The sequence below is a fragment of the Loxodonta africana genome, chromosome 5 (assembly GCF_030014295.1).
Source record: "Loxodonta africana isolate mLoxAfr1 chromosome 5, mLoxAfr1.hap2, whole genome shotgun sequence".
In the NCBI taxonomy this organism is placed as follows: Eukaryota; Metazoa; Chordata; class Mammalia; order Proboscidea; family Elephantidae; genus Loxodonta; species Loxodonta africana.
In genome coordinates, this window is record NC_087346.1 from 81,217,953 (window position 1) to 81,362,131 (window position 144,179).

General features: G+C 39.0%; 1 protein-coding gene and 1 long non-coding RNA gene across 3 annotated transcripts; one reads left to right on the forward strand and one right to left on the reverse strand.

Annotated features, from left to right (window-relative positions):
- Window positions 1–23,656: 23,656 nt before the first annotated feature.
- Window positions 23,657–92,724, reverse strand: LOC135231442 (uncharacterized). Of its 2 annotated transcripts, none has more exons than XR_010322082.1 (3): window positions 91,788–92,714; window positions 44,989–45,091; window positions 23,657–26,700 (listed from the first exon to the last, which is right to left on the reverse strand). It is a non-coding gene; the product is annotated as an uncharacterized LOC135231442 (long non-coding RNA). The 2 variants fall into 2 exon arrangements; XR_010322083.1 differs by lacking the exon at window positions 23,657–26,700 and adding an exon at window positions 30,317–37,928 and having other exon boundaries at window positions 91,788–92,724.
- On the forward strand, window positions 72,255–116,427 carry RASSF6 (Ras association domain family member 6). The gene is made up of 10 exons (XM_010594143.3): window positions 72,255–72,725; window positions 96,083–96,161; window positions 101,154–101,296; window positions 106,735–106,832; window positions 109,771–109,955; window positions 111,043–111,144; window positions 111,485–111,536; window positions 115,693–115,811; window positions 115,911–116,008; window positions 116,108–116,427. Exons 1-10 carry the CDS (start codon window positions 72,586–72,588, stop codon window positions 116,181–116,183), a joined length of 1,092 nt encoding a protein of 363 aa, XP_010592445.2. The 5' UTR covers window positions 72,255–72,585; the 3' UTR covers window positions 116,184–116,427.
- Window positions 116,428–144,179: the final 27,752 nt, after the last annotated feature.

Genomic DNA, 144,179 nt, shown 5'->3' on the forward strand with positions numbered 1-144,179 from the left:
CAAAACTCAACTCTTCAACTATTTCTTCTAGGATTCTTTTCCAAAACTCCTTACCCAAGGGTAACACTCCCTGCCCCATAACTGTGGAGAACTATACATAAGAGGGAGATCACCTTTCTAGCAAGGCATCAACCCATAATTTTTCCTGTTCTGTTTATTGTTCCCATACACTCTCATTTTACAAATTTGGGTCTGTTCCTGTTTCACTTCATCAGCCATGACTGAACCAGGAAGAACCGGTTTGAAGCCTTGCTTTGCTCAGATTCCTAATGGCTCTCTTCCTTTTAGCCTTATCATGAGTCCTTCATTTTCAACTCTCTCCCTGAAGAATCGTATAGAAGGAAGGAAGACAGAGCGTTGCTGGAGAGATGTGGTGCCTTCTAGTTAATCAGATCTTTCGCAAGCCTCAGCTAAGCAATCTTGCAGGCATTTCATACGTTATTATACTAAAAGGATGTCTATTTCCCTATGTCATCACAGCTTGTATAAACTCAATCCCAGAGGAAAAAGAAAGAATTTTAAAAACTCATTCTGCTACTAATGAGTTTTGTTTCAGACATGTTCATTGTGAGGTGCCTGGGGGCATTCAAGAGAGGAGATCATGTACCAGCCCCAGTACCAGTTACTGTGGAGTCAATTTCCACTCATAGCAATAAATGAAAACATGGGCCTCAGAGCTCAGGACAGAAGTGGGTAGTTCAGTCCTCTATGGCTTCATAGTGAAAGAAATCAGAATCTACACCTCTGTCTGGAGTACCAGGCTTCAGGAACCCTTGTTCAAAGCCAGAAAATTTAGGAATGCTTCTGCAGGAATTTCAAGGTTAATGACTAGAAAGCAACAAAATAAAACCCTCTCTAACCCTTAATTCACAGAGGTCTACGACCCCGACCCTTGGCAGACCCTTCACAGGGCTCTCCCCTGTGGTTACTTCTCCTTTTGTCATGTTCTTTCTTTATTCCCTCTATTTTTGAAAATTATGAGATGCGTCACATTCAAAGAAGAATGAAAATAACAAGTATCTACAGTTTCAAATATGTTATAAGTTACCATATATATATCTACCTTACATATTAAGAAATAATAGAGAGCAAAGATGGCAGGATAGACAGGTGCTTCCATTGAGCCCTCTTTACAACAAAGACCTGAAAAAACAAGTGAAATGAGTATATTTGTGACAAGCTGGGAGCCCTGAGCATCAAAGGCAAGCTTAGACAACAAATTGAGGGGCAGGGGAAGGGAGAGACCGTTCAGAAGCAGAGAGGAGTTGCCGGACCTGAATCACGGGGAGCCCTCAGGCACCATTCCCGGAGCGGCTGTGGCGGTGGCAGCGGGCTGATCCTAGCCTTCGGCCACAGTTTCCTCAGGGAGAAGCAGCCAGCCACACAGCCCACTCACACCTTTGGAACCTGAGCAGAAGGACGCTCTTGACAAAAGCTAAGTACTTGTGTATATTTTACCACGCCCCCCCCCACCCCCAAGCCAGCTTCAGAGGCTGAATCCCTAGGCCTGAGATAGACCCTGGTGAGCACCTGGAGCCATCCTCCCAGCCTTGGGGAAGGAAAAAATTTCCAACTGGGGTGAAAAGATAATTTGCTAGCTCCATTAACTGGGGGAGCTGAGGACGGAAGCAGCTCCTGTTCAGGCATAAACCGTCTGTGGACCTTGAGCACCTTTTCCTTCTGCATGGACCTGTGTGGGCCTATTTTAGGAGAATAGGCCCTCGCTGGCAAACTCCAACAATTTCAGTGGTGCGGTGGAGAGGTGGGTGTTTGACGTTTGACATTGCTTTGCCTATTAAACAAGGTCCTCACCTACCCACAACAGGGACCTAAGGACTGGTGGCTCCACTTAGGTCCCCCAGCCACCCACAATAGGGGCCCAGGGAAAACTGGTACCTCCCAGTCCTTACAACAAAATCTTTGGGAGCCCACGGTCCCTCTGCAGAGCCCACCCACCAGCATGCTCCAGGGAACAGAGACACGTTTTCCTCAGAGACACTTGGGGGTCGGTTCTCAGCCCCCTGCCTTGTTCAGAGCGTGACCCCCTGCTGCAATCAGATACCAGTATATACACCAATCACCCCTGCCCCTCTGAGACTGTAGGACAGAGCCTGTACCGCACACTTGATATCAGCTACCTGGAAACCTGAGCTGAATTCATACAAGAAAACTGAATGGACTCCTAGACTGATATACCTGATAACAGCTCTAGCCAGCTGGGGGCAGGACACCAGAGCTCCAAAGGCAAAAATAATCAAGCTAGCTCACTCAAGCAACCCATAGGGGTATACCAAAACAAAACAAAGCAAGCAGCTACAACACAGTAAGCAAGCATGAACTAATACAATAACATAGATGGCTCGGAGACAACAGTCAATATCAAGTCACATGAAGAAACAGGCCATGATCACCTCAACAGGCTCTCAAAACAAAGAATCCAGGGATCTTTTAGATGAAAGTGCATTCCTGGAATTACCTGATGCAGAGTACAAAAGTATAATATACAGAGCCCTTCAAGACATCAGGAAGGAAATGAGGCAATATGCACAACAAACCAAGGAACACACAGATAAAGCAACTGAAGAACTCAGAAAGATTATTCGGGAACATAATGAAAAGTTTAACAGAAATCAGAAATTCAGAAGATTAACAATAAAAATACAGAATTAGATAACGCAATAGAAAGTCAGAGGAGAAGAACTGAGCAAGTAGAAGCTAGAATTTCTGAACTCGAAGATAAATCACTTGGCACTAATATATTTGAAGAAAAATCAGATAAAAGAATTTTAAAAAATGAAGAAATCTTAAGAATCATGTGGGACTCTATCAAGAGAAATAACCTACGAGTGATTGGAGTACCAGAACAGGGAGGGATAACAGAAAATACAGAGAAAATTGTTGAGGATTTTTTGGCAGAAAACTTCCTTGATATTGTGGAAGGTGAGAAGATATCTATCCAAGATGCTCATCGAACTCCGCATAAGGTAGACCTTAAAAGAAAGTCACCAAGACATGTTATAATCAAGCTTGCCAAAACCAAAGGTAAGGAGACAATTATAAGAGCAGCGAGGGTTAAAAGAAAAGTCACCTACAAAGGAGAGCCAATAAGAATAAGCTCGGACTACTCGGCAGAAACCATGTAGGCAAGAATGCAATGGGATGACATATTTAAAAAATTGAAGGAAAAAAATTGCCTGCCAAGAATCATATATCCATCAAAACTGTATCTTAAATATGAAGGTGAAATTAAAGCATTTCCAGATAAACACAAGTTGAGGGGATTTGTAAAAACTAAACCAAAATTACAAGAAATACTAAAGGGAGTTCTTTGGTTAGAAAATCAATAATATCAGGTATCGACCCAAGACTAGAACACTGGCAGAGCAACCAGAAGTCAACCTAGACAGGGAAATCAAAAAAAAAAAAAGCCCAACACAGGGTAACGGCAAAAAATAAAAGAAGTCAACATTAAAATAATAAAGAGGGACTAAGAAATGTAATCATACACCTTCCATATGGAGGGGAAGATACGGTGATACAAAGAAATAAAAGTTAGTTATAAATTTAGAAAAATAAGGGTAAATAATAAGGTAACCACAAAGGAGACAAACTATCCTACTCATCAAAATAAAATACAAGGGAAAAAAACAGACTCAGCAGAAACAAAATCAACAACAACAAATGTGAGGAAAGGACAATATATAAAGAAAATCTACTCAGAACATAAAACCAAGTGGGAAAAAGAAGCTGTCAACACACAAAAAAAGACATCAAAATGACAGCACTACATTCATACCTATCTATAATTACCCTGAATGTAAATGGACTAAATGCACCAATAAAGAGACGGAGAGTGGCAGAATGCATTAGAAAATAAGATCTATCTATATGCTGCCTACAAGAGACACCTTAGAGTTAGAGACACAAACAAACTAAAACTCAAAGAATGGAAAAAAAATATATCAAGCAAACAGCAATCAGAAAAGAGCAGGAGGGGCAATATTAATTTCTGACAAAATAGACTTTAAAGTTAAATGCATCAGAAAGGATAAGGAAGGACACTATATAATGATTAAAGGGACAATACACCAAGAAGATATAACCATATTAAATATTTATGCACCCAATGACAGGGCTGCAAGATACATAACACAAACTCTAACAGCATTGAAAAGTGAGATAGACAGCTCCACAATTATAGTAAGAGATGTCAACACACCACTTTCAGTGAAGGACAGGATATCCAAAAAGAAGATCAATAAAGACACAGAAGATCTAAATGCCACAATCAACCAACTTGACCTCATAGACATATACAGAACACTCCACCCAACAGCAACCAACTATACTTTCTTTTCTAGTGCACATGGAACATTCTCTAGAATAGACCACATATTAGGTCATAAAGCAAGCCTTAGCAGAATCCAAAACCTTGAAATATTACAAAGCATCTTCTCTGACCAAAAGGCCATAAAATTGGAAATCAATAACAGGAAAAGCACAGAAAAGAAATTGAATAGTTGGAAACTAAACAATACCCTGCTCAAGAAAGACTGGATTATAAAAGACATTAAGGGTGGAATAAAGAAATTCATAGAATCCAATGAGAATGAAAACATTTCCTATCAGAACCTTTGGGACACAGCAAAAGTGATGCTTAGAGGCCAATTTACATCAATAAATGCACACATCCAAAAAGAAGAAAGGGCCAAAATCAAAGAACTATCCCTACAACTTGAACAAATAGAAAGAGAGCAAAAAAAGAAACCCACAGACACCAGAAGAAAACCAATAATAAAAATTAGAGCTGAACTAAATGAAATAGAAAACAGAAAAACAATTGAAAGAATTAACAAGACCAAAAGTCGGTTCTTTGAAAAAATTAACAAAATTGATAAACCACTGGCCAAACTGACAAAAGAAAAAGAAGAGAGGAAGCAAATAACCCAAATAAGAGATGAGAGGGGTGATATTACAATAGACCCAACTGAAATTAAAAGAATCATATCACACTACTATAAAAAATTGTACTCTAACAAATTTGAAAACCTAGCAGAAATGGATGAATTCCTAGAAACACACTACCTACCTAAACTAACACGAACAGAGGTAGAGCAACTAAATAGACCCATAACAAAAGAAGAGATTGAAAAAGTAATCAAAAACTCCCAACAAAAAAAGCCCTGGTCTGACGGCTTCACTGCTGAGTTCTACCAAACCGTCAGAGAAGAGTTAACACCACTACTACTAAAGGTATTTCAGAGCATAGAAAAGAACAGAATACTACCAAATTCATTCTATGAAGCCACCATATCCCTGATACCAAAACCAGGTAAAGACACCACAAGAAAAGAAAATTATAGACCTACATCCCTCATGAATATAATTGCAAAAATCCTCAACAAAATTCTAGCCAATAGAATTCAACAACATATCAAAAAAATAATTCACCATGACCAAGTGGGATTCATACCAAGTATGCAGGGATGGTTCAACATTAACCCAGCCCATTCAACATTAGAAAAACAATTACTGTAATGCACCACATAAATAAAACAAAAGACAAGAACCACATGATTTTATCAACTGATGCAGAAAAGGCATTTGACAAAGTTCAACACTAATTCATGATAAAAACTCTCAGCAAAATAGGAATAGAAGGAAAATTTCTCAACATAATAAAGTGTATTTATACAAAGCCAACAGCCAAAATCACCCTAAATGGAGAGAGCCTGAAAACATTCCCATTGAGATCGGGAACCAGACAAGGATGCCCTTTATCACCACTCTTATTCAACATTGTGCTGGAAGTCCTAGCCAGAACAATTAGGCTAGATAAAGAAATAAAGGGCATCCAGATTGGCAAGGAAGAAGTAAAAGTATCACTGTTTGCAGATGACATGATCTTATACACAGAAAACCCTAAGGAATCCTCCAGAAAACTACTGAAACTAATAGAAGACTTCAGCAGAGTATCGGAATATAAGATAAACATACAAAAATCAGCTGGATTCCTCTACACCAACAAAAAGAATGTTGAAGAGGAAATCACCAAATCAATGCCATTTACAGTAGCCCTCAAGAAGATAAAATACTTAGGAATAAATCTTACCAGAGATGTAAAGACTTATACAAAGAAAACTACAGTACACTTCTGCAAGAAACCAAAAGAGACTTACGTAAGTGGAAGGACATACCTTGCTCATGGATAGGAAGACTTAACATTATAAAAATGTCTATTCTACCAAAAGCGATCTATACATTTAATGCAATTCCTATCCAAATCCCAAGGAAATTCTTTAATGAGATGGAGAAACAAATCACCAATTTCATATGGAAGGGAAAGAGGCCTCAGGTAAATAAGGCATTACTGAAAAGGAAGAACAAAGTAGGAGGCCTTACTTTACCTGATTTTAGAACCTATTATACCGCCACAGTAGTCAAAACAGCCTGCTACTGGTACAACAACAGATACATGGACCAGTGGAACAGAATTGCAAATCCAGACATAAATCCATCCACATATGAGCAGCTGATATTTGACAAAGGCCCCAAAACAGTTAAACGGGGAAAAGACAGTCTTTTTAACAAATGATGCTAGCATAACTGGATATCCATCTGCAAAAAAATGAAACAAGACCCATACCTCACTCCAAGCACAAAAACTAACTCAAAATGGATCAAAGACCTAAATATAAAATCTAAAACGATAAAGATCGTGGAAGAAAAAATAGGGACAACATTAGGAGCCCTAATACATGGCATAAACAGTATACAAAACATTACAAAGAACATAGAAGAAAAACTAGATAACTGGGAGCTCCTAAAAATCAAACACTTATGCTCATCCAAAGACTTCACCAAAAGAGTAAAAAGACTACCTACAGATTGGGAAAAAGTTTTTAGCTATGACATTTCTGATCAGCACCTGATCTCTAAAATCTACATAATACTGCAAAAACTCAACTGCAAAAAGACAAATAACCCAATTAAAAAATGGGCAAAAGATATGAATAGACACTTCACTAAGGAAGACATTCAGGTAGCTAACAGATATATGAGGAAATGTTCACAATCATTAACAATTAGAGAAATGCAGACCAAAACTACAATGAGATTTCATCTCACTCCAACAAGGCTGGCATTAATCCAAAAAACACAAAATGATAAATGTTGGAGAGGCTATGGAGAGATTGGAACACTTGTACACTGCTGGTGGGAATGTCAAATGGTACAGGCACTTTGGAAATCGATTTGGCACTTCCTTAAAAAGCTAGAAATAGAACTACCATACAATCCAGCAATCCCACTCCTTGGAATATACCCTAGAGAAGTAAGAGCCTTTACACGAACAGATATATGCACACCCATGTTCATTGCAGCACTGTTTACAATAGCAAAAACATGGAAGCAACCAAGGTGCCCATCAACGGATGAATGGGTAAATAAATCATTGTATAGTCACACAATGGAATACTACGCATTGATAAAGAACGATAGGCATTCATAGATGAGTCACATATTTCTGAAAATAATACCCCAACACTGGAGAATTTAGTTTAAAATCATAGAACTAGCATTTTTTTTTCTTTAATTAGAAGTCTCATCTCCCACCTACTCTTTTCCCTGAGTAAAGGACCCTCCACTCACCACCATCACTACCCTACATAGAATTCCAGATTTCCCTGTTGACTGGAGAAAGCTGATGAACTAGGCAGGGGGCGGTGGGGAGCAAAAGCAAGAAGAATGAGGAGAAAGAATAGGGACAAGAGGAAGAGGGGGAAGAAGGAGATGAAGAGGAGGAGGAAGAAGGAGAAGGGAGGAAATGAGGTAGGAGGGAGAAGAGGAGGAGGTGGGAAAAGGAGGGGGAGGTACAAGAAGAAGAAAATGGAAATATTGCTGTAGAGATATGTATCCTTCCACATAAAACCTCTTAAGTTGCTAAACAGAATCTAATGTAATATTCAGTGTGAAATCTTTGGACCACTTTTCCAAATAGTTGAGATACCCATAGGAGAAAGAGTAAGTCCTAGAACTGTGTTTAATTGTCTAGCAGGTATACCATCTTGAACAATGAATGACTACACCAAAGACAAAAAATCCTGCTTTACCCTTGAGGCTCAGGATATAATTTTGACAGTTTTAAGACAGCTACTTGATTCCTGCTTCCAGGCATTTGAGCATTCAGAAATATTGAGGTCCAGTTTTTGTTTTTTTAACATGTCTGGATTTGTTTTGCCTTTGAATTTTCATTTTAACACATAGATAGTTCTAATATCGGACTGTTTCAATAATAGATAAATAAAAACCATACTGGCCTCTGGTTATAGTCCATGTAATGGTACGTGTTTGATGAATGACTCTACGTTGTTAGTTGCTGTCAAGTCAGCTCCAACTCAGAGTGACATTGTGTATAACAGAACAAAACATTACCCTGTCCTGCTCCATCATAACAATTGTTGATATGTTTAAGCCCATTGTTGTAGTGGCATTAGGCTTTAATAACCAGATAACAGGGTCATTTTTAATTTAACTCAAAAAGGAGCTTTTAAAGAAACAGGACCTTCATCTGCTCCCACCTCTCTTGTTGATATCGGATGTTTGGAAAGTGATGCTGCCATTGACCCTCTTCTGTCAAATCTGTAGTGAAGAAGATGCCTTTATCTCTTATTATGACATTGTTATGTCAAATGATGGTAAGAATGCACTTAAAAGAAATCAAATCTTCTAGAATAAAAATGGAGCAAATAAGTGTCATTCTTATTTCCTGATATGTCTTTCACCATGGATGTGAAAATAAGACAGAGCCCTATTCACTGCCTTAGACAGTGGAAAGAGGCCAGAGAGAGAGAGCTGGCAGGGTTGTCCTTAAGGCTAGGTCACGGTGCTCAAAGTGAAAGGCCAGCCAATGAATTGTATTCATAAGGTCAAAAAGATTTTTTCCCTTTGTTATGAGGCTTATGTTCTGAGCCCCATATATTTTCCCAGAACCACCTTTGTCTTCACTGAAGTTACCATTACACTGAAATCATGGCATAACTCAGTGAAGCAGAAATGTGTTTCCTCTTCTCGGGCTTAATCTCTTGAGTAGCTGTTATTTAGGCAATTGTGTAACATGGCTCAAAACCTCAGGAATTTTAGTAGGTCAGTAGGGCATTTGGAAAGTAGGGCAACCTGACAGCAGTCATGTAAGAACAGGCCTGGGGAGTTTGCTATTGTTTTCCTTCAAGCACAAGTGAAAGAGTGCACTATTAGCCCTGCCATGTGCAACTGGATGCCACAGTCAATTTTAGAGGTATAAATGAACTAGAAAGATACTGCACTAAAAAAAAAACTAGCAAAGTGAATAAATGGGTGGACTAAGAACGAGACCATTCCAACTGTGTTCCTCCTGAGACTGATTTGTTTGTTCTTCTGGCAGTCCATGGTATATTCAATATTCCTCGCTAACATCACAGTTCAAATGCATCTCAATTCTTCTTCTGTCTTCTTTTTTCATCGTCCAGCTTTCACATGCATATGAGGCAATAGAGAAAACCTTGGCTTGACTCAAATGCAACCAAATGCTTCTTAGAAGTGAAGATGGTGAGACTTCATCTTGCTTACTTTGGACATTATCAAGAAAGACCAGTCTCTAGAAAAGAACATCATATTTGGTAGGGGGTCAGCAAAAATGAGAAAAACTGTCAATGAGATGGATTAACACAATAGTCTCAACAATGGGAGAATATATCAGAGATCTGGAGCTGCTTCAGGACCAGGCAGTTTTTCATTCTGTTATACATGAGGTTGCCGTGAGTCAGAGCCGAGTCTGCAGCAACTAACAACAAAGATGAGAATTTCAGAGTTTGCTGTATTTATTGCTCTCCCTCAGCATGTCACTAGCAGAAGAGTAAATAGGCCAAGGTCAAGATTCAAATCAGCATAGTATTGGCTTTTCCAAGTGTGGAGGGATCATTTATGGAGTTATTGTTTTATGTTGTATGCTCTCTACACACTTTGCACACTCTTACTCAGGGGAAAGCTGAGTTTATTAGGTGTAAAGCAGAAGTTATCTAAAGGCTACCTTACCAAAAAAAGATCCTCAAGTAATTGAGATATTTTTCTATGAATTCTGGGAGAATAAAGAGAAGAGTGCTTTTGAGGAGAAAGAGGACGGACAAGGGGAAAAAGCTAGGTTATCCAACACTAGGCAAGACATTAAGTTCTGAGTTTCTACTATGAATAAGGACCCTGAACCTCTTCTGTCAGATTCCTAGAGAGATATGAGGACTCTATTAAAATGGCTGTACTTCATACTTAGGAAAGTTAGACACAAGACCTGGAGTTTCCAACTTGGCAAAGATTTCTGCACTCCAAACATAGTCTCTTGATCTGTGCTACAGGCTTGGAGCTTCCTTGTGTTCTCCACATAGCTATGACTTCAGTGGACTATGTGGGCTCAGAAAATGGATCTTTTAGGGATAACAAGACTAGAGGGACTTTCTCCAAATTGTTTGGTTTGCATGTATTTCCTGATACTGTAGGAGTATCTGGGAGGTGGGGAGGTGGGAATCAGCAAGCCCTTTGAATGCCTGAAATCAAATCTCCTACCACTCTGGTGAAATAAGGAACGAAGGTGAGTTGTAATATGATTTAATTAAAAAAAAAAAAAAAGTAATGTGAAGCTTCCCATATACTTAAGTTTAGAGTGTAAGATTCGTATTCACTACACAAGAACTGAAGATACAAAAAAGGCCATGGGTTAGAAACAATAACTGCTTGGGAGACAGTAGGTAAGAGATGGGCCCTTTTATTGAGGGCAGGTTGGGAACATAGGATTTCAACTTAAACTACCAATTTCGCTATGGATAAAAAAAAAAAAAAAAATTATGGATACCTAATCTTAAATTCAGCGGATATACAGCAGAGTTAACAGTCACTTTTTATCTAATAAAATTTTACCTATTAATCTACCTTTGTTTTCATGACTCTAAAAAATGCAAGACAGAGAGGCGGGGCCAAGATGGCAGAATAGACAGACACTTCCAGTGAGGCCTCTTACAACAAAGACCATAAAAAAAAATAGTGAAATGAGTATATTTATGAAAGCTAGGAGCCCTGAACATCAAAGGCAAAGTTAGAAAAAGAACTGAGTGGCAGGGGGAGGAAGAGACAGTTCAGAAGCAGAGAAGTATTGTTGGACCTGAATCACCGAAAGCCCTCAGACACCGTTCCTGGGAACAGCTGCAGGGGGCTGATACTAGAAATTGGCCACAGTTTCCTTAGGAAAAAGCAGCCTGCCACACAGCCTACTCACACTTCTGGAACCAGAGAAAAACAGCACTCTCACAAAAACCTAAGTACTTGCCTATATTTTACCACACTCCCCACCCGCAAGCCGGCTTCAACAGCTGCTGATTTCCCTAGGCCTGAGATAGGCCCTCTTGAGCTCCTAGAGCCATCCTCCTGGCCTTTGAGAAGGAATAAATTCACAAGTGGGGGAAAAGATAATTTTCCAGCTCCACTAACCAGGGGAGCTCAGGACAGAAGTGGCTCCTGTCCAGGACTTGGAGTACCTTTCCCCCCTGCATGGACCTTGGTGGGCCTATTTCAGGAGAATTGGCCCTTGTTGGCAGACTACGACTGTTTCACCTGTGCAGTGGAGAAGTGGATGTTTGATGTTTGACACTATTTTGCCTATTAAACAGGGTCCTCACCTACCCACATCAGGGGCCTAAAGACTGGTGGCTCCTCCACTCAGGTCACCCAGCCACCCAAGACAGGGATCGAAGGATAACTGGTACCTCCCAGTCCTTACAACCAAAAACATTGGGTGCCCATTGTCCATCTGCAGAACCCACCCATCTGTAAACTCTAGGGAAGAAGGACACACTTTCCTCACAGACACTTAAGGGATGATTCTCAGCCCCCTGCCTTGTTCAGAGCATGACCCCCTGTTGCAACCAAATAATGGTACCTACACCTATCACCTCTGCCCCCTAAGACTGTAGGACAGAGCCTGTACCACACACTTGATATCAGCTACCTGGACATCTGAGCTGAATTCATACAAGAAAAGTGAATGGACTGCTAGACTAACGTGCCTGATAACAGATCTAGCCATCTGAGGACAGGACAACAGAGCTCCAAAGGCAAAAATAATGAAGCTAGCTCACTCAAGCAACCCATTTGGGCATATCAAAACAAAACAAAGCAAGAAGCTATGATACAGTAAGCAAACATAAAATAAACTAACACAATAACTTATAGATGGCTCAGAGAGAACAATCACTATCAAGTCACATAAAGAAACAGACCATGATTGTCTTAACAAGCTCTGAAAAAAAAAGGAATCAAGGGATCATCTAGATAAAACTGCCTTCCTGGAATTACCAGATGCAGAATACAAAAAATTAATACACAGACGCCTTCAAGACATCAGGAAGGAAATGAGGCAATACAAAGAACAAGCCAAGGAACATACAGATAAAGAAATTGAAGAAATTAAAAAGATTATTCAGGAACATAATGAAAACTCTAATAAACTGGAAAAATCCACAGACAGCAATTAGAAATTCACAAGATTAACAATAAAATTACAGAAGTAGACAAATCAATAGAAAGTCAGAGGAGCAGAATTAAGTGGAAGGAAGAATTTGTGAACTTGAAGATAAAGTACTTGGCACCGATATATTTGAAGAAAAATCAGATAAAAGAATTTTAAAAAATGAAGAAGTCTTTAGAATCATGTGGGACTCTATCAAAAAATTTAACCTATCAGTGATTGGAGTACCAGAACAGGGAAGGATGACAGAAAATACAGATAAAATTGTTGAAGATTTGTTGGCAGAAAACTTCCCTGATATCATGAAAGATGAGATGTCTATTCAAGATTCTCACTGAATACCACATAAGGCAGATTATAAAAGTCACCATGACATATTATAATAGAACTTACCAAAACCAAAGATAAAGAATTTTAGAGCAGCTAGGAATAAATGAAAAGTCACCTACAAAGGAGAGTCAATAAGAATAAGCTTGGACTACTTGGCAGAAACCATGCAGCCAAGAAGGCAATGGGATGACTTATATAAAGCATTGAAGGAAAAAAATTGCCAACAAAGAAGTATATATCCAGCAAAACTGTCTCTCAAATATGGAGGTGAAATTAGGATATTTCCAGATAAAAAGAAGTTTAGGGAATTCATAAAAACCAAACCAAAACTACAAGAAATACTAAAGGGAGTTCTTTGTTTAAAAAATCGATAATATCAGGTATCAACTCAAGACTCGAACTCTGGACAGAGCAATCAGGTGTCAACCCAGACAGGGAAAACACAAAAATAAATCAAGATAAAAAAATGTTCAAAACAGAGAAACAGCAATGTTAGTATGTAAAAGAAGACAACATTAGAACAATAAAGAAGGACTAAGAAATGTAGTCATAGATCTTTCATATGCAGAGGAAGACAAGGCCATGTAAAGAAATGAAAGTTAAGTTTAAATTTAGAAAAATAGGGGTAAATATTAAGGTAACCACAAAGGAGACAAACTATCCTACACATCAAAATAAAATACGAGAAAAAAAGAGAGACTCAGCAGAAACAAAATCAACAACAATGAATAAGAGGAAAAGACAATATACAAAGATATACTACTCAGCACAAAAAATTAAGTGGGAAAAAGAAACTGTCAACAATGAGCAAAAAAAAATAGCACTAAATTCATACCTATACATAATTACCCTGAATGTAAATGGACTAAATGCACCAATAAGGACAGAGAGTAGCAGAACGGATGGAAAAACATGACCTGTCTATATGTTGCCTCCAAGAGACACACCTTAGACTTAAAGACACAAAAAAACTAAAACTCAAAGGATGGAAAAAATACATATCGAGCAAACAACAATCAAAAAAGAGCAGGAGTGACAATATTAATTTCTGACAAAATAGACTTTAAAGTTAAATCCATCAGAAAGGATAAGAAAGGACACTATATAATGATTAAAGGGACAATACACCAAGAAGATATAACCATATTAAATATTTTTGCACCCAATGACAGGGCTGCAAGATACGTAAAACAAACTCTAACAAAAAGCACTGAAAAGTAAGATAGACAACTCCAAAATAATAACAGGAGACTTCAACACACCACTTTTGGTGAAGAACAGGACATTGAGAAAGAAGTTCAATAAAGACACTGAAGACATAAATGCCACGATCAACCAACGTGATCTCATAAACATATTCAGAACACTCCACCCAACAGCAACCAAGTATACTTTCTTTTCTAGTGCACGTGGGACAGTCTCTAGAATAGACCACATATTAGGTCATAAAGCAAGCCTTAGCAGAATCCAAAACCTTGAAATATTACAAAGCATCTTCTCTGACCATAAGGCCATAAAAGTGGAAATCAATAATAGGAAAAGCAGGGAAAAGAAATCGAACAGTTGGAAACTGAACAATACCCTGCTCAAAGAAGACTGGATTATAAAAGACATTAAGGGTGGAATAAAGAAATTCATAGAATCCAATGAGAATGAAAATGTTTCCTATCAGAACCTTTGGGACACAGCAAAAGCAGTGCTCAGAGGTCAACTTATATCGATAAATGCACACATACAAAAAGAAGAGCCAAAATCAAGGAATTATCCCTACAACTTGAACAAATAGAAAGAGAGCTGCAAAAGAAACCCTCAGGCACCAGAAGAAAGTAAATAATAAAAATTAGAGCAGGATTAAATGAAATACAGAACAGAAAAACAACTGTAAGAAGACCAAAAGCTGATTCTTTGAAAAACTTAACAAAATTGATAAACCACTGGCCAAACTGACAAAAGAAAAAGAGGAGAGGAAGTAAATAACCCAAATAAGAGATGAGAGGGGTGATATTACAATAGACCCAACTGAAATTAAAAGAATCATATCACACTACTATAAAAAATTGTACTCTAACAAATTTGAAAACCTAGAAGGAACGGATGAATTCCTAGAAACACATTACCTACCTAAACTAACACAAATAGAGGTAGAACAACTAAACAGACCAATAACAAAAGAAGAAATTGAAAAGGTAATCAAAAAACTCGCAACAAAAGAAAGCCCTGGCCCAGAGGGCTTCACTGCAGAGTTCTGCCAAACTTTCAGAGAAGAGTAAACACAACTACTAATAAAGGTATTTTAGAACATAGAAAAGGACAGAATACTCCCAAACTCATTCTATGAAGCCAGCATATCCCTGATAAAACCAGGTAAAGACACCACACACAAAAAAAGAAAATTACAGACCTATATCCCTCATGAACTTAGATGCAAAAATCCTCAACAAAATTCTAGCCAACAGAATTCAATAACATATCAAAAAAATAATTCACCATGACCAAGTGGGATTTATACCAGGTATGCAGGGATGGTTCAACAATAAAAAAAACAATTAAGGTAATCCATCATATAAATAAAACAAAAGAATCGCATGATTTTATCAATTGATGCAGAAAGGGCATTTGACAAAGTTCAATACCCATTCATGATAAAAAAAAAAAAAAAACTCTCAGCGAAATAGGAATAGAAGGAAAATTCCTCAGTGTAATAAAGGATATTTATACAAAGCCAATAGTCAACATCATCCTAAATGGAGAGAGTCTGAAACCAGATAAGGATGTCTTTTATTACCACTCTTATTCAACATTGTGCTGAAGGTCCTAGCCAGAGCAATTAGGCTAGATAAAGAAATAAAGGGCATCCAGATTGGCAAGGAAGAAGTAAAAGTATCTCTATTTGCAGATGACATGATCTTTTACACAGAAAACCCTAAGGAATCCTCAAGAAAACTACTGAAACTAATAGAAGAGTTCAGCAAAGCATCAGGATACACGATAAACATACAAAGATCAGCTGGATTCCTTTATACCAACAAAAAGAACATCGAAGTGGAAATCACCAAATCAATATCATTTACAGTAGCCCCCAGGAAGATAAAATACTTAGGAATAAATCTTACCAGAGATGTAAAAGACTTATACAAAGAAAACTACAAAACACTTCTGCAAGACACCACAAGAGACCTACATAAGTGGAAAAACATACCTTGCTCATGGATAGGAAGAATTAACATTGTAGAAATGTCTCTTCTACCAGAAGCAATGTATAGATTTAATGCAATTCCGATCCAAATTCCAAAGGCATTTTTTAATGTCATGGAGAAACAAATCACCAATTTCATATAGAAGGGAAAGAAGACCTGGATAAGTAACTCATTACTGAAAAAGAACAAAGTAGGAGGCCTTACTCTACTTGATTTTAGAAACTATTATTCCACCACAATAGTCAAAACAGCCTGGTACTGGTAAAACAACAGATACATAGACCAGTGGAACAGAATTGAGAATCCAGACATAAATCCATCCACATATGAGCAACTGATATTTGACAAAGCCCCAAATCAGTTAAATGGGGGAAAAGACAGTCTTTTTAACAAATGATGCTGGCATAACTGGATATCCATCTGCAAAAAAATGAATCAAGACCTCACGCCATGCACAAAAATGAACTCAAAATAGATCAAAAGCCTATATATAAAATCTAAAATGATAAAGACCATGGAAGAAAAAATGTGGACAACATTAGGAGCCCTAATACATGGCATAAACAGTATACAAAACATTGCTAACAATGCTGAAGAAAAACTAGATAATTGGGAGCTCCTAAAAACCAAACACCTATGCTCATCCAAAGACTTCATCAAAAGAGTAAGAAGATGACTTACAGACTGGGAAAAAGATTTTACCTATGACATTTCTGATCAGAGCTTGATCTCTAAAATCTACATGATACTGCAAAAACTCAGCTACAAAAAGACAAATAGCCCAATTAAAAAATGGGCAAAAGATATGAATAGACACTTCACTAAAGAAGACATTCAGGTAGCTAACAGATATATGAGGAAATGTTCACAATCATTAACAATTAGAGAAATGCAGACCAAAACTACAATGAGATTTCATCTCACTCCAACAAGGCTGGCATTAATCCAAAAAACACAAAATGATAAATGTTGGAGAGGCTATGGAGAGATTGGAACACTTGTACACTGCTGGTGGGAATGTCAAATGGTACAGGCACTTTGGAAATCGATTTGGCGCTTCCTTAAAAAGCTAGAAATAGAACTACCATACAATCCAGCAATCCCACTCCTTGGAATATACCCTAGAGAAGTAAGAGCCTTTACACGAACAGATACATGCACACCCATGTTCATTGCAGCACTGTTTACAATAGCAAAAGCTGGAAGCAACCAAGGTACCCATCAATGGATGAATGGATAAATTATGGTATATTCACACAATGGAATACTATGCATCAATAAAGAACAGTGATGAATCTGTGAAATATTTCATAACATGGAGGAATCTGGAAGGCATTATGCTGAGTGAAATTAGTCAGTTGCAAAAGAACAAATATTGTACAAGACCACTGTTATAAGAACTCAAGAAATAGTTAAACAGAGAAGAGAGTATTCTTTGATGGTTACAAGAAGAGGGAGGGAAGGAAGGAAGGAGAGGGGTATTCACTAATTAGATAGTAGATAAGAGCTACTTTAGGGTGAAGGGAAAGAGACCACAATATACAGGAAAGGTCAGCACAACTGGACTAAACCAAAAGCAGTTTCCTGAATAAACTGAATGCTTTGAAGGCCAGCGTAGCAGGGGCAGGGGTTTGGGGACCATGGTTTCAGGGGACATCTAAGTCAATTGGCATAATAAAATCTATTAAGAAAACATCTTGCATCCCACTTTGGAGAGTGGCATCTGCGGTCTTAAACGCTAGTAAGCAGCCATCTAAGATGCATCAATTGGTCTCAACCTACCTGGAACAAAAAGGAATGAAGAACACCAAAGACACAAGGTAATTATGAGCCCAAGAGACAGAAGGGGCCACATAAACCAGAGACTACATCAGCCTGAGACCAGAAGAACTAGATGGAACCCAGCTACAACCAATGACTGCCCTGACAGGGAACACAACAGAGAACCCCTGAGGGAGCAGGAGAGCAGTGGGATGCAGACCCCAAATCCTCATAAAAAGACCAGGCTTAATGGTCTGACTGAGACTAGAAGGACCCTGATGGTCATGGCCTCCAGACCTCCCATTAGCCCAAGACAGGAACCATGCCCAAGGCCAACTCTTCAGACAGGGATTGGACTGGACAATGGGATAGAAAAAGATGCTAGCAAAGAATGAGCTTCTTGGATCAAGTAGACACATTAGACTATGTCGGCATCTCCTATCTGGATGGGAGATGGGAGGGCAGAGGGGGTCAGAAGCTGGGGGAATGGACACAAAAAGAGAGTGGAGGGAAGGAGCGGGCTGTCTCATTAGGGAGAGAGCAATTAGGAGTATATAGCAAGGTGTATATAAATTTTTGTATGAGAGACTGACTTGATTTGTAAACACTCACTTAAAACACAATAAAACTTTTTTTAAAAATGCAAGATAGAAAAAATTTTCTGCATGAAAGTGGCAAGAAAGGGTTGCCCACCAGATAAATACTGAAAAACAGAGAACTCAATAAAGTCTAAACATTTTCAAACTTTAATTACTCATTTGTGTAAAGTAATACCGATTTAAACAAAATTTTATCACAAAACAAAGGATATGGATAGTTTTTTTTTTTTTTTATAAAATGTGGATTTAATAATTGACTTGCATGGCCGTGTTGTCAGAAACAACACTGGAGATCACATGACAGAATTTGGCAAGACCAATGAATTAACTATTCATTGGAAATACCTGTTTTCAACAACACACAAATGGCAGCTACACACGTGGACATCTCTGGATGAAATACACAGGAATGAAATAGACTACATCTGTGGAGAAGCTTGATATCCTCAGTTAGAACAAGGCCAAGGAGTTGAGTGCAGAACAGACCATCAATTGCTCATATGCAAGTTCAAGTTGAAAATTAAAACAAGTCCACAAGAGCCAAAATATGACTCTCTAGAGTTATGCTATCCAATAGGATAGCCATTAGCACATGTGACTATTTAATTTCAATTAATTACAGTTGAATAAAATTAAAACTTAAGTTCTCAGACACACTAGCAACATTTCAAGTGCTCAACAGCCATATGTGTCTAGTGACTTCTCTGTTGGGCAGTGCAGATACAGAGTATTTCTGTCACCACAGAGAGTTCTATTGGACACTGCTATTTTAGAGGATTATTCCCATCTACATATAAACATTTCACAAACTTTCATCTTAAAAACTCGTAGATATAAGCAAAAAACTTCCTTGACCTCTTACCCTCCTCTACATACTACTTCACTTCTCTGCTATCACTATAGCAAAAATGTTTTTCCATACTGGCTGTCTTCATGTTTGCTCCTCTTTTGAATTCACTTTGTTAAGGCTTTCATTACAATTCAATAGAAACAATTTTTGTTGAAGTCACCAAAGACCTTTTGCTAAATCCAATTATCAATATTAGTCCTCATCTTAATCAACCAATCAGGAGCAGTGAACACAGTTGATCACATCCTCATTGTGAAAATACTTTTCTTCATTTGATTTCTAGGACAGCAGTTTCTCTTAATTTCCTTTCTACCTCTTGGCTACTACTGCTCAGTCTACATTAAGAGATTTACCTCATTAACTTCAGGTCTTCATCTTCTGATCTCTTTTCTCTCTGCGTTCAGTCCCTTAATACCCTCATGCCATCTCTTTGCTTTAAATATCATCTTTACACTGATAAATCTAGAATATAAATCTCCAGTCCAGGCCTATTCCTAAACTCAATTCTCCTTTATCTACTTGCCTTGTCACAATCACCATTGGTATGTCTAACAGGTGTCTCAAGTATGGCATATCCAAAATTAAACTCCTGTTTATCCTCCCACACCCAGCCCTGCTCTTCATCAAGTCTTCTCAATTCAATAGATGATATTTTCTTTGATTGCTCAAGACTAAGTCTTGGTTTCAATCATGACTGCTCCCTTCATCTCTCTCTCACAACCAATCCACCAATAACTTCTATCTGCTCTACATTCAAAATATATCTAAAATTGAATGACTTAATTCCTCTTCTGTTAAACTTAAAGTCTAAGCTACCATCATCTCGCACCTGTAGTATTGCTATAGCCTCCTAACTGGTCTAATTGGTCTATCTACTTCTTCTCTTATACCCTACGATCTGATTTCAACTGAAAATGTATTCATTTTGAATGAATGAAAGAAACATGTCTTACGATGTTACCACTCAGCTCAACATCTCCAGTGGCTTCCCACCTCACAAGGTAAAAAGCAGAAGTTCTTATGGTAGCTTTCAGGTCCCTAGATGACCCCTTCCACCTCCGGTAGTGCTCACCCCACTTCTCTGACTTCATTTTCTACCACTTCTACTACTTCTCCCATTTCAGCTCCAGCCTTCTTTAGCTAGCCTCCTTGCATTTGCTTATGCATTCTAAGTACACCCCCTGGAGTCTCTCTTGCTTTGCATTATCTTCCTTGTTTCCTTCAGTTCTCTATGCAAATGCCCCCTCTTCAGAGAGGTCTCCCAGCCACCCTATAAAAAACAGCAATTCCCTAGTACTCTCTATTCCTCTTAACTCCCCACGGTATTTGGATTACCAACGTGCCCACTCTAACAACACTTTTATTTGAAATTAAGCAGTGAAATCATCAAGATTAAATAAACATTTTACAAAAAACCAAACGCAGCGCCATCACATTGACCCCGACTCATAGTGACCATATAGAACAGAGTAGAACTGCCCCATAGAGTTTCCAAGGAGCACCTGGCAGATTTGAACTGTTGATCTCTTGGTTAGCAGCCATAGCACTTAACCCCAAATGAGAATTTTCAAACATTTTACAAAGAAAATAGCAAATAAGGCTGACTCAGAAAGGCCAACTTCTATATTTTCTCCACTTCTTCTTATCACCTACAAATCTTATCACCTCTTATCACCTACAAATAAACCTTGTCTGTTACTACTTACCATAACATTAGTTTTTATTCCAGCATCCACATCCAGACTTCTGGGCTTTCGTTTCTGTGGACTTCTTGTTTATGGAGTGGCTTCTGAACTTCTTACTTCTCTTTAATGTAAACTTACTCACTGAAGTAGGTAGAAGCATCTGACTGCTTCCGTATCTTTTAGCGTTGCTGTGCCTGAGCATTTATGTAATAAAATGCATATTGTATCTACAGGTTGCTTTCCCTTTATTTTTACTTTATATTACATGAGTTCTTCTAAATTATGTGTGCAAAGAGATTATATAGCTTATGCATCTTATTTTTGGATAACAGGTAATAGTATAAAATATTTATTATAATAAGGAAGAGTTAGAGCTATAGGGTTGTAAACAACTGATCTAACCCAACTCACTCATTTAACAGATGAGGAAACAGGAGCAGAGACTTCCCAAAACCATGACTTTGGAGACAGAGTCAGAGCTGGTACAGAGCAGGGGGCGGGAGTGAAAATGACTTTTTATTCACTCCTCTTTCTCTACAACAGATTGTCCCAATTTGGTTCAGATTCTAAATGCACTAATAGAAAAACTTGTTATATTGCTATTGATTTCCCCCAGTTTTTCTTTTATAGGGAAATTTTAGTCCAAATTTTTTTCTCTAAAATAACATCAATGAAATTGTAATCCTAATGCTAGTCTCTGAAATCAGTTATTCTGCCTTCATCTTTTTACAGAAGTCTATAATTTAACGGGCCTTGACTTTTTATAAAAGCAGAGTATACAGTTGATAAATGTAACGTTTCAAAGGGCCGTCACACATGGTCATATTGTTGCCCTGTTGTTTTTGAGTATTCTTCTTCTGTTGATTGTTTAATGAAATCACCCCACAGACACTCTTATATTTCAGTATCAAACGTACACAATACGATTATATTGTGGGAATGCCTTTAATTCTTACAAAATAACTCACTACTGCAGACATTAAATCAAACATTGTGCAGAGAGATCTGGAAAATAGCAACTTTTCACATACTAACATTTAAGTATGACAATGTCCATCAGAAAAAAAGTAACTAATCCTTGGATTGTGGATTGAAATTTCATTTTGCTTATTAAAATAATATTGGTTGAAGTCTTACATCTAGTACAATAACTGGTAGTCAGCTTTGAAGTTGTGTGAACAAGAATTTGCCTTAGATGATCTTGAAGGTATCTTTCAGTTTCACGTAATGTGAATCTATAATTTTATCAGTTTACCATTAGGTAGATTGTTTTCAAATGGAAGCTAATTGTGTGTTGTGTTTGTATTCAGATATAACCGTTTCCCCAAATTCAAACCCAACTCCCAATATCTGTTGTAGCATGAATCACAACGTTCTATGTTTACTTGAGTATGCGCTGGACCTCATTACTAAACTCATCTGTTCGTTAAGCAAATATTTTTGAGTACCTCCTATATACTTGGTACTGGTAATATGAAGATAAGTATGATGGACTTTGATCCTGACTTCATGCAACTATCTGCTCCTGAAGGAGAGAAAGCTGTGTATTTTGAACTCAATTTCTCCATATGGTTCAGTATGACACTTTGCACAACACATACTTGTAGAATTGAACAACCAAGGATAACAAGCACAGTTTAAGAACAAACAATAAACACCCTGCTGACAGCTGGATCCAGCAGACCTAGCAGAGCCCCAGACCTGAGGATTTTAGATCTTTTTGTCTTCCCTTTTTCAGCTTTTCATAATGTTTACTTTTATGACAACCTGAACAGGCAGTGAAAGGTTCTATGCCCTTCTTTCCTCCAGAAGATAGGGAAAATGGTGGGAGACATGGAAGGAGGCAGAGAAATGCTCAAAAAGATTTTAATTTTAGAGCACGAAACAATCTGGCTGAACCAAGTTAAAAACATTATCTAAAAACAACTGTGATACACTAAAGCACTCTTGATTCCCATTTGTGTCCATTAACCACTGAAAAGCACTGGATCTGAAGTTTGTTTTGTTTCTTTCCAAGGATTATTGATGATAAAAGCACACAATCAACCAGTCTAAAATATCAGAAGGAGGTATCTTGCTAGTCATATTTGCTTTCTCCTCCAGCATGTCACCCGCCTACCTCATTCACCTTCATTCAAGCAAAGGGTTGCCATCAGCTCTCCTCTTCATCTCCTGCTGGTGATCATCCCAAGATATGGGCCCAGAAGTCTGTCCATCTCCTTCTCCTTGGCAGTCCTCTAAATCTGCTTCAGGAGCGCACAGAGGTTAGGAACACCTCACACCTTACTGGCTCCTCACTTTGGTCGGTCGCTTTGGGCCCAGCCAGATCATCACTGCTATTTTTCCATAGCCCTTCCATTCCTAACATTTACTCATGACAATGATCTGTCTCCAAATCTTGTCAATCACCTTTTCCTAATAAAATATTATTTGAAATCTTCACCACCTATATCTGTTGTTTTTAATTGCTGTCAAGTCAATTTCAACTCATAGTGGCTAGTTTTTAATAAAGATGCAATTTATATGATTCCTGTCTTTTTCATCCTCATCTGGAGTACCCTTGGTATTTAATTCCACCTACTTTTTTTTTTTTTTTTTTTTAAGTGGCTAGGCTGATTCTAGGCTGGTTAAAAAAAAAAATTATGTATACCACCTATAGCCAATATAAAACAAACCAAACCCTTTGCTGTCAAGTCAATTCTGACTTATAGTGAACCTATAGGACAGAGCAGAACCGCCCCATAGGGTTTCCAAGTAGCACCTGGAAGATTCAAACTGTCGACCTTTTGGTTAGCAGCCATAGCTCTTAGCCAGTACGCCACCAGTGCTCCATAGCCCATATATGCTACCTAAATCTACATACCTCAGTGTAGATTTCCTCACCACTCTCCATGGATCAGCAAAAAGGACTTGCTGAGCTCTGTCTCCTGCTTGAACAATATATCCCCCTTTGTCTAATAATACCACCATCTAGCCCTCCCTCATGGTCACAGGAAACCCTGGTGGCATAGAGGTTAAGAGCTATGGCTGCTAACCAAAGGGTCGGCAGTTCAAATCTGCCAGGCACTCCTTGGAAACTCCATGGGGCAGTTCTACCCTGTCCTATAGGGTCTCTATGAGTCGGAATTGACTTGACAGCACTGGGTTTTGCTTTTGGTCATGGCCACTATTTCTGGTGTTTGTTGTATAGGTTGTAACGCAAGTAATCTTTCACTGACCATCTGGAAGGAAGAAACTTTTGAAGCTACAAAGATGATTTTGAAGGAAGATGATTTCAACAGGGAATACTTGCAGTCTGTCCAGAGTCTAACATTCCTTCAGAGAAAGCAGCAGTTTCTATAATGGTGGCTACTGGAATGAAAAAGAAGGAAGTGGTATGCATCTATTTACAACCCATGTCTAGCTCATCATTTCTTTGGCCACAATGTATAATATTTTTACCATCTGTCTGACATCCTTTGACTGCCTTCTTAGTTTCTAAAGCTGGCAAAGGGTCATCCTTGTGTCTCAAAACTGAACTGGCTAGACTTTGTCTGAAAGAGCTCTCAGAGGAAGTACCAACTGAGAAATGGGAGCTTTAGTCATTTACCTACATAAGCAGCCCTGCTAGAGGGCCTTCTCATGGGGGGAAAAAAAACTGAGCCCTGTTGTAAATTGAATTGTGTCTCCCCCAAATACGTGTTGGAATGCTAACCCCTATACCTATGGATGAAATTCTGTTTGGAAATAAGGTATTCTTTGTTATGTTAATGAAGCCTCATCCGTGTAAAGTATGTCCTAAACCTAATCACTCCTGAGGTATAAAGAGCCTCATAGACACAGAGACAAGCAAGCACAAATTGGGGAGAATAGATGGCACAGGAAGATCGACAAGGAACCTAAGTATGTTGGGAGAGATATTGACCTTCTCCTGGGGCAGAGAGCAAGAGAAAACCTTCCCATAGAGCTGGTGCTGTGAATTGGGACTTCTAGCCTCCTAAGCTGTGAGAAAATAAATTTCTGTTCTTTAAAGCCACCCACTTGTGGTGTTTGCATCATAGCAGTACTAAGAAACTCAGACAAACCCCAGCAGAGAAATTCCCAGCTCCTGACAGCTAGAATTATAGATTCACAACTTGTGCTACCTGCAGGCTTGGAGTGGAGCCACATGGACTCTTGTCACCATATAAGGAAATTCTTGTTGCCCTTAATGCTTACATAGTTTCATGTTATTTTTAACTTCTTCTTTAGGTCAACATCAGACTTGGTCATGGCCTACCACACAGACAAGATCAAGGTTGTTCATTGTTTTTGTATTTGGATTTTTTTCTCCCACTATGTAAGCAGATACCATATAAAAGGAAATGAGATTAAATTACATGAGGATGAGGAAACCAACCCAGAAATTAAACACTGAAGTGTCCTTTCTCAAAGATAACAGTATTTATTGAATGCTTATCATGTCCATACTCATAAAACCTTATGGAACTGATGTCATTATTATATTTATTAAACTGCCGAAGAATCAGAGGCACAGAGAGTTTAAACAACATTCCCAAAGACATACAACTCCTAAGTGGTAGGGCCTGGATTCCAACCCATGCCAACACTCTTAACTGTTTTTACCAGCGTTTCTCAAAATGTGTTCCTCAGTCTCACAAGATGTTCCATTAAAAAATGATCCTATGCTGTCGTTGTTAGGTGCTGTTGAGTCAATTCCAACTCATAGCAACTCTATGTACAACAGAACTAAACACTGCCCAGTCCTGCACCATCCTCTCAATCAATGTTATATTTGAGCCCGTTGTTGTAGCCACTGTGTCAATCCATTTCCCTTGAGGGTTTTTCTGTTTTTCACTGACCTTCTACTTTACCAAGCATAATGTCCTTCTCCAGGGACTGGTCCCTCCTGATAACATGTCCAAAGTATATGACACAAAGTCTCGCCCCCTTTGCTTCTAAGGAGCATTCTGGCTGTACTTCTTCCAAGATACATTTATTCGTTCTTCTGGCAGTCCATGGTATATTCAGTGTTCTCTGCCAACACCATAATTCAAAGGCATCAATTCTTTTTCAGTCTTCCTTATTCATTGTCCAGCTTTCGTATGCCCATGAGGCCATTGAAAGCACCATGGCTTGGGTCAGGTGCACCTTAGCCCTTAAACTGACCTCTTCGCTTTTTTAATTGCCTGGATTGGCAGTTCTCCATGAACATCATGAAATAAAGGCTCTGAAGAGACTTTTTTAACTTAGTATTTCACAGATTTTCACAAGCTTACTTGACCGTGGCACACTTTTTTGCATAACTACCATTAACACCCCAGGAAATACACAGTAGCAGAAACACTGGCTCAAGGTGATGGCAGAAGACTTCCTTCAGAATCCCAGACTCCCTTCAGATCCTTTCTGGCTCCAGTCACATCATGTCACAAAAGGATTTGCCCCATGTTTCCCAAACGGGTCACAAAACAAAGTCCATCTCTTACAGATCTCTAAATATCTACGGCAGAATCTTTTGTTTTTTGCTTTTAGTACTGCCTGGTTGGAAGATCCTACAAAGTAAGCTTATCAAAGTCTTAGTACATGAGATGCTGGGTGTAGATCATAACTGATCCATGACTTCCTAAAATTGCAAAACTAAAATTGTAGGCAATTTTAGTCCAGCTGGCTGCCCTCTGAGCTGAGCCGCACTTTCTACAGGCAGGAGACTGAGAAGAATTCAGCTAGTGAGTTTGTAGAAGGAAATGATCATCTGTAAATAAAGAAAAAGGAAAAGTTCAGCAGAAGTTAGACCTTTCCTTCCAAATGGATAAGCACCCTACGGGTTTCAGTGGGACAACAATTTTCAGGCACAAAGTTCTTTCATCCAGCTAGTGTGTGGTGTTCAGACCACACACTGGGTATTAGGAGTTGTGAGAACTTGGACAAACCTCCCTTTACTTCAGTTTCCTCATATAAAAATGAGATAATGAAAGCCCCAAAAGTTTGTCATAAAAGTTAAGCAAGATAAAGCATGTAAAGTGCTGAACTCAGTACCTGCATCTAATAAATACTTAGTAAGGGATGGCTATTGTTAAGACTGAAACCCTAATGGCTTAGTGATTAAGTGCTATGGCTGCAAACCCAAAGGTCAGCAGTTCAAATCCACCAGGTGCTCCTGGAAACTCTATGGGCCAGTTCTACTCTGTCCTATGGGGTTGCAATGAGTCGTAATTGACTCAATAACAACAGGCTTTGGTGTGTTTTTTTTGGTTTTCTTTAAGACAATGCAAGTGACTCTGCAGAAATTTGGTTCTACGTGGCCTCAGGCAAGTCCCTTCCTCCTTCCAGGAACCTGTTCTCACTCACTGAGAGTTTTCTCAATAGCTCCTTCACCTGTCAAGGAAAATAATGGTGGCCTTCTCATTTTTTTTTTGGCAGCTGTTTAAGAAGGTGGCAGCTAGTCTCGACCTGACTAACAGGTTCTGACAGAAACAGGGTGGGTACACAATTCCAGAAGCTTCTGGTCTCACCAGTATTCAAATCATTTAACGGAAACACAAATTAGAATTCCGGGAATAAAGCAGGTCTTGGTACTAATTAGGAAAAGCCTTCTTTTCATCATTATATTATTTACCAATGCAGGATCAAAGTGGGAAATGCCTTTAAATAATAGTAAAAGTAACAGGTAAAATGTAGTAAGCTCTTACTATATAGCCTCTGGGCTAAGCACTTTATATATATTCTCATATTTTATGCTCAAACAACATAATGATATAGGTACTGTTTTTAAGTCAATTTTTCAGACAAGGAAATAGATCCTTAGAGAGACCAAGGAATCAAGGAACTAGCCTGAGGTCACAGGCCAAGCAAGTGTGTCAGTGCTTTCATCTAATCCTAGGTAGTCTAATTCTAGAGCCAACACCTTGCTGCACTACCTACCTGAGCCAAACCCACTTCCCCGCTGAAGTCATTCTTTCTAAGTGATCTTCAACAAGCTGTGTCCATGCGCCAGCTTTTCAATGACCAGAAAGACAACCAAAATGGTATATTTTAGACCAGGACACACTGCTGTGTTTCACCAACACTTTGCCCATCTTGTACCAGATATTAGCCATCAAAATTCCAACTGGATATTACATTGCTTAAAAAAAAAAAAAAGAAAAAATTAACTACTTATGACCTGTTTGTGAGTCTTCTTAATTCCCTAAATAAGGATTATTCCTCAATACCACAACCTACGTCTTTGATTAAGCCAGTCATAATCCTAGAATGCAATCCTCCTTAAAATGAAAGGTGACTATGACGTCTCAGGGCTCTAAAACCATATAAATGTTAGGTGAAGAGAATATGTGATGAAGCAATCTCCTGACAGTAAGGGCCTTTTGACTGAATTGGTTGGCTATTTGTTTCGGTATTGTGAAGGACTTGCCTCTCAATGGATTTTTTTTTTTTTTTTAATCCTGAAAACAGTTCCTTTTTTATTTAACATAATAGCACTTCTGCATTGCATACATGAAGAAATTAATAAAGCTTCAGCTCTCAAATATTCTTACATTTTTATTTAAGTATAAAAAAAGTGTCAGACAATATCATAAGTGTTCAGGGCAGTATTGCCATAGACAGAATGTACCACAAGAATGCAAGATGTTAAAATACGAGAAACTGTTCAGGGGGATGAGGTGGTATATGAGAATTCTCTTTTCTTTCTGCACAGTTTTTCTGTAAACCTAAAACTGCCCTAAAAAATAAAGTTCATTTTAAAATTAAAATAAAAACAAAAGAAGTAATATGGAAGATACCTCAGAAAATTTAAAACGAAAATGTTGATACAAAATGATGACCAGAACCAATTAGTTATGCAAAATATTTTGGCTCCTATTATTGCAGCCCAGCAATTTTCTAAGTTGACGCTACTGATGTTCAGGTCCATCTAGAATTGCTGAAGGTGGTATAGGTCTGAATTAAGATGTATGCAAATAATTATAGCCCTGCTTAATTACATAGTGTTCACTATGTGCCAGACATTGTTCTCACTTAATCTTTGTAACAGTCCTATTACTACATACATGAGGAAGGTGAGGCAATGAGGCAAAAGGAGGTGCAGCAACTTATCTGAGGTTACAAACCTCCAAAGTGGCAGAGCTGGGACTAGAACAGGGAAAAGATGGGTCTAGAGTCTGAGTTTTTTGCCACTACACTCTGACTCAGTGTTATTCCCAAAATGTCAGCTTCAACCCAAGGAACTCCTAGTCATAAGGAGCCTTGGGTAAGGAAGTCTACGCTTTGGGCTTCTCTTCAGGGAAGATTTCAAGAGTTCAAGAGCTACTTAGACTGGAACAATTGGGTGATGGGTGGGGTGGAGGGGTGGTGGCTAACTGGCCCATCTGGGTTCTTTTGGTTCCTGGAAGCCAGGTCCTGACAGAGTATCTAGCCTTCATGGAACTGCCTCCTGCTAAGGAAGTGCTAAGTCAGGATGACTACCTGGAAGTCCTGATGGTGTAAATGTTCTTCTAGCCTGTGGTGTTCATGTTTCAGAGAGATGAAGAATCTCTGGCACATGTAGGCCCCCAGGAATTGCCCCCACAAAATGTAAAGTGTTGCATGAGGTGCCGATAGGGACTGAGGGTAGAGAAGTCATAAGTTCCTGCCTTTCTGAAAATCACATTCTAAAGTTCCTTATTGGTAGCTATTCTTGATTCTCACTTCCCTCAGACTTCCCTCAAATATCTTTAAGTACTTCATTTTCAAGAAATTTCTAGTATAACATCATTTCTATCTTTTTCAAACTAAGAAATGAGTTGACTATCAAAGTTAGTCAGCTCATGAAAACGAGCCAAACAAGTTATGGTGACTCCTGTGCCTCGTGTCTTGCTCTGAGTCAGGCATAGGCATCACCGAGGCTTAGCATGTGATGAGCTGGCCCTCATCATAACTGATATCCCTCAGCTATGGACTCTAGGATGGATGTGCACCAAAAAGCCTGGGACTAATAGAGAGCTTTGTGTCAAGACAGCAACCTAATTCCCATATACTCTATATGTCTCAAGTAATGCTAGTTTGAGTTGACACTGCCAACATCTTTTGGTGTATTCTCAACCAACTAGAAAGTCTTTTCATGGTAACAGGAAAATTAAGAGGTGTTCATTAAAGCCCAAACAAGAACATCATCTGGTAACTTTGCTATGTAACTGTGGGTGGAACAACAACATGTTTTGAGGTTATTTTCAATGCAACATTTATTGTATATCTATCATGAACCAGTAAATGTATCATCTTCTTGAATACAGAGATAAATAAGACAGCCACCTCAGTGAAGATATTCTAATACAGTATTGGTGGAAGCTGCAAATGTCCATGGCATTTTAATGTTGTGTTTGTTAGTTGCTGTTAAGTTGATTCCAACTCATGGTGACCCTGTTTGTGACTGCCTTATAGGATTTTCTTGATGTAATCTTAATGGAAGTACGTTTTAATAGAAGACGAACAAAATTTGTCCTCTTTGCAATCTGAAGGAGACTTAATTTGATGTTAAATTAGATGCTTTCTAGGAAACCCTGGTGGCATAGTGGTTAAGAGCTATGGCTGCTAACCAAGAAGTCAGCAGTTCACATCCACCAGGTGCTCCTTGGAAACTCTATGGAACAGTTCTACTCTGTCCCATAAGGTGGCTATGAGTTAGAGTCAACTCGATGGCAACGGGTTTTTTTTTTTTTTTTGGTAGATACTATCTTATAAATAAACAAATTTATTCTCTTATCCTTGGATTTTGAAGAGTGAGACAGAGATCATAAGGTTTTCAATGGTTAGGCAAAATGTTTTTTTTAAAGCTTTAATGATGTCAGAATAGGGATCACTCTTGTTACCGGGAACAAAATCTCCATGATGCAAGCTGAAGGCATTATCATGTAAAGAAATAAATCAGTTTGGGGGTAACAAGACATGTTCCCCCCATTGGCCAATGTCAGTTATCTAATTTAAAGATTTGAGCAGGGAAGAAGGACATTCATTAGTGGCATGACAGAGACTAATAGTTGTCGATCGGATACCCCACCCTGTTTTTCCCTGCTGAGAGAATCTGATTTGATTATATTTTCTCCAATGACACTATAAATTCTGCTCTCAGGGATGAACCATGATTGCTCTAAATCCATCACGATAATCCCATTGTATTTTGCCGATGATTGGCTTAGAGGTTAGCATGTGATCTATGTGTGATCAATGATAAGGCAGTCTACTAGGGAGGCTCCTGGGAAGGAGTTTCTTCCCTGATGAGATAGAGAGAGACATATGATATATTTCTGCTCTCTTTCTACTAAGACATTTTCCTGTGAAGGTATGATACCTGGAGTTAACCACAACCATCTTTTATCATCATCAAAAAAGGTAGTGACAATGTGATAAAGTCAGAAGGCCCTTAATGATCTGGTCAAGCTGCTCAGCCACTCTTAGAGCCAACCTTCTCAGGACTTTCAGCTATGTGAGGTCGTAATAAACACATGCTCATGCAAATAAACAAATTTATGCAGAAAGAAAGTATCTTGATCTTGTCCCAGGCTCAAAGGCAGCAAATGGGAAGGGTTGAGATTTTGAGCCCAGATATGCCCAACTCAAAAGTCACTGGCTCTCTCCTCTATGCAGGCTTAATTAAAGTAGAAAAGACAAAGATCAAGTGCAAGAAATGGATATTCAATATCTTGGCTGTCTCCTCCCCAGAGTGTCCCTGTTATTTGCCATCAAGTTGGCTCCGACTCAGCTATTTATAATAGAACAAAATGCTGCCCTGTTTGGTGCCATGTTTACGATGGTTGGTATAAGGGTGTCCTAGCATACCGCTAAAGTGAATATCCTCCGAGCATACACTAGGCAAGTCTTAGATTTGTTCAGGAGTTTTTGCTCCCTAGTCCCTAAGTCAAGGTCACCTGTAAAGCAGTCGGTGGCATCCTTACCAGTCAAGTCTGGCCAAATGACCTGAACAAGACGGTTTGGTTTAAAGCTGCTTTAGGGATTCAAATCCAAATGCCAGGAGCATCAACAATTCTTGATATTTTTCTATCTAGACAAACGCAGCTTGAATAAACATTTCTCTTGATTCTTGGTTATGCATAAATTATCTTCTTTAAAAACTTTCTGAAGGTGTCCACATTACGTCAAATACTTTAACAACTTATTTTTCCTAATAAATTATGATTCATCTTGTACTGAAAGCAGGTATATACTTTTCTCATAAGTCAAAATTACTATAGAAAGGGTGGAGCAATTTGAAACGCTTATCATGAAAGGCTTAATATGTTATTGTCCTGAGTAAAGACGATCGTGGCCTCAGGAGAGACCGTAGCTCCTAGGAAAAATAACATGTTGTACAAAAGTTTTTTTATTTTTTCTCCCAGAACTGAGGGGAGGAGGTAGAGGGAAAAGAGGAGGAAGTAAGCATCTTAGAATCAGTGAGAGTCCCAGGTGGCCCTCGACTTCTAGCTGAAAGTTTGGGGTTTTGAACCCACCCAGAGATGCCTTGGATGACAGACCCGGCAATCTACGTACTTCCAAAAAGTTAGAGCATTGAAAACCCTATGGAGCAGCCCTACTCTGCACACGTGGGGTCATAATGAGTTGGAATTGGCTCAACAGCAAGTAACAAGAACAACAAACTCAAAAGTCCAGCAGCACTGGCATCACCTAGGAGGGAGTTAGAAATGCAGATTCTCAGGCCCCATCCCAGATCTAGAGGATCATAATATGCATATTAATAAGATTCGTGTGCACATTACAGCTTAAGAAACAATGATTTAGAGCAATGGTTCTCTACCTTGGTTGCACTTGAAATCATTTACAGAGTTTTAACAATACCACTGCCTACGTCCAACCCCCACAACCTCTGATTTCATTGCTCTGGGGTGCCTTCAGAGCACTGAGGTTTTTTTTAAAGTTCTCCAGGAGAGTATAATGTTCAGCCAAGGCTGAAAACTACTGGTTTAATTGGCTGATGGTGGCAGTTTCAGGTTATTTGTTCCCCTCAGTAACACTAGGAAGTATGTGAATTTCTCCATTTTAGACCTGAAGCCATGAGACCCGGTGACAGAATCTTTATGGTCAGGTGTAGGATCTTCCTTCAACAACAGGGAATGGAATTCTGAGTCCAAGGGTGCTTTGCATTAGATAATAGATCTTTTCTTACGAATGTGCGTGTGTGCAGTGTATCTTTAAAAATAAGAATATTTTCTGTGCTCTTAATGTCTATCCACACTGTGCTAGACAATTTTGTCCATTATTTCTAATGTTCCACTAACTCAACAAAGGAGGCATTATTATCTCTTTTTTCTAGATTTAGAAGTTGAGACTCAGAGATGTGAAGGCATTTACCCAGGCCACACGTATGATAAACGGTGCTGTCAGAGTTTGGAGCCGGGTCTTCTCTGTCTCCAAGTTTATGCTCTTTCTCCTGCCTCAAATGTTTCCATATAAACACAAATTGTATTTCAAATCACCTACATTTTCACTTCAGTAAATATATAAGATAAATCCTTTTGAAAGGCAAAAACTTATTTGTTGCAATCACTTCTAATCCACTTACCCTATAAGTTACAAAGTTTATGTATAGATTTCCCCAAACAAGTGCAGTTCCAGCCCTGATTTTAGCCTGTACGACCACCACAACCAGTCGCCGTTGAGCCGACTCTGACTCAAGGCAACTCCGGGTGTGTCAGAATAGAGCTTCAATCCATAGGGTTTTCAACGGCTGATTTTTTGGAAGTAGAGCACCACGCCTCTGAGCGGGCTCAAACCTCCGACCTTTCCGTTCGCATCCTAGCGCAATAACAGTTTGCACCACCCAGGGACTCCTTAGCCTCCACAGGGTGAATTCTAATACAAGCAACTAGGGTTACTTCACCTCCTTTCTCCCCACTTCCCCTTTCCACACCTTACTTCCAAGCCTTTTGCGGAGTGAGGTTTGTTAAAATGAAATAAAAGGGTTACCAGTCAAAAGAAAACCACCCGATTATTGCTGTGTGAGCACAGTATATTCAGCTTTTCAAATACCAGAGCTAAAGGAAGTAAACAGGGAATAATCAAAATGCTACTCTTCTGTACGGGTTTAGCAGGCCTTGTGTGGTGATTTTACCAACAGGAGCATATAGACACGCAGTCAGATGTTGGTGTACCCTGTTCTCAAACATTTAAGAACGATAATTCACACTGTGGAGGAAACACCCCATCAGGAACACTGGGACTTCTTTTTTGGACATTTATGCCACAGTATATCACAACATGCCTCTTCTATGGTACAGGCCATCCTCCAGTCTCTGAGTCAAAGCACTGGGTCTACCTGAAACAAATTCCAGTAACTGACATATATGACCTGAGAATGGGAAAAGGAGTCTCCAGAACACACTGGACAACAGGCAGATGCCAAGCAGATAAAAGTGATGCTTTATAAAAAAAAAAAAAACTTTATAGACTTCGTCAAATGGCTACTTCATTGGCAAAGTGACATGGTCTATGCTGAGTGCTTCATATGCATTAGTCCACTGAATCTTCATTGCAGCTTTTCAAGGGAGATTCTACTAATGTCATTTTACAATGAAGATGTTGCAGCAGAGAGAGGTTAACTGACTTACGTAAAACCAAGTGGCTAGTAACTGGTGGAACAAAGATTTGAACGGCAGTACCCTAACTCTAGGCCCTGTATTTTAAACTCAATACTGCCACCTATAAGTAAGATAGAGTATCACTTCCTGTAGGGATGAAGTTAAAGTGGAATGTCATGGACAGGATGGTGGGCACAGTGTCTGTTTCTTCTGTTTCCCTAACAGAACTTTGATTTTCCTTCAAGGAAATACCTTGTCCCTCCTCCTTAGCCAACATGTAGTAACGATGTAATAGCCATGATGTTTGTGTAGGCTGACCCACCTCAACTCCAGATGGTTAGTCAGTATACTCTCACACCCCTTTCAACAATGACCAGTTCACCTTGGTTTCATCAGAGAGAAGCTGAGAAAATGTCATTTGATAATTATGAGAAATGACACTTCTCCCCTGGAAATGGACAAAGAAGCATGTAACTCCAGTTGCTGCGGACAGCTATCTTTGAGACCATACGGTCCTAGCCTGGCTAAGAATAAAGTCAGAATGAAGAGATAGAACCAAGACCTTGACCAAAACACATCTTCCTTTGGTTTTCAGATATATGAGCCCCTTATTCCACATTATTGTTTAAGCCACATTGAGTTGGGTCTTCTGTTACCCTGTGACCGAAAGTTCTTCACTGATAGATGGATACCAACACTGTATAATTTGTTGTACTTGTAATAATTTCAGAGAGAAGAATTTACATTCTAACAGCTGTAATTTTGAGAAGGACTTCACTGTGAACATCTTCCTGAAGATAAAATACACAGAATTGTCTCCAGATCAAAGCAGTAGTCAGATAATTGTTCTGCAGCTCAGCTAGATGTCGTAACTTAAAATTCCTCATGACAGGTTAATATGAAGAAAGGCATTCACACTGAGTTAATCATATTGCTGTTCATCAACTTGTACAACCATATGAAATATAATTTATGTAAAACTCAAGGAACCTAAGCTTCCTGTTCTGAGAATTTGGTGGAAATAATGTCATACGCATCGTTTAAACTAAGAACAGGAAATTATGTTGAGAAATAAAATGTGACCAGATTGATTGTTTCTTCTCTTTTTCAAAGCCATTTCCACCCTGAAGTTACTCAGAAGTTCAAAGAATGCTACCCTACAGCAGCATGACTCAGTCTCCCGTGGTCTTGCTTATAGGAGGTTGCAGAATTTGACTTCTGCATGTTGAATCTGATCCCCTGCCATATATATGGAGCCCTGGTGGTGCAGTGGTTAAGAGCTTTGTTGCTAACCAAAGGCTGGCAGTTCGAATCCACCAGCCACTCCTCAGAAACCCCATGGGGCAGTTCTACTCTGTCCTATAGGGTTGCTATGTGTCGAATTGACTTGACGACAATAGGTTTATATATGTATACTATGAAAACCAAAACCAAACAAACAAACCCTTTGCCATTGAGTTGATTCTGACTCATAGTTACCCTATAAATCTCCAACCCCATAACTCAAAACATCAATTCTTCTTTGATCTCCCTTATTCATTGTGCAGCTTTCGCATGCCTATGAGGCAATTGAAAACACCATGGCCTGCGTCAGCACACCTTAGGTCTCAAAGTGACATCTTTGCTTTTCAACCCTGGAAAGAGATCTTTTGCAGCAGATTTGCCCAATGCAATATGTCATTTGATTTGGAATTACTAATAGACAAGTTAAAGATATTGTCCCCCACCAGGAACACATGCTGTTCATAACTGAACAAGCAGCTATTGCTCATGGCAGCAAGAGACACCGAACACCATGAGGAGGAGTCTTGCTGAGAGGACATTGGAAAGACCATATTAATAGAATTTGGGCTTGTGTTTGTTGATTTTGGAGGGAATTCAAGGAAGCGAAGCTTTGCTCTGGGTTGGGCGCTGTCGGTGAGCAAGGTAATTCCATGACTGGGTATCATAATCAATCTTATCTAGGAGGGAAGGCTAGAGTGAGGCTAAAGGTTTAATTAATAAAGAAGCAGCTGTCACTTGTAATAGCCAGGATAGGTGGATATTTGATCATTTTTGTGGTTTAAACACTGTTCATAATTTTGTCTGTGTTCTGACTTGGTGGTTTTGTTTTTGTCTGGATCTATCATGGTCACAGAGTGACTTGTCTGATGTCAGTGTTTGGGGAGATTGTTTGTATTCAGCAGGAGGACACCCACACCTGGCTGTGAATGCTGAGACAAGCTCCTATGTCAAGGGCAGCTTTTCTGTTTCTCAAAGCCTTACACGTATTTCAGTGTCTAGTCATATAAAGCAAATCTTCCAAAGAGAGAAAAAGGTCCAAAAAGTCTGCAAAGGAGATTTGTAAATTATAATGTTAGTTAGTGGGGAATTGCTTTATCAAGTTACCAGTAGCTTCCATTAGAGAAAGCCGATAAAATTACCGTATATCTCATCTCTGTCGTTCAAACTTGGACAATTTTTTTCAGATTTCATCAACACAAAGTTTCAAAATTGGCTGAACAAATTCTCTTCGCGCCAAGAAAAACTGGGCCAAACTTGTAAGAGTCCACAAATGACTGAGCTGGAAATGTTTACCAAGTGTCAGCTGCACTGAAGCATGTATTTTCGTGTGTGCCACAGCAAATCTGTATGACTCTTTTGAAACGCGTTTAGGCAATAGAGGTCAGAGAAGTATAAAAACACACATGCGCTTTGACTTAGCAATACTGCTCATGGGACTTTACCCTATGTAAATATTCTTTATAAAGAGAAAAACTGCATGCATAAGATGTCAACACAGAATTATTTATAGTGGTGAAAAAGTAATAACATCCTAATGTCAAATTATAGTGGAATATTTAAATAAATTTGCATTCAAGTCATCTAGATTGTCTATTTAACCATAATTTAGATGATCATTACTGGAGCTGAAATGGCTCATCAATCCAGTCCTGCTTTGAGTTAACATGGCTGGGTCTTTATATCTCCACTTCTACCCGCAGTGGCGGAGCCCTGGTGACACAACAGTTAAGCATGAGGCTGCTAACCAAAAGGCTGGCAGTTTGAATCCACCAGCCACTCCTTGGAAACCCTATGGGACAGTTCTACTCTACCCTATAGGGTCGCTATGAGTTGGTACCGATCAGACAGCAATAGGTTTGGTTTATTTTAACCAGTCAGTTGATGTAGGCCGACTCCACAAAGGCATGACCTTGGATGAGGTGACCGTGCTGCTGAGACAGTCCCTAAAGGGTCTGAAAGCTGAAAGCCATCTGCTCACAGCACACCAGCAGCTGGACAATGTAGGAGAATCCAGCTGACAGAGTTCCATGTCCACCACAGTCCACTCACAACACTGCTGGAGTCCACTTCTTCATGAACATATGGGTGTAGTTCCTCCAGGATTCCAGGGCATCTTTCTTCCTGGAGGAAACTTAGGAGAAGAAAGAAAGTGGGACTAACTACAGTTGCTGCCACTACTGCTGCTCTTGGAACTGCAATGGATACTGATTGGCTCCAACCCTCCATTATTCAGTCTAGATTTTCCTTCACTTTAGCTGGCACCTTTGCTAATGTTAGAGGTTTTCCTGGTGGCCAACCCAGATTCTCATCCCTAGAGGACCAGGAGCCCTGATTACCATGCCCTTCTCAGGCCAAGATTGCTGAATTTGTCTATTTATCATCAAAATTGAACAAGACAGTGCAAAGAGGCACCTAAGTAGGTTGCCTGAATTTAATCCACTTCCATGGGATCCCACATAACATCTTCTCCAATCAGAAGACACACTTTCCACAAAGAAGATGAGGAAGCCTGCCTATGACCTTGAGATCCACCTGTTGTATCACATACCAAACCACTCAATGGCCACCAACCCAACAGGGCATTAGAATGGCTTGCTGACGGCACAGCTGAAACACCAGTTTAGAGGTGACACCTTATACAAGTGGGGAGCCATTAGCCAAGATGTAGTATATACCTTGATGTTTAGCAGGGCCACTCCTTAGTTTTCAAACTCATGTACTCTTCAACTTCATGACACTGTATATACATGGTACAGTGTCATGAAGTTGAAGAGTACATGAGTTTGAAAACTAAGGAGTGGCCCTGCTAAACATCAATTCTAATGACCTGCTTGAGGAATTTGGTCTTTCTGTTCCACCAACGCTGAGCTCTCCAGGGTTAGAGATCTTACTTCCTAAGGAGGACAATACATCTGCCAGGGAACCGGCAAGAGTCCTGTTGAATTATAAGCTACAACTTCTGCCTATACACTTGAGACTCTGTGTCCAGAGGAAACCCTAGTGGCATAGTGGTTAAGAGCTACAGCTGCCAGCTGCCAACCAACAAAAAGGTCGGCAGTTGGAATCCACCAGGTGCTCCTTGGAAAATCTATGGAGCAGTTCTATCCGGCCCTATAAGGTTGCTATGAGTTGGAATTGACTCGACACCAAAGGGCTGGCTAGCTGCCCATGTCCAGAGACCAGCAAGCAAAAAGATGAGTCACCATCATTTCAAAGGTATTTGACCTTAATTATCAAGAGAAGGTAGGACTTCTAATACATAATGGAGACACTTTTTTGACAAGTCCCTGACTCTTCATAGGGTTTGTCACGCATCCTCTGAAACACATTTTTCTTAATAGACCTTCAAAAGTGTTATGTCTAGACAGTCCAGACCTCTTTGGACTTCATTATGACCAAGGGTGGGACAACCTCTGGAAAAACTGTGAATGTATATGATTGTCCATTCCATGTGAATGAGAACTATTTCCGATCCTCTATTTTGACAGAAATAGTGCACAAAAGAAGGGGCAGAGTGGGCAAACCCCACCTTTATTATTAACTATGTAGTAAGGATCAGCATGAATCCAATTCCCACTTGGAAATGGATCTAGTCCTCACCTTTCCCCACTTCCATCCTCTTCACCAGCCACCCAAGCAGCATTCTCTCTCTCTTTCCAATCCCAGCCACCCAGAGCTGGGTCACAAGTTATATAGGCACCATCTATTAGACTAGCTGTTCATGCAGTATTTCTCTGACCTTCAGCCACCCAGAGCTGGGTCAGAGTTGACAAGTTAGAAAGACTCAGTCCTTCAGATCAACTACCCACATAGCCCTTCTCTGACTTAGCCACTGCAAGCTAAGTCAGAGCTCACAAGTTAGAAGGCACACACCAGTCTCTGCTGGCTCACTGCTCCTGTGAGTTTGTTATTCCTCAGAATGACTCACAGAACTCATGGAGAGTATCTATACCAACAATTATCCATTTATTATAACCCAAAAGGATGTAAATGAAAAGACACATCAAGGCGAGGTCTGGGAGGAGTCCTGGTGAGAGGGTTCCTGAGAACAGATGCTCTAGCCAATTCAGGAAGCCCCAACTACTTCCGCATCCAGGGATTTTTGTTGACCTCATTGCCCAGTCATGATTGAGGTCTCATTGTATAGTCATAATTGATTGAATAACTGAATATACAGGATTGAAATCATGCTTCCCCCCCCCATCTCTTCCTGAGGTTAGCTGACTAGGTGTGGTCTTTGTGGCCCCCGCTCATTTGCACATGTTTTTAAGTGTTTCCTAGTTGTTTTAGAAAACAAAGACATCTTGATTACTCGGGAAATTCCAAAAGCTATGTTTCAGGAACCAAAGACAAAGGCTGAATTTAGTTCTTTGTCTCATAAATAGAAAAGAACACATTCATCAAATCAGTAACCCAGTACCGTCTATCTAAAGCCAGGTTAATCTGCTCTATCAAAAAGACCACGTTTGGCACAGTGGTTGCCACTGGGGTTCTTACCAGTTGGTTGGGTTTGTGAAAACTACCTTTCAGCGGTATCATCTGTTTTCTTCGGGAGCCATACTATTAAATGGAATATGACAAGGATCACCACCTCTATATTGTTCAGATCCTTAGAGTGGCACTGATTTCCATCATCCCTTCAAGGGTGCTGTATTGTTTTTTGTTTACTCTTTTGGTCAGGGTAGATGAAGAGAGGAACAGTTTCAAAGCTTCCACTTGACCTTCCCCATTATGATAGCTCTTAACGCCACCCACCAAATGTGTTATATAGTATTTGTGGCAATTGTCATGTATGTCTAAACCAATTATATTATTTAGAAACAGAGGATGACCCCCAGGAGGGTCAATCAATGAGTTCCAGTACCCAAAACAGACTCAGGTCTGGAAACTGGGCAAAGGGTCAGGACTTTTTAGGGGTACAACTTCACTCAGCCTCCTGACCATCCAGCCTCGATTTCCTCTGATGGTACAAGTACAGTAGTACCATTGTTGGCAGCCCAGCTATTCTCTCCTGGAGAATACAGTGTTCTATTAACCATCACTATAATTCTCTGCAAGTGAAGATCCCCTGCCACTTGACCTTGTCACTCATTATATCAATCACATCCACTGGCTCCTGATGGTTAGGTGCTGCCACCTGGCTTCATACATCACCCAAAACAGTAGATGAACGTAGTGATCCCTGATCCGCTCTCACCAGCACATTCTCAATGGCCTTGGTAAATGATGTATCATCCGAGACTCCTCATGGAACATAATCATCTGGGTTTTTGGTCTTATACATTATATCCGCTCCAGCAAGCTTACTTCCTTGACTTTGACTGAGGTGTAAGTACATATAATAAATTCACCAAATTAAGGGGTACAATTTGATGAATTTTGACAAAACCAGTTTGTTGTATAACCATTTCCACAACCAACACATAGAACATATCCATCATCCCCAAAATGTCCTCGTGTCCCTTTCGATTAGTCCCTTCTCCCTACCACTGGCCTCTCACAACCACTAATCTGCTTTCTGTCACAACAGTTTTGCCTTTTCTGGAATTTCTTATAATTGGAATCATACACTATCTAGTCTTTTGTGTCTGGCTTCTTTCACTTAGAATAATGTCTGGAGAGCCATTCATGTCCTAAGAATTGGTAGTCTTTTTAAAATTTTTTTTTATTTTTATTGTTGCAAAAATATAGATAACACAATATTTGCCAATTCAACATATTTTACTTGTACAGTTCAGTGAATGACATCAATTACATCAATTATGTTACGTATCCATCATCAATATCCGTACCCCACTATGTGGATATACCACAATTTGTTTAGCCATTCATTAGCTGTTGGACATTTGAGTTGTTTCCACTTTGCGGCTATTATGAATAAAGCTGCTATGAGCATTCACATATGAGTGCTTGTATGAATATACATTTTCATTTATCTTGGGTAGACACCTAACAGTGAGCTTTTCTGGTCATATGACAAGTATATAATTAACTTTCTCAGAAAATTCTCCATATGGGCTGTACCATTTTGCATTCTTAACAGCAGTGCCTGAGAATTCCAGTTGTTTCACATCCTCTCCAAAACTTGGTATTATAAATCTGTTTAAATTTTGCCATTCTAGTGAGCATATTCATGAAGATGGCACAGGACCAGGCAACTTATCCACAAGGCCGCCCTGGGTTGGCGCTGACTCGACGGCAACTACACAACAGAGTGTGTGTAGTGGTGTCTCATGATTATAATTTAGGTTTACCTAAGACTGATAATTTTGAGCACCTTTCCATGTGCTTATTTGCCATTGTATGTCTTCTTTTGTGAAGTGTTTGTTCAAATACCCATTTTTAAAAACAGGTTATCTTCCAATTATTGGATTATAAGATTTATTTATATTCTCTAGATAAAAGCTCTTAATAATATATTTGTTTTATAAATACTTCCTCCCGGTCTGTAGTTGCTTTCTTGTTTTCTTAAGTGTCCTTCAGAGAGCAAACGTTTTTAACGTTTGTCAAATCCAGTGAATCTTTTTTTCTTTTATGATTTATATTTTTCGTGTCCTGACTATGAAATATTTGTCTAACTCAAAATTCAAAATCCCATCTTATTGCCTGCTTTTTTTAGACCACTCTTGGCACCAACTGCCATAGTCTGGGCTCCCTGGAAAGCAGACTCTGGGGCACAGTTTAGTGTTGATCGTGTTTATTAGGGATTGCCCTGGGATGGAGCACTTGTGGAAAGGAGGGGAAGGAAGCACTGGAGGGCAGAGGGGGGTGAGCTGAGATGTAGGCCCAATAGCATCAGCCACCCCTCTGGGCAGCTCCACGGAATAAAGAGCCCCATTGATCACTCATGGATATGGGCAGAACCCAGCCAAAGCAACTCTGCAGCTAACATAGCCCCTGAAAGGGCTGACAGCAAAGGCTGGGACAATAATTCATTTATCAGAGAGGAACCTGAGAGGCACATCTCCATGTCTATGACACTTGTGCTTTCCTACCTTTGTCTGGAAATCACCTCTTAAGCCTTCAAGACTCAGGTCAAATATTACTATGTTCTCTAACTCTCCCATAAATCAGAAAACAAACCAACAAAAAACCTGTTGCTGTTGAGTTGATTCTGACTCATAATGATCCCACGTGTTACAGGGTAAAACTGCTGTGTAGGCTTTTCTTGGCTGTAATCTGCAGTGGGTGGTTTTCTAATCTTTATGTAAGCAGATCGCCAAGCCTTTCTTCTGCAGCACCACTGGGTAGGTTTGAACCACTAACATTTGAGTCAGTCAAGCACAAACTGCACCACCCAGTGACTTTAACTCTTTTTATGTAGGTTGCCGTATCTTCTGTAGTCCTACTGCACTATGTTCAGATACCTTTAATGACTCTTACCTCTCAGTATTGTGGTTTATCTGTTTCTGTCTATCTTTTTCCTAGAACACTAGCTCTTAAAAGCTTGGAGTTGTGCCTTGTTCATCTTTAGGTTCCATGTGTGCATCTTGTTATAGAAACTCAGGAACGTCAGATTAGTTGCTTTCTTTTAAATATGACTTCAAGCTCCCACCAACTAGGCAATTCGATCTTTGTTATTTCTGGATTGCTTCCACCAGCCTAGAATCTGAGAGTCTTATTTGTGCCTAGAAAATGGGTTAGAGCCCCCAATCCTCTGCCATTGTGGTTGAAGCTAAAATCCTTATTGTGCAAATAAACCCTCATCGTTCCTTGAAGGCAGGAACTACATTCTTTCTGTGCCATGAAAGCCCTGGCTAGAGTGACTATATGTACAGTTTGTTCAGGATAGCCCCAGTTTACACCTATTGTTCTGGCATAATTACTAAAAGCATCCTCTTTCACTTTCAACAATATCCCTGTTTGAATGATAAATGTATACGGTCCCCTAAGTCTTGAGTTTCTTTGCCAAGCCTCGAAGCTCCATGTGTACAGTCGCAAAGTGCATCGCACACCTTCTCTTTACGATCCCTCCAGAGGCTGCCAAGGACTGAGGTGCAGCTGCACTCCGGATCCACTGGTATTGCCTCATTCAGTCTGGGGAAATATCCCCTCTCCTTGCTTAAGATTCCCCAAAGGTCTGCTGCCGCTTTCCCCTATTCTCACCACCCCCAGCATAATCTCTTCAGTTCCCTGGGCTCGAAAAAAACAAAAATCTGAACGAAAGGTTGATTCTAGCAACTGGTGTTTTTCATCCCCCCTGGCATCAAGAGGTACAAGGCATGGACTACATCTTTGGAATGCAAGGGGAAAAACTATGAGGAAAACATAAATTAATATCTCAATAAATTACTTTGCCACCTTTGAATCTGAGTCTGTTACTAGTGTCTGGCCCAGAGGGGATGCTCCATGAATGCTGGAAGGAAGGGAGAGAGAGAAGAGGAATGGAAGGAGCTCACACTAGGAAAAAAGGGTGACAAACCATTTCAAGAGTACCCACATGAAGCACAGAAGTAACTGCCCTCAAACCATGGAGAGGAGATGACGGTATTAGAGAATCTGGGTTTTTCTATTACTTCATGAACCCTCATAGGGTTTCTAACACGCCTGTATTTGCTTCTAGTCTCTAGTCTCTTATCTGCAGGCTGGAGAATCAGGCTGATTACTGTTGCTCCTGTATTGAACACAAATCAGAAAAAAATGCTGAAAACAATCAGTAGATGTATGGCACAATTAGTGACTTTAGCTAGCTCAGGTGGAAGCTGGTGTAAGGCTCTTAAGCATGACCTCTGCTGTGTAATGGAGCAGTCAGCTGGACCTCAGCACCTTTCCATTCTAACACACTGTTACGATGGCTCTGCTTCAATGTTGAACACCTGCAGCCTCCACAGAGCTTTCACCAAAAAAGTATTTCAGCTTCAGCCACTAGAGTGCGCCACAGCCTAAGACCTGAGATGTCTCTACCCCTACTCCCACTACACTGAAACAGTCCAAGCTGCAGGGCAAAGCTGTATTGAATTAAGTTGTATTGCATTGTTTCTTGCTATTTTGTACTGTAATGGATGGTATTGAGTTGCACGAAATTCAATTGTGTTGTATTATGTGGATTTATACTGTGTGTAATTGGATTGCCTCAGACAGTGCTATTTGCTATTACATTTTTTTAAATTGATGCTAATAATCGATGCCCATAATTGTGATTTTCTTAAATGAAAGTGGCTGAAATTGAAGCACAACAAAGCATCACTCACCTCAACCATTCTCCCTCAGAATCGTTTACAAAGAGACAGCACGTTCTAGTTGGAAGATCTTGGGAGGCTCGGTCTACGTCCTGAACCACTGCCTCTTCAGAGCCTAGAACATTGTACATAGGAGACGCTCAAAAATATGTTTGAACAGCCCTATTCCACATATACTTAGGCACATTGTCACAGTGGACTTAGGCACATTATTTAAGTTTTTCTCAAAGTGGCTCCCTTGATTACTTACAGCCAAATCATCTGGGTGCTTATTAAAAAGGAAGGACCCCTGTGAGGTGATGGCAATGGTGATATTGGTAGTGGGGAATCTGAATCTCCATTTTAAAAAAACATCCTGTGTGTATATTGAAATTTCAGAGCCACTGGCTTAACCTACTCCCAGGCCGTTTTCTTCCTTTCCTCACCTGAAGAATTAAAGAATTAACTAAATCAATTCCTTGGTATAAATGACTCTGGGGAGTCGTCACCACTTGTAACCAAAACAAAATCAAACCCATTGCCATGGAGTTGATTCCAACTTATAGACCCTATAGGACAGGCTGGAACTCCCCCAGAGTGTTCACAAGGTTGTAAATCTTTACAGAAGCAGACTGCCACATCTCTCTCCCGAATCGGCTGGTGGGTTTGAACTGCTGACCTTTCAGTTAGCAGCCAAGCACTTAACTACTCTGCCACCAGGGCTCCTCCCTCACCACTTGTAAAGGATAGAAAATGTCAGTCCTTATTTCTGCGGAAGCAAAATGCAGCCAGGGAAAAGCGAGACTTGAGCTTACTCCTATCCATCGCTCACTAATCTACTTCTTACTGGGCCACCAGCTGGGGCCCCAGATGTGAAGCTAAAAGAGCTGGAACCTCACTCTGAATCTAGCGAGGAGGATGGAGGAGGGGTTTGTTCTAGCAAGAGGAAAGAGAAAGCAAGAGACAGCCGTCAGTGCTCCACTCTAAAGTGTGGTCTCTGAACCAGCAGTGTCGGCATTCACCTGGGGACTTGTTGTTAGAAGCCTTCAAGTCAGTTCCGGCTGATAGCGACCCTATGTACCACAGAATGAAACACTGCCTAGTCCCTATGCCATCCTTATAATCATTGTTAAACTTGAGCCAGTTGTTGCAGCCACTGTGTCAACCCATCTAGTTGAGGGTCTTCCTCTTTCCACTGACCCTGTACTTTACCAAGCATGATGCCTTTCTCCAGGGACTGATCCCTCCTGATAACATGTCCAAAGTATGTTAGATGCAGTTTTGTCATCCTTGCTTCTAAGGAGCATTCTGGTTGTCTTCCAACAAATTTGTTCGTTCTTTTGGCAGTCCAAGGTATATTCAGTACTCTTCACCAGCACCACAATTCAAAGGCGTCAATTCTTCTTTGGTCTTCCTTATTCATTGTCCAGCTTTCACATGCATATGATGCAATTGAAAATACCATGGCTTGGGTCAAACGCACCTTAGTCTTCAAGGTGATATCTTTGCTTTTCCATGCTTTAAAGAAGTTCTTTGCAGCAGATTTGCCCAAGGCAATGCCTCTTTTGATTTCTTGACTGCTGCTTCCATGGCTGTTGATTGTGGATCCAAGCAAAATGAAATCCTTGACAACTTCAATCTCTTCTCCATTTATCATGATGTGGCTTATTGGTCCAATTGTGAGGATTTTTGTTTTCTTTATGGTGAGGTGTAATGCATACTGAAGGCTGTGGTCTTTGATCTTCATCAGTAAGTGCTTCAAGTCCTCTTCGCTTTCAGCAAGCAAGGCTGTGTCATCTGCATAACGCAGGTTGTTAATAAGTCTTCCTCTAATCCTGATGTCCCATTCCTCATATGGTCCAGCTTCTCAGATTATTTGCTCAGCATACAGATCGAATAGGTATGGTGAAAGAATACAACACTGCTGCACACTTTCCTGACTTTAAACCCTTGTTCTGTCTGCACAACTGCCTTTTAATCTATGTACAGGTTCCTCATGAGCACAATTAAGTATTCTGGATTTCCCATTCTTCATAGTGTCATCCATAATTTGTTATGATCCACACAGTCGAATGCCTTACGTAGTCAATAAAACACAGGTATACATCCTTCTGGTAATCTCTGCTTTCAGCCAGGATCTATCTGACATCAGCAATGATATCCCTGGTTCCGCGTCCTCTTCTGAATTCAGCCTGAATTTTTGGCAATTCCCTGTCCATATATTGCAGAGGCAGTGGCTTTTGAATGATCTTCAGCAAAATTTTCCTTGTGTATGATATTAATGAAGTTGTTCGATAATTTCTGCATTTGGTTGGATCACCCTTCTAGGGAATAGGCATAAATATGGATCTCTTCCAGTCAGTTGGCCAGGTAGCTGTCTTGTTAGAAATGGAAATTCTCAGGCTTCACCACAGGACTTACTGAATCGGAACTTCGGGACTGGGGTCCAGTAGCCTGTGTTTTAACAAGTCCTCCCGTGATTGTGAAGCAAGCTAAAGTTTTAAGAACACCTGCTGTGTTCTGCATGCAGCTTCCAGGACCAGCTAAACCTGGAGAACATGAAGTCATGAACCATGATTTCTCTAAGGTCCTTGTGGGCTTAGAATGTTGGCCAAAGACTCTTGACAATGGCTGTGTGGTTAGGCTTCTTTTTCAGGAACTAAGCACAATCTTTAGCAAGAAGCCACTCTTGGAAAATCCATAGACTTTTAAGTGGGGTGGTCAAGGGAGGAATTTCTATGAAGGTGACAATTCAGCATAAAACTGAGAAAGCCATGTGTATGTCCCATATGAGGAAATGTATTTCAGATAAAGGGTGACAGCAATTGCAAACAACTTGAGGAACGACAAGGAGACCAATGTAGCTAGAACAGACAGAGCAACAGGGAGACTAACAGAAAATGTGATCAGTTATGTGATGGGGAGGGAGTCAGACTGTGTAGAACCTTGAGGGCCACTGTAGGAACTCTGACTTTCACACTGAGTGAAATAGACAACGCTTTGAGCTTTTTAAAGCAGCATGTATGACATGACCTAACTTTTATCTTAAAGCATCACTTTAGCTCGAGCACTGATATTAGACTGCGTGGGAAGAGTAGGCTTGAACCAGGAGACCAATTATTAAGTTTTTCAAAAATCCAAGAGTGGGACAATGATTCATCAGACCAGATGGTAACATAGAGGTGTTAAGAATTGGAGAGTCCTAGATATATTTTAGGAGCCCTGGTGGCAATAGGGTTAAGCATGTGGCTGCTAACTGAAAGGTTAGTAGTAGTTTGAATCCACCAGCTGCTCCGTGGGAGAAAGATGTGGCAGTCTGCTTCCATAAACATTACAGCCTTGGAAGCCCTATGAGGCTTCTGTCTTGAAGGATCACTATGAGCTGGAATTGACTTCATGGCAACAAGTTTGCTTGTTTGTTTGTTTGTTTGTTTTTAAAGACATATTTTAGAAGCAGAGCAAATAGGGTTTGATGACCAATTGAATGACAAAAAGAGGAGTTGAGACTGTCTCTGTTTCATGGCCTGAGCAACTTAAAGGATATATTTACCATTTACTAAGATGAGTAAGGTGCCCTGGTGGCACAGAGGAGGCTGGGTGGCACAAACGGTTAATCACTCAACTACTAGCCAAAAGGTTGGCGGTTCAAACCCACCCAGAGGTGCCTCAGATCTACTTCCGAAAGGTCACTGCCCTGAAAACTCTGTGGAGCTGCTCTATTCTGCACACATGAACTCGCCATGAATTAGAATCTACTTGATGGCAACTAACAACAACAACAAAAGGATGGGTAAAATTGCAATTTGGGGTGGTTTTTGATTAGGAGTTTGATTTTTGACATTAGATTTGAGATGCCCACTGGAAATCCAAACGGATATGTTGAGGTCAGTGAAAATGAGGGAAACCTTCAATGAGGTAAATTGACAAAATAGCCACAGTAATGGCCTCAGACATCCCAATGATCATGAAAAAGGAGCAGGACCTGGGCAACATCTCATTCTGCTGACTCAATGGCAACTAACAACAATAACGATATGTTGAGTTGGCGATTGAATTGAAGAGTCTGGAAGCCAGGAGCAGGACCAGGCTGGAGATAGAACTTCAGAAGTCATCAATGTGTAGACAATAGCTATGATAAGGAAGAAAATAATATGTTCTATAAAATCAGCCAATATGAGGTTGTTCAGAGCCACTTTATTCATAATTGCCAAAAAACGGAAAAATCTTCACATGCCCATCAATAGCAAAACGGTTAAGCAAACTATGGTAGGTACATACAATGGAATATAACTCAGCAATAAAAAGGAATAAGCCACTGATAATTGTAACAACATGAGTGAATCTCATACAAATTATAATGATTGAAAGAAGCTGGGCACAAAAGAATACATAATGGATGATTTTATTTATACGAAATCCAAGAACAGGTAAAATTAACCTATGTGAAAAAGATCAAAACAATGGTTGCCCCTGAGGGGTTTCCTCAGCAGGAATTGACGGGGGAGGCATATGAGAGAACTTCCTGGTGTATTGGTTGGTAAGCTCTGCTTCTTGATAAGGGGTCGAGATGTACTGGTGTATGCCTTTCAAAAGTCATCAATCAATCGTTAAACATTTGTGCATTTTTCTAGAGGTAAATTATGCTTCAAAAAGAAAAAATGAAACATTTGTCTATAAACAAGTATTGAATTCTAGTGAATAATATGCATGATAAAGTATTTTAGGGGTGAAGTGAACTGATATCTGCAATTTACTTTGAAATGCATCAGGAAAATAAGACAACTTGATGATTGGCTGGATGGAGGGGTGGATAGATGAATAGATAGGTGATAAAAAAATAGGTATAATAAAATGTAAGTTGTAGAATCTAGGCATTCATTGTAGGTGTTATAGGTGTTCAGTGTAGAAGCTTTTCTACCTTTCCGTATATCTGAAATTTTTCGTAATAAACCATTGACAAAATCAGCTTACTACAGGTTCAGAGTGTTGGCTACTTTTATATCCTAAAGCTTAAAAAAAAAAAAGAGCTTTAGCCTGGGTTTATTAAGATGTAAACCCCACAGGGCAGTGTTGTGTCTTCTTGCACATAGCAGGTTGAGACACGAAAAATATGTACTTAATGATGACTGACTCAGCAGCTGAGTCAGAATTCAGTCTCAATTTATCTACTGCATGGGAGACAGGGCCACAAAGAGGTAACTTGAATGAGAGATTTGGACTGGAGGAGAAGAGTTTGCCAAGAGCCTGGAGGAGTCACAGGGAGAGGAAGGGACTTCCTGTTGTGTTAAATTCATGACAAGGTCAATGGAGAGAAAGAATACTGGTGGCAGCTAAAAGGCCTGTTTTCACCAGGAAGGATGCTCTGAGGCCTTGGACATGAACATTACAGTGAGGGCCCCGGGTGGCCGAGTGACTGAAGGGGACAGGCACCCTGTCGTTGCTTAGGCATGTACCATGTTAACCCCTCCAGGGTTTACAGTTTCAGAAGCCTCAGGATAAAACATCTCAGGCCTGGACATTTAATTAGCCTTTCTATAAAGAAACTCAACAGGAGTGGAAGTGGTGTGACCCCCAAGTGGTTGCAGAAGTGGGTCAGGGAGAAGAATATGAGAGAACTGGGTTAAATTCCCTGGGAAGTCTAGACACCTTTAGAAGGGATTCTGCTGGGTCTCAGATCTGGTGCCATGTAAGTGGAGAACAAGTGCTAGTGAAATATGTGGGCTATCATTTGTAGTCACTTCCTGGGGCTTCTGTAACAAAGTACCACAAACTGGGTGGCTTACAACAGTAGAAATTTACTGTCTCAGTTCTGGAGGCTAAAAGTCCAAATATGGGGTGTTGGCATGGCTATGTTCTCTCTGAAGTCTCAAGGGGAACACTCTTTCTTGCCTCGGCCAGCTTCTGCTACTCCTCGGTGTTCCTTGGCTGTGGCAGTGTAATTCTAATCTCTGACTCTGTTTCCTCTGTGGCTGTGTCTGTGTCCCTTCTTCCCTTTTATAATGACACCTATTAAATTGGATTAGGTCCCACCCTATTCCAGTGTGAACTCATGTTCAATAAATACAACTGCAGGGACCCTATTTCCAAATAAGATCACATTCATAGGCACCAGGAGCTAGGACTTCAACATATCTTTTTAGGGATACACAATTCAAATCATAGCACCCTTAGTCCCAGGTACAGCTACAATTTCACTAAATCCACTTACCATGTATTGTTGCAGCCTCAAGTTTCTCAACTTTATAAAAGAATGATAAACCAGATTCTCAAGATGAGAAGTTGACAGGTAAGAAACAAGGAAACCCTCTTGATATGAAATTGCAATGGAAATGTGAGTCCAACAGCTACAGATTTCAGGTACCTATACCAAAACCCTGGTGGTGTAGTGGTTAAGAGTTCAGTTGCTAACCAGGTCTGCAGTTCGAATCCACCAGGGGCTCCTTGGAAATCCTATGGGGCAGTTCTACTCTGTTCTATAGGGTCACTGTGAGTTGCAATCAACTCAACGGCAATGGATTTTTCTTTTTTATGCCAATAGGCACCTTACGGACTGTACATATGTATATGTTGGAAGAGAGGTGCAAAACTGGCAACTGTTTCAGGCATTATAATAATAGCTAACACTTACCCATGTGTACTCTGTGCCAAAAACTCTTGTTCTAAGGCCTTTGCATATTCACTGATTTTACTCATGTAATCCTCACAACAATCCTATTTTCATCATCATCCTTGTCCTACAGGCGAGGAAAGGAAGGCTCAGAAAAATCAAGAGTGGAGGTGAGGTTTAGAACAAGGCAGTTAGTGCTACAGTCCCTGGGCTGCATGGCCTCTCTGCATGCGGTCACTTAAAAGGCATTGGAGGTGCAAGACTGATTCTGCAATTCAATTCAATTCCACTGATACTATTTGAAGAGATTTTTTTTTACGGTAACTTCCTTGCTCAGAACCTTCATTTGCAGGAACATGTTGGGAGGGTGAAACCAAATGGTCGGGCAATGGTTAAGGAAGCAGCTGCTAATCAAAAGGTTGGTAATTCCAACCTACCAACTGCTCTTTGGGAGAAAAGGCCTCATAAAGATTGCAGCCTAGAAAACCCTATGGCTCAGTTCTACTCTGTCACATTGGGTCACTATGAGTCAGAACCTACTTGATGGCATACAATAACAATGAATACATATACATCTGCCCCTCACTTATGGACTATCTCATTATCTGACATTTTACATTTATAACAATACTAAAATATCTACTATCTGACTATTTTGCATGTTAATGACTGAAGTCTGGCAGTACTGAACGCTGAGGTACGAGGTGAGAGTAACACTGGCTGTAACAGTTAAGGTTATGTGTCAACTTGGCTGTGCCATGATTTTCAGTGGTTTAGCAATAATATAGTGATGTAATTTGGCGATCACGTAACGATGTAATTTGACAGTTATATAATGATGTAACTTGACAGTTTTGCAATGTTGTAATTTGGCAGTTATGTAATGATGTAGTCATCCTCTATTTTTTGATCTGATGCAGTTATCCTCCATTTTTGCATTATGCCAATTTTCGGGTAATGACCTGGTCTTTGGAATCTAATCATGTCAATAGATGAGGAGGGGATGTATATACATTGGGGGAAAAGGATTAATATTGAGATTTGGGTCACATTAGAAAAACAAAAACTTCAAACTAAGTTTTTTTCTAAAACATTTTTTTTTTTCCATTGCTCACAGTCTACTTTCATTTTTCCTCTAACTTCATCCCTTAGTTATAACTTGTAACTTCTGTCTTGGAAGCATAAGTTTTTTTGCTTTCATGATTTTGCCCTCTCCTTTTCATAGCACTGCTACATCAGCGACTTAACGGTCACCAGGTAATTGTCTAAGGAATTGATTCCTTACTAGTCTTCAGAGGAAAAATAAAAATAAATACAATTTATGAGTGCTTACTTTGGGCCAGGTACCTTACAAATGCTAACGCATTATAAACAACACTTTAGTGCATAGAAGTTATTTTGCAGAAGAAATTAATGAGGCTTGGACAGGTTGGAGAACTAAACCTCAGGCTTTAGTTACGAGTCTTCTCTTTTTCCTTTTTAAACTCTTTCTGGTCAATTTCATCCACATGCTTGTTTAAATTGCCAGTTAAGTGTGGCGTCCTCCCAAACCTCTTTGCTCTCAGCCAATGATTCTCAATTTTTTTGGTTTCTGGACTTCTTTACATTCTTCAAAATTATTGTCAATCTCAAATAACTTTTGTTTATGTGGGTTATATTTATCCATGTCTGTCATGTTAGAAATTAAGCTGAGAAATTTTTTAAATATTTACATTTTATTTTAAAATAACAATAATAAACTTATTGCACGTTTACATTAGTAACATATTTTGTGAAAAATAATTATATTTTCCAAAACAAAAAGTAGAGTGAAAAGAGTACCATTCTCTCACATTTTGCAAATCTCTTTAACACAAAGCTGGATAAAAAATCACCTGAATTTGCATTTGTTTCTGCATTCAGTCTGTTGCAATATGAAGAGAAACTAGCCTCCCACATACATTTAGTTGGAAGGAGATGTATTTTAATAGCCTTTTTTAGGTAATTTTGTAGATAGTCTTCTTTGATACTATACCAAAACAAGTGGTACCAACTACCAGACAAGTAGTAGTTCCTTAAAGGTCATTTGCAATGTGGTACCTGAAGCCATATCAGTGACATTCTCATTCTCTGTTATTTTAAAATCGGCTGGTCTATTTCAAACTTTGAATGGATTTTTTACCTGTACATGATTATGTGTCATTATCATTATGCTTTGTTTGGGAAATATTGGTTTACTGAGTTATGCATATCTTCCAAATATTGATATGTTTCATTATACAGAATCAAAAGATCACATTTGTTAATATCATCACTGATCTTAAAAAAAGAACAAAGTTAAAGGGCTTATTCTATCTGACTTCAAGATTTTCTATAAAACTACAGTAAACAAGACATTATGGTATTGATATAAACAGATTAATGAAAGAATAGAAAGTCCTGAAAATAGATCCACCCTTGTATGGCCAATTGGTTTTTGACAAAGTTAAAATTCAATGGGGAAGAGAAAAGTATTTTCAATAAATTGTGCCAGAAAAGTGGATAACAATATGGGAAAATATTGGAGTTTGACCCCTACCTCACATCATACCCAAAATTAATTTAAAATCATATACCTTAATATAACAGGTAAAATTACATGTTTTTAGAAGAAACATAGGAGACTATCTTATGAGGAAAGGCAATGATTCTTAGGACATAGAATATAATAACTGTAAAAGAAAAAAATTGACAAATTAGACTTCATCAAAATGAAAAAGTGATGTGGGTCAAAAGTCACCATTAAGATGAATAGGTAAGCCATAGACTGAGAGAAAACATTCAGAAACATATCTGAAAAAGGACTTGTGTCTATAAAGAAGCTTTACAACTCAGTAATAAAAGACAACGTAATAAAGTTAGCAAAAGATTTGAACAGGCATTTCAATAAGCACATGAAAGAGTGTTTGACACTATTATTCATGGGGAACTGCAAATACAGCAATAATGAGATGCTAATACATGCTTCTAGAATGTCTACAATTGAAAAGACTGACAACACCAAATGTTAGCAAGGCTGTCGAAAGACTGGTACCCTTCCTTATACACTGTTAGTGTGAATGTGGAATGGTACAACCACTTAGGAACACAGTTTGGCGTTTTCTTATTAAATTAAAAAATACAATGACTTGCCACTCAGCAATTCAATGCCTAATATTTACTCTAAAGAGATGAAGATACATGTCCATAAAAAGACTTGTACATTAAAGTCCATAGCAGTTTTATTCACTGTATCCAAAACTCCAGACACCACAAATTCAAACAAACTATATCTATATACAAGAATGCTCTTCACCATTAAAAAGAATGGATGAACTACTGATAGATAGGTGCAACAATATGGATGAGTCTCAGAAAGCGTTATACTAAGAAAAGAAGCCATACACACTAATAGGTATATACTGTTTGGTTCCATTTTTATAAATTTTTTGAAGAGAGAAAATAATGTATAGTTACAAGGAATAGATCAGTACCTGCCTATGGCCAGGGGCAAGGGGGACTGCAAAGGTGCATAAGGAAAATTTGGGGGGTCATGGAAATGTTCTCTATATCGATTGCAGTGGTGGTCACAGGGTGTATGCATTTGTCAGAACTTGTAAAACTGTACACTTAAAATGGGTATGTTTTATTTTATGTAAATTACACATCAATAAAGTTTATCTAAAAGCAAAAACAAAAAAGGTCATAGTGCCTGAGAAATTTGGGAACAACTCCTCTAAATTCCTGGAATTGTTGAACCAACAAGAAATAAGAGCAGCAAACCCACAGAATAGTAGATACCAGAAGCAAAGACCAGCCATGTGTAGAAATTAGAAAAAGAAAAAAAACATAACCTAAGTGAGATCAGCTCAGATAGACTATCAGGGTTATGTCGTTTCACCATACTTATTGAGCCTATATGCTGAGCAAATAATCTAAGAAACTGAACTATATGAAGAAGAACGGGGCATTAGGATTGGAGGAAGACTCATTAACACCTGCGTTATGCAGATGACACAGCATTGCTTGCTGAAAGTGAAGAGGACTTGTAACACTTACTGATGAAGATCAAAGACTATGGCCTGTAGCATGGATTACATCTCAACATAAAGAAAACAAAAATCCGCACAACTGGACCAATGAACAACATCATGATAAACTGAGGAAAAAAAAATGAGTCAAAGAAGTAATTTTACTTGGATCCACAATCAATGCCTATGGAAGCAGCAAACAAGAAAATCAAATGATATATTGCACTGGGCAAATCTGCTGCAAAAGACCTCATTAATGTGTTAAAAAGCAAAGAGGTCTGTTTTAATATACATATAAGGATACACAGAGGAAGAGGGATGTCAGTCTGGAAGGTAGTATCTTTGCAAGAGTAAGCATGGTGCAATGATAGTACTGAGGTGTTAGGGATAAAGAAAAATATTAATAGAATTGAGTATTTTTAAACTTCTGTATGCCAAAATCTACCGTAAACAAAATTAAATGACAAAAAAATACCCTGAAAAATATAGTCATAGCATATATGACAAAAAGCTGATGCACTTAATATATAAAGAGATCTTATAAATCAATAAGAAAAAGTTGAGCAAAGAGTACAACAAACAATAACAAAAATACAAGATAAGTCTAAGGAAAGAGTTCAACCTTACAGGTAATTGAAAGAACACGTATTTAAAAGAAGAGATGGTTATTTTTTTACTTCATAACCTTCTAAATATTTGAAAGAAGTGTAATAGCTTGTTAGTTATTCTAGGAGTAAAAAATTAATAAGACTTTTTCTGGAGAGAAATTCTTTAAGATATGTATAAAATATTGCTTTTATCTGGCAACTTCACTTCTCAAAATTTATCTAAAAGGCATAATCATGAATGTGTAAAGGTAGTATAAACATTCCCTGCAGTGTTGTTCATAGTAATAAAAATTTCTCACAATAGGGAATTGATCAAATAAATTATGGTATACCATACGGCATAACCAGGAGCCCTGGCAGCGCAGTGATTAAGAGCTTGACTGCTAACCAAAAGGTTGGCAGTTCAATTCTACCAAGCTGCTTCTTAGGAACCCTGTCTTACTGTTCTACTCTGTCCTATAGGGTCACTATGAGTCAGAATTGACTTGACAGCAACAGATTTGGCTTTTTGGTTTATATGGCATAAAACAATGCAGCTATTTAAAATTGTGTCACAAAAAAAAAAAACTTACTGACATATGGCAAATTGTTCATAATATGTTTTATGTGATAAAAAAAACAGATTATAAATCAACAGACCAAGTGTGACACCATTTTAGTAAATATCCATAGGAAAAATATGTCATTAAAACTATTCACCAAAATGATTATTGTAACTATATTTGAGAGATGGAATTATAGGTAAGTTATTTCTCTACATTTCTGTGTTGTTCAGATTTTCTACGTTGTACTGTATAAGTGTATTACATAGTAAAAATCACTTATTTTCAAAAGAGTAACCATTCAAAAACAAAAGGAGTCACTGAGCCTCTAACTAAACCAGTAATCAGAATAAACACTTCAAGAATACTTGCAGATAAAAAATGCAAGACAATGTTGACCGGATACTGATAATAAACAAATGATCCCCATAGAGTACAGAGAATGGGGGAGGAACATGGATTTGAACAAAGACATTCTGGAACCTAAGAGCCGTAAACAGGGCAGGTCCTATTAGTCGTCATTCAAAAGTCAGTCCATAGCAGCAACCGCACATCAGAGCATTGTAGAGTCAGACTTGGCAATCAAACTAATACCCACAAGTAATATCAAGTCACACTGTCCTCATATATAAGTTTATAAAAAAATGTGGCTGTGATCCAATAAGCCCATTTGCCGAATTCTGTTCAGAAATAATCCAAAGAATTCCTGTTAGTCCCTGGTCTCCACACCCCCCAGATTAAATAAACTAGCTGAACCTTTTAAACATATACAATCCTACTTCAAGTAATATTACTATCAAACACGTAACCTTCAAATCCAGAGTGATGTCCAGCTGTTCTGCTAATTTGGCATTTGAGTCTCCAGGATACCGGAAATCAACTCTGCCTGTTGAACTCATTTTAAGACTCATATTGAATTCCTTTTGAGGGCCCTAAAGTTTATATAAGGAATCCTGGTGGCACAATGGTTTTAAAGCACTTGGCTGCTAACCAAAGGGTCGGTAGTTCAAACTCAACAGTTGCTCCGTGGGGAAAAAGATCCGGTGATCTGTGATCTGCTCCTATAAAGGTTTCAGCCTAGGAAGCCCTACAGGGAAGTTCTACTCTGTCCTATAGAGTTGCTATGAGTCAGAACCAACTCGATGGCACACAACAACATGGTTTACATTTGTAAAATAAGCTTTTATCTTAAAAAATTACTAGTACTTGCTTTATATAGGAAACAGGTGAAGTACCAAAAATACATTTATTGTATTTCCATAGCATCTATTATCTGAAGGCCCCTGAGTCATTTTAGTACCCTTTTTGAAAGAGAAGGTATTAAGGAAAAGCAAAGTCCCCAAACCACATTCAGTAGATAACAACTAAATTATGATACTTTATTACAGTAGTTTTTAAACTTTGATGTCTATCAAATTCTTCTGTGGAGGTTATAAAAGAGAGAGGGAGAGAGAGATGCCTGAAGCCTCCTCCAGACCTAAGAGATCAGATTCTCACAGAAGGTGAGGCCCATGGGTATGTGGGTTTAGCAAACTGTATAGGTGGACCTGATGCACCATAGGGAGGACCTGGGTAGCTCAAATGGTTGAGCCCTCAACTACTAAGCAAAAGATGGTGGTTTGAACCTGGCCAGAAGCACCTTGGAAGGAAGACCTGGTTATCAGCTACAGAAAGTTCATACCCTGGAAAACTCCAGGGAGGGCACTTCTGGCCTGAAGCACAGGCGGTCACAGTGAGTCAGAATCGACTAGTCGGCAACTGGTTTGGTTTTGGTTTGGATGCACCCTAAGGTGAGAAAACCACTGCTGTAAGTGAAAAGGTGCTGGTAGCAAAATGGGGAGGCAAAAGAACAAGAAAAGAAAAATAAGAAATTTCAAACTGAGAGAGTAATTTTTAAAAAGAAAGACATGGGAATAATGTCAGTCCTAGTTAGTGCCATTTCTTGCAGATGCTTTACCTACAGTCAAGATGGACTGGAGGGTAGACATTCGAATCAGTCCAATTCAGTGGTTATAGTGTTAACCAGAATGTCAATCCACTTCTGAAAATGTGTGTCAGGGAGCAAGGGAGTGTTCCTATCAGCTGCTCCTAAGAAAGAAAATAAACACTCCCAACATGCACAGAGGCACAGGGAGTGGCTCAGGTTTCTAACACTTCTCTACTGTGGCAGAAAGGAGTAATAATTAACAGCTTCTTGGGCTTGGTGATCGTGCAGAGGGGCACAGCTAGGCGCAGAGCGCAGAGCCATGCCCAGGAAGCAGCCCTGTGCGGTCCTTCCTCTCGCGCTGAGCTCCGACCTCCAGTACAGGTGAGTGAACGGCCGGGAAGCCTGAGCACAACTGCAGGGCGCAGACTTTCTGCCAATCAAGAGCAAACTCTCCTGAGCGTGTTTAGCCCCGCTACTAAAAGTAAAGAGGCTCTTCCTGCCCGCAGGGTATATAACAAGTGAAAATTGTGGGCAAAGGGTTGAACCCCTCTAATCGCTCTCCCTTTAATCGCTCTCCGGGTCTAGTTGAGGGCAGTTACCAGAAAGCCGAACCTATGGGCGGCAAAGTTATCACAGCAGCCTGAAACTGGATATTATTTTTCTTCTTGATTAATTGATTTTCTCTGAATAGCCATTCCTGACCAAGATAATTGTGTGTGTGTCCATATGTGTGGGGGGGTGGGGAGTGTTGAGGGTGATGGGGTGTGACCAGTGAACCCCTCCTTCCTTAAGGGAAGTAGCTCAATGGGCACTTTACCTGGAATTATGTCATGCTTACTCTTTTTTTTTTTTTTTTTCTTTTACTCTTGTAAAGACACTACCCTCCTGCTTTCTCTGAGTCTCCTTATGGCTCGAATATTGTATTAAATCATCATACTTGGAAGGTCTTTTTAATAGAGGGTCCAGCTAAACTTTTATTTATTTCCACAAATCAACAGAAAGCCCCCTCACACACAAAAAAAAAAAAACTTGAAAAGGATTTCTGCTATAATTTAAGACCTCACCAAAGAATAAAATAATAATCATGAGTAATTTTTTTTTTTTTAATTAAATGAGTGACCAGGAGTTAAGGATAACAAATTCTAAGGCAGGACAATTTTAGGTTCAAATCCTGACTTTGCTACTTACTAGTTTGGCCCTCATCACATTACTTAACCCATCTAAGCCTTAGTTTATGAAAACAAATGCCATAATAACCTGCCACATGAGGCTTTGGTAGGCATTAAACACCTAGCACATAGTAGGTGTTCTATAAATGATACTTCCTATTAGTATTAAGAAATAAGCAGCTCTGACAGAGGGGCTGTAGCAGGGAGGGTGAGCTAAGCTGAGTAAACCAGACAATTTGGGGCACTTGAGAAGAACTGGTTTCCAGAGAGTGAGTCCAGGATATGTGAGCAGGTGGCAGGTGGGCAAAGCATCACCTGAGTAGCAGTGAAATTACCTGGCTGTTTGCCACTTTTCAAACAGAAAACCAAAACCAAAACCAAACCAAACCCATTGCTGTTGGGTCGATTCTAACTCATGGTGACCCTGTAGGACAGAATAGAACTGCCCTGTAGGGTTTCCAAGGAGCACCTGGTGTTTTTTTTTTTTTTTAATTAACTTTTATTAAGCTTCAAGTGAACATTTACAATTCCAATCAGTCTCTCACATGTAGGTTTACATACATCTTACTCCCTTCTCCCACTTGCTCTCCCCCTATTGAGTCAGCCCTTTCAGTCTCTCGTTTCGTGCCAATTTTGCCATCTTCCCTCTCTCTCTATCTTCCCATCCCCCCTCCAGTCAAGAGTTGCCAACACACTCTCCAGTGTCCACCTGATTTAATTAGCTCACTCTTCATCAGCATCTCCCCCCCCCCTCCACCGCTGACCAGTCCCTTTCATGTCTAATGAGTTGTCTTCGGGGATGGTTCCTGTCCTGTGCCAACAGAAGGTCTGGGGAGCATTGCCGCCGGGATTCCTCTAGTCGCAGTCAGACCATTAAGTATGATCTTTTTATGAGAATTTGGGGTCTGTATCCCACTGATCTCCTGCTCCCTCAGGAGTTCTCTGTTGTGCTCCCTGACAGGGCAGTCATCGATTGTGGCCGGGCACCAACTAGTTCTTCTGGTCTCAGGATGATGTAGGTCTCTGGTTCATGTGGCCCTTTCTGTCTCTTGGGTTCTTAGTTGTTGTGTGACCTTGGTGTTCTTTATTTTCCTTTGCTCCAGGTGGGTTGAGACCAATTGATGTATCTTAGATGGCCGCTTGTTAGCATTTAGGACCCCAGACGCCACATTACAAAGTGGGATGCAGAATGTTTTCTTAATAGAATTATTTTGCCAATTGACTTAGAAGTCCCCTCAAACCATGTTCCCCAGACCCCAGCCCCTGCTCCGCTGACCTTTGAAGCATTCCTTTTATCCCGGAAACCTCTTTGGTTTTAGTCCAGTCCAATTGGGCTGACCTTCCTTGTGTTGAGTGTTGTCTTTCCCTTCACCCAAAGCAGTTCTTATCTACTGATTGATCAATAAAAACCCTCTCCCTCCCTCCCTCCCTCCCCCCTTCGTAACCACAAAAGTATGTGTTCTTCTCAGTTTTTTCTATTTCTCAAGATCTTGTAATAGTGGTCTTATACAATATTTGTCCTTTTGCCTCTGACTAATTTCGCTCAGCATAATGCCTTCCAGATTCCTCCATGTTGTGAAATGTTTCACAGACTCGTCCCTGTTCTTTATCGATGCGTAGTATTCCATTGTGTGAATATACCACAATTTATTTACCCATTCATCCGTTGATGGACACCCAAGGAGCACCTGGTGGTTTTGACCCCCCAACCTTTTGGGTAGCCGCTGTAGCTCTTAACCACTACGCCACCAAGGTTTCCTCAAATAGAATAGGTGGAGGCAAATTCAAGTTTATATGCTCAATCACTTTCATTTTTGAAAACTCATATTTATATTAATATGTTATTTCTACAAAGAAAATAGAATTTTATAGTAGGAGAGTTACACACAATCCCATGTTGTGGAAGCCATGGCATTTGCGTTTTAACAGAGAGGTTCCTCTTAACTAACTTTGATCAAGTTAGACCATGTAGTCCATATTCTTCCTTTGGATTGTTTGTATTAAGCTGATGTTGACTTTCATTTGTGTTTATGGACAAGAAATATAAGAATGATACCAGTGCATTGTCAGTCTTTTCCTCTGAAGCTCAAATGACAGGGAAGCGACTTAATTTTATAAAAAAAATTTTAGAGGCCATCTGTTATTGCTGCTGTTAGCTTTATTAAGGTTGCTAACTTCGAGGAGGGGTCATATCCCTAATAGCTTTGACTATCAGAGTATTTCCACTGATGCTGTTTTTTCTTTTATTAATACAAAATAAAACATTTAAATGGTCAATATTATTGTTTTAAGGGATCCTTTTTTTTCAAATTGCAGAATTGAAATTCTCCAATGTACGAAGTTTGTTTTAGTATACACATAAATTCTATTTTAATGAGTATGACATTTTGTGGCGAACTATTAAATGTTATGGAAACCCTGGCGGTGTAGTGGTTAAGAGCTATGTCTGCTAACCAAAACATTGGCAGTTCAAATCCGCTAGGTGCTCCTTGGAAACTCTGTGGGGCAATTCTACTCTGTCCTTTAGGGTCGCTATGAGTCGGAATCAACTGGATGGCAGTGGGTTTTGGTTTTGGTTTTGGTTTATTAAGTGTTATAACCAGTCAAAAGAAAGAGAGAGAGACAATGATTAAGAAAAAAATGAACTTTTCCAATTATATTTGAAATAATGTAACACATGTTTAACATGTAACAGTTTCATACCTGACAGTTTTTTTCTATTTTCTAAATTAAGAAATTAAATTAATGAATTAATTGAAATAGCCAGAAACCTAATGCTAAGAATCTACACCCTTGTACAGATTCACTGGTTGCAATGTAGATGGTGAACTCAGGTTTGCTCGAAATACATGGGTTTTGTGTAAAAGTTCAGACTTTTTAAAAAATATCCAGTTGAAGTTTAATTAAAAATACAGTCTCTGAAAAAAAAACACTTCTGGATATTTTCCGTTTGCACTGAAGTCCAGGGTTGGAGAGTTATTTTGGTGCAAAAATTAATGTACCTCTCTCAAAACTATCAATTAGAGTGATTTGATTGCTTTCGTAATAGATGCCGTGTAACATTCCCCTTCGACGTAATCTTAAATACCAAACTAACAGATACCACTGCTTTCGGTAGTTGAACATGAAGGTTTCTTCTCTTTAAGTGACGAGGGTGTTATCTTAGTAGCTTATTTGATTGAGATGGTTGGAGGAAAGGCTCTTCATCATCATCCCAGAGCCTAGTAAATTAGACTCAAGAGGAGAGGATGCTGATTCTTCTGCAGCCAACCTATGAACAGGAAAATGAGTAGTGATCCCATGAAGTAAACTTTAGAATTTCTTCTTGGAAATGCAGAGGAAGCAGAGAGTCCTTGAGCTTCACAGAGCAGCAATTCAGAAGAAGCTGTGGGCCGACTGAGCAGCTCCCTCCCTTTTGCCTGGTGACAAGATGTTTGAGGCCTTAAGTAGATTAAGAAGAGCTTGCTTCTACTGCTCTGCTTTCCCACTGTAGGGAGGTTAAGGACGGGCCTTGTAAATATGCAATAGAATATTCAAGACCTGGCATCTCAATTAGACTCCACTGGAGCTGACTGCAATCACATAGACGTCCAGTTGTTTGATCCACATCCTGTTTAGTCCTGTCTTAAATTCAAGGACTGTCATAAATTTTTATTTGCATCTCAAAGCAAACAATTCCTCACCGCAATCGATATTACTTAATAAACTGAGAGTTGCTGTACTCTCTCAACTTTTCTCATCTCTGTGAATGAGGCATATTCTGCCGGAAAAACAAAAATACGGAGCCAGATGTTTCCCAGAAACCATACTTCTATTGACTCTTTTCCTGTTTTCCAAGAACTGCATACTGGATGGATGGAATCACTGGATGCTTTGTCTCCTTTCCTTGAAGTGATGTTATAGCACATGGTTCTGCTCTTCTTTAGTCTAAGGTTCCAGGTCAGAGCTGTGAGAAAATAGCTCCACTTTGAAGCTTGATACATATTTGTAACTTTCCGTTGTTTCTTCAGGCTAAGCCAAAAAGTACAAAAAGAAAACCTTCATGTGTACAGCCCTTAATATAATCTTACCTGATAACTGAAATGCATACTTGCTATTTTAATGTGATTCTTTCTTTTTTTCTTTTAGTAAACTTTATGGCTTTAAGTGTGTATTATGTAAGTTGGAGCCCTGGTGGTGCGGTGGTTGGCTGCTACCCAAAAGGTCGGCCATTCGAATCCACCGTTGGCTCCTTGGAAAACCTATGGGGCAGCTCTACTCTGTCCTGAAGGGTTGCTATGAGTCAGAGCCAACTCAATGGCAATGGGTTTTATTATGTAAGGTATATTCCTATATTATTTGCATATGACTTACAAAGTACATATGAGATCATAAAGAAAATAATTATCACTCATAATCTCATATCTCTCAATTAATACAGTCAATATTTTTATTAAAATATAAACCTCCATGGCAACTGGTTTGGTTTTTTGGTTTCTATACTGAATATATTCAATATTTTGTATGTGTTTTATCTATCTATCTGCACACATATAAACGAAAAAACCAAACCCACTGCCATCGAGTCGCTTCTGACTCATAGCGACCCTATAGGACAGAGTAGAACTGCCCCATAGAGCTTCCAAGGAGCACCTGGCGGATTCGAGCACCTGACCTTTTGGTTAGCAGCCGTAGCACTTAACCACTACGCCACCAGGGTTTCTGCTGCACACATATACTTACTATAAAAACCAGAATCAAATGCATTGCTGTAGAGTTGATTCCAACTCACAGCGACCCTATAGGACAGAGTAGAACTGCCCCATAGGGTTCCCAAGGAACTGCGGTGGATTCAAATGGCCGACCTTTTGGTTAGCAGCTGAGCTCTTAACTATTTACTACAGAAAATACAAAAATGAAATAAGCAATAATCCTATTCTAAAAGAGCTAGTAGTTTAAAATTAAGTAAAAAAATGTATATATACATGGTTAGAATCAAGAAAGCTGCAGATAATTTGCTGTGAAGGTTCAGAGGCAGAAGAAATTCTCTTTGGCTGGGGAATGTTGGCAAGTTAGTTACCTCAGTTTTTTTCCACTTCATTGTAAACTCCACCCATTGTCAAAGCTCACACACCCAGTTGCCTCAGGAATCCCACCTGAGAAGAGAGGCTGTAAATACAGAATAGGCTAAGCTTGTGGTCAGCAGAGCAGGCTCAGAACAGGAGCTCGTGTAATACTTGTTGAATGTGCAAAGGAGTGAACTAAGTTTTCCACTTTTAAATTAGTGACCATTTAATTAATCCATGCTTGGGCACAGGAAGGTACTTTAAATGACTGGCCTGTTTGAGTTAAACGGGGCTTGGATTTCCTCCTCCCAATCCTCCCCGCCCCCACCTCTGCCCTTCTCTGGCCTTATTCTGGTCACATGGTAATTACTGGGTCCAGGGAAGCCCACATATAGGTAGGAATGCAGAGCAGGGAGGGGAAGGCAAACCACTGATGCTTCAAATGCCCTCAGGTCTCAGCGTTGCCTGCACGCTGGAGCTATCTGACTCCACCTCCTTAGGCTCCAGATTCCATCTGCCTCCCAGATCTGTTCTACCTGCCTGGTCTCTTCTCCCTTCCCTATTTGGGTCATTTAGCCCTGGTGGTGTAGTGGCTTAAGAACTATGGCTGCTAACCAAAAGGTTGGCAGTTCAAATCCACCAGCTTTTTCTTGGAAACTCTATGGGGCAGTTCTACTCAGTCCTATAGGGTTGCTATGAGTTGGAATCAACTCCAGGGCAATGGGTTTTAGGCCTATTTGAGCCTACACCTGCTGAGTACTCCCAGGACAGTTGATTTTTTCAAGGCTTAATTACTGACCGGCTTAATTACTGACCTACTTAATTCCCTGTCTCTTGAAGCTCCATTCTGTCTGGGCAAAATGAAAAAGTAAATAACCAAGCTTATTGAATCAGTGATCTGATTTTATACCTAGTTCTAAACCAATAAGTCCTGGCCCCAGGGTCTGATAGTGACTCTTTGCTTCACCCACCAAGTATATGGCTTTGTAACAACAATTATCCTCAAGTCAGAGTTTACTATTTTCTACCAAAATAATTGTGAATATCCAAAGTACAACCTCTAGGCTTCAACATCTCTGTAAATCTTTTTTTCTTCATAAATCCCTCTATCTCTGCTATCCACCATCTCTGTTATTTTCCTTTAATCCCTTGAGGAAACAAGCTCAGTCTTACAATTTAGAAGATATTCACAAGGGCCCTACCACGTTTAAATTTTCCATTAATCATGGTTACTGGGAATAGGGATATGAAAAAGGGAAACTATTTAAATTTATAGATCTAAGCCTCACTTGAGAGAAACCCTGGTGGTGCAGTGGTTAGAATGCTTGGCTGCTAACCTAAAGGTCAGTGGTTCCTACCCACATGGGGTAAAGATGTGTCAGGCTGCTTCTGTAAAGATTTACAGCCTTGGAAACCCTATGGGGCAGTTCTGCTCTGTCGTATAGCGTAGCTATGAGTAGGAATCGACTCGATGGCAATGGGTTTGGTTTGGCTTTTTGGTTATGCCTCACTTGAGCAATTTATAATAATGCTAAGACTTTTGCCAAGGTACTTTTTACTTTTTAGGTATGTAAACTGTTTTCATATTTTGCTTAGCCAATTTTTAGATTCATATATGACTGACATTATCTCCTATTCCATTATACTACCTGTGAACAAAAATTTTATCATGTTCTCATTTCCTTCAGTTAAACTCCATTCAATTATCTTCCTTTATAAGGTCAGAGAATACTGTAAGGACTTTGAAAATCCATTAATCACATCTGATGTCTTCTAGAACTGGTTATGATTTAGTTCAACATAATTAATTTGGCAATATAGTTACATAGCAATTGTTTGCTATCTTTAATGACATCTTTGTTATGTTTTTCAAGAATACAAATAGAGAAGGAACCAACTAGGAAATCCCTTTAATAATTCTTCAGCTCATCACTGTAAATTTTTACTTTTTGAAAATATAACTTAATTTTTTAATTAAATTAATTTAATTTTAATTTAAATATATTTAAGAAACTTCTATTAGTTCCTTATTCCAAAATATCCCAACTCCTAAAAACAAAAAACCATTGCCATCGAGTCAATTCCGACTTATAGTTGACTCATAGCGACCCTAGAGGACAGAGCAGAACTACCCAATAGGGTTTCCAAGGAACGGCTGGTAGATTCAAACCGTCAGCCTTTTAGTTACCAGCCAAGCTCTTAACCACTGTGCCACCAGGGCTCCCAACTTCTAGTCCAGCTAAAATCAGGTTAACCATGAGATCAAGAAGAGTTTTATAGGTAGTAATTCATCTTTCTGACCATATCTCATCTCCAACTTACATTATCTTGTTGTTGTATGCTATCAAGTCAATTCCGACTCAAAGCAACCCTATATGACAGAGTAGAACCATCCCATAGGGTTCCCTAGGCTGTAATTTTTACAGGAGTATTTTTTTTTACATTGCCAGGTCTTTTTTTCTGTCAAATTCACTGGTGGGTTTGAACCACTGACCTTTGGGTTAGCGGCTAAACACTTTAACCATTGGCCACCAGGGCTCCTAACTTACATTTAGTCACTTATCAATATTAATTGAATTTCTCCCCTGTTCCAGGAAAAATTCTAAGAGCTGGAGGTAGATGGGTAAAGAAACAAAACAAAACAAGAACCCCCGTCTCAAGAAGTTCATATTGTATTTGGGGAAGACAAATGATGTGAATGAAAAAGACTCAGATACAGATATGTACTAAGATGGAAATACGGTCATAGAGACTAACAGATACTTGGTTAGGGAAGGCCTTTGTGAGAAGATCTGTATGATAAGGAGGCAGCCATGCGAAAGTCAGGGGGAAGGGTGCACCATGTTGCAGGCGCACCAAGTACAAAACCCTGCAACAGGAATGAGTTTAGGGAATGATTGAAAACCAGAAAGAAGGCCAGTGTAGATGAAATGCAACCAGTGAGGAAAATAATGAAATGAGTGAATGCAGAAGAGGTAGACAGGACCTTGTGGGCAGATTGTATTTTATTTTCATTCATTCTTGGAAGTCTTAAAAAAAAAATTTTTTTTTTTTTTTTTGGGAAGTCTTAGCAGGGTTTTAATTATGGGATGAAGATTTAATTCAGTCTTTAAAAAAGATTATCCTGGATGCTATATGGATCAATTCCAACCCGTAGCAACCCTAGAGGACAGGGTAGAACTTCCCCATAGGGTTTCGAAGGAGCGGTTGGTGGATTTGAACTGCTGACCTTTTGGTTATTAGTCACATCACTTAACCACCGCGCCACCAGGTTCCATATGGAAAATGTAATACAGGTCATAATGTGGATGTAGGGAAACCAGTTAAGAGGCTGATGTGGTAAGCCAAGAGAAAGATGATGGTGACTTTGATCAGGGTGGTAGCAGTGGAAACAGAAGCTTTTGAATTCAGGATATATGTTGGACGGATAGTTGATAGGACTTACTTTTGGATTGGAATCTGGTTATGATGAAAAGGAAAAAACAAGACCAATTCTTAGTTTTGGTACTTAGTTGAGTAGATGGGAAAAAATTGTGGAGAAGGAAATTCTGGGAATTCTGACTTTGAAGGAAGTCAGTGGTTGTATTTTGGCCATGTTGAGGTTGAGATGCCCATTAGACATCCAAGTAGAGATTAAATAGGTAGTAACATGAGTCTGGAGCTCAGCAGACTGGAGATGAGAAAGTACAGAAATGAGAAGAGAGCCAGGGATGGACTACTAGAACAAGATAGCATTTGGTGATCTGATAGACAAAGAGTCAGCAGAGGAGATTAAAAATAAGCCAAGGTTGCTCTTGCTGTTTTGTTCCAGAAACCTCAAGAAAAAGGTGTTTCAAAAGGGATACACAGTTAATCTTGTCAAATGATGCTAAGAGGCAGAGAGAATGAGGTCAAAGAATGAACTACTTGGCAAGGTATAGGCTACTGGAATGTGGGAGGAGAAAAGCAGTGAGGAGTAAAATTAAAGAAATATAAGGTAAATAATCTGGATCTAGGAGGGAGAAGGTAGAATTGAGGCAATGGGGTCATCACCGGGGAATCTCACTAGGGGGCATCAGTAACACTTGGTGTGAGTAATAAGACTGACAAAATCTAGGGGCATAACTCAGAATTCAGAAGCAGAAGCAAGGACTATGTAACCTGACAGCCCAACCAAATCCTGTGACTCCTATGAGCAACCTAACATACACGTATCTTCTGACCTACAGAGTTAATTTGCCTGATCTGGTTGGCTAAGCTTCTGTGGCTTCTTGCAGGAGTCCTCCATTAGTCTTCTTTGATTCTTCTAATATTCAATTTCTGTAAATTTGAATAACTTTCAAACAGAATGTACAATTTCAAAATTAACAAAGTGCTTTAATCCCAATGATCAAAGAGGATGATATTCCCAACTAGTGGAGCACCATTCTTTGAGCAAGAGGATACAAGTAAACGGGCGATAATGCATAAATCTATAATGGCAATACAAGGTGGAAAGCAGGAAGAGGCATCACAGCAGCATACAGTAGATAAAAGGGTATGAGGAGACTTGATGGGATTCCACTTGAGGAGGGACAGGAAGGAAGCAGAGATCTGGACCTGCAAGGATGACGGCCCTCTGTTGGGAGGTGGACAGATACCCAGTGGCATAGGATTCCAGTAGACTAGAGAATTTGGTGTTGAAGAAAAGCTTCAGTTTTAAGTTTGGAAAGATAGGTTTGGGTGAAATTGCTGAAAGCCTGAATGTCAGGTTAAAGAACTTGGGTTGTAGTCGGTAAGAATGGGATCCTATGGAAAGTTTGTAAACAAGAGAATGATATGATGATCAAAATGGTAACAGCATAAAGGGAGCCTCCAGTCAAAACAGTCAGCTTATAAACAATGACAATATGCCCAGTGAGATATGCTCATAACTTTCAAATAGAATGTAAAATTTTAAAATTAACAAAGTACTGTAAAGAAAAAGATACATCAGGGTTTTTTTTTTTTTGGACTAGTTAATTCTGGAGAAAGTAGACCTAGAGTGTCTTCCAAGTACCATACCCTAACCAAATAAACAGATTTGAAAGGAAAAAAAGGAAATTTCTATGTGGCCCCCCCTTTTTTTTTTAAATAAAAAGTTAAACTTTTCTCTCCAGCTCACTTGTTTTTATTTGGGCTGTATTTCCTACGATTCTGTAAGCTTGGAACCATGGTAATTAAATATTCAATTTCTGTAAAATGGAATGATTAGAAAATATTATATTTAAAATCTCTGGTTATCCCCAAATGCCATTTATATGAAAACATAAAAGAGAAAGTTATTCATGTCTGTTTTCAGTTTCCAGAGCTTGAAGGAGGCTTGAAGGATGTAACTGCACACTGAATCTGTTCTTCAAGTGGAAGTTTGATTTTAGCTGCCTGGAAATTTGAAATTGTGTTTGCCTGACTGGGGCAGGGTTCAGCTGGCTTGGGTTGAGTTGCTGCAATAGAAGGAATATGTTCCCATGTACAAAATCATAAAAAGATAAATAATTCTAGAATTACTGCAAAAACAGACCTCCCAAATTACCAACCCTTCTTTGCCTTGGGCCACTGTTTCTGTAGTTTTTCAGCTTACATAATACATTTTTCTCTTTTCTTCATTCCCTCCAAACATTGCCTTAGGATTTTTTCTCTACTTAACCATCTTGTATTCCCATGTTGCCAAAAAATTTCAGTGATTGCAAAGCACTTTTTTTTTGGATCATAGAAACCTCTGGGAATCTAATATCTTCTTAAAGAAAATAACACCAAACTGCTAAGTAAGCAGAAGTTTATAACTGACTGAATTTTTTTTATAAGTCTCTGGAAATCTTATTATAAAATAGAATAGCATCAATACATCTGGGATGTTTTCCATAAATTTCTGGAAATTTTACTGTAAAATATAAAACCAGCAAGACCTCAGAGAACCAGCAAGACCTCAGAGACATTCTTTCAGCCAGGCAAAATTTCTCATGTTTTCTCCTTTTTGCTTTTATACTTCTCAATAAAAAGTCAACCCTGCACCAGGAAATAAGCAGCTGCAAACACCCCAAGCACATTTGTGCATTGACAGAGATAGGGAACAGGGGAATAACTTTAAATCACTAAATCTTGGTGGCCTCAGAACGTTGGATGGGATTGAAAAATGAAAAAAATCTTTAGGATGTATTCCAAATCAAATACTAAATATTTAGAAATGAGAGGTTTCTTACAACAGAAGTTACGTCAAATTCAGACATACCAGAAACTGAGCTAATAATGTAGCTGTCAACCATAAAGTGATTATCGACACAAATTTGATCCAGGATTTCACTTATAAATTTGCAAATTATTAGCATTTATTATGGGCCAGCATGGTGGTCTGTATTGTATTTTATTAGAAATATTGTTCCCACCCCCTCTCTGCCTTTCGCCACCTTTTTTTCTGTATCTATCTCTCTATCGCATAACTACTTGTGGTTACCAGGGGTCAGACGGAAGGGGAAAGGAGGAGTTTTTGCTTAGGTGGCATTGAATTTATGTTAGTGGTAGTGGAATAATTTTGAAAAGGATAGTGATAATGGGTGGGCTACACGAAAATGTAATTAATGTCACTGAATTATACATGTAGAAATTGTCAAATGTTTTGTTGCATATATTTTTGCTACAATTTAAAAAATTAAATACTGTGTCCTTCTTCCTTTACTATTTATTTTCCCTAAATCAGATGCAGAGTGTAATTCTCAAGTTAAAGAAGGAAATCGATATCAAGCGAGATAAAACGGATATTCCGCAGAAGTATATATTGAGTAATAAGAACTGAGAAAAACACCTAAACATTGCTAAAATCTTCCATAAACTTGTTACCATCAAGTTGAATCCGACTCATACCCATTGTCCTTGATTGGATTCCAACACATAGCGACCCTATAGGACAGAGTAGAACCGCCTCATAGGGTTTCCAAGGCTTTATGGAGGCAGACTGCCACATCTTTCTCCCACTGAGCCAGAGCAGCTGGTGGGTTCGCATCACCTACCTTTCGGTTAGCAGCCAAGTGCTTAACCACCGCACCACCGTGGCTGCTTATAGCAACTACAGGGTTAGGGGGTGCAGAAAAAGCAACACATTATTACCTAGTCCCTAAATGAATTATCATGTCAACCATGATAAATATGAGGTTTAGAGGATATCATTCAGAAACCTACTCAAAGTGAGTTGTGGTTAAAACTGTGAGCTCTAAGCTTATTTTCTCGTGATTAAAGATTTTGGAGAAGAACATCTCACTTAATCCTCATAGACTTAGAAAAAAAAATCTTCACAAAGAATCTTAGATTGGACCCATTTATAGATAATCAAAAATTTTAATCTGTATAACCCTTTCTAAACTGAAAAAAAAAAAATTGGTGAAATGAAGAAAGTAGGGGTCTTGAAAACATTGAAAGTTGTTTCAAATTATATTTTCCACTACTTACTAAGTGATTCGAAATAGTTGTAATAACACCCATACCTTGCTGGGATGGTCTAAAGAGTAAAGGAGATAATGTGTATTAAAAAATGGCTAACATACAAAGTGTAAGATCCATGGAACACGCTTAGTACGAAAATATTCTTCCCTTTCCTTCCCTCTCCAACCTTACCCTCATGTCCATACATGAAATATCACTTAATAAGTCCCCAGAATATGTTTACACAACATAGACACAGTAAAATTATCAATTTAAGTCAAAATTGATTTATGAATGCATCACAGGAACAAATCACTAACTTTATTCTACTGGTTTAGGGCACCCCCAGACAATCTCAAAGAGGCGAGAAAGATGACTATGATGGCTCATCAGTCATCTTGGATCTTCATCAACGAGAGGACGTTCATAACCAGGTAACTGCATACCTATATTAAATGTTACCCTACTCACCAGTCGTTTGTGGATTATACCAGTCAAAGTTTTCTAAACACGATCTACAGACCAAGAACATAATTATCAGCATTGAGGCATTGAGTAAGAAGTTGGATAAGTATGTATCTAAGGACTGCTAAACCATAAACATTCATGGTATGATTGCTCATATTCCATAACTGGTGATTTAATTTCCTTAAAACGTAAATTTCTTTTTTAATAGTTAGCACAGTTCTCAAGAGCAGCATTAAGTGAAGAATCTAAAGATCCTCATAAGTGGAACATCTGAAGAAATAATTAGCCCAGGGGCCAAAAACAGGCTGTCCTGGCCTTATCTCTCCCTTCCTTTTTCCTCAGGACTTTGTTTTTACTGGTTTCCTCTTGACATTTGGTTATGCAATATAGGGCCAACATCCACAGCTGTTTTCTTATATGCAGCAAGTAGCATCTTATGCTGGTTTAAGAATAATAGAACAGGGACTTGAAGACTATTAACAGTAAAGATGAGAACTGAACCCAGCCAATCTAGAGTAGAAACTGAGGAGGGGGACAAGGAAACTGTAAAACACAAAGTGGCACTGGAACTGACCCAGCTCTTACAAGGGGTGGGAAAAGAAATGAAGCCAAATAAATGGTATAGGGAAATGGATATAAGTCATGCAGGATTGGAAAAGAGGAAATCAGAGGGAACAAATATGTTCAAAGGTGGGATTGATGCCACAGCTGGAGGATAAGCATGAAACACAAAACGTGAGAAGAAGACATGAAGTGAAAGAGAAGTCATTTATTTGTCAAATGCTTTTTGACTGCTCACTGTGGACAGGTACTTTTCTGGACTCTGAGCATTCAGCAATGAATAAAACAAAATCCCTCTTTTTACATTCTAAAAGATAAATTTGGTAATAAGATAAATGAGTAAAAATATACACTATTAGACCGTGAAATGTGCAAAGAACAAAAATAAAGTAAGAAAGGGGAGTATTAAGTGCTGGGAGTGGGAAGGGTTATGATTTTATATAGAAAAACAAGGAAGTCCTCAGTGAGGAGGTAGCATTGGTTGGTATAAAAACTTGAAGAAGATGAGAAAGCTGGAGTGCAGATACCTGTCTACAAGGGTTTGTGAGGCCTATGAAGGGGAAGTTGAGTGAGAAGGACAGTAGAAGGTGACATCAGGAACAAAATGAGCCAGGACATGTAGAGTCTTGTAGGGAATTATAAGATTTTGTCTTTTCCACTAAATAAGATGAGAATTCATTGAAGGGTCTTGAACACATGAGTGATTGGATATGACTTAACATTTTACTAAGAACACTTTGGCTGCTGTATTTAGGATTTGGGGGGACAAGAGTAGAAGCAGAGACCACAGAGGAACCTATAGTTCAAGGTAGAGATGATGGCTTGAGCCAAGATGGCAGCATGAAGTTGGAAAGAAATGGTCCAAATCTAGATATAGTTTGAAGGTGTAGACAAAAGAATTTCCTGAAGAATTTATGGGGTGTGAGAGAAAGAGTATAATCAAGGATGATTCCAAGGATGTTAATCTAAACAACTGAAAGGATGGAGCAAACATTTACTGATATTATAAAGATGACAAGAGAATCAGGTTTGGGGTAGATAGTCAGGTATTCAATCTTGGACATGTCACATTTGAGATGCCTATAAAACATCCAGTCTGAGGCATCAGTTAGGAGTAGGATGGATGACTGTGGAGGTCTACTCTGAAAATATAAATTTCATAATCATTAATACAGCATAAAAATAACATCTAAAGCCACAAAATTAAATAAGATCACTGAGGGAATAAGTCCTCTAATAAAGAAGATTAAAAGTCCAAGTTTAGGAATGTGGAATGATATAGAAAAAGTGGGAAACAGGAAAGGAAGGCAGAGTATATCGGGTGAAATGTGGGCAGAGTGAATTTGGAGGCTGGACAGAGGAAGAACAGTTAAATAGTAAGAAAAATATACAAAGAAGGCACAACTTTGGAAGGTCAAGATAACCCAAGTGTAGATAAAGATACAAGGAGATGGGGGAGTTGACAGACAGAGGATATGGGAAATTGAAATGAAAGAGAAACTTTTTTTTTAAAAAAAACATCAAGTAAATGTGACTGATAATGAAAGTCATAGAAGGTAATATCCACATAAGACAAAAGTTAAGAGGGACAGACAGATCCAGAGGAGGGTAAGAGATGGACCTGGAAACAACGCAGGCATTGTTGAGAGGACCAGACCAGAAAGATGACAGTCTGAAAGGGATGTGAGATCTATAGGAGGGACAGGAAGCAAATAGAGTTCAAGGCAAATGATGGAGTAGATAGGAGGAGTTATGAATAAAAGGCTGAGGGGGTCATAGTGGGGTGATAACAAGTGAAAAACAGGGAGAGAACCCAGGATACCCCCAAAAGAAGGTACCCTCACTTTTGTTTCCTCCAAAAAAAATTAAGAAGTAGAGAAAAATGTTTAGAAAGGATAGCCCTGTGCCTACACCAATGTTTCTTTTTGTCTGTTTCCCTTCTGTGCATCATAAGTTTAACCAGCCAGGGAAACAAAATTGCCACACTGGGAAGGAAGTTCAGGGAAGGGACAGTATCAGCACAAGAATGTACAAACCTACGTGCTTACTTTTTTCTTACTCAGCTCAACCTGACTCAGTTCAGCTCGTGAAATCATGATTCAATCTAGCCCTGCCAGCACATTGCTAAACTACTCCTTGGGGCCTCTCTCTCAGTTTGGGGTCACAACCGTTTTTTCTTAATCCATTTTAGCTGTGACCCAGCAGTTCTTTACCTCCCAGATTCTTAAGAAGCAAGGGCCTTTCTCTCTCAGTTCTTTAGACCTAACCCTTATGATCAGATTAGATACAGTTTTTTAAACAGGCATCAGATATCCCAAATGGGAATCAATAGTCAGTCCCCTGGCTGCACTCAATGGCATTTCCATGGACTAGCACCTCTTTCCCTTGGCAAAACCTCAAGGACAAATGTCCAAGAGAAGCCCTGAACCCTCACTGACTCTTACCCACCTCTGCTCTTTGGAGTATTCCTGCTCTTTCTAACCCAGGCCAATTGTGTGTGTGTGTGTGTGTGTGTGTGTGCGCGCGCGCGCGCGCACGCGTAAATGCAAGCGCGTCTTTATTCTCTAGGTTTGTAATGTTCCTAGAATGCTCAGATTCTTTATAACAGCTTCATCTTTCACCTTCGTAGAGCTACTAGTTCTGTTGTAAATTGATTCATGTCCATCTCATTTGGAGTCATGACCAGTCAATGGTAACTTCTCCTCCTGGATCATTGCATTCTCTTCTTTTATTCATCTGTGTAATAGTAGCCTTGATTTTCACTGAAATAAACTTTGATTCCTTACACTGGAAATCACCAACTCCTCTTGTTTCCTTTGTAATAGTTTAGTTTCCCAGTCTCAGTTTCTCATTGTTCTCATGAAATTCTCCATAAGCTTCGGTAAGATTTTAATTAGTCCTTGTTAATTATTTTTGTATTTGTTCTTTAAGAATATTTCTGTCCTAATTATAAAAGTAATCACATCCTGCTCCTTATAGAAAGCTGACCAAATATAGAAACATGTAGACTGAGAGAATAAAAATAATTCATAACCCCATACCTCAGAAAAAATACATTGTTCAATTTGGCACAACCCCTAACTTCTAAGAATTCTCATTTACATAGTTGAGATCATACTGCATCTTACTTTACACATCTGACATTATATTACAAAAGTTTCCCTGTACCATTAAAAAATCTTTCTAAACATGATTTTAATGATTGAATTATAACATTCAATGATATATAGAAATGCCATAATACAGTCATTTCTCTAATTTGGTCTTCAGAGTGGCTCCAATTTTTTTAATACATAAGGGGTAGTTTACAGAAATGGAATTATTAGATCAAAGTGTACACAGAAATTTAATGTTATTGCTACAAATTAGCTTTCTAAAAACATTTTCCAGGTTTACCCTCCCAACAACAGCTTAAGGCCTCCTGGTCTGTCTTCAGTGGTTCATGCTCAAACACTTGCTTTTCCCAGATGGAATGTAACCCTTTGAGGGCAAGACCCAGGCATCTTTTGCTTTCTCATGTCCCAAGGTGGGGTACCTAGATGACTGTGGCACATGAGATGATTTTAGGTGAAACATTCTCCCTCCCCCATTGCCAACGAGTCAATTCTGACTCATAGTGACCCTATATCATGAATACTTACGGCAAGTATTAGAAAAATATAACTCATACAATCTTTGATTTCACAAATGTCATTGCTCAGGACAAATTAAAAGAGAAATCAATTTGAAAAACATGAAATGAGAACAGATGATACTTGGACTTGACCAAAATCATGAAAGTAACACAAGAATGGTTTCAAAAGCACTGCCCTAGCCCTCAGCCAGAATTTATTAATCATTATTCCACAAAATAACCCAAAAGCCAGCACTCTGTAATAATATTTTGAGTTCTGAAAACATTTTTTATAAATACCTTGTAGTAGTTAGGGATATAAACAGGGAGAAAAACAACAAATTTTAAGAACTTTTATGCATTCCTGTTTGCCTGAGGTAAAATATATCACAATGCAACCACTTTTTTTTTTGAGGAGACATTCCAAAGAAAGGTCCTTACCGTGTGTTATATTTTGAATTGACAGGATTGAGAACTTGCAGTTTATCTTTTATAACCCAGAACCCCTTTCTGGGTCTATTTATCTATGTGTCGATTGGAGCTCCGGATGGTAAAGCAAAATATTATAGCAGCATAATTACACAAACATCAAACTTGAAGATAGCATTTCTCAAAATGCGGCCATGGACCACCTGCTTCTGAGCCCGCTGCTCCATGCCAGAACTAATCAGGAGGTTCTGATACATTCTGAAATCTAAGAACCACTGCTCTTAGGAGGAAGAGGTTGAAGTTCTGAGGACCCAGACTTCCTGACAGAAACAAAATTCCTAGAGCCTAGGTGACCCAGGGAGGGCAGCTCTGGTGAAGAGGGGACACCAAAGGTTCCGAAACCTCTGCAAAACAATCCCCAGAAACTAAAACCTGACTGACCACCTATGATACCCAACATACCATGAATCTGGCAAACCCCACAGTTAAACCAGTTGCCATTGAGTCAGCTCCAACTCATGTTGACCCCATGTGTGTCAATGTAAAACTGTGCTCCGTAGGATTTGCAGTGGCTTGTTTTTAAGAGGTAGATTGCCAGGCCTTTCTTCCAAGGTACTTCTGGATGAACTCGAACCTCCAACCTTTTAATTAGCAGCCAAGCGAGTTAACCATTTGCAGTACCATTTATTCAGTGAACAAGTAGTTACTCAGCTCCCCGCTCTGCACTAGGTATTGCTCTAATGAATAAGACAGAAACTATCAACTTATTAAGGAATTATTATTTTCCTACCCAGAAATACATGAAAATATTGGAGATTAATAGAATAGAACCTGCTTACTCAAAATTTTGGTTTCAGCAAATTCCAAGAGAAATATACGTGATCAATAAAGTAGAAGTTCAAATATATAAGCAATATAATATTTGCATTTTACCACTGGATGAGAATTCTCTGAGCGTAGAAACGTCCCTGGACAAAGGGGTATTGGCATAGGTTAGCTTCATGCTCAAATGACTAAGTGTTCATTGCTGTTAAGTTGCCTGAGGCCATCACTGCTCTCTGCTTCACAGGGTTAATATTCCAAGTGAGCTGGGTGAAAATGGCTCCCTCTGTGTGGTTGCTTTCAAAGTGCTTTCAGTTTAGGCCCTAGGCTATAATCAGGGCACTTTAGAGGTGAATAAATGCCAACTCTATTTAAAAAAAAAAGTTCAAATCCCATTTTAGAACACAGATTAGCTTTCACTCTCAGCCTGTTAGACTTTTTCTCCTGCTTAGGAACCCAGTATAAACCCTTGCAAGCTGCAACTCTTCTAACAGCTGCCCAAAAGACACGTGTGCGTTCCTGTCCTTAGTAAATAAGTTTAATTAGCATGATGTAATAACTTTTAGCAGAAAGTGCATTATTCCAAAGAGTTTCGTTTTCCAAGCCTGTTGGCTGGCACCCTTTCCAAAACAAAGGAACACAGCCACCTGCACCTCTAAGCACAAATTCAACACAAAGAGTCAGTGTTCCAGAGACTGCCTCCTACCTGGCGGGCAAAGCCAGAAGGCAGTGTTTGTCCAGGTTGTTTGTCCAGGTTCTATGTTCTTTTCTTGATCAAAGGAGCAGAAGCAAACACTGCCTGCCCTGGTGCGCACTGAAAGCCATTCCTGTCTTTAATCAAAGGAAAAGGGAGCCCATTCTGATAGATTTTATAAGGAATCAGGATCGCAAAGTAAACCAGAGGCAAAAGGTTTGAAACATGTACTCAAGACTGTCTCCTTTAAAAGTAAGAAAATAATTTCTGTGTTGGGATTGTTCTTAAAAATTCTCATTACTTATGTATGATGACCCAGTCAAAGGAAATTTTCACTAAGAAAAATTGAATAGCATGTCTTTTACTCTCTCACAGGAAGACCAATATTGTCATGCCCAGATACGTGAAAAAGGTCATTTATTAAGCTGTCTTTATACGAGACATTCTTTAATAAATGTATATTATCAACAGTCACTGAGCAGATCTGTGACCCAATAATCTGTAATTCCCAGTAACACTTAATTATTTTACCTAATTAACTATCCACATTTATTTCTCAGCTTGATTTAAAAAAAAAAAAAAAAGAATCACCTGTCTGTCCAAGATATACCAAAAGTGTTTCCATGAAAAATTTGACAAAGTCAAAATTCAAAGACTCCAGAAAATATATTATACTTATGGAGCTTACTCAAATTTCTAGATATGTTAGCTACCCTGGTGAGGTGGTTTTTTTATTTTGTTTTGTTTTGTTTTCCCCTCTATGAATAGATCAAGGTTCAATTTCATATATTTTAGTTCCTTAAACATATAATTATTGAGGACATATCATAAGCCAGATGTTGTACTAGAAGCTAAAGTATATACCATTTTGAACAAAAACAGACAAGGGCACTACTCTCATGGAGCTTAATGATCTGAAGCTGCAGTTCTCAAATTCGAGCCTTCAAAAGATTCACTTGAAAAGCTTATTAAAATAATGATCGCCGGGCCCCATCTACAGAGTGTCTGACACGGCTTCTAACTGTCAGATGTTAAGGCTGTTGGTTAGGGACCAATTCTGAGAACCACTAGTAGAGCAGTAGCTCTCAAAATGTACTATACATAAGAATCACCTGGGAATCTTGTTAAAATGTAGATTCTGATTCAGTATATCTGGGGTGGAGATACAAATTCTCAGCAGAGGTTTGAACTGAACGAACTGGTTCAAAGCCCTATTTTCTGATTCAGTAGGTCTCTGGTGGAGGGCCTGAGAATTTGCATGTCTAAAAGTTCCCAGGTGGTATTGATACTGCAGATCTGGGGGTCACAATTTGAGAACAACAGGTGTAAAGTACCTTTTTAAGGAAAGGAGCCCTGTTCTATGAAACAATAAAAACCTAGCCTAAATCGGGGTTCCAGGAAGGTTTCCCCCTAGAAATGTGTTTGTGCGGTGATCTGAAACATGAGGGAATTACCAAGTTAAAGGGGTGTGAGTGGGAGAGCATTCCTGACCCAGGGAGCCTGCCTACATTCCTCATGGCCAGGGGGAGCACAAAGTTCCAGCAAGAGAAAGGTGGCCAGCATGACTGAGGTGCAGGATTCAGGGATAAGTGTCCTTTGAAAGGAGTCTCAAGAGGAGGGCAAAAGAGATAACCAATTAGGGCTTCATCTGCCAGGATGAGGATTTAGGGTTTTTACCCCAAGAGCGGTGGGAAGATTTTATGGAAAGGATTTTAAGCAAAGAGGATGATATGATTAGATACATTCTGTATACTCTAAATATAGTGTAGAAAATAGATGGAGGATGCCCAGAATAGAATTAAGAAGGTTGTTTAACTTTTTTTTCCCCACATATAAGGAGAATTAAGATCCCTGGGTGACTCAAACGATTAAGTGCTCAACTACTAGCCGAAAGGTTGGCAGTTAGAACCCACGCAGAGGCACCTCGAAAGACAGTCCTGGCAATCGGCTTCTGAGAGGTCATAGCCTGGGAAACCTTAGGGAGCGGTTCTAATCTGCATACATGGGGCCGCCATGAATCAACTCAACGACAGCTAACAACAACAAATACAAGAGAATCAGTTGTCAAAGTCACGGCAACTTTACAGATGAGCAAAGTAAAAGACAGGTGGTGATCCTCTGTGGGACACTACTAGCAGGGACTGGAAAGGCTCTTATCTCTAAGTCGTGCTCACGTTGATACGCCTGAGAATCCCAACCATCTGCTGTACTTCAGAACCTGGAGTAACAACTCCAGGGTCCAGGAGGCTGAAAGTATATCAATAAAAAGAACTCATTAATAGAATAGATAATTTCCTCCTCTCAAGGGAACAAGGCACATCAAACTGGAAGGCAAGGTAGTCATCCTCAATGATCACAAAAGCCCGTAGCATTTTGTCCACAAAGTGTATTATTTTACCTCCAGCCTGCATCTGCTCCAACCACAACTGGTATTGTGTGGCATGCCTGTGTTTACTTTTCAACTGACTTAAAAAGAAAGAAAAACTAAGCCATGGAGGAGTGAGAAGTAAGATCTCAGTATATCAACTGACTTAAAAAAAAAGAAAAACTAAGCCATGGAGGAGTGAGAAGTAAGATCTCAGTATGAGCTAGATACCAGCTTTAATTGTTCCCACCCCCTCAACTCTGTACCCAGCCCCACAACAAATCCATTCTGCTCACTCTCTCTAAATTATATTCCCAAATCCAACCATTTCTGTCCATCTTCACTGCCATCAATCTAGTCCAAGCTACCATCATCTCTTGCCTGGACAATTGCAACAGCCTACTGTTACGGACTGAATCGTGTCCCCCCAAAATATGTGTTATACATCCTAACCTAACCTGTGGATATAATCTCAGTTGGGATTAGGGTTTTCTTTGTTATTTTAACGAGGCCGTATCAGTATAGGGTGTATTTTAAGCCAATCACTTTAGAGATATAAAAGGAGCAGATCAGACACAGAAGAAAGGAAGAGCAAAATGAGAAAGATCAATGCCATGTGGAGATCCACAAGGAACCCATGAAGAGAAGCTGAGAGAGAAAAGGATTTTCCCCCTGAGGACAGGGAGAGCTTTCCCCTAGAGCCAGCGCTATAAATTCAGACTTCTAACCTCCTAAACTGTGAGAAAATAAAATTGTGTTCATTAAAGCCTCCCACTTGTGGTATTTCTGTTATAGCAGCGCAAAGAAACTAAGACATCTCCTAACTGAGCTCTCTCTTTTAATTCTTTGTCCCTACAGTCCATGCTCCCCGCCAGCGGCCAGAGGCCATTTAAAATATAAATTATATCATCCTGCTTAAACTCTCCAAAGGTTTCCTGTTACACTCAAATAAAACGCAAACTCCTTACCATAGTGTCTAAGGCCCAATGTGTTCTGGCCTGGAGGACCTTTATACCTAATTCCGAATCACTAATTTACTGGCTTTCTCTCTGTCCTTCAAACACGCTGAGCTTAGTCTTGCCTGTGGTACACGGCACTTGCATCTTCTGCCTAGAACACTCTCCCCTCAGCTCTTCACATGGCTGGTTCCTTCTCACTATTTAGGTTTCAGTTTAATATTTCAGGCCTCCTGACTACCCTCTCTAAAATGTCCTCTTCTTATGCACTGTATCACATGATCCTGTTTTATTACTCTCATAGCACTTATTCCCACATGAAATTATCATATTTCTTTATCTGCTTTTTTTCTTCTGTCTTCCTACACTACGAGGTAAACCCCGTGACTGCAGGGGCCACATTGGTTTTATGCACTGCAGTATCCTCAACATCTATTGCATTGTTTGTTGCATAAACCCGTTGCTGTCGAGTAGATTCTGATTCATAGTGACCCTATAGGACAGAGTAGAACTGCCCCATAGGGTTTCCAAGGAGCAGCTGGTGGATTCGAACTGCCAGCCTTTTTAGTTAGCAGCTGAGCTGTTAATCACTGCGCCACCAGGGCTCCATCTGTTGCATAAGAATCCCTCAATAAATATCTATTTATTGGATGCGAATGAGTATGGGAGTGGCAAATCTCAAAGAACTAAGTTGGATACCAGTATCATGACTTTACATGTGTCACCCTTAAATACTGTTGTATTTCTAGGGGCAAGTTCTACACCAGTGTTTCCCAAATTTTAATGTGCATACAAATTTCCGGAAACCCTGGTGGTGTAGTGGTTAAGTGCTACGGCTGCTAACCAAATGGTTGGCAGCTCAAATCCGCCAGGCACTCCTTGGAAACTCTATGGGGGCAATTCTACTCTGTCCTTTAGGGTCACTATGAGTCAGAATCGACTTGGTGGCATTGGGTTTTTTGGGTGCGTATACAAATTTCCTGGGGATTTTAGTTAAAATGTAGATTCTGCTATCTCCCAGATATTCAGACAATAAAAGGGTAGATAGAGGCTAGATAGATAAAAGCCTAGATAGTTGCAATTGAGCCTACTCTGACTCATGGTGACCTTATGAATGAATGAAATGTTGCCAAATCCTGCATCATCCTCATGATTGCTGGCACGTTTGAGTCTATAGTTGTGAATATTATGCCAATCCATCTCACTGAGAGTCTCTCTGGCTCTTGCTGGCCCTCTACTTCACCAAACATCATGTCTTCTTCTAGCGATTGATCCCTCCTGATAACATGTTCAAAGCAAGCAAGTTAGACAATGTTCCGTTGTGATTTATAAGGTTTTCATTGGCTAATTTTCTGAAGTAGATCACCAGGCCTTTCTTCCTCGTCTCTCTTAGTCTGTAAGCTCCACCTAGTCCTGTTCAACCTAGGTGACCTGACTGGATAGAAGGAGTCACTTTTAAATCCTGTGATAGGCATAATAATGGCCTCCCAAAGTTATCCATGTCCTAATCCCCAGACTTTGTGAGAACATTATTTTACATAGCAAAAGGTCAGTAAGGTGGCAGGTGGAATAAGGTTGTTTATCAACTGACCTTAAAATAGGAAGATTATCCTGGATTAGCCAGGAGGACCCAATGCAATCAAAAAGGTCCTTAAATGTGGAAAAAGGGGTACAGAAGAGTCAGTGTCGAAGTGATGCCATGGGAGACTCCAACCACTGTGACTGGTTTTGAATGTGGAAGAAGGGGCCACAGGGAATATGGGCAGCCTCTAGAAGCTAGAAAAGGAAAGGAAACAGATTCTCCTCTAGAACCTCCAAAAGGACCATGGCTCTAACACTGTGATTTTGATCCAGTGAGACCCACATCAGACTTCTGACCTACAGAATTGTAAAAAAAAAAAAAAAACCGTGTGTTGTTTGAAGCCTCTAAGTTTGTGGTTATTTATTACAACAGTGATAGGAAACTAATACAAACTTCATCCCAAGGCATGTCTGGTGAGACAGTGTTCTCAGGTCCCTTACTTCAATAATAGAGAAGGGAGGAGCAGGCATGTTAGTAGGCTGATCATATGTCATTATTTTAGTTCTATTTGGAATGATCACCTATTTCGACCTGCAATCTGCCAGGAGAAAAGATTCCCTTCCCCTGAAAGAATAATATCACCTTGATTCTCAGCTCTCTAAAGTCTAAAAGAGTGGTTCCCAAAGGGTGGTCCCTGGACTGGCAGCATCAGAATTGCCTGGGAACTTGTTGGAAATGCAAATTTGCGGATTTCACCCCAGACCTACTGAATAAGAAACTCTGAGGGTGCATCCTAGCAACAAGAAGTCCTTCAGGTAATTCTGATGTGCACTCAAGTTGGAGAACCACCGAGAGCACCTGCTGTGCTTCAGAACCTCCAGTAAGCTGGTAAGTTTGTGTACCCCTGGGTTTCGTGTTGTCCACACATACAGGGGCAGGTACACAATTTTTCTGGAGCTTTGAAACAATATCGTTAGCCACCAAGTGGCTGTAACAAGAGACAACTATTTCATCAAAGTGGAGGGAGTATCAAGTCCCTACTTTGAATTCAAATTAAAATGTGAAATATAAATATTGGTACTGATCTGTGATTAAGTTTAGGATCCACGCCACACTGGTATAGCCTCATTAACATAACAAAAGAATACTCCTATTTCCAAGCAGAATTGCATCCACAAATGCAAAAAAAAAAGTTGCCGTCTAGTCGATTCCAACTCAGAGCAACCCTACAGGAGAGCAGAACTGCGCCATGGGGTTTCCAAGGTGCAGCTTGTGGAGTCAAACTGCCAACCTTTTGGTTAGCAGTCGAGGTTTTAATGACTATTCCACCAGGGCTTCCAGCAAGTGCAAGGAATTTAACACACATTTGGGGTGGGAGGAGGGACACAATTCAATCCATAACACCAATATTAAAAAAAAAAAGGATTTCTTAAAAATAGACAGCAGATCTAGAGCACATTCCTGCTTTCTTCAGAAGCACGAGCATTAAAAAAATAGTATGTTATGCTTTTTCGCATCTCTTTTTGCCCCTTTTTCTATACGTCTATTTTATCTAGTCACAGGGAACCCTAGTGCGTAGTGGTTAAGTGCTATGGCTGTTAACCAAAGGGTCAGCAGTTCATACCCGCCAAGTGCTCCTTGGAAACTCTAAGAGGCAGTCCTACTCTGTCCTATAGGGTCTCTATGAGTTGGAATCGACTTGACCGCACTGGGTTTGGTTTTGTTTTTTGGTATCTAAAACCCAGAAACCCAGTGTTCGGTATCTAGTAACGCCATTTTGAGTTGCTAAAGCCTCTTAATTAAAAGTGGGAATTTTCATGTTAAGAAAACATTGTGGGTGGTTTTCTTTGTATCTACAGACTCGTCATCACTTAAGAATTCTTTTTAGTACTGTGAAATTTTTATTCATTAATCCTTTTTCTCTAAACTGAGTTTTATGAATCGAGAGCCTGAGAGACGCTGACGTAAGTAGCACTTCTACCCACTCACAGCTCCAGTACCATTTGTTACAAGGACAATCTTGAAAAAAATGAATCTCCTAGAAAATATGAAAGTTAGAAAATGGCCAAAAGCAGCTGAAAAGGTGAAAGAATTGTGGTCCTATTGCCTGATTGATTAGATCACTAATGGGTGTCAAGAAACTGCCAGGTTCTTTTTATTATCAGTTACCAACATTGAAGACGCAGTTGGGGTCTAAGGATAAAACCCAGAAACCCAGTGCCGTCGAGAACGGAGAAAATAAATCACAGGCACCACGATCCCAACTGCACCAGCAGCACCAGCAACAATTTTTTTTTTTTTTTTTCTACCAGAGCTGCTTGTGTTAGAGACTTTTCTTTTTCAAAAAAGGCAGCCCCTTTGGCACATGTGTGCCTCCCCAGGGCTTTGAAGCAGGAGAGTTAAAACTTAGAGCTCCCGGACGGTTAATAAAATAAAATAAAAACCCTTGCCATCGAGTGGATCCCGACTCCTAGCGGCTCTATAGGACAGAGTAGACCTGCCCCATAAAGTTCCAAAGGAGTGCCTGGTGGATTCCAACTGCGGACCTTTTAGTTAGCTCTGAACCACTACGCCACCCTGACAGTTTAGGGTTTGCATTTTTTTTTTTTTTTTTTCAACAATCGAGATAGCCCTTCTTTCCTCTACATCTCAGTTTTCAGACCTTGCAACCCAATCCCTTCATTTGCAATGGAAATGTAGATAACCTACTTTGCTAGCTAAGGAAGGTCTGTCTGCAAAGGTTGAAAGGCATTTTTTCTTCCTTGTCTTAACTGAGCTAGGAGATGAGGCCAAGGACTTGGAGCCTTGGATGTTTAGGGAAAGGGACTATTAAAAAAAAAAAAAAAGAAGAAGAAGGTTGCAATTTTAATTCCAGGATTCAAGTTGACAGTAAAGGATAAAGTGGGTTAAGAGAATTCTGCTACTGCTTGCAGGTGTTAGTAATATGGAATGTTGGTTTGTCTTGTGTTAATACTTCGAATGAGATTCTATTTATTCTTTTCTGTTGCATTCATATATCCTGCCTCTGCCTTTCCAAAACCATACAAGAGTTTATATTTTACTGTGTTTTATGGAAGTAAAAATATGAAAAAAAAATATTACGAACGTATTACATGATCATTATGTAGTTTGAAAAATATACAAAATTATAGTATATATTAATAATTCAGTATATATTAACAACTATTAATATAAATATATTTATATGTATAAAATTACAGTATATGTTAATAATCATCACTTATAGTCTTTTTTTTTATAGTCTTAAATAAATAATCATCACTTTTTTTATAGTCTTACTCCCCGGCAAATAATCAAATTATGTTATCTTTACGTTTCATTCATTATGATTTTATAAAATAAGAACACATATGTAAAGGTTTAAGTTCAGCTTTTTTTAATTTAACATATGAAATTTCTAAATGATCTCATTTCTGAAATTCAGCAATCTGAACCAAATTCAGTGAAAAAGAAAATAGATGTAGGAGAGAGCAAGTAGCTTTTTTACTCTGCCTCAGGTTTTCATCTCTTCAAAGAGACTCTTTCAAATGTTTTAGATTTAGGCTCTTTAACATGGCAACACGCACAGCGGAACGTTGTTCCAAGTGTCGCTGTCAAAATGCAGTTCAGTGGTTGCCTGCTTTTAACCATAAATGCTTTCTCAGCAGGTCTCCAAGAGGCAGAAATAACACAAACTCAGAAAGCACCCCCAAAACCAAACCAAACCGACTGCCATCGAGTCGATTCCAACTCATAGCAACCCTACAGGACAGAGTAGAGCTGCCCCACAGGGTTACCAAGGAGCAGCTGGTGAATTCAAGCTGCCGACCTTTTGGTTAGCATCTGTGGTTCTTAACCACTGTGCCACCAGGGTTCCATGCATCCAGTTGTAAGGATCACTTCATAATGAGTGGGACAGAGTTTTTGGTTTCCAGAGAAGGAATCAGATATCCACTTAATGCTGTAAATCATTATTAACACAAGAGGAAAACCCTTATTATAACTAATATTTGACATCTGTTCTGTCTGCGGGTATAACTCACTTCCACCCATCATGTTATCCCATATCCATGCATATTGCAGTTTCATACAATCAAATAAAAAATTGCTTCTTCTGGCCAACTGAATTGTCTGGTAAGATTGAGGAACTCATTTCTTACTAAGTCCATTATTCATGGCAGACGTCAGAATGTGGGTAATTCCCATCTGCTGAGCAGCTGCAATTCAGTGCTGAAAGTACAAAGTACATCTAAGTGTTTTACAATTAGCTCTGTGTCCTCTATTGCTGTAACCAAGCTGGGCCTTAAAGGGAAAGGAACCCTGAGTTCTCCTCCCACCCCTTCCTCACACCTGGCACCCCCACGTTAAGTCTCTCCCTGGCTAACCCTCTTCCAGGAGCTGTAATAAAGAATCCTGGGGGTCCATCAGTCACTACCAGGGTTCTCTCCCTGCCATGCCAGTGGCACAGCTTTTGTTCTGGGGAAGCTTCTGATTCTACACACATTCATTTCATTAGAAGTCCAGTTCATGTGAAAGATTGTCATTCCTCTGTTTGGCAAAAAACACCATTCTCTTCCAGTAATGTGGTGTGTGAAACGGTCTTTCACGTTGCAAAATAAAAATAAGTCTTTTCCTTAAAAAAATCAATCTGGTATGATATCACAAAAAAACATATAGGCCGTTTAAACCTCCTGTCTATCCCTTGGGCATCCCTGTGGCTTCCTGATGTAGACTTGTAAACTAAAAGTTTGGACATAGAATCTGTTTAACAACCAGTTATGGCTTTGTTAGGGCTGTTGAAACAGTCTGGTCTAGGCTGGGTGGGGAACTCTCTGGGTAGTCAGAGGGAGAGGTGCACAGGCTTACTTTTTTCATTTGGTCCATATGTCGCACTTAAATGGACCCTAAAACATCTGAAAAATTATCATTGACAGGCACACACACACACAAAAAAAGTGCCCTCTTTTGTGCCTAGAGGATGCCCAGAGAAACTAACTAGTGATTACTATTAGAATTCCCTAAGCTCTGGTGGTGTAGTGGTTAAGTGCTACAGCTGCTAACCAAAGAATTAGAAGTTCGAATCCACTAGGCACTCCTTGGAAACTCTATGGGGCAGTTCTACTCTGTCATATAGGGTCCCTATGAGTCGGAATCGACTCAATAGCAATGGGTTTGGGTTTTTTTGGGGGGGCGGGTATTAGAGTCCTTAAACCATACAATCTCTATACTTGTTTGGGCCCCTTCTAGAATTTAGATTCTTCTGCATATGTGGGACATTTTATCACCTTTTCATGGAACATCAGCCTTGTTTCTGCACCTCTAGCCAGGAAGTACTGCAAACTCTGTTGCTGCCTACATATTGTCTTGTCCTGAAATCTGTCTTCTATACTGCACCTAGTATCCCTTAGTACCATCACGCCATTCTCTTGCTTAAAATCTTCAGTGGCTGCCCATTGCCTGTAGAATAAAATCTAAGCTTTTTAAACAGGCCCACAGGGTCCCTTCCTACTTCTTCAGCTAGTTGCTCACCACCCCCCATTTTACATGTGGTTGTTGCTGTTAGTTACTGTCAAAGATTCTGATCCATGGTGACCCCACATACAACAGAGTGAAATGTTGTCATATCCTGCACCATCTTTATGATTGTTGGCACAATCGAGTCCGTGGTTGTGGCCAACGTGTATTTCCAGTGCCTTCCAACATTTTTTTTTTTCCAACATAGGGGGCTCATCTTCTAGCATTCTACTGGACAATATTCTGTTGTGATCCATAGGGTTTTCATTGTGTAATTTTTAGAAGTAGATAGCCAGGCCTTTCTTCCTAATCTGTCTTAATCTGGAAGCTCCACTGAAACCTGTCCACCGTGGGTGACCTTGCTGATATTCGAAATACTAAGGACATAGCTTTCAGCATCATAGTAACACGCATGTCACAGTACAGCAAACTGACAGAAAGGTGGTATATTTTACACATTCTCCACAAAGTACAGAATTAGCGACATGCCCTGGCTAATGTTGTTTCCTTTGCCTGGTAAGCTCTTCACATCCTTCCTCTCTTGTTTAATTTCTACCCTCAAATGTCCACCATAGGCGCATCTGTTCTTCGATGCTCTCACCCACTGAGGCCCCTTGATCATACTCAGACAGCAACTCTGGCATGTATGAATGACTGAACATTACTGCGGGCCTTCTGCTAGAGGACATAATTTGTATCATTCATCTGACCCAGATAAAATTAATATATCACACTAAACTTCCTATAGAACCAACATAAAAAGTTGTCATTCTTTCCTTCTAACGGGACACACCAAAATACCTGGGAAAGATAAGGATTTAGTTCTAAAGGCCTTCAGAGGAGATTTCATGTTTTACCCCATGACTCATTCCAGCAACTCCTAGTGAACAACTCCTGTTGTTGTTAGGTGCCATGGAGTTGGTTCTGACTTATAGTGAACAACTCCTAGTGCCTGGAAATGGTCCACCGTAATTTTTACAAGTTCCTTCTGCAGAGTTTTAAGCATACATCTTTACTTTTGCTGTGTCTGTAACAAAGGAAAAGTAAATTAACTAGTGTCCATTCTTCATAAAACAGGAATGAGGAATGTTTTGACATGCTCCCTCAGCTGTCATCTCTTCATGTAGAATAATCAAAACTCTTGTCATTTTAAAAATAATTGTTCAACATTTATTTTTACAGCTTTAGAGTTCTTATGTGGCCTAGCATTTTTTCCATACCTTTCTTTAACTGATATTTAGAGATTGCCTCATACCTCCTATATATTCTCTCTCTCTCTCTTCACTCTTCCCAGTATGCATGTTTCATTTTTTTAAGGTGATATTAATTGATTTCTAATTAATTATCAGCTTTTTTGCCACAAAGTTTCCAATACCTATTTTTTTGTGTCTGCATTTAACCATTTCTATTTGTCCAGTTAATTTTCCCACCTAAAATATACTGTCCTTCATTTCTTCCTACTGACCTGCAGTTCTGATCACAGCTGTAGTTTACCAGAGTTACTAGGAATTCAGAGCTCCCCCAGATGAGACTCAGTAGAACGTAAGAGTTTAAACCCGTGAGCAGAGGAGGCAGACCAGTTTGGCTATGTGACCTGATACGTATCTTCATTTCTCTGAACCTCAGTTTTCTCATTTGTAATTGAGAATAAGACCTACCTTATAGTATCATCAAGGACATTTAAATGGTCAATATAGTTAACAGCACTTACAACAACACATGGCTTGTAATAGGTGCTTGATAAACGTTAGCTATTCTTTCTGTCCCAGATCATAAACTAAAATGCTCCATTTTGGGCCATCATCTTAAGAATCCTACTTGTTTTGCATTCCCCAAAATGACACTGAACCACTGATAATCAATTTGAGAATAACTCTTCACCTCCTTGTGTCTCCACTGCCAGCAAGTCAGATAAGAATGTTACAGGCTAACATTTTATTTCCAATGTCTTTTAGATCCATTGTTTCATCAGGTGCAAAAACTTAACAAATCTTCAAAAGTTCCTCTGAGGGTACATGCAATTAAATGGTGGAGTGCATTCACAATTGCTATAGTTGTTTTAACTTCTTGATTTTCTTTTCTAATTCTAATACTGTACCATTAATTTACCTAATTTAACAGCAACATCTTATTTTATTATGCTCTAATCTTTACATGCCAAAATCCTTCAAAGTGCTGTTAATACTCAAGCAGAAACATCCCATCTGTAGGTGAAAAAAATACAGAAGACTTCTACGGTATCCGGAGCTCTGGTAGCCCAGTGGTTAAGCTGCTAAACAAAAGGTCTATAGTTTGAATCCACCAGCTGCTCCTTGGAAGCGCTATGGGGCCGTTCTACTCTGTCCTATAGGCCGCAGTAGGTTTAGTTTTTTGTTTTGTTCCTGTGTTATACAGTTATCATATGTTACACTAAGGTTTGGGGTCATCAAGCTTTCTCTGTAAGGGCCAGGTAATATATATTTTAGGCTTTGTGAGCCATCTAGGGAGTCCTTGTGTGGCACAAAAAGTTAAGCGCTGGACTACTAACCAAAAGGTTCATAGTTTGAACTCACCCATAGTTGGCTAGGAAAAAAAGCCTAGCAGTCTCCTTCTGGAAGATCATAGCTTTGAAAACCCTATGGAGTGCAGTTCTACTCTGCAACACATAGGGTTGCCGCAAGCTGGAATCAACTTAAACACAACTTGTTTTGCTTTGTTCTGTTTTTTTTTGCAAGTCATGTGGTCTCTGTTGCAACTATTCAACTCTGCAGTTACAGCAGGAAGCAACCGTAGACAATACATAAATTGAAACTCTGGAGGTGTGGTGGTTAAGAGCTATGGCTGCTAACCGAAAGGTCAGCAGTTTGAATCCACAAGGCGCTTTTTGGAAACCTTATGGGGCAATTCTACTCTGTCTTATAGGGTAGCTATATCGTTGTTTTGAGTCGGAGTCGACTCTACAGCAATGGTTTTTTTTTTGTTTGTTTGTGTACATTCCAATAAAACTTACAAAAACAAGTGGCCCTGGGCCCCAGTTTGCCAGCTCCCTAGGTCATCTGGAGATTTATTTCAGTTAAGGAAGATTTAGTCAGTCTCTGTTCAGGTACAGAAACATTTTCTGAGAGGCTTGCTTCCACCGGCTAACCTTTCTGGCTGTTCGTGGTCCTGAGGTAAATACTTTGAAAGATACTTGTACCATACTTTATAATGCAGTTTTATCAGAAACAGAAGCTGAGGGAATAAGGTTATGTAAACCTTCATTTGCTTTCATAACAACCCCACAGCTCAGCGTATCAGGAGCTGCATCTCAGGTGAACCTGAAATTTCTGTGTGCTGCTCTGGCACTCCCTAATGTCAGCTCTGAAAGTGTTCCTATTCTTTGTCAGTACTACACTTTTTAGAAAATATCCCACAACAATGACCCCGGGGGGAAAAATTAGTGTGCCCAAAGATATTTAGAGCAGAAATATTCATTAACATTAAAAACTTAAAGTAGCCCAGTTGGTGGGAATGATAGCGTGGAAGAATTCTGCTGAGTCATTTTATGTGGTCGTTCTGTGGAGTATAGCGATCCTTGGATATGTGCACATTAAATCATAATTGAGAAAGGGGTAAAACCAAAAAGTATGTTTACATGATTTCAAACATGTAAAAATCCACATGCATGAGCTCTTTCATTCAATAAAAAAAAAAAATAGTCAGTGTTTATTTAATAAGTGCCTATTTAGGAGCAAGTCTCTCTTGTAAGTCGGCACTGAAAAAAAATGGACTCAAATCTCTGCCCTCATGGAGCCTGTATTCTTGGAGGAGGAAAATAGAAACTACTGAGGATCAGAGGGATTTTAGCAATTAAAATAATTTATGCTTTAATATCATATTTTTGTTTTTGCCTATAAAACTGCTTATGTAAAAAACACCTTTCCTCTCATTTGGTATTTTTTTTTTTTTTAGGAATAGGAATTTACTGACAATTTCCTTCAACAAATATTTTTTTGAGTTCCTATTATGTGCCAAGCACTCGTCTGAGCACGTGGAATAAAAGAAAATAAAAAAATAGTTGCCATCAAGTTGATTCCAACTCATGGCAACCCCATGTGCGTGAGTAAAACTGTTCTCCATATGGTTTTCAATGGCTGATTTTTCAGAAGTTGGTTGCCAAGCCTTTCTCTGAGGCACCTCTGGGTAGACGCAAACCTCCAGTCTTTGGGTTAGCAGCCAAACATCTCAACCGTTTTTACCACCCAGGGACTTTACATGGAATTTTGTGTAAACAAAACACACAAACATCCCTGCTCTCATGAAGCCTATATTTGAGTGGAGGAGACAGAGAAGAGATATAAGTAAAATACGTATTATTTAGGGGAAAGGTAAAAAAAGAAAAGGAAGACATGAAATGTCAGGGTAAAGCAAAATTTTATGTTGAATGGTTGAGAGGACTACCTGAGAAGGTAACTTTTGAGTAAATAATTAAAGAAAATAAATAAGTTACCTAGCAATGTGAAGATCTTGGGAAGGTCATTCTGGGCAGAGAGATCAACAAGTACAAAGGCCCTGAGGTAGGAGGGTGCCTGGTGTTCTGATGGAGCATCATGGAGGCCGGTGAGCTGGAGTGTAGTAAGTGAAAGAGAGAGTAGGAGGAAATGAAATCAAAGAGGCAACAGAAGGCCAGATCACATCCCTCTTTTTAAGTCATTATGAGAATGTTGGCTTTTATTCTGAATAACAGGAAGATATTGGAGAGCTTTGGGCAATGGAGAGGGTGATCTTGCACTAAAAGACTTCCAGCTGTGTGGAGAACAGACTACAAGTCAGCAAGGACAATGGAGGGAGGCATTTAAAAGACTATTGCAGTAACCGAGATGACAATGGTGGCTTAGAGCATGGTGGCAGTCATGATAATGGGTCAAATTAAGGAGGTTTTTTTTTTTTTTATGAACTAGATAGGGAGTGCGAGAGAAAAAGGCATCAAGAATGACACAAAGAATTTTGGCCTGAGCAATTAAAAAAATAGAGCCGCCATTACCTAAAATTGGAATAACTTGCAGAGGAGCAGGTCGGAGGTGATGATAGACGCTCAGTTTTGAACATGTTAAGTTTGAGATGGCTATCAGCCTCCGCAGATTAGGCGGTTGGATGTAGGAGTCTACAGTTTAGGAGAGGAATCTGGACTAGAGATATTGGAGTCATCAACTTAACTCCCTAGCATGATTTAGGGAGATAAATGAAATAGAGGAATTCTGTGTGGCTTTTTTTTTTTTTTTAATATATAACTCTCAGGAACCATGAGCTCCTGGATGTCTTTTAGTCCAGTTCTCCCACCTGGTATTCCTAAGTACTATGAATCCCTTACAAGAGAAAAATGAAAACTGAACAGATACAGACTGTACAGATAGGTAACTTCTGCTCTCAGAGGAAGAGGCTAATCTGTTTCCCCTCAGATGGCAGCACAGGTAGTGGTGAAGAAAACAGTTTCTGAAATTGAGCTGCCTGGATTCAGATCCCAGTTCTACTACCTACCAGCTGTGTGGCTCTGATAAGATCATACACCTTACTACATCTGTTTCTTAGGCATAATACAAATCTTACAGAGTTGACGTGAGGATTAAATGAAATAATATGTAAAAAGTACATAGATCATCTAAAGGCACATAATTGCCTGTTACTATAAATTGCCCAGAAGATGCCATACTGCTTGGTGTCTTTGTGCCCTCTGGAACGATACAAAGGGTGGGTCCCTGAAACTAGTGAGGCAAAGAGGGGTGGGGGGATTTCAATGTACAGCTTCTCAGCACCCCAAGAATCGTGCTTTTTGTGTTTTATTATGTGACATTTCCTAGATACATGAAGGCATGATTAAGGTTTCTATGAGAATCATCAGGTAATTCTTGATTCATTTTCCTTTACACATATTGTATGAAAGTCAGTAATGTGGAAAAAACCAAGAAAGGATTGGGAGCTTGTAGAGCAGGGCCATCCTGACTGTATTCATCTGCAGAGCCTAGGCAGCCAGATGACTTCCTTGGACACCAGTTTCCTCCATTATACAGTAAGGAGATTGTATCTGAATATCTTCTGGCTCTAAATTCTGGGCGTGATTCCGTGACTGTCCTGACAATATTTCTCTCTAAGAACGAAAAAGTGTTTATTTAAACAATGAAAATTATCCTGTAAGTAGAAACAGAAATGGATGAAATGTATTCCCAGAGAAGTAGATAAACTCTAGATGACCAACCCAATTGCTCAGCTAAGAGAACTGCTATCTGTAAATTATGTCTCTTCCACATGAGTTAAGTTTAACATGCAGCAATATTCCAACTACTCAGTTCAAGAACAGGAAAGCACCTGTTTGCCACAGGCTTGTATTTGGGGCTGTGAGGTAAGATAAGTATCTCAAGCTGTGGCATCACAGAAGGAAGGGGGGAAGCAAGGCGGGTACCAAAGTTCCCCATTCCAGAGTCCACCTACCACAAGGAGTGAGGTCCTCAAGAGCAGGGACCATTCCTTAACCATTGTTGCATTCCCAGAGGGAAGCAGATTGTTGGGTATATAAAAAGTGCTTAATTTAGGTTGGTTAAATGTTGGATGAAAAAAAGGAACATGAAACCAAATTTTGGGTTCATAGCTGCCGCTTGCCACATAATACTTTCCTCAACATGTTTGCCTTCAGTCTCTTTCCCTTCTTTGGTTATTTATTTACTTATTAGTGATCTTCCAAGAATACTTCAGTTGTCAATGACCCACATGAAGGTAAAATGACAGAACAGTAAAAATTCCATTTCTGTCTCACATCTTTATGAACTATAAATATTATTACTGCCTTTTACCGTTAAAAAGCCTAAGACTGTAATTGAATTCATTTTTTTTTTAGAGAACAACTTGATTCCTTATTGAAGACCTATAACATTTTTTATGGGAACCAGAAAAATCTACATATTTTATGTGCACAGGTAAGCACATCAAAGAAATGCCATAGTTCGAGTCACAGAAAAATAAAAAAAAATGCTGTAAATGTGAAGGGGAGTCAGGATGAAGGAAAGTCCATAATCGGATGGCACAAATGGCCTGAGAGAAACAGAGGGCCTTTAACTTGAATATTATTTTTGTTTTTAGACTGTATCACAAAATCACAGTCTTGGAACATCTGTGACTTTCTAAGCATTTTTTGGAAGAAGGAAGCATTTGTAAATATTTTTTGTGGCATATTTGCTTTCTATTTTGAAAACACAGTATGAATAACTTATGAACAGCAACTCCATTAGAAATCTATCCTAGATATTTTCTTTAAAATGCACCAGGATATATGTAGAAGGATGTTCATCGTGACCTCATTTGCAATGGAGAAAATATGAAGATATTTTAAGTTTACACCAACGGAAGAGCATTCAAATAAACCATGACATATCTGTAACGTGGGTTTCCATTCCGTTGTTAAAATGATGACTTAGGTTCCAATGAATGTGTACTATGTCATAATAATAACAAATTCAAAACTTTTAAAGAAACAATTCAGGTATGTTCTGAAGCTAGAAAGCGTTTAGGGGTGTAACAGCAGTCTAGTGGTTAAACTGGCTTTAGATTTTTTTCTTTTCTTTTCTTCTTTTTTCTTTTTTGTGCTTTAGGTGAAACTTTATATTGTTCTCTGTCTTTCCCATCACCAGAGTTAATACTTACCTACTATCTTGTTAATGATTTCCCCTCCCCAATCTTCCACTCCCTCATAACCATCAATGATTGTTTCTTCCTACATGTAAGCCTTTTCCTGAGTTTTTATAATAGCCGTCTCATACAATTGTCCTTTTGTGATTGACTTATTTCACTCAGTGTTCTTATTTTTTTTGTTATTATTGCCAACATAGGGTTTTGTGTGTATGTGTGCTTTATTTCTTGTTTTTTTTTTTAAATTTGAACGCCTCATTCTCCACAAGATTCTTCATTTAGTTTTATATTTAATGGAGCTGACTTTATACTGGCACATAATTTTCCTGAACCCAAGGAACATTAAAATCTTCAACCCCTGATTTAAATCTTCAGACTTGCTGGCATACCACTGAATTCAGGCAACCATGACTTGGCTTGAATCTCAGTTGGGACAGAGGCAGTTTACAAAGTCCTCCGGCCTTTATTCTAGTACCACCAGTTGCTGGCCAGTTGACTCTCACTAATGGCAACCACATGTGTCAGAGTATATCTGTGCTCCACTGGATTTTCAATCGGTGATTGCTTACAAGTAAATTGCCAGGCCTTTCTTTCAAGGTGCTTCTGGGTAGACTCAAACCTCCAGCCTTTTAGTTAGCAGACAAGCATGTTAACCGTTTGTACCACCCAAGGACACCCTGGCTTTTATTAGTGCACTTAGAAGATTTAATTCAATTGGATATTTCAGTTACCTTCCTAAATGTAATGATATATAGGAGGAGAATATAACTAATTCCTTTTTTTTTTTTTTAAAGAAACAGGCCTAATATTAAGTTATTTCGACATCATTCTGTATCTTAGAACTTTAATATATGTAATCGTAAAGATCTTAGACTTAGGAAGGAGCCCTGATGATGCAGTGGTTAAGAGCTCAAGCTGCTAACCAAAAGGCCAGCAGTTTGAAAACCCTACATGGCAAAAGATCAAAATTTAGGAAAATGGCAATTCATATTTTATTTTGATAGTTTCCACACAATTCATGATGTTAAGAAGTTTGTTTTCTGTAGGAAATTTTTTTATTTTTGATATGATTGTGATACTTAAATTGAGGCATCATCTTTCCAATTGTATAAATCAGTGTTCAATTTACAATGCAGGTGTCTATTAATTATTATAATACACAGATTCATGTTTTATATAATTAACAAATTGCATGAAGTGAAATGCACAGTGAGGCTATCAGAATGCTAAATCTTTCAATGTTTGCTTGCTGCTCAGAAAAGTTAGAATCCAGCATTTTCAAACTCTGCAGACGTGTGGATGACGTAGTTACAGTGATGAACACTGTTAAAGAGGCAGTCCATGAAGGATGATATGCAGCTTTCCTCGTCTCTGATTGATTGATGGATTAAACAAATATTTATTGACTATCTACCTCGTACCAGACACCATTCTAAAAGCTTAAGAGATAGCAATGAAGAAACTAGACAAAATACCCTGCCTTTATACTACTTACATTCTAGTAAATAGACGAGAATCAAATACGTAGTGTCAGTTATAAGGGCTGTGGAGAAAAGCAGGGAAGACGGCTCAGGAATTGGGGTGGCGTGGTGGAAGAGGGACATTTGAGCAAAGTCTCTGAAAGTTGTGAAGGAGCAAACCATGCAGAAGTCTGTGGGACAAGCATCCCAGGCAGAAGTGGCAGCCTGAGTAAAGGTCCTGAGCCTTGCCAGGGTGCTCAGGCACAGCAGGACAGTGTGACAGGAGCCAAATGAAAATGAGAAGGTAGTAGATGGTGCAGGCAGAGAGATAAGTGAGAAGGGGAGGGGCCGGATTGTGTAGGGTCATGAACGTCATTGTAAAGATTTTGGCTTGTACTTGGTATGAGATGGGGAGTCCTTGGAGGGTTTTGAGAAGAAAAGGACATAGTCTATCTTACATTTTTTACTGGGAATATATACAAGGGCAAAGGAAGGATGAGGTAGACAAGTGAGAAGACCATTGCAATAATCCAGACAAACAACGGCATCAGTTTGGACCAAAATTGTGGTGGTGGACGTGGTGAGATATGGCCAGATTATAGATATATTTTGAAGAAAGACCGCTACCGGACTTGGTGATGAATTGGATGTTAGATATGAAGGAAAGATTAAGGGCAGCTCTAAAATTCTCAGCCTGAGCAACTGGAAGGATGAGGGTGCTATTTGCCAAGGCGGGAAAGACTGGGAGAGGAAAAAATTTATGTGAGAATGACTTAGTGTTCAATTAGGAACCTATTAAGTTTGCTGTCGACTAGGCAGTTCAATAGCTGGAATTTAGGGGGAAAGTATGGGCTGGAGATAAAATGTTGGGAGCTGTTAGTTTGGAGATTGTTGTTTAAAGCTCTAAGATTGGCTGGGAATCCTTGGGTGGTAGAAAAGATTAATGTCCTGAGCTGCTAACCAAAACATTGGAGGTTCAAGTCCACCCAGAAGCACATTGAAAGAAAAGCCTGGTGATCTACTTCCAAAATTCAGTTATGGAAAACTCTACTCTGACACTCATAGGGTCTTGATGAGTTGGAGTCAACTCTACAGCAACTGGTTTTAAGACTGGTTGAGATCATCTAGGATATTAGCAAAGATCCAGAAAAAAAGAGATCCAAGAGTTGAGACAAAGAGATTTTCACTGCGGCCAAGTAGATTCCAACTCATAGAGACCCTATAGGACAGAGTAGAACTGCCCCATAGTGTTTCCAAGGTTATAAATCTTTACGGAAGCAGACTGACACATCTTTCTCCTGTGGAGCAGCTGGTGGGTTCAAACCGCTGATCTTTTTGTTAGCAGATGAGCACTTTAACCACTGTGCCATATAAATAAGCCTCCAGGGGAAATTTATTTAGTTGCTCTCTAAGGAGATGTTCTCTGATTTTAGAAAATATTCTGACATTCACTAATGAGAAAACATGTAGTCTGTAAATAATTGGAATATTAGATAACCTCAGAAGAGCAGTTAATTCTGCGAGTTTTTGATGTAAAGGATTAACTCACGTCTCATTATGCAAAGAAAAGATGCTAAACATCAATAACTAAATCTCAGGATCTGCGTCCTGCACTGCCAGTTCAAAGAAGAAATTATATTTGGTTGTTGGAAACTCCCAACTACTAACCTGACCTCTCAGTAACATGAGATGCAAGCTGAAAAGTGGGAAAAATCAAAACTTTGTTTTAGGAGTTACTTCAAGGTAGACTTATCAGCCAGAGAAATAATAATCAATAACATTTATTGAGCATTTATTGAATACCAAACCGAAAGAATTAGGAGCCATTATAATGTTCGTTTTTCAGAAGAGGAAGTTCAGGCTTAAAGCCATTTGGGAATTTGTAACACAGCTAGGAAGTGGCAGAGTCAGGGTTTGAACACAGGTCTGTCTGATTTCAGAGCCTGAAGCTTTCATCATTATGCTTTTAAATAAAAATTGAATTGTATTTATGTTGTTTAATGGTTAACTTTTTAATGATTAATTTTTCATAATAACAGTAGCTTGGTTTAGATGGTTGGGATATGGCTCTTTATTTCTACATTTTCCAAACGTTCTATAATGATAACATATTACTTTAATAACAGTAAAATGTTTACAATTAGAAGTGAAAAACTGACTAGAAAATAATTTCCATGGGGCTATGTCTTAGTCTTAATATTTTTTTTCTCCAAAGTGTAAGTGTTCAATCCATGTTTGTTAATTTTTCTTTCTTTGTATTGCTTTTCCTGCTTTTGTTACAGTATTTATAATTTAAAAGAAATTCTTCAAATTCTATTGATTTTTTGAAAAATATCACATTTCTATAACATTTGCATTTTACACTGTGTTTTCATATACATTATTTGTTCTGCATAACAGAGTTAATTTTTCCTGTTCAGAACAAATGAGGAAACAGCCACTAAGTCTCTCAATAGCTTCTTCTTATTCCTAGTTGTATACAGTTTTCGAATCTCGTACAATTTTAACTTCAACAGAATTAGAGAATTAAATGTCTGTTTAGTTGGATTCAAAAAGCAATTTAACATACTATGCCCCCTGGTGGACATTTCATTACCATTATGACTTACTTTGCTGGTGATGGCTGTTTTCAAAAATAAGAGAATGTTCCAGTAAAATAGAATTATTTTATTGATAAATTTAGAAACCAAACAGTTCCTTCTGGGAATTTTTTTTAATCTATCAAGATTGCTTATAGATTTAATTTTTACATCTTCACTTAAAACATTTACTTTCTATAAATAATACAGAAACAGTAATTGGGGTTATTGGTTTCTCCCCTAGACTGAAGATGGCCAACTAATTGTTGAAGGAATGCTAGACATTTTTTGGGGAGTAAAACGGCCTATACAGCTGAAAATACAAGATGAGAAGCAAATCCCTTCTTTTACTACAATAAAGTCACCAGACATGTTTTCCCGAAAAGGGTAAGCCATCTCTCAGATTTTTAATTCCTTCGAAGATGATCTTAATACCTAGTTTTTTTATGTACTCTTAAAGATGAGAGCTCTTTATACACAGTACACAGTTCTTTCTACACAATCTCATTTAATCCTCCAGCGACTCTGTGATGTAGGTGTTCAGAGACCAGGGCTCTGAGAGGTTAAGTAATTTGTTCAAGATATCCAACTCTCATGTAGCAAGAGTAGAACTGGACCTCTGGTCTCTGGGCTTCAAAGCTTGTGCTTGAAACCTCTTGGTTGTGTTGCTTCTCTTCTGGAAGACTTCGATTTCTTCATTAAAAAGGCAAAAGGTAATGGTAAGATGTGATTAGCCCTGTCCTGATCGCCACAAAAGGGAATAAATTTTAAATTTCTCCTATCCTTGGAAAAAAGGGCTCGCCTTGCTTTCTAGAAAACCAAGATCAGTTGTCGTTGAGTCATCTCTGACTCAGGTGACCCATGTGTCAGAGTACAGCTATGCTCTGTAGGATTTCCAGTGGCTGATTTTTCCGGGTAGATCATCAGGTCTTTCTTCTATGGTGCCTCTGTGTGGACTTGAACTTCCAACATTTTGGTTAGCAGCTGAGCACACTAACCATTTGCACCACTCAGGGACTTCACGTTCTAGAAGGGACACTTAATTATGCTCCACCTGATTGTCCTGGTCCTGTTCAACAGGGCACTACAAGGTGCATTTGAAGTTAAATAAATGCACAAAACACTTCCCTATGTGGCTTTACACAACTGTACTTTGCATATGCAAGTCAAGCTGATTTTTTTATTACTCTTATAATTTTCAGGAAAATTAATGAATATTTCTAGTAAAACACATCCTTATAACGGTTTTTTTCTTCCTTTCTTCTTTGTTTCCTTCCTTTCTCCTCCCCTTTTTTAATCCTTGACTTTCCAACTCATAGCAACCTTTTCCCTCATACCATCCATTTGCCTATTCATGATGACATGGGTTTGAGTAGCAGAGGAGAGGCTGGAGAGAGAACTACAGGACAATTTCCCAGTTTAATCTTTGGCCACAACCAAGGGAGACCAGATACCACCTTGAGATAAGTCTTGCTTTTCCTTTAGAGAAAACACCATGGCTTGTACCTTGGCAAATCATAATGTTTCTCAAATATTATGCTCCAGTAATACCAAAAATTTTGTAGTTCCTGGCACATGTCATGCAGTTCCTTACCTTCATGACTCTTTGCCTGGAAGTCTACCTACTTCTCCATGCTGGTTTAACTTGGGTCAGGTAATATCTCCAGAAGGGCTTTTCTGAACCCCTCAGTTTGTACTAGGTACGTGAAAACTTTTATATATCACTTCCAGAGAGTGCAATTAATTGTATAGTTATGCAATTCTTTTTCCCCACTAGACAGTGATCTCCTTGATGGTAGGGGGCATGCCTTATGCATCTTTGTGTCCAGTATACCTGGCACAACGAAGGGACTCAAAATTAATAACAAGTGGAGCTGTCAGAGGCCTGTGGCTAAATTACCTCTTCTTTGGTGTGAGAACTCTGTCTCTTGATCTACCACTTCTGACTAGCCCCCTATGCAAGTTAAGGATTGCCTTTGTGCATGGAGTCAGTTGCTTGTGGAAGAGCAGAAGGGAGACCAGGGTCTTAGGCAGTCTGATGATGCCCTGTACCCCTCACCTCAGAAAGGGGCTGATGATTCTAAATGACTAGGGGGCATCATTTAAAAGGAAAAAATTACCTGTGGGCTCTGCTTTTAGAACACTGTATAGAATATGAGCTCACAAAATTAGCCACCATTCTTTATATGACCTAAGAACTCATTGCAACATTCTCTGAGCATCAAGTTCCCTCTGATGCATTTTAATTATTTGACTTCTGAAAACTTGATAAGTAAAGAAAGACACCAAGTAGGTGAAGTAGGGTGCTGTTATTAGCACATTAAGCCATCATTATTTTGAATGGCTCTCCCAAGTTATTTTTTAATTTCTCAAATTCAAAAGACTTGTCCCTAGAAATTCTGATATTATGGAGGCATTTCAAAAGTCCAGGTGAACAAGATAATATAGATGCCTCTCTATATACTATGTCATATTGTAAAATAATATCATCATAAAGAACCTTCTGCATTGCCAGTCCCTGGATGATGCAAACATTAACGTGCTTAACTGCTAACCAAAAGGTTGGAGGCTGAAGTCTACCCAGAGGCACTTTAGAAGACTCATCTGGTGATTTGCTTCTGAAAAATCAGCCATTGAAAACCTTATGGAGTACAGTTCTATTCTGGTACACATGGGGTCACCATGGGTCAGAGTTAACTTGATGGCAACTGGTTTGGTTTGACTTGGATAGAATCCATTTGCATTTTTCAGTATTTACCAGACCATTGCTGTGCGGCAAATAGGAATTAGATCCTTTTGTTTTAAGTTGAGAAAGAGCTACCCAGAGAACATCAGTTTGCCCTTTACTATAGTAATAAGACTTACTGGGAACATTTGAGTGCATACTTGACATGGATCAGATATTTCTGGAGGGTTAGAATTGGTAGAACAAAACTTCATTCCTCACATACACACAAACTCACACACATATACACAAGAGTAAGATTAGATTTAGTTCTGCTTAATTAGCCAAGTATACCAAATGCAGCCAGCTCATAATTTGGAATGGGTTTTCCCTGGCCTCTTATTCTCTAATGGGGTGCGCAGCCACCTAAGGAGCTATTCTTTGTTTTAGTCCAATCCTAGGGACTATTCTTTGTTTTCACCCAGTCCTAGGCACCCTCACTCTGGCTGCCGCCCTTAAGGTGACTTTCATTTAAATTCTGAGCTTCAAATTCAATCATGTAGAGAAACTGACTATTCCCTCACTCTATATGACTTGTCCCAAGTTCCCTTTCCCATACTGGGTTTCTGTGGCCAGAACTTCCACTCATCTTCTCACAGGATCACAGATTTTATATCTCCAGCAGGTAGAATAAAAGTAGTGGAAGCTGTATACTCAGCTGTAGGAAAGGCTGTTAGTTTACCATTTCAGAGAATTATCAGTCTTGTCTTGCTAGCTTCTTTCAATTATGTTTGAAATGAGTCACGCTCAGAAGTGTCAGCTTAATGGGAGTGGTAGAAGCTTAAAAATAAGTTTGTTTGAGCTGTGACCACCTGTGATGCTTTATTGAAATTATTCTATGGAAAGTACTTTGATCTCTCATATCTGGTCCAAGTGTTTTCTTTCGGAAAAAAAATTCATTAAAAAAAAAAAAACTTCATTGAGGTTATGTTTGCTTGCACCATTTTTCATTTCTGTTTTTAATGTCTTTTCAAAGTCAGCTTTGACATACTTCAGACAAGTCATGGCATAATGACATAAAGAGCAGAAACTGGACAGGTGTACAGTTAAATAACATTAGTAGTGTGGTTTTTTTTCTTTCTTTCTTACAATACAGGCAGGCAAATGACTACATTCTCTTCGTCAGTCAAATTTTCTACCTACTTTATATTTTTCAACTCATTAGAAGACTTCCCCACCATTTAAATTTGCAAATAATATAAATCCTGAAGTGTCAAAGCAATGCAAATAGCCCTGTTTGGGCCAGTTAAACTATCTGATATCACATAAAGTTCTAACCCGTTTTCTTTTGAAAACTCTGACAAAACCAGGCCTGGAAACTGGTGTTTTCTGCTGTGGGTGGCAAGGAGGAAAGGGGACCCAGCACCGCATATATTGAGCCATGTTTGCCCTTTATTTGTGGGGAGGACAGGCGTGAAGTCTTCCAGGATCATCAAGAATTTGCTTTGCCTTTTTACTTTCTTCTTTTCATTGGTATTCCCTCTCTTCCACTGGCAACCCTCCCTTGATAATCTTATCTGTCCCCTTTTGTTTATTAATCAACTAAAGACTGGAGAAAATGAATAATTGTATTTACTATAAGAGTAACTAGATTCTGAGTCAGAATCTGAATAGCTCTTCTTTGCATTAGATTCACTACCTGTATGACATTTATGACATTTGTTTTGACTGGCTATATCCGGGATAGTAGAGATTGCTGGAAAGAAAATTAGTTAGCAAATATAATAGGATTTCCTTATCTACCTCATAAGGTTATTGTGTGGCTCAAATGATACACTAGTTGTAAAAAAAAAAAAAAAGACTTCAAAAGAAGTCAAAGGTCAAGGAAAGAAAGGATCATGTTTATTCATATTCACCCCTGTTAGTATTAACAAGTATTTTTTGGTCATAAGGGCAACAGCTATTGTGGAAAAGATCCTTAGTAGGACAATAAAGATTGATTCCATAAATGACAGTGTCTACCTACAAGGATCCACGAATGCCTTGGCTTCCTAATGGTTCCTGATCCATCGTGAAGCAGCTCTAGATGATGGTGATTATGATGAGGAGGATGAAGATGAGGATGAGGATGGTCATGATAATTTTAAACATATGTTGAGTGATTGCTATGGACTGGGCACTGTTTTAAGGATTTTAACACAAATTAATTCATTTAACCCTCACAACTCTGTCCTACCCTGTACAATTATCATCCCCATTTTACAGATGAGGACACGGAGGCATGGAGAAGAAAAGTAACTTTTGTATGGCCAGTAAATAAAATAAGTGTTTGCCCCACTGTAAAAAATAAGCAGTTGCCCAGTTTTATTTTTCTGGGCACTAGAATGCATTGCTAATTGCTAGTATCCTGTCTGGAATCATAATTTTCCAACAGTTTCTCATATATTTGTCTCCTCTGTAAATTGCATTATTCACAGCAATCAAGAGCCTTAAAGAGAGGCACAGCATCTTACCATTTTAGATCTACTCTACCTAAACAAACAAAGCCCTGGTAGTGCAGTGGTTAAGTGTTAGGCTGCTAACCAAAATGTCGGCAGTTTGAATCCACCAGCTACTCCTTGGAAATCGTATGGGGCAGTTCTATTCTGTCCTATAGGGTCTCTGTGAGTCAGAATCGACTTGACGGCAATGGGTCGATGGGATCCTACCTAAACTATGCTTCGAATACAATAGATACTCAATACATGTTTGGAGAATCTACACTTTTATACCTAAACTCTCTAAGAACATTGTGAGATACTTTTATAAAAATGGATTATGTTGGTTTCTACTAATTCCATTTGCACATAAGTTTTATACGATCTATATAACCTTGTGTTTCAGTGTGTAACTGAATTTTTGCAGTAAGATGTCAAGACATACTCAATAAAAGCATAAAAAAAAAGCATAGGAAATATTTAAAACACATGGTGACCCCTCTGGTATAAATACAATTTTAATAATATCACAAAATTGTTATTAGCTTTGTATAAAATGCCTAACTACAGAGACCCAAGAAATACTATTATTATTACTCCTATTATTATGGTAAATCTGAAAACCATCATAGACCTCACTACAAATGGAACTGATGTCACTTACATGACTTTTCACTTTTCAGGGGAATGACACGCTGGGGAGAATTTGATGATCTTTATCGTATTAGTGAGCTGGACAGGACCCAGAATCCTGTGACTGTAGTGAAGGACCCTGAGGAAGGTCAGTATCTTATTAGTAGGGCAGGTTTTTTTTTTTTCTTTTTAACCAATATAAAACAAAACTTTAAATGCTCTGAAATTTAAGTTTATACGCCACTCTTCAGTGAACTATTGTTTTATGTATATACATTTAAAGTCTCTTACAGCATACTAATCTAAGTCACTGCAGTGCTCATATGATATTTAAGAACCTGACTTTGCTACATAAATGATGACTTTTAAAAATTACAGCTCATCATTTATATGTATTAGGTTAGGAGAGGTAATGGTTTGAATAAAGTGTGTGTACCTAAAATTGTTCAATATTTTCTACAACTATTAAGGTTATTTATTATACTCAGTAGCTTTTTATGTTAGACCAATCACCTCGGACCTAATCCTACATTTTTTTAGGAACTGAATATTTTATCTAACTAATGAGTATTTACATAACATTGTCCCTTTCAAAGAGGCAGATATGCTGGAGTCACTATTTATATTTCATGGAGTCATTTGAAACATTTATTTTAAAAAGATAAAAATAAATTTGCTTGAACATCAAGTGGGCTAATATCAAGCTTGCCAAACCAATGAAAACTGCTAATTCATGTGAAATATAACAATAATAAAAAAAAAAAAACCTGTTGCCATAAAGCTGATTCTGACTCACAGCGGCCCTACAGGACAGAGTAGAAGTTCCCCATAGGGTTTCCAAGGAGCAGCTGGTGGATTCAAACTGCCTATCTTTTGGGTTAACAGCTGAGCTCTTAGCCACTGAGCAACCATGGCTTCAAATTAACATTAGTCATCATAATAATGATTAAGATACATTGATAATAATAATGATATTGATAGGTGTCATTTAATGAGACTCTGCTGTGTATCAGGCATGAGACTTTGTATTTTATATGTAATTCTCCATTACATGTAGAGTTATTTCGAGATCTAAGGACGAACTGATGACTGAGGCTAGGGGTGGGGTTTATTTTCCAGCGATGGTGATATAACCAAGCCAGATTCAGACTAAACAGGATAATATGCTAGAATTATCTTCAAGAGCTTACCAACAACTTCCAAATTTTAGTTATTATTTTTTTCCAAGTCCTTCACAGTTTGGGCTCCTCTGCTTTCTCCATAGCAAACCACATCCTATAACAAACATCCTCTTCCTCTAGGGGTTCCTTATCTTAACTTGTGGGTTCTTGGAATCATGTTATATACAGCCCCTTCCAACTAGCCCTTTGAATCCCAGGGAGACCCAATATCTTGGCATCAAAGACACCATAAAAATCTACTTCTATTCTAACACATCAAAATCAGATAATCACCAGTGTCAGAGAAAAATGAAGGATCTCATATCTATTTGATGATAAAAAAAAAAAAATTAGATGATACTCTAATCATAATAATAGGTACTTATTTAAAAGCCCAAAGTGAAACAGAACAAAAATGCCAACAGATGGTCCTGTTCTTAGATACTAACATGCTTAGTTGAAGAAATTAGCAAAGATGCTAACTACAAGTAGGCAAAGGAACAGAAAACAGATTTGAAATCATCTGCCTCTTCAGCTTAGAATATATTATAGCTCAGCCCAGTTCCATTTAAACACCCTCTGCCCACCTAATAGATAGGTAAGTCCAATGCTACACTACAATCGTACATTCCAAAATTTTCTAGAGAAATTGGACTAACTCAAAAACCTAATTAAGACTAGTCGACTATAGATCATTGTTGGGTATACATGGGCAAATGAAAAAGAACAATGAAATAGTGGACGATTAGGAAAAAAAGTTGTTTATGTCATATTTCTTGCATGTTCTGGAAAAAATTTGTGTGAATCACCTCTGTAATATGTTACTATTAGACACTAATACAAAGTATCATTTTCCATTTGCTTTTATAAAAGTTGGGAAAGTCCTTCAAGTTTCCCTATAGAACATAGCTACCTTCTCAAAGATCTTTCACAATTTTATAGGGAAATACAGCCCAATGTCCACCTTTTTAGGAAAGATCCAGTGAACTTTGAGTCAAAGAAAAATGGGGATCCAGACCTAAATCTATCATTTATGAGTACTACGTCCATAGTAAAGTACTTTAGCTCATTGTACTTTAATTATGGGCTCAGAATTGGTTATTAAGTTTCTTCTAGCTATGTTGTTGTTAGGTGCCTTTGAGTCAGTTCTGACTTAGAGCGACCCTATGTACAATAGAACAAAACATTGCCCAGTGTTGCACTGCCCTCACAATCGTTGTTAGGTTTGAGTCCATTGTTGCAGCCACTGTGTCAATCCATCTCCTTGAAGACCTTCTTCTTTTTCTCTGACCTGCTACCAAGCATGATGTCCTTCTCTAGGAACTGATCCTTCCTGATAACATGTCCAAAGTATGTGAGATGAAGTCTCGCCATCCTCAGTTCTAATGAACATTCTGGATATACTTCTTCCAAAACAGATTTGTTGGTTCTTCTGGCAGTCCATGGTACATTCAATATTCTTCACCAACACCATAATTCAATTCTTTTTTGGTCTTCCTTATTCATTGTTCAGCTTTCACATGCGTATGAGGACACTGAAAACACCATGGCTTGGGTCAGGTGCACCTTAGTCCTTAAAGTGACACCTTTGCTTTTTAACACTTTAAAGAAATCTCCCAGCTATAACATCCTGAATTTCCATATAATGCATCAAGCCACCAAAAAAAAAAAAAAAACTGAAAGTAACTCCAACTCCAGTCATATGATAATTTCCTTTGATACAAAATTCATTGCAAGAATTTACCAGGAATAGCCACAGACATCATTTAATATACAAATATGTACCTAAGCAGTGGACTATAATGCTTTTAAACAGCCAGGAAAGAACAATATTGCTAAAATTAATGCAAACATATACAAATACACCCAGGATGTGAAGAGGTGGAGAGCTAAATGACATGGGCTTATAATCTTTATTCTTCCCAGATTATTTATCTTATCACAGCAGCACCCTGAAGCCTCACGCAGTTGAAGAGCTGGAATCCCCACTGCTCTACAGAACCATGAGTGAAGCAACCCTTGTAAGAAAAAGGATAAGGCCTCCACCAATGGACAGAAAAGACAGACAGAACCATAGGGCCTCTATTAACGGACACGTCTATAACTATGAGGTGAGTTACATTTCCATAAATTCAGTTTAAAATAGTGTTGTCTCGAACTAAGAATTCCACTCAATTCAATTTACAATTAAAAATAGTAATAATAACAATAATATGTTGCCTTGTGTTGATTCCAACTCATGGCGAACCCATGTGCATCAGAGTAGAACTGTGCCCCATAGAGTTTTCAGTGGCTGATTTTTCTGAAGTAGATCACCAGGCCTTTTTTCTGAGGCTCCTCTGGGTGGACTTGAACCACCAGCCTCTCCGTGAGCATCCGAGGGAGTGCATTAACTGTGCCACCCAAAGACTCCCAAATAATAATAGTAGTAGTATATCTAACAATTATTGGGCACTCCCTATGTACCAGATATTAAACTGTTTTAAGTTGGTTTTTAATTAATTATCTCATTAATCATTAAAACAACCTTTCGAAGTAGATACCATTGTTTTCTCCACTTTAAAAATGAATTAATTGAAGTTCACAGAGGTTAAGTAATTTGTCTTAGATATACTGCTTTTAAGTGGCAACTCTGAACTTGAACTCAGGTTTGTCTGACTCCAGAACCCAGGTGGTTAACCAACGTGATGAGTGAACCCATCTGTACTGGGCTGAATAAAAACCAAAAACCAAACCCATTGCCGTCAAGTCCAACTCACAGCAACACTATAGGGCAGAGTAGAACTGCCCTACACGGTTTCCAAGGAATGGCTGATGGATTCAAACTGCCAACATTTTTGTTTAGCAGCTGTAGCTCTTAACCACTATGCCACCAGGCCTCCCTGGGTAGTATCTCCGAAAAATTCATGTCCACATGAAACCTGTGAATGTGATCTTATTTGGGGAAATAGAGTTTTTTACTGATGTAACTAGTTACGGTAAGCCTTGATCAACTGTGGTTGGTGTCCTTATAAGAGGAAAATTTGGACACGGAGACACAGACAGAAGGGAGCCATGTGAAGATGGAGACAGAGATTGAAGTGATGTATCTACAAGACAAAGAATGGCACATGAGAAGGCCAGGTTCAAAACATTGACTATTATTAGTTAATATAATTTTAAGGACTTACATGACAATTCTTTTTCTTTTTTTTGTAGACATCAATTTTCACTCCAGCCTATGAATCAGAAACTAAAGTCAGAATAAACAGTAACATGAGAACTGAGGAAGTGATAAAGCAACTTCTCCAAAAATTCAAGGTAATCTTTATCACTAAACTTAACTATAAATGTCTTGTATATAATTTAACTTTAGACACTTTTCTAAACACACTCTTTGGAAAAAGGCTTAAGAACATATAAAGTCCATCTTAATTGGCTGTTCTGTTCTGAAGGATTCTTTCTTATATATAGCTGCTTTTAGTAACTGTGCCTAGAAAAAATAGTATTATTCCCAGAGAATTAGAGAACTCTGATTTATTGTCTGAAAATGAAAAATGGAAGCTAAGAAGCAAATACATAAATTGAATCTAGTTAGTTTAGATAAGATCATATGACAACAAAGAAGCCTTGTTTGTTTATATATTTTTTCTTTTAACAGATTGAAAATAGTCCCCAGGACTTTGCTCTTTATATTATTTTTTCAACGGGAGGTAAGAAAGCTTGGTAATTTAAAACTCACTCTTCTCACATGACTCCAATATGTTGTAGTTTTCAGGCCATAGGGAAGGCAGAAGACCAATGTACCTCATGCTGTGGAAGGAAGGGAGGAAGGGAGGAGAGAGGGAGGGAGGGAGGACAGAAAGGGGAAAGAAAAAGGAAAAGGAAAGGAGGGAGAGAGGGAGGTAGTGTGTGCACATATGCATATGTGTGTTTTAGAAGATTATTTATACTCCAGAATTTCAGAATAAGACAACCTAAGAATAGGATATCCTCAAAGACTTTGTAATACCAAAATGTTTGCTTCTAGGTCAGACATTGGATTGTCTGAATGGGGATCACAACTCTTGGGGATATGTTGAGGATTCTCATGGCTATTCACCTCTGTATATTTTTCTTTTTGGCTTTCCCTTCTCACTCTGGCTTTTACTGGAGCTATCCTGACTGGCATTTCTTTTTGACCTCGTTTTGACCTCTTTCTGAGCACAGGATCTGACACATGGTGTGTTACCTCCTGCCCAGTTGAGAGGCATATGCAGAGTTTGGTGGACGGGGGTAAAAGAACTCACAAGTAGCAGAGAGATGAAAGAAAACCTAAGGCAGTGTTGAAACACATTTTTGAAAACCTCAAAAATAAAAAATTTCATAGAAAAAACCCAGGCTATACTTAAAGTGTCAGAATGTTCAAGGCAGAAATTGAAAAGAATAAAATAATAAATTTTGATGCTAGAGCATTGTAAGAAAATAAAAGTTGTACCTCCAAACACATGTAAAATTAAAGGCCTTAAGAGCTGAAAGCTTAAATACAAGTACATACATATACATTTCTTTTTTTAATTCTAAGGGAATTTTCAAGAGGAAAATATATATATTGTTGAGGACAAGAAAACTAAAAGGTATACTATAAAAGGTATAAATATTGGGCTGCATAAAAATTTAAATTTTTTAATGAAAAAGATATAAACAGTAAATTAGGAAGAATATTTTTAATGTATATCAGATAAAAGATTAATACCTACAATTTCAAAGAGCTCTTGCAAAATGATAACAAAGAGACAACCAATCAAATAAAAATAGAAAAAAAGTATGAAAAGCAATTCAAAGAAAAAAAATTAATATAACCAGTAAATATTTTGGGGAAAACTTTGAACTCACTGGTAGTCGGAAACATTCAAGTTCAAGCCACAGTGCAACATTACCTCGCGCTTACTAGCTTGGCAAAACGTTTTAGAGTAAGTCTACCTGTGGCTGGCATGGATAAGGGTAAAAGCATTTTCATGTAACACTGATGATAATATGACTGTCTTTGCTTTTTGGAAATCATTCTAGCCATACTTATTAAAATTTACAGTATACCTATGCTTTCACCCTGTGAGCCCATTCATGAAACTCTATTCCACAAAATAAAAGCACCAGCACCAAGAGATTTAGGTGCAAAGCTTGTTTATTATAGCACAATTTATAATGACAAAAAGCTAAAGAAAAAATTACCCCTCATAGGGAAATGATTGAAGAAATGATTATACAGATATTAAATGGAATAACTTAGATTTATATCAGCAGGCATGTGCCAGCTTAGGGCCTTTTTACTTGTGCCTCTGTATGGAGCACACTCCCCCAGATAGCCTCATGGTTCGGGGTTCCTCATCTCCTTCATGTCTTCGTTCAAATATGAGGCCTTGCTGGCAATTCTATCAATACCTGCAAACTTCTTTCCTGCACAAACATATTCACACATACACATGCTTCCTACACCCCTCCCTTGCTTTATTTTTCTTATCACTAACATGACATGCTTTCTTCCTTACTTTCCTTGTCTTCTGTCTCCCACCTTCAGAATGTAAGGTCCATGAGGGAAGGGATTTTAGTCTGCTTTGTTCTGTTATGTCCCCTGCCCAGAGAAGAGAGTCTAGCACATAGTTGCTAGTCAATAAATTGTTTTTCTTTTTTTTTAATTGTACTTTAGATGAAGGTTTACAGAACAAACTGGCTTCTCATCGAACAATTAGTACACACATTGTTTTGTGACATTGGTTACCCACCTCATGACATGCCAACACTCTCCCTTCTCAACCTTGGGTTCCCTCTTATCCACTTTCTTGTGCCCTCTTGCCTTCTAGTCCTTGCCCCAGGCCTGGTGTGCCCTTTTAGTCTCGTTTTGTTTTATGGGCCTATCTAATCTTTGGCTCAAGGGTGAACCTCAGGAGTGACTTCATTACTGAGCTAAAAGGGTGTCTGGGGCTATACTTTTGGCGTTTCTCAAGTCTTTGTCAGGCCACTGAGTCTGGTCTTTTTCTGTGAGTTAGAATTTGTTCTATGTTTTTCTCCACCTCTGTCCAGGACCCTCTGTGGTGGCCTCTGTCAGAGCAGTCAGTGGTGTAGCCGAGCACCATCTACTTGTGTTGGACTCAGTCTGATGGAGGCCGTGGTAGTTATGGTCCATTAGTCCTTTGGACTAATCTTTCCCTTGTCTCTTTGGTTTTCTTCATACTCCCTCGCTTCTGACAGGGTGAGATCAGTGGATATCTTAGATGGCTGCTCACAAGCTTTTAAGACCCCAGATGCTACTCACCAAAGTAGAATGGAGAACATTTTCTTTATAAACTATGTTATGCCAGTTGAGCTAGATGTTCCCCAAGACCATGGTCCCCACAGCCCTCAGCCCAGTAATTAGGCCCCTCAGGGAGTTTGGATGTGTCTATGGAGCTTCCATGACCTTGCCTTGGTCAAGTTGTGCCAGCTTCCCCAGTATTGTGGTACTCAATAAATATTTGCTGAAGGCAGGAAGGGCATGGGAGAGAAGATGAAAAGATGGATATAGGAGATTGTGTTCTGTTCATGTTTTATTCTAATAAAAATAAAATCACAGATGTGAAATTGCTTTAACAAAAAGCTACAAATACTTTTGAGGTTGTTGTTGTTAGGTGCTGTTGAATCGGTTCAGACTCATAGTGACCCTACAGGACAGTGTAGAACTACCCCATAGGGTTTCCATGGAGCGGCTGATAGATTTTGAACTGCTGAACTTTTGGTTAGCAGCTGAGCTCTTAGTAGGAGTATTTATATTATAACTTTTTTTGAAGTTTGAAGTTCTTGGAAAATACTAAATTGGAGGGTATTTTCTTTCTCTGTGTCATTTTTTATAGCTGAATGGATGGTGCCCGCAGAGGAATAAGATAATCAAAATACTGACTCCTGATCGCAAAAACATTCTGAATGTGTGTTTAAGGAGAAGCCAAGGATAGGTGTGGGGTGAAAAAGAAAGGAGAAATTGAGGATAATTATAAGGTTTAGGACCTGAACAACAGGAAAATGGAATTACATTAACTGAACTGGGAAATAATAAGTATTTGAATGAATGAAAAAAAAAATATATATATATAAAATTATATATCTATGTATAAAATTATATATATATATAGTAAAACTTTTGAAAGTGGGAACCTGTGTAAGGTGGAAAGCTGTCAGAGAAGGAAAACACAAATATTTTCCACTAAAATGAGTGATGGAAAAGTTTGATAGGAGTAAGACTGCATCCTGTCAAATGTGGAAAACTTGTAAGACCTGGAAACACAATGCAGTCCCGTCAAGTTCTGGTTCTCGCAGGTTTCGCTATATATACTTACAGAGAGAGAAAGTCAGTCTCTGAGCTGTGCAAGTGGTTAAGTGCTCAATTACTACTGGGGAGGTTGCCGGTTCAAAACCACGCAGAGGCACCTCAGAAGAAAGCCCTGGCGATCTGCTTCCAAAAGTTTACACCCTTGACAACTCCATGAAATGCAGTTCTATTCCGCACACATGGGACCACCAGGAGTCAAAACAGACTTCAAGGCAACTGGTTTGGTTTTTTGGAAATATATATATATATATTTTGAGGCATGTTGCTTGAGAAAAGCCATAAATGGGATGCACATTTGTCTAAACAACCTAACCAAAGGCAAAGAGCAAAAGAAAGAATGCCATTTTTAGTTCATTGAAAAATTTTCATTTCAATTTGTCATTCTGAGTGAGCGTCTCCTTGTATGTGTTCTTTTCAGGTCCTGTTCATTTCAATGTGAGCTATAGAAAGAGAGGAATGGGCAAACTGTCATTCTCTTTTTCCTCTATCATGAACTCCTGCCTGCGGTTAACTCTTGTGTTCATTTGCAGAGCGGAGACGGCTAAAGGAGACAGATATTCCTCTACTGCAGAGGCTCCTTCAGGGACCTTCCAAAGAGCATGCTCGCATTTTCCTCATGGATAAAGATGTGGAAGAAATTAGCAGTGATGTATGGACACCACAACCCAGAATCTGTCTCTGTTTCCCTTCTGAATCAGCATCTCCAACATAAACGCTTTCTTCCTCTTTTTTCTTTTTTCCTTCTCAGGTGGCTCAGTATATTAACTTTCATTTTTCTATCTTGGAATCCATTCTTCAAAGAATAAATGAAGAAGAGAAAAGAGAGATTCAAAGAACAATAACAAAGTAAGCCAAGAGTAAAGCATTTTGGGTGTCGGTCTTTAATAGGTTCAAAGGCACACAGTGTGCTCAATTTTTAATATTTTTTTCTCTCCTTATTTTCAGATTCACTACAGAAAAGGCTATTATACTGAAATATCTTAAAAGTAAACGGGTAGTAAGAACAGAGACGACAGTTTAGCTTTACAGGCCACTATTGCTAAAACACTTCAACAAAGTTAGAGAGCTGTTACTTTGATGAGTGCATAAATGCTATACCTGAATTCGGCATTCATGCAAATATATATCTAAAGTTGAATCTGTAGAAAACTGAAAGTCCAAAAAGCTTGTCTCTCTCTGAAGTGATGAGGTTAACTAGAGTTCACAGATGGACTAAAATGAGCTTGAATTTAGTTTCAGTAACTGAAATAAGCTTGAATACTGTGTATTCCAAATACCTTTTATAGTAAAATATCCAATGAACTTGAATTTAAATGGCATTTTCAGACATCATGCAGTTTAATCTCCTTTTAGCTAGAACTCTCAAGAGAACTGAAATACCATCAACCAACTCTCAGAAATGACTCAGAAGTAAAAGGTACCAGTTCTCAAAATAAAAAAGAAGCACATTACTACACCAAGAAGGCGTGTTTTAAGCTCTTTGAGAATTCTGCCATTTTCATACAATCTAGGACTATCTTGACATGGGAAGATGATTTCTGGCTGTCTGTAACATCAGAGAGAGATATGTCCTTTGGGAAGGAAAATATGGACTTTGTTAAGAAATCTAAATTGCAATTTTCTCAACCCTGAGTCCTCTGTTTTTTTTGTCTCTTCTACTGATTAGGTTCAAAAGTATTCTTAGGCTTTTTTTTTTTTTTAATGTCAGATGAACTATTTTTCTTTATTTTTATTTTGCCAAACAAATGAACCACAGATACTTAACATATTTTATCAGCTAGGATGGTACTCATGGCAACGTCATGCATTGTAGAGTAGAACTGCTCTATAGGGTTTTCAAGCCTGTGACCTTTCAGAAGCAGATCACCAGGCCTTTCTTCTGAAGGGTCTCTGAGTGGGTTTGAACCACCAATCTTTGGGTTAGTAGTTGGGCACTTAACCGTTTGTGCTACCCAGGGACGCACGGGTTTACCATGAGTTGGAAATGACTCAAAGGCAACTGGTTTTTTTGTTTGTTTGGTTTTGGGTTTTGGTTTAAGACAATGCTTAGCCCATAATAACTATTTGTAGCTGAACAAAAACAACAGATAAGGCAAAGCTGGTATAGCTGAAGCCAGGCAGGGAATGTGGAGCTCAGCCCTCTCAGCACCAGCCTGACCCTACAAGACAACCCTTAAGATACTTCCTCAAATCTTTATAAGTTTGCTAAACCCTTCCTCGAATCTTTTAAGTTTGCTAAACCCATTTGAAAAATACAAAAACAAACAAAAAAACACTAAGAATGAAAAGATGCCAGAAGTATCATCTATGAATTTATTTATGAACTATATACTAAAATGGAGTTTTATGTAACAGTCTTCCATTCTCTAACCTACTTCCATTTAAATTCCTTATATTTTTTTAATTTTAAAAGTCCACAAGGGAACAAAAAAGTTCACAAGATGCATAAGAAAAGTACCAAGATCCAATATAGTACCTTTAATAAAAAGTATTTTGATAGAAAAAAAAAGAGGGGAGGGATGGCATGAAAAATACCCAGTGAATCTGAATTTAAATGTCATTTTCAGACATCATGCAGTTTAAGCTCCTTTAGCTGGATCTCTCAAGGGAACTGAAATACCATCAACCAACTCTCAGAAATGACTCAGAAGTAAAAGCTACCCGCTCTTGAAATTTAAAAGAAAAATTCTCACACCACAGAGGAGAAAATGCAAATGGCTAATAAGCATAGGGGAAAAGTTTCAACTTAACAGTAATCAGTTCTATTTGTCTGTGTCCAATTAGAAGACAGAAATCACACAGTGATTTAAATTGGAGAGTATTAATAGAAAGAATTATTAAGTTATGATAGGAGAGTAACTATAAAGATAGAAAGAGAGCTCTAAAGGTTACCCTAAGACCGAAGGAGAGTACCACAAAAGGGACAGCTTGGAATGATGGTCCAGAATCCACTGGAGAAGGTGGGATCGCAATCCACCGAATGGTGATGTTTGCTGGGTTGCCCAAACCAGAGCTGGGACACAGCTGCCAGACAAACAGAAGCAACACTCTGGGGTGTGGATGAGCCAAGGCAAGTGGGCAGGTGGGCAGAAGGAGTTCGGGTGTCACTGTAGACACAAAGCCTGGAGTGCTTGGTGTCTATGTCAGAAAGGTAATAGGAAACAAACCTTTGGGGAACGTGTAAGCCAAGGCTGATGGGTGGGCACAAGGGAGTCAGGCATGCAGAGGGAGCTGGGGCACAACTGTGGGAGCTTCCAGGACTGTAAGCTTGAGAACCTGTACATTTCTGTGTGGACTTGGCTTGAACAGCTTCAAGAGGCTGCACTAAACAAAGATTGGGCAGCTGGCTAGTTAGATGGCCAGCCCCATGGGCCCTCTATGTGGACATGCACAGGGCCTAGGAGAGAGTGTGGAGAACAGTGACTTGAGGTAGGGTACAGGGCTACACTGGGGCTCCAGGCTACACTTAAAAAACAGGTTGTCCTTGAGTCAATTTAGACACATGGAACCCCATGTGTGTCAGAGTAGAACTGTGCTAGGTAAGGTTGTTCACTGATTTTTTGGAATTAGATTGCTAGGCCTTTCTTTTGAGGTGCCTCTTGTGGACTCGAACCACCAACCTTTCAAAAGTTAGCAGCCTTTTTCACCATCCAGGGACTACCCAAGCTACACTACTTCTGCCCAAATCTAGAGCTGGAAAAAGAGAGGGAGCCCCTTATAGGCAACTACCACCAGAGAAAACACTGGGCAGAACAGTGGAGAAAACCCACTCTCCAGAATTCTGGCCAGCTAACCAAAATGTCGGCAGTTTGAATCTACCAGCCATTCCTTGGAAACCCTATGGGGCAGTTCTACCCTGTTCTATAGAGTTGCTATGAGTTAGAATTGACTCAGTGTGGCAATGGGTTGGTTTGTTTGTTTACGTGCTTGCTTTTAATCAGTTTTCACAGAGCAGACAACGAAGAGTGAATCTGGAGTTAAGAAGCAATAAAATGATAACTGGCACATCAAAAAACAAAATTAAAGAAAAATGAAATACATTTTTTGTCTATTAAATTAGAAAAGATTAAGAAATAATAAACACTCAACAAATTACAATGAGGTGGGCACTCATAAACTGCTGGTAGAAATACAAATAGATACAACTTTTCTTAAAAGTGATTTAGTAGTAAGTTTATCCTATATTTTTACGTTTAAGATTTTATCACATGGAAATAGAGATACAAAGACATCCTGCAAAGATATTCATTATATTCTTATTTATTATGGCAAAAGGAAATAGGCTAAATGTTCAAAAATAGGAAAAAAGATAAAAGAAACACTTACTCTAGACTATATATAGCCATTAGAATTATATTTCCCAATAAATTTTAGTTGTAGAGGTAAATTCTCCGTATATATCTAAGAAGACACACACACATTCTAAAACATGTATTATTCATAAGACGTGTTACAGGTTGAATTCTGTCCCCAAAAAACATATGCTACAATCCTTATTCCTTTTATTATGCTAATGAGGTTATGCCACAGTAGGAAAAAAACTAAACCTAATCCCTTTTAAGTAGTGTCTTATTAAAAGAAAAATAATAGCTATGGAGTAGGCTATCTTGGAAGTAGATCGCCTAGCCCCAGTCCAGCCTTCAGATGACTACAGCCCTGTCTGACAGCCTGACTGCACCTTCATGAAAGATCCTTGCCAGAAAACCCAGCTAAACCACTCCTGGATTCCTGATTCTCAGAAACTGTGTGAGATAATACATGTTAATTGTAGTTGGCAGCTAAATTTTGGGGTAATTTTTTACTTAGCGATAGTACAATTTCTGAGACAAAAGTATGTTGGTTCATTGCAGAGACATCTTCTTGCAAAAATACGAGAATATAAACTTTTGTCACAAAACTATTTATTCTTGTTTTAGGTGGTCTCTCTTTTTTTTTTTTTTTTAGTATTTCACTACCAGTTACATATTAGTTCAAAATCAATTCTAGATTGTATTTTATACTTATTAATGGTAGAAGACCTGTCACGTTTATCTTTGTATACTTTGTTGTACTTAATGTTGTATCTTGTATACAGCATGTGCTCAATAAAAATCAAATGAATGAATTAGTGAATGAATAAATGAATGAGTAAGTGAATGGCCTGAAGTATTTTTATAAAATCTCTGTGTATATGCCTCCTTTTACACAGCCTGATCTGGTAGTTGAAGAAATATAGAACCCTTTCAACACGCTCGCTAACATAGTGATATGTTTTATTATCCTTTGGCTCTGTGAAATATTCAATTAGACAGTGTTATTGTAAGATCTGATTTAGGCCTATTCAGGTTGGTTTCAGCAACTGAAAGGGAAAGAAGTCTGTTAGCAAGGTATTGACGAGGAGGAAGAAACAGCAGGTATAACCATTAGACTGAGCTCTATACATGTGAAAAGGAAGAAAGGAATAAGATACAATTGCGACCTCATGCGTTACAGAGTAGAACTGCTCTATAGGGTTTTCTTGGCTGTAATCTTTGTGGAAGCAGTTCACCAGGACTTTTCTTCAGCAGAGCCACTGGGTGGGTTCTAACTGCCAACCTCTGGGTTAACAACTGATCACAAACCACTTGCACCACCCCTTCAATGACATCATCTGTCTTCTAAATTGACAATAATAGCTAACATTTAAACAAACTCAAAAATTTTGCAATTGCCAATATCTGACCTAACAAAAAAGGCAGTTTCGTATTGCTCAAACTAATAATAATAAAAAACATTGCCATCGAGTTGATTCAGACTCATGACAACCCCATATGTGTCAGAGTAGGACTGTGCTCCATAGGGTTTTCAATGGCTGTGAACTTTCAGAAGTAGATTGCCAGGACTCTCTTTTGAGGTGCCTCTGGGTGGACTCTAACCGCCAACCATTTGGTTAATAGTTCATTGCTTAACCATTTGCACCACCCATGGACTCCTTCAGGTTAAGCGTACTTACCATTTGCCAGACACTATTTTAAGTGCTTTACATATATTTACTCATTTAATGTTCATTACAATTCCCTGAGGAAATTACTTTTCCACTCCATTTATCAATAAGGAAAATAAGCCAAGGAGAGGTTAAGAGACCTGCTAAGGTCTCTGTTAGAAGAGCTAGGTGGGATTTGAACCAACGCTCCAGAGTTCACACTTTTAACCACCATACTCTATGACCTCACCCTAAACTATACTTCCTCAGTCTGGCATTCTCTTATGTGTCCTTATTTGTAAATTGGGAATAGCACCTCAAACATTGGATGATTGTTGGAGTTATATGAGATAATACGTGTAAAAGCTTGCACAGTGCTGAGCATATAAGAAATGCTTGACAATATTATTGCTATAATAAAACTACAATATATCCCCACCCATCGTTATATTCTTATCTTCCACTGACTTACTGCCCACGACTCCTCATTTTGTCTTGAGACAAGCAAAACTGAATCACTCACCATTTCCCTGAAATACCTCATACTTCTCCAGATCTATATCTGTTGACTCTGTTGATCTATATTCCTTGGCCAGAGTCACGTCTTCCGAGCCTTTCCTGGTCTTTGTGACAATGTTGACCTCAAACTCCTGTGCACCACCATATCAGTTATCTCTGCTCTTGTGAAACCAGAAATTTGAAACTTACTTTCATTAGAATTTCATAAGCACTTATCTTTTATCTTGTATGAATTCATTAAGGTTCTGATGTTATCATCATATCCATTTTTGTATTATTCCCTGTGGTATCTATTACAGCATATTGAATGTAGTGAGTACTCAGCAAATGTTTACAAGATTTAATTTGATCATGTATATGAACATGTTGAAATCACTGGAGTGAGGAGAAACAATTATTTAAAAGCAAAAGAAGAGTATTATAAAGAGGATTAAATTTTCTTTCTCCATTTTTTCCTGATTAAAATAATTCACTTATTTGATAATCACTAAAATATTACTGCTTATTTTCACTTTATCTATTAAACCAAAAATGGAAAAATAAATAAGTCCAAATTATAAACAAATTCTTTATGTAAACTATAGTAGAATTCTTGGTGAAAAAGATTATCATTAAGAATCATCGTCAAAAGCTCAAATTCATATAAAACATTAGGAACTCTTGATTCTAATGTCACCATCACATATTTCATTCAGCTCACCAATAACACTTTTCAGTAGCAGTACAGACAGAAACTCCAAGTTGTAGCTTGGGTCTTTTTACTCTGGAAACCCAGCAGCCAATTCCTGGCTAGACGTGGCAGCTCATTACATCTATCTCAGGCTTTTGAAAAGCCCACTGATTTCTTGTTGCTGTTGCTGTTGCTGCTCCTGAGAAGCAGCTTATGGAGGTGGGGAGAGGGGAGTTTTGTCTGAGGATTATGAGAAGTAGATTCTTCTGCTGAGAAGGAAAAGAGAGATTAAGTGTACACTGGCCGGTGTTCATGGAAACATTGGAAAGTAGCTGAAAAATTGGTTATTTGATTCTTCTTTTACATTTGACATGAATTTTGTTATTCATGAAAAGTAAAATGCAGATCCTGAATTGACATTTTCTGGGATCATTTAGCCTCCTAAGAGAGACTGGCACTTTTCCGTCAGTTCAGACCCCTAAGAGAAAAAAGAAGCAAACAAGCACGTTTGTGAGGGAAAAATACTTGAACAGCTAAGATCTCCAAACGGAAACTCTTAAGACTTGCCTGTTACATCTGGGATAAGCTCTATTGTGTCCTGCTGTCATGGTCTTGTCAACCCTGCCCTAGTCCCTCAGCTCAGGGACTTCATAAACTGCAATTCATCTCCCTCTTTCATGACCCAAATTTGGACTAGATAAAAATTTGTTTCCTCCTCACAAAAATTTAGACTGTTTAGTTGCAGGGTAAAAACAGACCTTCAACATCAGCTTTTCATTCAATTTTAAAACTACCGTAGGCTAATGCCATGTTAAATCACTGCATAGTCCAAATTCAGGACCTCAATAGGTACAAAACCACTAGCATTGAATCAAAATATATCTACCCACTAAAGACATGCTGGTATATACCTCTATATTAAGCCCAGCAGTTTTCCCCAATTTTTAGCTATATAATCTCTCTTCAAATAAAAATTACTTGTGGGAACCCAATATACGATAGATAAAAGTGAGGTCTTTGGCTCAATTAGGAATGGACCCCTGGAACTACACACACACGCACACACACATGCACACATTCTGGGGGACAGCTAACTTGTACTCTTAAGGACCCCTAAGGCCCTGTGAAAAACAGTTAGAAGTCTATTAATTTAGTTCTTGCTCCTACCCTCAAATAGTACCACACATAAATCATTCAGACATGTTATAATCTATTTAGGCTTATTTTGCTTTTTAAATACCTCTGAAGTTTAAGGCATCCTTGCTTCTTGGTAACCCGTGGCTTTGTTACACAATCTTCATGGGAAATTTTCCCATAAGCTTGACCTAAGACTCTCATTTTAATCGTGTCCATTTTCTCTGAACCTAACAGTAGCAGAAGAAATCATGTTTCTCTATATCAGTTCTTCCTGACCTCATTTATTCTGTAAATCCTTGGTAAATTTAATACTGTTTTACTCATCTGTCACTACGAGTCAGAATCAACTCATAGCAATGGATATAATACTCTTCATTTGCTTTTAAATAATTGTTTTTCCTCACTCTGGTGATTTCAACCAAAAGTAGGGTAGCAGAAAGGCTTCTGAGAAGAATACTTTAATAATGAGCAATGCCTAGCACAAAATATGAATAGTAATGATAACTCTTGAGAAACCCCAGCTTGAGATAAACTCCCAAGCAAGATTTTTTTTACATAAAACATGGATTGTTATGATGGGATGGGAGGACGGGAAAAGAAACAGGAAAGCTCTTCTTTACACTGGGTCAAAATCTGCCACTCTTTGATTTCCTAGTTTTCATTTCAGGAATTATATAGAAACAGTGATATAGTCCTAAGCATGTTGGGGACTCTTAATATATCACCACCACCCCTCGCCCCAAGACATTGGGCTAAACGTTACCAGTCTACCCCTCCTTATCCCTGTAAAATGGTTTTCAATTGTCTTTCCATTCTAGATAATCTCTGGGCATAACAATTTGCCAGAATCCTTTTAAAATGTGTTATATCTCATCCTTTCCAAACTTCCAGTGTGATAACAGTAAAAATAGATACCACCCCAAAAGATAAAGCCATTGCAATGTTTTTTAAATGTGCCATCAATGTAAGAGATATTGATGAATTTCTGAGGGGGAAAAAAGTGAAATTGCGAGGGCATTGACGAATATATCAAACTGGAGAAATAGAAGTTCCAAACAGTCCCATAAGAAGGTGTAGCAGAACTAAAAGTCATTGATTTCTGACCTGCTTTAGTTCCTATCTGCTATGCAGCCTGTTTTTCAAACTCCTTACAGATTCTTGAAGCCACCATTATCCTTTTCATAAATTCACTTTTCCTTAGCCAGAATTTGATCTTATTATTTACAATTAAAGAACTCCAACTGACATTCCAGGAAAAAAATTTTTTTTGTCAGACATACAGGGAGCTAGAAAGTTCATCTCCCAAATATCCATGAATGAGTGAAGAAATGAATGAACAAATGGCTTAAGAATGTAGCACAGAAAAATCTGAAAAAATCCAAAAAGAGTACAACACAGGATTCCAGAAATAGTCAAATTTACTTCAGCACTACATTGAAAAGAAACTTCATGTGGTCAGCCACACATCAGGCCTAGAAAAAATTTAATCCAAATTGAAAGACAAAGCTGAAAGGCTTTCTGAAAATAGCTTTAAAATGATAGGATATTGTATTACAGAACTATATGATTAAGAACCTGATTAAGAATTTTAATTGCATGATAAAAGTAGGTGTTTTGTCAACATGAAAAATGAAAGGCAATTAGAAACACTGAAAAAAGAAGGCTATACTAGAGAATCATACTCCAAATTTGAAATATATATATATATATATATATATATATATATATATATATATACGGCATGATTTTCTGCAGTTAATAGTAGGTAAGAAAAGGGACTTCATTGAAACTTGACATCTTTAACATCCTCTTTTGAGGGATACTAGCTACCTACCCATTGCTGTCAAGTCAATTCTGACTCATAAAAAAAAAAAAAAATTTTTTTTTTGACTCATAGCAACAGATAAATAAAATGGTATTAAATTTATTCCTCTATAGGTCCATTCATGGTTCCGCTATAAATAATATTCACATAAAATGCTACTGAATATACTATTCAATGGTTTACAGTTTTTAGGATCAGCCTATTGACAAAGCACAAAGCTGCATTATATTTACAAAGTACGATGTAAAGGTTATAAACTTAGACCATGTAGAAATAACAGTATAATTGAAAAAAAGATGAGAACAATTACAGAGAAGTCAAAGGAAATTTAGATATGCAAATTATGTTTTGGGGAATCAATAGATGCTGACCAAAGTTGAAGGATCAAGAAATCTAAAATCTAAAAAACCAAACCCAGTGTGTCAAGTCGATTCTGACTCATAGCGACCCTATAGGACAGAGTAGAACTGCCCCACAGAGTTTCCAAGGAGCGCCTGGCAGATTCGAACTGCAGAACCTTTGGTTAGCAGCTGTAGCACTTAACCACTTGATAATAAAACCAAGTAAAGAACTAAAAATAATTTAACTTAAAAAAAAAAATTAAGAAAGATTCCACGGGTAGTATGGTGGTTAACGTTAGTGTAAGTACACTACAATCTTTATGTGATGGCAATATTTTAATAAATCACTAAAATGATAATGGTAATCACAAGGAAAACCAAAAGTGAAAATTCTAAAATTGGCTGCCTTTCAGGAATGGGATAATGGTGTATCTTTCTCTTCTGTTTGAACTTTCCCAATGTTCATGTATTACTTTTATCATTTTTAAAACTTGTGTTAACTTATCATTGAAAACTCAGTATGATAAACCAGAATGACCTGATCAACATAGGTTGGAATTATCATCTTTTGTTAATCTGATCTTTTTTTTTTTTTTTTAATGCATCCCAAGATTGCAGTTGCTTTGATAATAGACCACTCAAGTTGTAGAAACTCACTGTAAGTGTAAACAAAAACCAAACCAAACCCACTGTCATAGAGTTGATTCCAACTCGTAGTGACCCTATGGGACAGGTTAGAACTGCCCCAGAGGGTTTCCAAGGCTGTAAATCTTTATGGAAGCCATATCTTTTCTCCCGTGGAACAGCTGGTGAGTTCAAACCATGGACCTTTTATAGCAGCACCAGATGACTAAGATAGTCCTGGAGCAGTTAGGCTTTTATCACCCTGCTGATATCTACAAACTCAGTTGGCTGAATTTCTTCATCCCTGGGTTGTTGTTTGACTCCTGGGAAGCCCAGCACTCCCTTCTACCTCACTTCTAACTTCTGACAATCTACAAGGCATTATTCCATAACACTACAGTCAAACTTAGACTCCTTCCACAAACACAGAGCACAGAGACACACACAATTTCTTGGTACCTAACAACAATAACAACATTTATATACTAATTCAGAAACACAGTTCCTTATAAAAATCTTTAAAATAAATTAAGGTTACGTTAAAAAATAATCCTCATACTTAATATCCCCAAATTCTTTCATTTTATTTCCTAAATATATTATTTCAAATTGTTTAGCTATCTTCATTGCCTTCCTTGGTTCTTACTTCTCAACCAAGAGTTAGACCTATGGAATTATGGAGATGGGGTGGGGGTGGGGGGACAATTTATGGTTATCTTTTCCCACCTTAAAAGCTGACTCCTCAAAGTCAGCTCTTAATGACGTGGATGGAGTAAAACTTTTCAGGACCTTCATTTGCTGATGTGGCATGACTCAAAATGAAAGAAAACAGCCACAAACTTCCATTAATAATTGAAGTGTGGAATGTATGAAGTATGAATCTAGGAAAATCAGAAGCTGTTAAAAAATGAAATGGAATACTTCAAGATCAATATCTTAGGCACTAGTGAGCTGAAATGGACTGGTATCGGCCATTTTGAACCAGATAATCATATGGTCTACTATGCCAGAAGGACAAATTAAAGAGGAATGGCATCACATTCATTGTCAAAAAGATTTCAAGATCTATCCTGAAGTACAAGGCTGTGAGTGTTAGGATAATATCCATCCAGCTACATAGAAGACCAGTTAAAATGACTATTATTCAAATTTATGCACTAACCACTAATGCCAAAGATGAAGAAACTGACAATTTTTACCAAGTTCTGCAGTCTAAATTGATCAAACATGCAATCAAGATGCATTGATAATTACTAGTGATTGGAATGTGAAAGTTGGAAACAGAGAAGAAGGATCTATAGTTGGAAAATACGGCTTTGGTGACAGAAATGATGCTGGAGATCACAGGAGAGAATTTTGCAAGACCAATGACCTATTCATTGGAAATACCTTTTTTTAACAACACAAAAAGTGTCTATACATGTGAACCTAACCAGGTGGAATACACAGGAATCAAATCAACTACATCTGTGGAAAGAGACAATGGAGAAGTTCAATCTTATCAGTCAGAACAAGGCCAGGGGCAACTGTGGAAGAGACCATCAGTTGCTCATATTCAAGTCGAAGCTGAAGAAAACTAAAACAAGTCCATGAGAGCCAAAGTATGACCTTGAATATATCCCACCTAAATTTAGAGACCATCTCATGAATAGATTTGACACATTGAACACTAATGATTGAAGACCAGATGAGTTACGGAATGACATCAAGGATATCATATATGAAGAAAACAAAAGGTCATTAAAAAGACAGAAAGAAAGCAAAGAGCAAAATGGATGTCAGAAGAGATCCTGAAACTTGCTCTTGAACATAGAGTAGCTAAAGCAAATGGAAGAAATGATGAAGTAAAAGAGCTGAACAAAAGATTTAAAGGGCAGCTCAAGAAGACAAAGTAAAGTATTATAATGAAATGTGCAAAGACCCGGAATTGGAAAACCAAAAGTGAAGAACACATTTGGCATTTCTCAAGCTGAAAGAACTGAAAAAAAAAAAAATTCAAGCCTTGAGTTGTAACCTTGAAGGATTCTATGGGCAAAATATTGACTGATGCAAGAAGCGTCAAAAGAAGATGGAAACAATACACAGAGTCACTGTACCAAAAAGAATTGATCCACATTCAACCATTTCAGAAGGTAGCATATGATCAAAACCAACTGTACTCAAGGAAAAAGTTCAAACTGCACTGAAAGCACTGGCAAAAAACAAGGCTCTAGGAATTGATGGAATACCAACTGAGATGTTTCGACAAATGGATGCAACACTGGAAATACTCACTTGTCTATGCCAAGAAATTTGGAAGACAGCTACTTGGTCAGTTGACTGGAAGAGATCCATATTTGTGCCCTTTCCAAAGAAAAGAGATCTAACAGAATGCAGAAATTATCAAATAATATCACTAACATCACATGCAAGTAAAATTTTGCTGAAGATAATTCAAAAATGGTTGCAACAGTACATCGACAGGGAGCTGCCAGAAATTTAAGCTGGGTTTAGAAGAAGATGTGGAACCAAGGATATCACTGCTGATGTCAGATGAATCTTGGCTCAAAGTAGAGATAACCAGAAAGATGTTGATCTGTGTTTTATTGACTATGCAAAGGCATTTAACTACGTGGATCATAACAAATTATGGTTAACATTGCCAAGAATGGGAATTCCAGAACACTCAATTGTGCTAATGAGGAACCTGTACACAGATCAACAGGCAGTCATTTAAACGAAACAAGGGGCTACCATGTGGTTTAAAGTCAGGAAAGCTATGTGTCAGGGTTGTATCCTTTCGCCATACTTTTTCAATCTGTATGCTGAGCAAATAATCTGAGAAGCTGGACTGTGCAAAAAAGAATGGGGCAACAGGATTGGAGAGAGACTCATCAACAACCTGTGTTATGCAGATGACACAACCTTGCTTGCTGAAAGTGAAGAGGACTTGAAGCACTTACTGATGAAGATCAAAGACTACACCCTTCAGTATGGATTACACCTCAACATAAAGAGAATGATAAAGTCCTCTACTGGACCAATAAGCAACATCATGATAAATGGAGAAAAGATTGAAGTTGTCAAGGATTTCACTTTACTTGGATTCACAAACAACATCCACGGAAGCAGCTGTCAAGAAATCAAACGACATATATTAAAAAAAAAATTTTTTTTTTTTTTTTACATTGGGCAAATCTGCTGCAAAAGACCTCTTTAAAGTGTTAAAAAGCAAAGTCGTCACTTTGAGGACTAAGGTGCACCTGACCAAAGTCACGGTATTTTCAATCACCTCATATGTGTGGAAAGCTGGACATGAATAAGGAAGACTGAAGAAGAATTGATTCCTTTGAACTATGACGTCAGCGAGGAATACTGAATATACCATGGACTGCCGGAAGAATGAACAAATCTGCCTTGGAAGAAGTACAGCCAGAATGCTCCTGAGAAATGAGGATGGGAGACTTCATCTCAAGTACTTTGGACATATTATCAGGAGAGACATGTTATCTGTATGGGTATGGGACTGTTAAAAAAAAAAGGAAAAACAGTTGTCATGGAGTTGATTCCAACCCACGGCGACCCCATGTGTATCTGAGCAGAACTGTGCTCCACAGGATTTTCAAAGGCTGATTTTTTGGAAGTAGATCACCAGGACTTTGTTCCAAGATGTTTCTGATTGGCTTGAAGACTTGAACCTCCAACCTTTTGGTTAGCAGTGAAGCACATTACTATTTGTACCACCCAGGGACTCCATAAAGTTGTTAATCAGGTGGAAAAATGTTTTGTGAATGCTTTACAAAAAGTCTTTTGGTGAAAAGGATTTACAACTTAAAAATGAACTCTAGTATGTGTCAGTATCATTATTTCGTGTATTCGCTAGCCCAAGGACAGATAGTTAATATTTGCAGCTTGGTCAGAACTACTCAATTCTACAATTGTTCAATTCTAATGTTGTAGCCATTAAACAAAGACTATATGTGAGTAAATCAGCACGCTGGTGTACCAATTATTTACATAAAGAGGGGGTAGGGCCAGGCTTAGGACTGAATTTTGCTGACCGGATTGGACTCTGGATATATGGCTTTTAACATAAGAACATGTACAGTTTAGCTGAATAGGTGGAAAGGAGATACTGCAAGTAACTAAGGCAATAATGAAAATTATTACCTGTGAAAACATTTCCCAGGGCCACATTAAACTTAACCCCAGCCCTCACCAGCCCCTGTTGCTTTTGCCAAAGCGTGCTTGATTTTTTAACCACACACTTGTATTCCTGTACTCAGACACACCTACTGTATCAGTTTCTTCCCTTCAAGTTGTCTCTGAGAGAGCAGCCCATGCCCCACTCCCCTGCATTGATTGTTCTTCGTGAATTTTCATGAATTTTCTGTGCCATTCTACCGTGATGTTTGCAGCAACTGAAGTCTGACAAACTACTTTAACATCATATGAAAAAATCATTTACTTGTTAATTATACTCAATTAGATTAATCACAAAAATAGTGTCGCCGTAGTTGGCATGTATGCCTAGGTAGGCAGTCTTTCCTGGTCTGTGTTCTTTCCCTTCTCATTCTTCACCTCCTGTTCTCATGATCCTCTGACCAATGGGAACTTCTTTATCTGGTTCTCTAGTTAATTCCTTGTTATGGGTTGAATTCTGTGCACAAAAAAGATAATGTTCAAGTCCAAATCCCAGTATTTGTGAGCGAGACCTTGATTGGAAATAGGATCTTTGCAGATGCAATCAAGTTAAAATGAGGTCCTACTGGGTTTGGATGGGTCTGCTCCAACGACCACTATCCTACAAAGAGCGAAATTTGGGCACAGACACATACGGCAGAATGTCATGTGATGATGGAGGCAGATATTGGAGTGGTGCATCCACACACCAATGATTGCCAACAACCACCAGAAGCTAGAAAGAAACTAAGAAAGATTCTCTTCTAGAGCCTTCAGAGAGAGCATAACCCTGCCATCACCTTGATTTCAGACTTCTAGCCTCCAGAACTGTCAGAGAATGAATTTCTGTGATTTTAAACTCCCAGTGTTTGGTAATTTGTTACGACAGCCCCAAGAAACTAATCCCGCCCCAAACCACATTTGGTGACTCTTCCTGCTTGTGCCCCCAGAAAATTCTAGAACAAAACTCCAGTTTTCCCACACAGGTCTTTAAGTTACTATTTCTTTAAAAAATTTCTCTAAATTTTCCAAGTACACCATTTCTCTAAAATTACCAAATTTCTTTAATTCATCCTTCTTCCTTCAACCCCCAAACCAAAGCATCCCCAATGCAACTGGTGTTATGATGCTTATATTCACTTCCATTCATGTCTAAGACTCCCAATTTCCTCAAATAAACATATATACTCAAACATCCTAAACCCAAATATATTCAAGTACTTCAATCCATCTAAACTGTGATTTTTCTCCAAATCTATTCATGACTGGGATGGGGAAACGGTTTTCCTTACAGTAGCATTCCTCAATTTTTTTTTTTTTTTTTTAGCTTAAATAACTCCTATGAGTGCTAAGAGAATAAACAAAGAAACAGGAATACCTTCCTTTGAAAACACATTTCCCTTTTCTCTGCTTGGCAGCACATCTCCACCAGGCGGGTGAAATCTGCGATGACTGATTGGAACTGTGTCTCTGCTGCATGGGGATTCTGCTTCACAAGGTTGCTGAGGAGCCTGAATCAGAAATGAGGAAGCACTCCCAGAGTTCTAGAAGCCAAGTTATAAATGTGCCATTACCTAGGGCTGCACACCACCCATCACTCCCACTCTTAAGTTTAAAGGCTCTGAAAATGCCCTGAAGTCTTCATAGTTCACAAATCTCCATCCTCTTCCTGTCTTATTAAACATACTTTTCTTCAAGCACATCTCTTTAATACAATTATATCATTAAATTCTCTTTATGTAATTACTAGTAAACATTTTGTTTCCTAAACTTTTCATTGTATACAGAGGGTTAATACACTCTATAGTAAATTATATGGTTGTATCTTTTTTTTTTTATCTACAATAGTTTATTATGAATTCTAAACAACTAACTTCTGAATAAACATTAAGAGTATAACACACCTGGAAATTGACGGTCCCTCATGTTATCAATGATAAAACCGATAAACTAATTTGAAAACACACGGCTTGACATTCAGCTCAGACTTTCCCTCACAGTGTATGTTTTTCCACAACTATACTGGGTTTTTTTCTGTATACAAATAGCGGTATTTCAACCACCTTGAACATTCAAAATTGTAACTTGGTTTCTGTCTCCCTGTTCAATAACCAGTCATCCAATTTTCTCTCTTTTTTACTGTTTTGTTGTTGTCGCTGTTGTTAGTGCTATTGAGTAGATTCCAACTCATGACGACCCCACGTGTGCAGGATGGAACTGCTCCACAGGGTGTTGAAGGCTGTGACCTTTTGGAGGCAGATAACCAGGCCTGTATTCTGAGGCAACTCTGGGTGGGTTTGAACTGCCAACCTTTCAGCTAATAGTTGAGCACTTAAACAGTCGTGCTACCCAGGAACCCCTATTACTGTTTTAGACCCCCAAAAAAACAACAAATTAACCACAAAGAAAATAAGGCATAAAAAGTAGAGAAATATAAATTAATTGGTATTCTACTGTTTACCCAAATGAGCTAAAGGTCTTTGCATATTCATTTCCAACTCACTTTGATAATACCTAGTGGTCTAATTTGTGCCTTGAATAGGTATAAAAGAAAATATTTCAAAGCTCTAAGTAACTATCACAATTACAATTCAACCCAGGAGTCCGAAAACTTTTTCTGTAAAGGGTCATATAGTAAATGCTTTAAGATTTGCTGACAGAGATGACACTATGTAGGTATTTATATTATATTACAGACACCTCCCGAACCACCTCATTCCATTGTTTCTTTGGGGTGGTCCACCCCAGGTGGTGGGCACAATTTTCCTCCAGTTTTTTTTTTTTTTTTTTTGCCATCAGCTGGAGGCTTTTCTCTGGATAAAGATGAAACGGGACCAGCCAGTGGGGAAGAGGCCTTCCAAGCCAGCGGAGGGGGGTTGGGTGATGGGAGCATTATGGTTAGTTTCACCCCTGCCCCGGTGACACTCATCCCAGGACTCCCTTCTCTTCATCCAGTTGTCTCTACTTAGGCAATTAACAGAACTGAGGCATGGCGATTCACTGAATCGCTGACACTTGGACTGAAATGCTACCCTTTGCTGCCAGGCAGTTGCCAACAGCTAAGTCCCCAACGTGTATATGGCACTAGTGCAGGGGAGGTAGGCTCTGGGAGTAGAAGGTGGAACAAGGGTGGAGCAAACACCCCCAGCTTGGTCTCTGCAGCTCCCAGGACTAGCCTACCCCACTTGTACCTGCAGACCCTACAAAAATAGCCTTGGGTGGATGGCTGTAGCTTGTCATCCCTGATCTAACCAATAAAAGACTTCCAGGCTAATATGGTGGCCCAGTGGACCTGTCTCTTCTGAACTTCCCATTTCAGCCCTATCTCCCTCCACTCCCCACCTCCTCTCCTAACCCCCGATCCTTTGCCAAAAACTTCCATGATAGACAAAAATTGAAACAATAGCATAGCTAAAAATAATACAGAAACAAAAGCCAGTTTTTTTTTTGTTGTTGTTGTTAACTACCACATTGATGAGGCTAGTGTGGGAAAGCACATTTTTGATGCACCTTCTGAGTACCAGCAGAGGTACAGGAACATAGGAAATTTTAACTAACTCTCTGTTTACCCTTTATTCCAAATTCTAGGAATCTATCCTGAGGAAAGATCAGATATGGGACAAATACTTATGGACAAAGGTTTTCATTCTAATGTAATTTATGAGTTAGAAATTGAAAACAATCTTCACATCTAACAATAGGGAATGGTTAAATTCATCATGGTACCTACATAGTGAATAACACAGAACCATTAAAAGACTTATTTGAAGAATAATTAGCGACAAAAATGTTCACATTATAATTTTTTTAAAACTGCTTATGCTGAGCAAAATACACCAATCACAAAAGGAAAAATATTGTAGGACATCACTTACATAAAAAGACAAAAAAAAAAACTAAAGGGAGAGATAAATGTAGTGGTGAAAGACAACATCTATTGAGTATATTGAGTACTTGCTATGTTCCAGGCAATGTGCTAATAATTTTTTATGTTATCCCATGTAATGCCCTATTTCCTAAAGAACCCTAAGTTACCTCCATGTTGCATTTGTAATAGGAGTTCCAGGTTCCATAGGAGTAATGTAAGTCTGGGCATATGTAGCAAACTGGTAGGGTGAGTTTCCCTTCCGGAAGGTGTGAGGATTGGGATCTACTTGTGAGAGCTCATCCTGAGATAAGAAGCCAGTCTCAAGGACTTCCACCCAGTAAGAAAAGCTTGGTCAATGGGAGACACGGTCATTCTGTGATTCCCCAGCCTGGCCTCCAATAGACTTACTTCTGGGTCATAAACGAAGATCAGAGTAACTCTGTGAAAACGTACTAGAAGAGCACTGTCATTCAAGTTCTGCAAACCATTACCACACAACAGCTCTGCCAGGAGACCCTATAAAAGTGCATAGCCCCGGGGGAGGTAGTCTGTCTGCCTTACGACAAAGCATAAAGCAGCTTTGCCATTTCAAAGGATTCAGCTTGCAGCTGAGCAGGAGACAGCAGTGCCTAGAGGACATGAAGATTCCCAGTGATTCAGTCACAGAGCCAGGGAGATTGGTGACTGGAGAACTCATGGGGATGGTGAGGTGAGGCGAGTGTCATAACCTCCTCCAGAGGATTCTGGGAATAATTGCTAGAACTCAAATTCTGTGTAAGAAGGTAGTAGCAAGGACCTGCAAAACCTGTATTATTAATCATTTAAAACCATAGACTGATGGACAGAGGGGAGTTGTGGGAGTGTGTGCTTGTATTCACATGACACTACACGCTCCTATACTATACCTCATATACAGCCACCACCATCTATCACTGGAGTCTTGTGTGTTGTTATGTTGCTGAACAGGTCTCAGTGGAGCTTCCAAACTAAGACAAACTAAGCTTCGAAACTCAAAAAGGAAGACCTGGCAATTTACTTCTAAAAAACTCAGCCAATGGAAACCTTACAGTTCACAATGGAATGGTGTCTGATCTGCAACCAACCTTGGGGAAGGCACAGGACATGACACTGCTTCGTTCCGTTGTGCACGTTGGGCGCCCTGAATTGGAGCCAAATCAGTGGCTTCTAACAACAACAAAAATACACATATTTATAATGGGCATAAATGAAAAACAATGACTATCTCTGCATTGTTAGAACACAATGATTATAGTTTTCTTCTCTCTATTCTTCAGTATTTTTTTAAATTTTCTGCAATGATGGTGTTTCATTAGTAGTAAAATAAATAAATATTTTAAAAGAAGTAGAATAGTATAAGAATTGTCTCTTCTACCTAATTGTTCTATACATTTTGAGTCTTCATTCCAAATTAGACCTAAACTTAATCCCACCTGAAAGAAAACACTATGCTTATTTGTAAGTGCAGGATATATGTTCAAATCAGTTTATACTACCTATGACTAATACCTCACCCCACTAAAGTTGTCAGATTTTAACAAATTAATAACTCAAAGTAAGAAATGCAGGGTATCTCTCATTGAAATTTGGTGGTTTTAATCTCAGAATATATTTTTCTACGGAAACATTGCTTGTGATGCTGAAATTCATTGGCCAACTCATAAAAATAGACTAGCTTAAATCCCAGATTACAAAAATTAACCTCCATGAGGACCTTTGGGAAACTCAAATCACAGACCTCGCTCTGATTCAGGCCTAAGCAGTGTGATTACCCTATTTCCAAACACTTGTTTGTGGCTTCCATGGTCTGGGGTAGAGGATTCAGCACTACAAGAAGCTGAGGCTGGTGTAAAGAGGGGACAGGGTTTCCTACTAGTCCATGCCAAACCAAGTCACTCTCTAACATCATGAAAAAGGCTTAAACGTAAAAGTCAAGCCTGGTTTAAACTAGGTCCTCCACTCGCTAGTTTGTGTTACAATGGGTGACAATACTCAACCTCTCTCTGATCTTCATCTGTAAAAAAAGAAAATTTGAATATCTACATTGGAAGGTTTTTGTGAGGACTAAAGCTAATATATTAAAGGGCTGAGTACAGTACCTGGCACATACAAGGGACTCAATAAATAGTGGGAGCGTTAACAACAATGAATAGTAATAATAATAGGACTACTTTCTTCTATTTCAAATTATCAGTTGCTTCCACCCATGGTCTTCCTAGTCCCTGACCCTCACAATAAATACATCCTCACAGCTTTTCCTCCATCCATTCATTTACTCATTCACCAATTGATCAGCATCCTTTCCATTTCCCTGAGGATTTGAGTTGTCCATTCAACAATAACTAAACCTAAAGGTTTCTCACCTATGAACTGCCAGATCTCAAGTCCCTTGGTGACTTGGTCCCTCCCAGCCCCTCTAGTCTCATCTCTGAAAGTCCCCCCACTTCTGTCACCCTATGCTTCCCTCCTCCCGAAACTCCCTGCTTTCTCCTTTCCCCTGCTTGCTCTGCTGGTTTTTGAATGCGCTTCCCCAGAGGGACCAGTAGAGGGAAGACGAGCACGACGGCAGAGTTACCAGAAGCTCAGCCAGGGCTGTATAGTTAAACAAGGAGAAACGCCCCCAACATACGGGTACAGGCAAGAAAAAAAAAAGTCTCCCATGATCAGAAAGCAGAAGCTCTGGGAATAGTAATGAGATAGCAGGCAAGGGCATCAGCCGGTCTTGTCACCTCTCCCTGGCACCCCAGATGTAAAAGCTGCCATTTCTACAGCCGGGGAGTCTGCAGCACGTGGAAGCTGGAACTCCCAGGATTCTGTTACAGACCCTTATCTGCTGGCGTCCAATTACTTCTCTTCAGTCTTCCTCCCTCCCCCACCTTGCTCTCACCAATTACCAAATTTACCGTTAGGATTTAAAAACATTGCCCGTAACCTTTTCTACTCTTCTTCTTTTTAGATTTTTAATTTACCTTTTTAAATCTTAAATCCTGTTTTTAACCGTAAATACCATCAGTTTGTTTTCAGTTTTTTTACTTCTGTGGTTTTTTTTGGGGGGGGGGGGTTAGTCTTTTAATCGTTTATTCCCATTAAATATCAATTATTTCGTTTAAAGCACCTTCTACTGTGTATACTGTTTTAAACCTTAACGTTTCAACTCCACATTTTTCTTAATTGGATTTTAATTTCTTAATTTGAACTTCTTTTTCCTTTTTATTTTCTCTATCTTACACTTAAATTTTATTCCATTACCTCTGGGTCTACTTTCTTTTTATTACCCTGATGATTTTTTTCTTTCTCCTCCATGTGTCCCTTCACTTACTTTAAAAAAAAAAATTTCTTTGTGGATTTGTGCTGTGATGGTCAGCCAGAGGAAACCCTGGTGGCATAGTGGTTAAGTGCTACAGCTCCTAACCTAGAGGCTGGCAGTTTGAATCCACCAGGCGCTCCTTGGAAACTCGATGGGGCAGTTCTACTCTGTCCTATAGGGTCGCTATGAGTCGGAATCAACTCCACGGCAGTGGGTTTGGTTTTGGTTTTGGTCAGCCAGAATTATATAGGGGTGGAAGCCGTGGAGGGAGCTCTTGCCATTAGCAGGAGAGAAGTTGAAGGCTGGCCGGGAACCTCCCAGCACCTTCCAGAAATGTCCACGTTAACTGTCTCTATGTAATGGCTTTCTCTGTACAGAGAACACAATGAACTTCCTGGAACAGGGCTGCTTCCTAATAGTTCACACTCTCCATTTTCTAGCCCTTACATGAAAAGCTTCATTTTTAAAAGTTACGGAGCTCAGTATTATAATCCCTTGATTTATGACATACAAAAAAAAAAATAGGGTCACTATGAGTTCGAATCTACAGGATGGCAATGAGTTTTTTGTTTGTTTTTTTTTAACCAGCCAGATAAAAAAGCACATAAGCTTGAGCCAGACAGCTTGGGTTCAAATCCCAGCTCAACAACCCATGTACCTGGTGAATGACCCATACCAGATCCATTTGCTCTTTCAGCCCCAATTTCCTGATAATTAAAGTGGGATTAATAATAGTACCTATTATTTCACCTCATAAATTTTTGGTAAGGATTTAATGGCATGGTATATATACAGTGTTTAACATGGTGTCTAACTACACCCAGGGAATTTTCTCAAGAGAAAGTAAAGTCTGTCCTCTGGAGGTGAAATGGGCTTCATCAGGCCCAGGCTAAAGAAGGAATGAGAAAATAAATGTCGGAATCATCTCTGAGTGCTTAATGGAAAATTCATGATCTGCTTACCTTAGGAAAAAAAAAACCTCAGAAATGGCTGCTTTATGAGTTGAAGGACTGTGATGATACAGAAAAAGTAACCTTTTACTTGCTGACCACGAGAATGTGTTATCTCCTAGGGCTACAAAAACTTTGAACCCCTTGACAAGATAATACTGCTGGGCTAATATTTTTTAGGTCCTGCTTTGAAAGAGCAAATCTTGGCACAAATAAATTCATAATAAATGAGCTCCCACTTCTGATGATCTTGGAGGAGAGGAACAATGAGGACTGGCCCTGCTTTCTCTTGAGGACAAGAGCAGAGGTATGTGAGGAGGGCAGGAAGGGTGGAGCCACTGTAAGGAAACTGCCCCACTCTCAGGAGTTGGAGTGTTTTTGGGTGGACCCTGCTTGTTCAGGGAAGGCTGAATTTCACCCTTTGGCTTTTCCTAGAACAGTCACCTCTAACATGATATCCAACACCAGCCAAATTCATCCCAAGGGAGAATGCCTGGACCATGGGAATGTCTTGGCTGTAGGATCGGGAGTCAGGTAGAAGTGGAGGGATGGAGAGAAGCCACTAAGAAGCTTTCTCTGCAGCAGCAAACAAGTAGCCTCTCTTCTAAACTGATACAGTAAAACCTGTGAAAGCTGGAACTTGTGTAAGATGGAAACCTGTCAGAGAAGAACTGAAATATTTTCTGCTAGAACAAGTGATAGAAAAGTGGTAAGGCTGAACCCTGTCAAAGGTGAAAAACTTGCAAGACCTGGAAAAACAGGGCAGTCCCATGGAGTTCCGGCTGTCACAGTTTTCACTGTAATAAGTATTCCATTCAATCAGTCTATGCGGGTGGGATAGGAAGAATCAGAGGAAATGCCAGCCTCTTGTGAGGTCTTATTCACTTAGTGCTCTTGGCAGCCAAGAGCATGACCAGCTGCCCAAACATTGTGTGTCCTGGATATGCTATTTCCAGGGCCAAGCTCATCATGACTTGTTCGCCTCAGTCACAGATGAGCTTGGCCCTGAAAAGTCTTGGCACTGCAAGTCTCCCAGATCATCTATCATCAGAATGATGCTCTCTATATCCCTAACTGAACCCATTGCCTCCTGTCCCTGCCCTCACTAACTCTTCCTCTGTCTCCTTGGCTTTCTCATCAGAAAACTCCCCTATCCGCAATCGCAATCGCTCTCTGAACTTCTCTTCTTCCTGTATGTGAAACAAGAAGCTCCCCTGAGGACACTTTCCCCCAAGACTTCTCAAGTTGTTGTTAGGTGCTGTCCAGGTGGTTCCGACTCATAGTAACCCTGTGTACTACAGAACGAAACACTACCTGGTCCTGTGCCATGCTCACAATCGTTGTTATGCTTGAGCCCATTTTTGCAGCCACTGTGTCAGCCCATCTCATTGAGGATATTTCTCTTTTCCCTGACCCTGTACTTTAGGAAGCATGATGTCCTTCTCCAGGGACTGATTTCTCCTGATAACATGTCCAGTCAGTCAAGTTGTTGTCGTCACTTTGATACCATGTAGATAGCTTTTAAAAGAGCATATATTCAAGGAAGACATTTTTTACTAGTTAAGCTAGACTATTGTTTGGTTTTAAGAAGACTTCAGGGGATATTTTGGTTTAAGATTTAAAGATTATCTCAGGGTAATAGTTTCAGGGATTCATAAAACCTCCATGGCTCCAGAAAGTCTGGAGTACCTAAGAATTTGAAATTCTCTTCTCCATTTTCCCCCTTATGATCAGGATCCTTCTATAGAATCTTTGATCAAAATGTTCAGTAATGGTAGCCAGGCACCATCTAGTTATTCTGGTCTCATGGCAAAGAAGGCAGTTGTTCATGGAGGCAATTAGCCACACATTCTATATTCTCCTACTCCTGACTCTCCTTCCCCTGTTGCTCCAGGTGAATAGAGACCAAGTGTTGTGCTTTGGATGGGACATGGCACATTTCTGAACCTAGTCTCCTCCACACTTCCCCTTTCAAATGAGAAAGCATGAGTTAGCCTACTGGAAGAAAGACAGCCACATGCAGCAGAGGCAAGCCATCCTAGTAAGGCCATCCTAGGCCAGCCAGCCCCCATCTGACTTAGCAGCTGACCGCAGATCTGGGAGCAAGCCCAGCTGAAAATGGCTAAGGCTAGCCCAGGTCAGAAGAGTCATTTAATCAACCCATAGTCACTTAGCAATAATAAATTGATGTTTAAAGCTACTGCAGTTTGGTGTGATTTGTTATGCAGCAAAAGCTACCTGACATCATACGAGTAAAGGATGAGGGAAACTATGTGATAACAGACTGCAGTAGCAGGAGGGCAAGAGGGTGAGCAGCTGTGAAGGCAGGAGTAGAAAAGAGGACTAGAGTGAACTCTATTGCTGAGTTTATCCAAAAACCCTTCTAACATAGAACACTCATTGGGAAGCCCTGCTCAAATTTAAAGAGAATGTGCTCTACAGACAATATTTCTGACCAACAGACTTCAGTATCAGTAACAGCAACAGCAACAAAATCAGAATAGGTCTTTGTAAAATAATAACTTAGATTTACCTAATTTTCTAATTTATAAATGTTTTAATATATTATATATGTATATAAAACGGGTCTGGTATATAAAACCCACTGCTGTCGAGTCAATTCCAACTCATAGCGACCCTATAGGACAGAGTAGAACTGCCCCATAGAGTTTTCAAGCGAGCGCCTGGCAGATTTGAACTGCCGACCTCTTGGTTAGCAGCTGTAGCACTTAACCACTACACCACCAGGGTTTCCTATATGTAAAAAAAAAAAAAAAGTATATATCCTAAAAAACCAAGCCTACTACTACCAAGTCGATTTCAACTCAGTGACCATACAGGACTGCCCCATAGGGTTTCCAAGGTTATAAATCTTTACAGGAGCAGACTGCCACATCTTTCTCTCATGGAGTGGCTAGTGGGTTCAAGCTTTGACCTTTCAGTTAGCAGCAAAGCACTTTTAACCACTGTACCACCAAGGCTGTCTATATATCATGTATATGTATGTATATTTCATTCATATATGTATGTGCCTGTGTGTATAAATATTGCCATTGTCATATATAAGCTTGGAAACATCGCACATCCTTCCTCTTACTTCCTCCTAGAGATCTACCCTCATACTAAGAGTGTGAAAACCCCACCTCACCCTCAGCTGATATCCAAAGAATGGGGATTCAGCCTTACTCAGCCACAGAGAATATCCGTAAGGTATTTCTGTAGCTTCAGAAGTATAATTCACTGTCCGTGGTTGGAAGTGACAAGGAAGCAGATTTCTACTTATACTCCCCCCAGAAAGGAGTTTTGTAATAATTAAACATATCTAAAGATAAAATTGGAAACCCTGGTGGCATAGTGGTTAAAAGGTACAGCTGCTAACCAAAAGGTTGGCAGTTCAAATCTACCAGGCGCTCCTTGGAAATTCTATAGGGCAGTTCTATTCTTTTCTATAGGGTTGCTATGAGTCGGAATCAACTTGACAGCAACGGGTTTGTTTGTTTGTTTGTTTGTTTTTGGTAAAGATAAAATTGGAAACTCTGGTGGCGTAGTGGAAACCCTGGTGGCATAGTGGTTAAGAGCAACGGCTGCTAACCAAGAGGTCGGTCATTTGAATCCACCAGGCGCTCTGTGAAAACTCTAGGAGACAGTTCTACTCTGTCCTGTAGGGTCACTATGAGTCAGAATCAACTCGACAGCAACAGGTTTTACAGGTAAAGATAAAACAGGCTGCTTCAAGCAAATGGTCTTCCCACCAATGGAAATATTCATGAAGAAACTGCACAGACACAGGTCCAGTGTATTTGCGAAGGATTTCCTAATCTTGGAGTGGGGAGGATTGACGATATCTGAGTTGCCTTCCATTTTCAGGATTTCTTAATTTTATGTCCTCATAGAAAAGATATATATGGTATTAAATGTTTATTTCCTATATTGTGAGTTTATGGCGATATCCTGTTTTCTTATATTCTGAAAAGTTACTACAAATGCCTTATCTGATTCAGGAAACAGCATTACAGAAAAAGGGGAAAAGGAAATCAAGGAATCAAGAAGTTGACCTCACAGACATTACAATATCACCCAGCTAATCACTCAGAAACAGTCTTTCCAAACAGATAAAGCAGGCACTCCCATTAACAGTAGTGGCAGTAATAGGAAAAGTAATTATATACTATGAGCCGATAAACATCACTCTAATGGAAAGTTTCCAAAGTCATGTCCCAGCATGCTTGTCCTGCAGAATCTTCTGTGACCGCAGTGAGTCTGGGTTAGAACAAGCTAAACAGGTTACTGTGCAGGACTCTGACTTCCAATGTTAAGGGAAGATATGAATTTCTAAGAGGATAAAGGAAATACAGTATTCCTAAACTTATTTAATCACAGAACCCTTTTGGCATGAAATACTTTATGACACTAATGTTCCATAGTTCATATTTTAGGAAAAATACAATAGATAGTCAATTTTGATTTCTGATCAATGCACTTCAGTATCATTAGCAGTGATAAAATTGGGGTAGCAACCACGATAGCCATAATTGCAAAACTGGAGAATATTTTAAATTCCACTTGACCTGCAACCTAACATTTAGGTGCTCTGTTCATTAAGCAATACTTATGTCTGTGCCTAGTTTAAAGCTCTTTATACCTGTCCCCTCCACCCCCTCTTGATGGTAAAGAACATAGTAAACAAATATCCTTACTTTTGCTTTTCAGTTTGGAGTTTCTCCTCCGGAGCTTTGCACAAATCCTCTTTAAGGCTGATGACTTGGTCACAGGATAGAGATGGAGAAACGTAAGTTTCATCTGCTGGCAGATCATCAAAGCATGGCTTCCTGAAGGCATAGGAGTCCTCACAGCAGTGACGCACGCCAGCATTGATAGGCTTGGCCTCATGTCTTCTGCATAAAGCTCCAAGAATTAGCTTTGCCTTTCCCAGAAAAGAATTAAAATAAGAGCCATAAGGTTTATGGTCTTTTTTTTTTTTTTTTTTTTTTAAACCATACAAAAATAAGATTATATTTAAGTATTCTCAAATTCTAGATTCTGTTAGTTCAGTCTGGACTTCACTGTTTGGGAAAAAGCAAGAGTGTCAGATGCAGCCTGGCTCCCAGCCTTATGCTCCCTCTTCAAGTCATGTGCAAGTTGCATTCACTTGGACACCACTGCAGGTTCCTCCCTAGCCCAGTATTAGACAAGTGTTGACCTGAAGCAGGAGTTCCTTTACACTCCACCAAAGACTCAATGCTACGTTACTGCAAATTTGCCTCAGACATGAGACTCGTGATTGGACTCCTTACTTAATAAGCTCAAACCCTATTTGTTTCTGTTGTTATAACTAAACTTGACACATGTCAGACGCTCAATGAATATTTGTTTAATGAATAAAAAATGGATAAACAAATGATGAAAGAATTCATGGTTCCAATTTTAGTTACTTTCTTCATATCCTTGTCCCCTTCTAGAACTGGGACCTTGCTTTACTCACAGCTTGGTGTTCTGGACACTGATACTATCCTGATGTTGTCCACGATCCTGCCTGTATGTCTGTCTGAGTACAATGACCACCCAAATTCCCTGTCACTGATGTATGTGGGATGAAGTAATTGAGACTAATGAGCATTTGCATTTAATGTAAGAGTTTATTCATTTCAAAAGCAGC

Bases quoted from the DNA above. Each gene is read 5' to 3' on its own strand.
- RASSF6 (XM_010594143.3), top strand. From the start codon at position 72,586: ATGCATCACAGGAACAAATCACTAACTTTATTCTACTGGTTTAGGGCA. The intron at 106,833-109,770 runs GTCAGTATCTTA...TATTCTTCCCAG, and splicing joins AGTGAAGGACCCTGAGGAAG to ATTATTTATCTTATCACAGC. The intron at 116,009-116,107 runs GTAAGCCAAGAG...CCTTATTTTCAG, and splicing joins ATTCAAAGAACAATAACAAA to ATTCACTACAGAAAAGGCTA.